General features: G+C 42.4%; 3 protein-coding genes and 1 pseudogene across 5 annotated transcripts; 1 reads left to right on the top strand and 3 right to left on the bottom strand.

Annotated features, from left to right (window-relative positions):
- Nucleotides 1-32,825: 32,825 nt before the first annotated feature.
- On the bottom strand, nt 32,826-34,336 carry LOC116865992 (annotated as a pseudogene).
- A 6,686-nt stretch (nt 34,337-41,022) lies between these two features.
- Nucleotides 41,023-69,139, bottom strand: VPS35 (VPS35 retromer complex component). The gene is made up of 17 exons (XM_032854580.1): nt 69,049-69,139; nt 62,840-62,938; nt 61,487-61,583; nt 60,341-60,464; nt 59,577-59,759; nt 57,646-57,859; nt 56,140-56,223; nt 55,382-55,491; nt 51,846-51,942; nt 51,591-51,739; nt 49,665-49,872; nt 48,185-48,340; nt 46,183-46,305; nt 43,923-44,102; nt 43,179-43,418; nt 42,580-42,723; nt 41,023-41,989 (listed from the first exon to the last, which is right to left on the bottom strand). The coding sequence occupies exons 1-17, from the start codon at nt 69,049-69,051 to the stop codon at nt 41,810-41,812; spliced, it is 2,391 nt and encodes a 796-aa protein (XP_032710471.1). The 5' UTR covers nt 69,052-69,139; the 3' UTR covers nt 41,023-41,809.
- Nucleotides 69,140-69,239: 100 nt separating this feature from the next.
- Nucleotides 69,240-76,783, top strand: ORC6 (origin recognition complex subunit 6). Of its 3 annotated transcripts, none has more exons than XM_032854583.1 (7): nt 69,240-69,445; nt 71,173-71,302; nt 72,493-72,656; nt 72,873-72,962; nt 74,929-75,041; nt 75,568-75,636; nt 76,237-76,783. In XM_032854583.1, exons 2-7 carry the CDS (start codon nt 71,255-71,257, stop codon nt 76,362-76,364), a joined length of 612 nt encoding a protein of 203 aa, XP_032710474.1. In that variant the 5' UTR covers nt 69,240-69,445; nt 71,173-71,254; the 3' UTR covers nt 76,365-76,783. The 3 variants fall into 3 exon arrangements, with proteins under 3 accessions (XP_032710474.1, XP_032710472.1, XP_032710473.1); XM_032854581.1 differs by having other exon boundaries at nt 69,240-69,682; XM_032854582.1 differs by lacking the exon at nt 75,568-75,636 and having other exon boundaries at nt 69,240-69,682.
- Nucleotides 76,784-82,626: 5,843 nt separating this feature from the next.
- Nucleotides 82,627-117,511, bottom strand: MYLK3 (myosin light chain kinase 3). The gene is made up of 13 exons (XM_032854578.1): nt 116,547-117,511; nt 110,452-110,542; nt 108,991-109,393; nt 103,486-103,937; nt 100,415-100,520; nt 99,829-99,922; nt 99,299-99,408; nt 98,216-98,357; nt 95,143-95,213; nt 87,217-87,345; nt 86,102-86,254; nt 84,575-84,707; nt 82,627-83,627 (listed from the first exon to the last, which is right to left on the bottom strand). Exons 1-13 carry the CDS (start codon nt 117,021-117,023, stop codon nt 83,568-83,570), a joined length of 2,421 nt encoding a protein of 806 aa, XP_032710469.1. The 5' UTR covers nt 117,024-117,511; the 3' UTR covers nt 82,627-83,567.
- Nucleotides 117,512-120,918: the final 3,407 nt, after the last annotated feature.

Genomic DNA, 120,918 nt, shown 5'->3' with positions numbered 1-120,918 from the left:
ATTCAATCTTCAAAAAAAATCCAATGAGAGAGGAAATATTATTATTCTCATTTTACATTTGAGGAAACTGAGTTACCAAGAAGTGAACTAACTTGCCCAATCTAACCCAGCACAGCCAAGATTATAAACCAGCCGAATTCTAGAAACCACCCCTTTATGCTTCAGCAGGACCATGACCCGTCAGAGCTGAGGTGGGCGAGTAATGGCAAGAGGTTACCAGAACACTATGTGGGCTGAGTCCCACAGAAGGACAAGAGCCTGGTTGTGACAGTTAGGCTGCACCGTGTTGTCATAGGGAAAATGTATCCACTTACTGGCTAGGAGGAAGACCTTGGGCTAATGTCCCTCAGATCCCTTGTGACTGAAATGAAATGGAGCCAGAGGAGGCATCTGTGGAAACCTGCACTTAATTCCACTAGCTTTTCCAGGAAATACGATTTCTTTGACTCTTGTGTACAGTGTCTGACCTTAAATTTATTCATTCATTGAGCAAATATTTATTGAATTCCACAAGGTGAAAACACACAAAACAATAAAATCAAGACAAGCAACAGGCCTTGAAGATGAAGCTAGCTTTCTCATTATTGTCCCTTTAACCTTCCCGCCCACAAACACCACAGGTAGCAGGATTTCTCCTCACCTTTCTCCCTCAGCCCTGGAGACAACATAGCTCTCTTCTTGTTCAGTTACCAAATATTTCATCAGCTGTCAATATATTACCCAAGCCAGTGCTTCTGGAAAAATCTTGGAAAGGGACAGGAGGCCACAAGAGTTGGAGACAAAATACCTATGCTGCTGCAAACTCCATTAAGAACAAATTGTTCATTAAACTGGATGCAATTTCCAAAACTTCATCAATGTTTATTCATTACTTGCTTAATTATATCAAATGTTTTTAGACTTTTCCCCTAAATGGAGACCTGTAAGTTGCACCTATTTCATGGGAGTTTTCCTTCCCTGCCCCCTCTCCCTTATACTAAGGAGTGGACTTTTTTTTTTTTTCTTCCTTTCCACTTGGGGCCTATCTCAATCTTCCACCTATCCGAAGTTGGGGTGGCACCCATTATTCCCACTCTTTTTTATATATTTTTAAATTTTTTTTTTATTTATATGAGAGATTGAGAGCGAGAGAGATCACAGAGGGAGAGGGAGAAGCAGACCCACTGCTGAGCAGGGAGCCCAAGATAGGGCTCGATCCCAGGACCCCAAGATCATGATCTGAGGGGAAGCTAGATGCTCAACTGACTGAGCCACCCTTTTTTATATCTTTGCTCTCTTTCCCACCACTAGGTCCTTGTACTATGTCTATATAAGGACTCAAAACTAACTGCCTTCCCCCAAAATCCTTCCAAAGCCCAGTAGCAATCTTAAGATTGCTATAAGCCTACATGCTTTCCTTCTCTATAGTGCCTTCCTCTCCTGCTTTCTTGAAGGCCAGTAACTCCCTCCATCACCCTCTACTTCATAGGAGCACTGGCTGCCCAGCACCCCTCCTCTGTAGTCTTTCCTCCCTTGGCCTCTGGGTGTTCACTCTCCTAGTCTTCTTTCCTGCCCTGGTTCCTCTTCCTTCCCCTCAGGTTCTCTAAACCTAGGGGTTTCCCAAGGGAATGTCCTGACTCCACCTTTCTCAGGAGGTAACGTAAGTGAGTGAAGAGGGCCACGTACAGACTGTGGCAATCACTGTGAGCACACAGGAAAGTGAATTTGCTGATTCACTTGACAAATAATAAACATATAGAGTGTAGACTGTGTGCCAGACTAAATTCAAGGGAAATGGGCAAACAAGACAGCGTGGAATTCACAGCCTTGTGAGGATACACAATGAACAAATGAAAAAGGCAATTAACAAGAGTCTGTTATGAAAAATAACAAAAATAAAATTTAGTGATATGACAGAGAATGATAAGTGAAGAGGAAAAATTCAGATTTTTATGTGAAAATGCCTGGTTTACAAGTAACAACTATTTTTTTTTTTAAACTTAAACACTATGTAACCCAGAAAAACTTATTTCCTAGGACACATCTGACCCATGGCCCATTAGATTGCAGCCGGTGTTCTAAGCCCCAACAACTCAAAGTATAGCCCAGGGACCAGGAGCTTGTTAGAAATGCAGAGTCTCTACCCCACCTCCAGATCTGCTAGATGGGAGTCTGCATTTCAACAAGATCCCTAGTCCCCAAACAACATCCTTCACATTTGACACAAAGCCCTTCACACATAACATCTCTCCTGAGGCCAACTCCGTTTTCATCTTCCTGCTGGAACATTTGACCTGGAATTCTTGCCCATGATTCACGTTCGCTGTGCTGTAAAACCAAACCCAAGGGCAGTTTACCTTCCAGCATACATGATACTCCTCTCACCCCACCTTCCCGGCCACAGTCCCATAGGGCCACCACCATCTCCCATTCAGGCTGTCAAGATGGCATCTGGGAAGTCACCCTGTCTGAGACAACTTCACCCACCCTCTCACTTGCTTCCAAAATTAATTGCTCCCCTTTTGTTGCTCCTACTACAGGGTCTCAAACAGAGAGGCCCAGAATGGCCAGGAAAGTGACATAAGAAAAGAAGTGGATTCTTGTGTAAGTCCTATGGGAAGTAATGAGGGACTCAATGTTGCCATGTTGGTTTTCCAAGAGAAGTCAGAAACCCAATTTTTATAAGACATCTCCCATATTAAAAGGTTGGCAACTAATTTTAAAAACTTAAACACTGGGCCAGCCAAATAAACATATCTGTTGAACATCAGTTTGCAACCTCAGAGATTTAATCGACTTGTGACATTGCATCAGAGACAATGCTATAGGTTCTCTGAAGACAAGGACTTTGTCTCATTCATCTTTGTATTGCTGGCACTGAGCACTAAACTTCACTTAGTAAAGGGACAAACTAAATTAAGACTGTTTTTTTATATATAACGTATTAAGGGAGATAAATAGACAACAGGCCCAAAATGGAGTCACTTGGGCTAAATCCACATCACCAAACCTAGATTTAATACCTAATCGAACAGGACTATAATCATAAGCCATTAAATCTGGAACTTTTGGGTTAGCACTAGTGAGGTAATCCGCTTGATAGACCCCCTCTGCCCCCAAAGAAAGATGAGGTCACACTTTTTCCCTGCCCCTGTCCCCTTCTGCTTATAAAATCCCCCATTTTATTCAGCTTTTTGGAGCTCCTTTCTACCTGCCAGACAGGATGCTGTGGATTCATGCATCATTGAATAATGCCCGTAAGAATAGTCAAATTCTGACCATCACAGAGGTTAGGGAGAGGCTCCAGAGCCGACGAGGGGTCCCACTGGGGGAAAATTGTCCCTCCACTGCTGTTGTAGGGAGCTCCATGTGGGCCCAGGCTAGGCAGGCATTCCACAGTGTCCACTCTGCTGCAGGGATAGATAAGACGCTAGGTCTTTGCTGCTCTGATTGGAAAGTCTGGAGACCCCATTAGCAAGAACAAAAACAAAGCAAGCAAGCCAGGCCTGAATTTTGGATTGTACTTTCCACTAGAGGGCAGCTTAAACTTTCAAAAGAAAAGAACTCTTTTAGCACTTGGTAAAAGATTGAGTTCTTTCAGCAAGTTTCCTCTTTAGTCTCCAGGCCCGGTGTGAGCCTGTGGGATGAGAAGGGAACAAATAAACATAGCTCTTCCTTCGTGGAGCTCTTGTCCAGTGGGAGAGAGGCATAGTAAACAAGAGAACACAGGTGAATGCAAAGTCGGAACCTGGTGTAATTACCGTTAAGGAAAGAGAATCCCAGAGCAGGAACCTCTTTGCATTGGGAGCCATGGGAATGATGAGAAATCAGAAGGCTGTCTGAGGACAAAGCAAAAACTGACTCCCTCCAACCTTCCCCCACCCCCGCTCCTGGGTGGGACACATTGTGACATTCTTTAGGAATCTCCCAACTATCTTAATGTTAATATCTTGCTAAAGGGCAAGATGACCTTGGCAATGGCAAGGCCGGATCTTTTGGGTCCTCTTTAGCATATGAAAGTTCTATTGAAACCTCCCTTTTCCTTACATCCCCCACCTCCATGGTACCTAACCTGCCACCCCTCACAACCCAGGCAGCCGCTCTCTCTGCCCACGGGTCCTGTCCCTGTGCTTTAATAAACCACCATTTTGCACCAAAGATGTCTTAAGAATTCTTTCTTGGTCATCATTTCCAGACCTCACCCCACCAAACCTCACGTATAGTCTAAAACTTCATCAGGAAGACCTCACTGAAGGGAGGATATTGGTCTGAAATCTTCAGGATTAGGCAGAAACAGCCATGGTAGGAGATGGCAGGGGATTCAGAAAGATGAGGGAAATCTAGGAGGGAGAGTCAGGTGACACAAGAAGAGGGCAGTCCCAGCTCTAGAGGCAGGAGAGAGTTCTGTGTGTTGCAGAAATAGAACATTATGCTTCAGCACACCATGTGAGGATGAACTTTAAGGAAAAAGAGGTGATCTGACAGATACTCTGGTTAAGAGTTCTGGCTGCTCTATGGAGAATGCATTGCAGAGGGATTTGGGTATCTGGGTACATCCACTCCCTGCCAACATAGATTGTGTAAAATTAACAGGAACACCCCACATTTGCATAGTGCTCTCCAGTTTACAAAAGTGATTTCACTTGATCCTCAGCGTCCTGCCCAATTTTTTTTACCCCTCTCCAACTTTGCTATGACGTGTTTACCTAGAGGGCATTTGTTTGGTGAATTCTCATGAGTCATCCAAAGTCAGAGGGATCCATAAATGAGGGAGTCTGAACTCTAACCAAGGTCTTTGAACTTCCAATTCAGGGCTCTTCTAATCTTGACTTTAACCATATGGTCCAAATACACATTACTTTATATACTTGTGTGAATAGATATAAACATATTTATACATCTGTATTTTTATTTTATTTATTATTTCTTTGTATTTGTCTAACATATCAAGGAAAAATGATGCCTATATCTTGAGCTTCAAAATCCTGCAGAGAACAGGTCAGGCATTTAGCTCTCCATATGTCTGGACATATGCAGTCTAAGGAAGTAGTACAGGACAGAGTTGGAAAATACCTAAGAAAATTCAGAAGCAGTAAAAGAGCTAGTGCCTCTAGCTAACCCACCCCACTCCAACCAACTCTTGGACATCACCCTCCTGCACAGCCCAGCGTCTACGCTTACATTAACCAAATATAAGGACACAGATTAATACTTCTGCTTCCAGGTGTGATAAGTAACTGGGACTAAACTTTTGTTCTCACCATAAACAACAAAATATGAAACAACATTTCATAAGTGGACAAAATATGAAACAACATTTTTCAAACAACAGATGTTGCAGGATCATGGTCCCTGAGAGAAGAGAAGTGAATGATATGAATCCTGTAGCTGTCCTACCTTGTGGCAAAGACAGTTTCCAGGCTGTGGTATATGAAAGGGGGGATTTAAGGAGAGCCTGGCATCTCACTAAGCTGAGGACACAGAGATAGGAGTTTGGACAGACAGGCTGGGATTTTAAGGAATGAGGACCAGGAAGAAGAGCTAATCACCAAAAAACTCCAGAAGTCAGCAGACGGTTTCCTTCTGGTCTATACCTGAATACTGAGTCACAGATGCACAAGTGGGGACTTCAGGAGGCAGGGCCAAGAAGCTCTAAGTTAAATAAGTACCACAACTCACACAGACCTCAGAGACATATGACTTCAGACCACAGAAAGGAGACTCCTCAAAGGACTAGTATCCACAATATATAAAAAAAATTCTCAAACTCCACAGTTAAAAAAAAAAAAAAAAAAACTAACTAGAAAATTGGCAAGAGACATGACCAGACATTTCACCAAAGGGGATTTAAGGATGGCAAATAAGTACATGAGAAAAACATTCAATATCATTAACCACTAAGGAAATGACAATTAAAACCACATGCCACTACTATGTGACCTACAACTCCACTCCTGGGCTTTATCTCTGAGAAATGAAAACTGTGTTTCTACAATAACCTGTACATGAACTTTTGCAACAGCTTTAGTCATAATAACCAAAGACTAGAAACAACCCAGATGTCCTTCAAAAGATGAATGGTTAAACAAACTGGTACCACCATACCATGTGTATCAACCAGAGTTCTTCAGAGAAACAGAATCAACAGATAAACAGAGAGGTAAAGGGAGAGACAGAAATGTAGTGGGGGGAGGGAGGAAGAGAGATTTATACTAAGGAGTTAGCTTATGCAAATGTGGGGGGTATAAGTCCAAAATTGTGTAGGGGAGGAGGCAGACTGGAAACTCAGGTAAGTGTTGATGCTGCAGTCTTGATGCAGAATTTCCTCTTCTCTGGGAAACCTCAGTGTTTGCTCTAAAGGATTTTAATGGATTGGATGAGGCCTACCCACACTATCAATGGTAACCTCTTTTACATAAACTCAGTTGATTGTAGATGCTAACCACATCTTCAAAATGTCTTCATAGCAACACCTAGATTAGTGTTTGATTGAATGACTGGGCACCATAGCTGAGCCATACTGATGCATAAAACTATTCATCACAAAGGGGAACCCTCTTACACTGTTGGTGGGAATGCAAGTTGGTGCAGCCACTTTGGAAAACAGTGTGGAGATTCCTCAAGAAATTAAAAATAGAGCTTCCCTATGACCCTGGAATTGCACTGCTGGGTATTTACCCCAAAGATACACATGTAGTGAAAAGAAGGGCCATCTGTACCCCAATGTTCATAGCAACAGTGGCCACAGTCGCCAAACTGTGGAAAGAACCAAGATGCCCTTCAACAGACGAATGGATAAGGAAGAGGTGGTCCAGATACACTATGGAGTATTATGCCTCCATCAGAAAGGATGAATACCCAACTTTTGTAGCAACATGGGCGGGACTGGAAGAAATTATGCTGAGTGAAATAAATCAAGCAGAGAGAGTCAATTATCATATGGTTTCGCTTATTTGTGAAGCATAATGAATAACACAGAGGACATGGGGAGATGGAGAGGAGAAGTGAGTTGGGGGAAATTGGAGGGGGAGACGAGCCACAAGAGACGTTGGACTCTGAGAAACAAACTGAGGGTTTTGGAGGGGAGGATGGGCGAGAGGTTGGGTGAACCTGGTGGTGGGTATTAAGGAGGGCAGGTATTGCATGGAGCACTGGGTGTGGTGCATAAACAATGAATTCTGGAACACTGAAAAGAAATTTAAAAAAATAAATAAAGGCTACCTGAGAGGGAAAAAAAAAATGTCTCTTTATTACTTTAGATGCTTGCAACTAAGGGACATTGGCAGTAAAATAAAGTAAGTAATTAAAATATTATAATTAACCCATCCTCCCAGTTAAAGGAATTCACACACCCCAAATTTCTGTGACCCATTTACCAGAGCTCAGGGTCACCTTCTCTCAGATACTGGCCTTGTTTCTTCCATTCAATATTTATGATCCATTCTCCATATCTTTGCAAATCTTACCATCTTTAAGGCACAGGGCAAGCCCACATCCTCCAGGAAGCCTTGTTTCCCTTCCTTGTTTGCTCTCCTCTGAACTTTTTCTAGTCATTAATCCAACCTCTAGATCTCATTATTTGATGAGTTGAGAAAATAGCACATATATTACTATATCGCAAATGTTTTTATAATACTTTGATAACTGCATTTCATTGTAACTGGTTTCCTTTGTAATCCTATGTATTTTATTCATGCACCTAAAAATATTATTCTGTAAAGAGATCCAGAGGCTTCACCCAGTGGGATCATGGCACAGAAGAGGTTAAGAATTTCTGTTGATGGATTCATACTTCTGACTCTCCTGTCAGTCCTCCTGAGGGAGGTCTGGGGCCTGGGGCAGCTGGAGGAGCAGCCATCAGGTGGCTCAGAAAATACCATCCCCTCTCACCTGCACATTGTAGAGCACTCCAAGAAGGCCCTGTGGTAATCAGACCAGCAGAGAACCCTCTTTATGGCAGATGGAGGCTTTAGGACTTGTCAGGCGATGTTATGGATAATAGGAGTTGTCAAGTGAAAAGAAAACTTTGGGCTTAGCCCTGGGGCACCCCCATGGGGAACAAATAGCCCTATCTGTACTTAACAATGACAGCAGGGCCACAGGGCCAGTTCTGCTGCTTGTCAGACTACAAGACGGGCCAACAGAGGCTGCCACAGGCTGAATTTCTGTGTCCCCCCAAAATTCAAATGTTGAAACCTAACCCCCAATATGATGGTGTTAGGAGGTGGGGCCTTTGGGAGGTAATTTGGTCACAAGGGTGGAGCCCCCATGAATGAAATCAGGCCCCTTTTAAAAGAGAACCCAGAGAGATCCCTTCCACCTTCCATCATGTGAGGCCACAGCAAGACAGCCACCTATGAACCAGGAAGCAGGCCTTCCCCAGCATGCCTTGATCTTAGGCTTGATCTACCAGTCTCTCGCTCTTGAACTTCCAGCCTCCAGAACTGTGAGAACTACAGTTCTGTTGTCTCTAAGCTACCAGTCTATGGCATCCTATTATAGCAGCCTATATACAGAACTTTCTTAAGTCCTCCCTGGCATTCAGACTGTGCCTAGTTTCAAATCCTGTATCTGCCACTGACTAGTTATATGTGGCTTTGGGCCAGGTGCTTAATCCTGTAAAGAATAATAGAACATATTTCTCATGGAATTGTCCGGAGATAGCATGAATTCACACACAGGTCCTTTATTAAGAGAGCCTGGCATGTAGTGAGTAGTGTGTGAGTGCTGGCTTCATTGTTCTGTGGCTATGTATTACTTCCTTCTCAGCCACCCCCTCTTTGAGTGACATGGCACATTACTACCTACCCCAGAGGGTTCTGGCACACAGTAAGCATTCAATAGTTACCCACTATTATCATTTTCACTGTGATTTCCAGATCCAAAGAACTGACTTTAGAAAAGAAAGATTCCAGACACGGTGCCTTTGGCTCAGCATTGTGGTCTGGTGTCCTAAAGGAGCCATTGCAAAGAATGATAATCCTGGATTCAAAGTCCACAGTTTAACCTATGACATAGCCAAGCTCACATGACAGTGACGATGGAGATGAGTCTGACCAAACGGACTGGTACATGAGCGGCCATCATATTCAGAATACCAAACACTCTACTTTCCTGCCTGTCCCTGCCTCACACATCCTTCCACACTGTCCAGAAACCCCAGTCTGGCTACTCCAGCCCTCAGGATGGGACCCCTGTTGTGAGGTTCTCAGCCCTGGAAGTCCACACCTCAGCACTGGGTCTTCTGCTCCCACTGAACCATTCCCCAAGCACCTCAAGGGCAAAACAATAGCTCCCCTGACCCTTTGTCTCATTGATACCTTCTGGAAGAGGGCATCTATAATGCACCGCTTACATAATCCATTTATGGTAGATTGATTAGTTGATCAGTTGCTGGACTGGCAGCCAAGAATAGCAAGAACGTAATTAGTGACACTGAGCCTCAGGTTGGAAACATACAGTATCTATGCTGCGTCTGGCTTATTGACTTACCTTTATGAACGAGATCTATGTTGTATCAGCATGGATAGACCCTAGAAACACTGTTGAATAAAATTAACAAATCGCAGATGATATGCTAAACTTACCGGAGTGGTCATTAATGCTGTCCACCAAATATTTCCCATTCTCCCAGGCACAAGATTCTCACTCCTTGGAATTAGGTGAGGCCATGTGACTTGCTTCCGCCAAGACATGACTTGCTTCTGGGTGGAAGCTTTAAGAGACAGTGCAAAATTCATCACTTTTTCCTTCTTCCTCTCTTGGGTTCCATCAGCCTGAGTCCCTCAGTGATGCCAGTAAACAGGTCCCCATTGGAGATACTTATCAAGCTTGTGTCAGAGTAAGAAATAAATGCGTGTTCAGCCACCAAAATGTTTTAATTATCTGTTATCGGAGCAGAGCCTAGCTCATGGACATGTGCTCCCACACACAAACACATACACAGCAGTTGATACAGCTTTTTAGTAAACAAATGAATGAAATTTTTAAGTATTATTCAATAGTCCAAAGTTATAAAACTGGTGACAGGAGTGAGTCATGAGATTAGGGGTGGTAGTCGAAAGAGATTTTAGCTTGTATAGAAAATGATCTACTTTTAAAAGTAAAATAGATCTTATTTGATTTAATAATTTTTTAAAGATTTTATTTATTTATTTGACAGAGAGAGAAAATACAAGCAGGGGGAGCTGCTGCAGAAAGAGAAGCGGAAGCAGGCAGCCCGATGTGGGGCTTGAACCCAGGATCCTGAGATCATAACCTAAGCCAAAGGCAGATGCTTAACTGAATGAGCCACCCAGGGCACCCCTGATTTTATAATTTAGAAAATTACAGAATGACATGGTTATGCCCTATCGTGTCTTCAACATGTCCTTTCTTTGACTGGTAGCCACATAACTGCTGTCATAGGGTCAAGACCATATCCTTGTCTGTTCAGCTTGCTCAGCATGAGGTCTCCGTGTTCACTTGGGGCTACTAGTAGTTCCAGCCCACTGCAACAGACAGAGCCTGCTGATCACGGTAACAAGTAGAGGTGTCTAGCCAGCACTGGAGACAAGAATACTCCCTTGGGTCCCTGGGCAAGTAGCCTCTTTCAAGTTCAGGATCGACTGGGGGGCAGGGAGGGGCAGCGGGCAGGAGTTCTTTCTGGGCATATCAGAATTCTCTCTGGGACTTTGGCTAGAACCAGAAAGAGGAGTTTTGTCTCTGGGACTACCAGCTGTGAGGATAACATAGCTTAACACTGCCAGAGACATATTTGCCTGCCCTGGAAGAGTCTGCCTGAATAAGAGGACACAGAAGTCAGCCAAGAACTACAGAAACAGGGAAGATTCCTGGGAACAAGAATTCATTCCCTGGGTCCACCTGTGCCTCAGCCAGATTCACACAAATACATGCACAAACACACACGCAATGATCTTTCTGACTTCAAGAATCGGTAAGTTCTGTTTTTCCATATTGTTTAAATTAACTGAATTGGTTTTCTGCAGAGAGGTATGTCCTGATTCATACCATGCTTCATCTTTTTTGAAGCTTCTTTGCAGTTCATGTGGTCCTGAGCATAGATTCTTCCACTATTTTACCAAAAGGGAAGCTGAGGCTCAGAAAGAAGCAACTTGCCCCAACCCTACAACACTTAGTGTCATTGCCAGGGCTGATGTCAGCATCTTGACTCCCTTGTGCAACCACACTGCCCTTGAGTCCCTATTTATTTTCTCTGCCAAGAGTCTCTTGGCTGCCGGTTGGTGAGGGCAGGCAGGAGAACCACACTCTTCCTAGCCGGAAGTGGGACAGGCACAGCTTCCTCACATTAATCTCTCCAGTCCCGGGATTTTGGATTCACAGCTACAATTAGCACAATCCTTCTTCCGCAAGTAAGCCTCTGCTGTTAATCATTAGGTCATTAACCTTCACTCCGATAACAAGCTCATGTTTAATTCAAACAGGTCTGTTACTAAGGCAATCAGAATCTCCATCACCTTCTGGGAAGGCATTGAGGGTGGGAGTGGTGTGGTAGACGGTGGGAGGGAAGGTTCTGGACCTTTCTCTGACTTTCAGTGCGTTTTGTCTGATCTCAAGAAAACAACACTGCAAACCTCAGACAAATCATCCTGGTGAACTCCTGGGCCTCAGTTTCTCCAAATGAAAAATGAAGAGTTTAGACCAAACTCAGCTCCAAGATATCAGAGAAGTTTCCAGAGTGGGCCATGGGCACACAGCCCTGCACCCTCCCTGTTCCTTCTCAACAGGGCAGTTATATTTTTATATGCCTTTTAAATTTTATTTGTACTGTAATATCATCAGAAACATAACCAATACATTCCTATTGTAAACTTTCAACCAACAAGGGTAAATTTCCTTGGCTACCTCTCAATTCCATTTCCTGTCTCCCTACTCCCAGAGGTAACCTATTAGTTTAGAAGAGTTTTACCCTTCCAGAAAGGTCTATCCTGATTCATACCATGCTTCATCTTTTTCGAAGCTCCTTTGCAGTTCATGTGGTCCTCACATCATCACTATAGAGTGAATGCAGCATAGATTCTTCCACTATTTTACCAAAAGGGAAGCTGAGGCTCAGAAAAAAGCAACTTGCCCCAACCCTACAACACTTAGTGTCATTGCCAGGGCTGATGTCAGCATCTTGACTCCCAATTAGTTGAAACCTATTAGTTTAGAAGAGTTTTACCCTTCCAGGCCTATTACTACATATATGCATACTCTGAGAAAATGGACAGTACTCCTTGATGTGGAGTTTTTTTTAAATAAATATATTTAAATAAATATATTTAGTTTTTTTAAATAAATATAATTTATTTAGTTTTTTTAAATAAATATAATTTTTTAAATAAATATAATTTTTTTAAAGAGTTTATTATTTATTTGACGGAGAGAGGTCACAAGTAGGCAGAGAGGCAGGTAGAGAGAGAAGGGGAAGAAGGCTCCCCACTAAGCAGAGAGCCAGATGCGGACCTCGATCCCAGGACCCTGAGATCATGACCTGAGCTGAAGGCAGAGGCTTAACCCACTGAGCCACCCAGGCGCCCCACTGAGCCACCCAGGGCCCAAATAAATATAATTTTGAAAATTTATTTTTTAACATGTTATTTGAACAATATATGTCGAATATAGCCCATTTTAATATCTAGAATTCTACATTATTCTTTTCACAAGTCACTTCCTTGTCAAGGCTCTGAAATAAATCCGTAAAACATTTCCGACTTTCCGGTAGTTGGTCTGTTTTCTTTCATGGTTTTCCAAACCAGAAAACCACAGAGAATCACATTAATGGGTTTAACAAATAATGAAAGCAGTCATTTGTTCAAGGTGAAGGTCATTATTGCATATATTAGTTAGAATCAAAATTGTATCTGACTTTTATGTGCGTGTCTCAAAAATATCAGAAAGAAAAAGTGGAGAGTGTTTTAACGATCCCCAGAGGGCAATTTCTTCCTCAGCGGAGCAGACTCATTAGCTTGTCACCAGCTCTGTAAGGTCGCTCCTAGGGAGACCTAAACTCATCGGCCCTTCATCTCCTTGGTGATGATATAACTTCCCTCCAGACTGGCAGCTGCCTTGCAGGCTCACCTCTCAATCTGGCCCTGGCTCAGTCTTTCAGATAAAAAGACAAAAAGATGGACTACAGAGCAAGGCCACTCACTGATTGGGCAACACTATGAGCCAAACTGCTACTTTTCCAAAATCTGGAACAAGGCCCATACCTCCAGGCTATAGGACCTGGACCGACTCAATGAGGGAAGCAGGAGATGAACACCTCTTCTTTGTCCGTCTGAACCAGGTTACAGAGCCACTGAGGCAACCTCTGTTGCTGTTTGGCGATACACAACAAAAGCAGACTGGTCAACTGAAGCAAAACTCAGCAACAACAGAAATAAACCATGGGAGCATAAAGAATAGCTCAAAGAACTGAAGAAATGCGAAAGGACGGGCATTTGGAAAGACAGGTTCCAAGGAAGCTCTGGGTTTGGAGTCAGCAGTCTCTTTGAAGGTAAAGTCTCATCCTCCCTCAGGGTGATCCTCTTCCCCAATTTTCTATCCTTACGCCGTCTGCTCAAGATTCAGATTCCTAATAGGTTTCAACTAGCTAAATTCAGTCCCATGCCCATCCTCTGTCTGGGTGAAGACAGGCACCCAGAGCAGCCTCATTAGATCCCATGGGTAGAAATAGTTTGCAAAGAGAACTCGAGATTATACTGTTACCAGAAAGGGGGAAGATGTATGCTGGGGAAGGGGGGAAAAAAAAACCCTATGCCCACCCTGTTAAACAATCATTTTGCAAATACTGAATTGACCCCAGTGCCCAAGAGAGGTTGGATAGAAGAGGAGAAAGAAGAGGTTAGGGGAAGAGAAGAAGGAGAGGACAAGGTGAGACAAGGAGGAGGAGGGTAAGAGGAGGAGGAGGGAGAATGAGAAAGTTGCTCTGAGAGCCCCAGGGGCCACATCAGGCTGTAAAGCCTCCCCGTGCTAGTCCTGGGCTCAGTGACCATCCTTACAGCTGGAAATGGTGCCAACGTTGATCTGCCGTCCCTCTGACCCACCCCCTTTGGAAGATCTCTTTGCTACTGGACATTTTTCCAACTTTCTGTGGGTTTTGTCTGGTCTTAAGAAAATAGCACTGCAGTAGAATATTCTGATTACCCATAACCACAGACTCAGATCTGCACAAAGCTGACAATCTTGTTTTTTTTTTTTTTACAATCTTCTTTTTTAACTTGTAAGTACAGAAAAGCAGACAGTAGAATATTTTAAAAGCCCTAATTTTCTCCCAGTCTTTTTTGTTTGCAAAGATATAAAAAAATCACATCATGTAATTGGAATTATGTAATATACACGTTTTGTGACCTGCATTTCTCACATTTTCCTGTCACTAAAATTCTTCATAAACATAATTTCAATGTCTGTAGAATACTCCACTTTACAATGACATTATAAATTCATTTAATGTGAATTGTTAAGAGCTTAGAGTATCTATTCAGAAGGACCTGAGATGAAATCCCAGGTCTGCCATTTACTTATTGACCCTAGGCATATTGCTTACCTTACACGGGTCTCAGTTTCATCTCTAACTTGGAGATAATAAAGAGTGCCTCCCTCCTAGTTTGTCAAGAGGATTAGATAAGAGGACACAGGTAAAGCTCTTGGCACAGGGATACCCAGGGTAAGCATTTTCACTATCATTAGTTTTTTTCTAAATTTTCATTGGTATTATTAGGGGATTTTTTTTTCCTTCAAATTTTTGCAAATGTAAATGGTTCTGTAAGGAAAATCCCAGCACAGATTCCCGGAATTAGAATTCCTGAGTATGCACTTTTTCAAGGTTCTCAGTACAGTTTGCCAGACTGCCCTCCTGAAGGTCAGCCAACACCCCGCTGACTTTCGATTATTGGCAATGATGGGGGAGCAAAAGGCAAGCTGAGGACAAAAGCACAAGCTGACACTCTATAAACCCTGCCCCCCACCGCCCCAAGGTGGGATCTGTGTGACATTCGTCAAGCACTCCTGGTTGCTCTAAAACTAAGGGAAGGAAAAACAAATGGTTAACTAATAGAGATCACAGTCCTGCAGGACCCGAGTCAGTTTACAAATGTCTTAGAGATTTACAAGGAAAAAGCCTTCTTATCAAGAGCCTAACTTTCAGAAACCCATGGACTCCGTTTCTTGGAGCCTTAATATCAATCCCCGTCACAGTGATGTGGGAAACAAAGGAAGAAGGGAATGTAAATAAAATTAAATTTCCTTATAACCTGCAGCCCAATGGACAAATGCTTGTGCTAGGTAGAGTATAACATTCTTCCAGGAAACTTTCAACTACCCTAATGTTAATGCTTTGCTGTAGGGGGAAAAAAACAACCTTAACTTCACAATAGCCACGCCTCCAGTATCCTGAGGGTCTTCTTTACTATATGAAATTCCTTTGGGACACCTTCCTTTTTCCTTACCTCCCCCAACTCCCAAGTATGTAATCCGCCATTCCTCACAACCCCAGAGTAGCAGTTCTTTCTGCCCACAGGTCTTGTCCCCGTGCTTTAGTAAAATCACCTTTTTTGCACCAAAGACGTTTCAAGAATTCTCTCTTGGCTGTCGGCTCTGGACCGCCATAACCAGCTCCAAAACCTGTATCAGCAACAAGGTCTGATTTTGTCTCTCTGTGTTTCTTTGTGTCCCTGTCTCCCTCTTTCTCTCTCTCTCCCACCATGTTATCCAGAATCCTATTTTGATGGTGCCCTGACCCCAGCCCACTAGATGGTGGCTTGCTTATCCGAAATGCCAGAGGAAACCAGCACCTGGTGCCTGGTCACAAAGGAAGAGCCAAGATTCACATACAATTTTTCCTCTGCGATCTGAAGGCGGTTTCAATCAGCCGCATGAAGTGTCTGCATTGTACCCCACTTGTTACCTTCATGCTTTCCTCATTTATCCATCCAGATGGAGCAATTTCAGGAACATTCCTTACCTTCTGTGAATCATGTTAATTTAGTCTTCCCTTTTTTTTTTTTTTTAAGATATATGCCTGCCTGGCCCCATCGGTACTTTTTCAAAGAGGTGGTTTTGTTTCTATGGCAACTGAGGGGTCTATTGTAATCAAATATTAAGCCCCATTCAATCACAATCTTCTCATCCCCCTGCCGTTTGCTCTGGTCGTCATGCTGTATTTTCTTCCACATCCTCAATCAGGCTGTGGCATTAATTTCCCTGTATTGGGCAGGGGCCGCTCAGAGCGCTACTTTTAAGAGTAGGCACTGAAAACTTTATGTCCACCTCAAATGCCAAAGGTTTTTGCATGTGCCTAATTGCCTTTTTAAGAGCAAAAACCTCCAAGAACTTTTCCCTCAACATCATTCTCCTGCCCTAATTGCCTTTGATTTACATATCTGACTCCAAATTGTACTAGGTCTTTCCAAGCCAACAACAACAACAGTAATAATATGCTACCATCTATTGAATTCATACCATGTGCCGAACACTGTGCTGTTTTATTATTAGTTATAATTTAATTTTTGAATAAACAGTGAACTTGAAGGTTCCAAAAAATGTTTTTAAGATTTTATTTATTTGGCACAGAGAGAGCGAGAGAGAGTCCACACAAGCGGAGGGAGCAGCAGGCAGAAGGAGAAGCAGGGTCCCTGCTGAGCAGGGAGCCCAATGTGGTGCCTGATTCCAGGCCCCTGGGATCAGGACCTGAGCTGAAGGCAGACGCTGAACAGACTGAGCCACCCAGGCGCCCCGAAGTTTCCAAATTTTAAAAGTGTGGTGCATTTTTGGTAAAAATATCCCTGCCCCCACTGTTCCTCCGCATGCACAACTGATTTTACATGCTCCCAGAGATAGGCTATACGTGTACTAGTGATGAGGGAGCAGGGGGCTGACTGAGGACAGAGCAAAAGCTGGCACCTTGCACCCCCTCTCCACCCGCTCCCCCTCGGTAGTACGTGTAGCATTCCTCAGGCACCCCTGACCGCCATAAGAAACAAAGAGTTAACTTGCAGAGATCACAATCCTGCAAGACAGGAGTCTCCCTTGGTTTACAAATGTCCTAGAGATTTACAACAAAGAAGTTACCTGTCAATAGCACAATTTCCAGAGGCAAATAACTCGGTTCCTCAAGCCCTAATGTCACCCTCCTCTCCATAAACAAAACTGAAGGAGGCTGAGGTAGAAGGAAATGTAAATACAGTTAGATCCCTTCTGAACTTCAATCTCACTAACAAAGACGCTTGATAGCAGGATTGTGACATCCCACCAGGAATCTCCCAACTATCTTGATGTTAATGGCTGGCCAAAAGACAACACTTATCAAGCCACAAGGCCTCTGGTATCCCGGCACCTTGTAGGCCCTCTTTAGCATATGAAAGCTCCGTTGAAACCTCCTTTCCCCTCACCTTCCCCCAACCGCAAGGTACCTAACCCGCCATCTCTCACAACCCGGGGCAGCACCTCTTCCTGCCCACGGGTCCTGTTTCCGTGCTTTAATAAACCACCATTTTGCACCAAAGATGTCTCAAGAATTCTTTCTTGGTCATCGGCTCCGGACCTCAGCCCACCGAACCTCACCTAGGTTCTAGAACTTCATCACTAGCAAATATATATGTGTGTAACCTGCACCTGACCTCTCTCAGAAATCATTCCATATCAGTTCATAGAGAGCTTCCTAATTCTTTCCATGGCTAGATATCATTTCATTACATGGAAGTACTATAATTTATTTAAACAAGTATATGCTGATGAGGGAGCAGAAGGCAAGTTGAGGACAAGCTGACACCTGGCAACAGTCCCCCTTGTTGGGGTCTGCCTGACATTCCTCAGGCCCTCCTGGCTCCTGGCTGCCCTAAAACTAAGTAAGGGAAGGAAAAACAAATGGTTAACGAATAGAGATCACAGTCCAACAAGACATGAGTCTCCATCAGTTGACCAATATCTTAGTGATTTACAAGGAAAAGGCATTCTTATCAATAGCCTAACTTCCAAAGACCCATAACTCAATTTTCTGGAGCCCTAACACCACCCTCCCTTCCATGAGTGATGTGGGAAACAAAGGTAGAAGGGAAAGTAAATAAAATTAAATTTCTTTTACCTCCAGGCAATGACAAGGACCTAAGATAGGCAGAGTATACCATTTCTCCAAGAAGCTCCCAACCTCCTTAAAGTTAATGCCTTATAGAAAGGAAAACAACCTTAGCTCGACAGTAGCCAGTCCTCAGTATCCTAAGGGTCTTCTTTAGCAAAGGAAAGTCCTTTTGGACACCTCCCTTTTTCCTTACCAACCCCCAGCTTCCAAGTATATAATCAGCCATTCTTCACAACCTCATTGTAGCAGCTCTTTCTGCCCACAGGTCCTGCCCCTTGCTTTAATAAAATCACCTTTTTTGCACCAAAGACATCCCAAGAATTCTTTCTTGGCTGTTGGCTCCAGATCTCACCAACATTCCAAAACTACATCATATACTAATGAACATTTGGGTTGTTTTTTAATCTTTTGAATATTTCACGTGTGTGAAATATTGGAAGAAAATGGAAGAAAATTCTTAACAGTGGAATTGCTGGGCCAAAGAGTAAGTGCATTTTATCTTATTTATTTTTTATTTTCTTTTTAATTTTTTTGAAGTTCAACTTAATTGATATATAGTATATTATTAGTTTCATAGGTAGAATTTAGTGATTCATCAGTTGCATATAACACTCAGGATAAGTGTGTTTTAAATTTAAATAGATACTGCAGAGGTCCCTGGGTCGCTCAGTCAGTTAAGCATCTGCCTTGTGCTCAGGTCATGATCCCAGGGTCCTGGGACTGAGACCTGAGTTGGGCTCCCTGCTTATGGGGGATCTGGCTTCTCCCTCTCCCGCCTGTTCATGTTCTCTCTCACTATCTTTGTCTCTCTCTCTCTCTAATAAATAAAAATAAGTAAATAGATACTGCAAACTAGCACCAAGAATATAGAAGAATGTGTATTTCCCCATTTTTTTAATAGGAGAGTAAGAGAGGAATTTGTTTTTCTGAGGTGCAGATTGTATGGCAGAGGAAAGGACCGAGGAAGGTGGTAGATGTCAAAGGAAAAAAAGTTCATTCTATCTGGTAAAGAATAAATTATTCAATGACACCTGCTCAAACACAATAAAGAAGACTTCATTCAAGGCAAGGGCAGGCTATCATGATGAGTGTAGGGACCACTGAGGTGGGAGTTTGCAGCGGGAGGAGAGGTTGGGCTCAACTCTGATTTCAGCACATGCAGTGGAAATTTATAGCCAAGGAGCAGGCAGAGATCCATGAACAGAAAAAGGAAACATCAGGTGTTGGAGGGGATTCTGGCTAAACCTGTTACAGGACTCAAACTTGTCCATGCACCTGATGTACAGTAAGCCAGTGTCTGGGACATCAGTTTTGAAGCAAAAAAATTTATCAGAAGGGCAACCCAGGGAGAAGGCAGGGGAACGTTCCCAAAACTGCCTTGCTTTGTTCATCTAGGGCCAGTTTATACATAATTAGGTAGGAATGTGAACAACATGAAGGGAGGTTTATGGGCTCCTTGGAACTTTAGGGGGAAGTCTTGAAACCACCCATCTGAAGGTATGCATTCTTCTGGACAGTGAGGCATCATCTGGGACCCGAGGACCTCAGACAGTTTTAAGACAAATGTTACTGCATTGCTGGGTGGCTGTTGGTTAAGCATCTGACTTGAGCTCAGAGGTCATAACCCTTGCGTCCTAGGATAGAGCCCTGTATCCAGCTCCCTGCTCAGCCGGGAGTCTACCTGTCCCTCTCCCACTGCCCCTCCCTCCTTGCGTCCTCTCTTTCTCTTTCTCAAATAAACAAATAAACTCTTTAAAAAAAAAAAAGACAAATGTTACCATCTGTTTTCCATCAGATTCTTATAATCAGTGTGCAAACAAGTGAGAGAGTGAAAAGGGCAAAGTTAATAATTAACCATGCACAGAACTTAAGGAAACATAATTAAGCAAAGAACATGAGGCTAGGTTAATAATACAACTATAGTATGCCTTATACTTTCTAAACGGGTCCAAGAACCAAGTGTCTGGCTTCAAACCCACCTATCATGGTTCTTGCTGAGGGCAGGGTGGGGGAATCATACCTGATCAGTGGTGGTGGGGGAGAGGAACCAGATTTGGAAGGTAATTAGATATCCAGGATTGGGGGGAGGCAGGGTTCTGGTTAAACTGACTTAGCAAGATTCTTGCTAAAGTTGGACAATGCAGAGATGAATATGAAGTCCAGAATTCAGGCCTAGTTAAGAGTTGAGGGGAGTCTGAGTGGGTTTGGTCAATGAAAGAATCTTTGTCATAGGCTCCATGACGTGTGATCCTCAAATCTTCAGTAAAATATATTAAGCTCATAAAGTGTCTGGTGGGAATGAGTTTATCTTGGAAGTCAGTGGAAAAGTTCATTTTGCATCCAGCTGATGTGAAGCAGAAGCAGCCCTAGAGATCCAGGCATGAAGGCAGAGGACATGAGGACCCCACACGGAACATGGAGAGAGGGTTCTGGGCTTAGTGACTGTTATTTATGGAGTCCTAGAAGAGCTGAGTTGCTCTCCAGGGGCAGGGGGGATATTTAGGACATAATACACACAGGTGGTAGTTCATCTGGAAATAAATCTGATGCTGTCTGGGAAACATATTTGTGAATGACAAGACAGAAGTCTGTCCACCCTCCCCAAGTCCTCTCTAAAAAGATGGCTCCACCTTCTTCCTTGGAAATGCTCAGGCCAGTGGCCTGATTGAGGATGCAGAAGAAAAGTAGTATGGAGCGGGGCAAAAGTCAGGTCGTGGGACAGGGTTGGTCACTCCCTTTGGGAGTCTTGAGGTCAAACATGACTTCATCTCTTTATACCTAACAGCTGCCTTTGCTGGCGCTGCTGTGCCACATGGGCAGCTTTGCATGCGTTGCTGAATATAATCCCCACAGCCAAACTCTATTACACTAGTTCCCAAATTTGCTTCATGCCAGAACCTCCTGGGGAACTTTACAAACTCCCAGTGTCCAGCCATAGCTCATGCCAATTAAATCAGAATGTCTGGGAATGAAAATCAGGGTCAGTATTTTTTTAAGACCCCTAGATGATGCACTGAGCAGCCACATATGGGAAGCTTTGCTCTAGTACTATCCTTCCTTAGAGATGAGCAGACTAAGACTCAATGTGATTAAGAGCCCACAGCTGATAGCAGTTCTAGAGCTATACCTTCTAAAACCACGCATTAGCCAACAAGTGGAACTGTCTCAGAGCTTCCACAGGGTAGGATTGGAAATTCTGGAGATAGAGGATCCCTCCGAGTTCATTTTGGCATTTTAACTGTGACATTGTATTAGGGTTCTCCAGAGAAACAGAATCAATAGGATATTTATTTATATTTGTTTATTTTCGGGAACTGGCTTGCATTGTTATGGAGGCTGAGAAGTCCCAAAATCTTTACTCAACAAGCAGGAGGCCTGAGAACCAGGAGAGCAGATGGTGTGAGATATAGGGCAAGTCCAAGTCTCAAGGTCGGAAAAGACCACATGCCAGATCAAAGAGTAACCCAGAGAGAGAGAAATCTCCCTTCTTTGGCATTTTGTTCTGTTTGGGCCTCCCACAGATTGGATGAGGCCCACCCACACAGGGGACAGCAATCTGCTTTAAGCAGATTGCCAATTCAACTGTTAATCTCCTCCAGATACACCTGCACAGACACACCCAGGAAAATGTTTTAATTTTCATTTAAATTTTAATTAGTTAACAAACGTGCAATATTGCTTTCAAGAGTAGAATTCAGTGACTCACCACTTACATACAACACCCAGTGCTCATCATAACAAGTGTCCTCCTTAATACCCATCACGCATCTAACCCATCCTCCACCCACCTCCCTCCAGTAACCCTCTGTTTGTTCTTTATCCTTAAGAGTCTCTTACAGTTTGGGTGCCTGGGTGGCTCAGTCGGTTAAGTGTTTACCTTTGGCTCAAGTCATGATCCCAGGGCCCTGCATCAGGCTCCCTGCTCAGCGGGGAACCTATTTCTCCCTCTGCCTGACACTCCCCCTGTTTGTATTCTCTCTCTGTCTCTCTCTCTGACAAATAAGTAAATAAATAAAATCTTAAAAAAAAAAAAAGAGCCTCTTATGGTTTGTTTCCCTCAATCTTTTTTTCCCCTTTCCATATTTTTTTGTTTTGTTTCTTAAATTCATATATGAGTGAAATCATATGATATTTTTCTTTCTCTGACTGACTTGTTTTGCTTAACATAATACATTCTAGCTCCATCTAGGATATTGCAAATGGTAAGAGTTCATTCTTTTTGATGGCCAAGCAATACTCAAATATATATATGTATATACCTATATATATACATATATATGTATATATATATACACACATACACACTTTCTTTATCTGTTCAACAGTCAATGGACATTTGGGCTCTCTCCATAGTTTGGCTATTGTTGATAATGTGCTATCAACATCAGGGTGTATGTACCTCTTTGATTTGTATTTTTGTATCCTTTGGGTAAATATCAAGTAGTGCAAATGCTGGTTTGTAGGGTAGTTCTATTTTTAACATTTTGAGGAACCTCCAAACTGTTTGCATTCTCACCAATAGTGTAAGAGGGTTTCCCTTTCTCCACATCCTCACCAGCACCTGTTGTTTCTTGTATTGGTGATTTTAGCCATTCTGGCATCTGGCATCTCATTGTAATTTTGATTTGTATTTCCCTGAAGATGAGTGATCTTGAACATCTTTTCATGTGTCTGCTAGCCATCTGGATGTCTTCTCTGGAAAAACGACTATCTGTGTCTTCTGCCCATTTCTTAACTGAATTCATTTGTTTTTTGGGTGCTGAGTTTGATAAGTTCTCTATAGATTTGGGTACTAACTCTTTATCCAATATGTCATTTGCAAAAATCTTCTCCCATTCCATAGTCTGACTTTCAGTTTTGTTGATTGTTTCCTTTGCTGTGCAGAAGCTTTTTATCCTGATGAAGTGCCAGTAGTTCATTTTTACTTCTGTTTCCCTTGCCTCTAGTGATGTGTCTAGTAAGAAGCTGCTATGGCCGAGGTCAAAGAGGTTGCTGCCTCTGTTCTCCTCCAGGATTTTGATAGATTCCTATCTCATATTTAGGTCTTTCACCCATTTTGAAGTTATTTTTTGTATGGTGTAAGAGAGTGGTCCAGTTTCATTCTTCTGCATGTTGCTGTCCAGGTTTTCCAACACCATTTGTTGAAGAGACTGTCTTTTTTCCATTGGATATTTTTTCCTGCTTTGTCAAAGATTAGTCAACCATATAGTTGTGGGTCCATTTCTAGGTTTTCTATTCTGTTCCATTGATCTAGGTGTCAGTACCTTACTGTCCTGATGATGACAACTTTCTAAGTGACTGTGTTAGCCTATCACCCAGAACCACACATCCACCTGGCTCTGCTCTAACCTTTCTCCTTGCTGCAGCCAAACTACAGGTCCAGTCATGTCCTCTCTCCTTCAGGACTTTCAGAACTTCCCCACTGGTCTCACAGGTAGGTTCTGCATCCTGATCATGGCCAGCTGGACCGTATGCATGCTACTTTTTGCCTCCTCCAACCCATCTCCACATCTCCCTCATTCACTTCTTTCAGGTGCTCAAACATCACACTCTCCACCACCATAGGGCCATCATGCATTCTATTCCCTCCGCCTGGTGTGCTCCCTTCTCTGCCCTTTCCCTTCAGCCCCAGTAAATGCCTACTCCATGTATAGGTCTGGATTAGAATGAAACTTTGACAAGGCAAATTCCTACCACAAGCATTCCTAGCACACACAGTGGTCGTGTCCTTGATTTCACTGTAGAGAAGGAGCTACCTGCCCACTCACTTCCCTCCCCACCACCTCTCAGGCCCCCCATGCAGAAGCAAATCTCCTCAGTGCAAACACCCACTTCCAGAGGGCTCCTGGCAGGCCCTGGCTCTGCCCACTGGCATGGCAGATGAAGGCAGAGCCTAAATCCATGCATCAGCCTAGGGAGGTGACATATGGACCATGTTCCCAGCTGGCACACACTACAGACCTGAGCTCTGAGGATAGGAGTTTGGGATCCCAGCACCACACTGCTAAGACATTACCTGAGAGATGATATCATCCACCTACCTCATCATGGTTCAGATAGTGCTTGGAACCTAGCAGGGGGAAGGGGTTCATCCAAGGACACTTTGTCAACAACAGAGTCCAAATGGGAAGCAAGTCTCTTTAATCCCATTTCAGTGCTCTTCCTCATCAACAAGGAGAGAATGACAATGAGAAGATATACCATCAAGAGGCTTCAAAAGAAGCAGATACAACAAAGGAGGTGAAGCAGAAAAACATGGGACTGTTCTTGAACTCACCGGAGACAGCCCCACAGTATAAGAAAGAGCTGGATGAGACTTTGTGGTGGATGAAAGACGACTGTGACTACAGGAGGTGCTGCTCCATGCTGGTGAGGACCAGAACTGGTGAAAAATTACTGGTTATTACCATTCATAGGACCTCTTCCAGTCTACAGTTGGGTAAGGTCTAGGGAAACCCGGTTTCCATGTTGTATGGAAATATGGAGCAACTTGTATGCAGAACTTTCTGAGATGAAGTTGGAAATGTCTTTTTTTTTCTTTTCCAATCATTGTTATTTAATTTTTAATTTTTTAAATAAACACATAATGTATTTTTATCACCAGGGGTACAGGTCTGTGAATCACCAAGTTTACACATTTCACAGCACTCATCATAGGACATACCCTCCCGGAAATGTCTTTTAAAATATTTTATCTGTTTCAAGTTTGGCAGGGAACATCCTGAAACAAAAAAGATCTTTATTCTTCCATTTTCCAAAAAATCTGGAGGACGTTTTTAAGGGTTGGTTCAGTGGCTCAATAAGGTCATTAAGGTCCAGGCTCTCTCCATCTTTTCATCCTGCTGTCCTCACCAAGATGATGATGTTCCCCTCATGGTTGCAAGACAGCCAAAGTATCTCCAAGGGATCACATCACCACACAGAGAATTTCTCCTCCCTCACACCTCTATTATCTTGGATTGGATTACATTATCTTCTAGGATCTCCCATTCTCCCCAAGAAACTTCCCTTAGGATGTGGTCAGCTAGGTCAGGTTACATACCCATGTTGCAAAGGACCCCTACAAAGCAGTCCCTCAATGTTTCCACCTTTATAAGTGGAAGTGAGCTCTGGTGAGTAAAAAGGAAATGATAGTGGGGTGTTTGGATAATCAATGGACAGGTTCTGCACTACTGGACAAGTCAAGAACAAACCCCGCCCACATCATGCCAAGATCCAGAAATTTGCTAGAAAGAACTGACTATCTCCTAACAAGGACTTTCACAAAGACCAGTGAATCTAAGACAAGCTTGACCTTGTGGGTTGACTCACCCCATGAACAACCAGATATCTGTTCAAGATTTTCCTCCTCCTCCACCTTTCATGGGGCTGTTTACATCAAGTTCATTTAAAGTCCCTCTGTCCAAGACTGTGCAGAAAGATGACTAAGCCTCCTTGTGAAAAGGACTAACCACCCCATCATCAGTTTCTCCTTTGGTATGGGGAAGATAGTCCAAGAGAGCAAAAGAAGCAAATAGAAAAACCTTCATCTTCACCTTAAAGCATAGTATCAGGAGGCACAATGACCATGGAGGATTGGATGTGAATGACACTTGAGTTTTAGGCTCTGTAACCTCAAGCAGATTCCTCCGCCTCTCTGAGCCTCCATTCCTCCACTTAGAAAATGACTTCCATAATCCATTCCCTTATTGAACTGATATTATACAACTTCAGGTATATGGAAAAGCTTTGTGAAGCAAGAAGTATTGATCAGTCATTCAACAAATATTAAGTAAATACTAATTATGCACAAGATACAACACAGTGGATGGATGTCCTTGTTCTCATGGAACTTCCATTTTAGTTGGAGAAAATCACAGTTAAACAAGTGAACCAATAAAGAATGTACATCTGAGAAGATATTCATAAAGGAAATGTCCAAGAAATGGTTAATATCCCAAACCATAAAGAACTTATACAATTCAACACCCAAAAAACAAATAATCCACTTAAAAATGGGCAGAAGACATGAACAGACATTTCTCTAAAGAAGACATCCAGATGACCAACAGACACTCATCATCAGGGAAATGCAGATCAAAACAATGAGATCTCAGTGAGATGTCACCTCACCCATGTCAGAATGGCTAAAATCAAAAACACAAGAAACAACAAATATTGATGAGGATGTAGAGAAAAAGAAGTCCTCTTGCACTATTGGTGGGAATACAAACTGGTACAGCCACTCTGGAAAACAGTATGGAGGTTCCTCAAAAAATGTAAAATAGAATTAGCCTATGATCCAGTAATTGCACTACTGAGTATTTACCTAAAGACCGCAAAACACCAATTCAAAGGCATACATGCATCCTGATGCATTATTTACAACAGCCAAATTATGGAAGCACCCCAAGTGTCCACTAATAGATGAATAAATACAGAAGATGGGAGATTATATGTATATATGTGTATATATAGTGGAAAATTATTTATTTATTATATATGTACTCTATATAGAGAGATACAGTGGAAATTTATATATAGTGGAAATTTATATAAGGGGAAAATTATTCAGCCTTAAAAAAGAATGAAATCTTGCTATTTGCAATGATGTGAATGGAACTAGAGTATATTATGCTAAGTGAAATAAATCAGAGAAAGACAAATACCATATGATTTCACCCATTAAAGGAATCTAAGAAATCTAAGGAACAAAACAAACAAGCAGAGGGGAAAAACGAGAGACAAATCAAGAAAGAGATTCTTTTTTTTTTTTAAGATTTTATTTATTTATTTGACAGACAGAGATCACAAGTAGGCAGAGAGGCAGGCAGAGAGAGAGAGAGAGAGGAGGAAATAGGCTCGGGAGCCTGATGCAGGACTTGATCCCAGGACCCTGGGATCATGACCTGAGCCAAAGGCAGAGGCCTTAACCCACTGAGCCACCCCGGTGCTCCAAGAAAGAGACTCTTAACTATAGAGAACAAACTGATGGTTACCAGGCAGGTGGTGGGTGGGGAATGGGTGGAATGGGGGATGGACATTAAGGAGAGCACTTGTGATGAGCACCAGGTGATGTATGGAACTGCTAATTCACTATGAAACTACTATAACCCTGTATGTTAACTATACTGCAATTAAAATTTAAGAAATACATTACTAAAAATCCAAAAATAGGGAAAAGAATGTACATCTGGGTACTTATAAAGACTATAAAAAATAAGTTCTGTGATGTTAGAAAGTGACTTGGTGACTTGGAAACAATTGGGCCTTCGACATTTGACTGAAGACCTAAAAGATTTGAAAGAACCAGCCAGGAACTGATGGGGCGCAGCAGACAGTACTCAGGCAGCAGGACAAGGGCTGTGCAGAAAGGCAGGCCTGGGCAGGACAAAGGCCAATGTGACTGGAGTGCAGTCAGCCCAGAGAGCAGAAAGAGGTCAGAGGTAGGCAGGTCCAGGGTCACACTGGGTCTCCAGGCCTGGGCTTCAAACTTTGGGTCACAGTCAGTGGTATCACGGTGTGCTTTTCAGCTTCTTTATAGTTTCTGTGCTTTCTCTTATCTGCAAGGAGCGTATTTCATTTTTATAGTCATAAAAATAAGTTTAAAAACTGGAAACTGGGGCCCACAGAAAACTGGAGGAGCAGAGAAGGCATGAAGAAAAGGAAATTGTTCAGAGAAATCCTCTGCTTTTCCTCCAGCCTGCCCTGCCCTGCCTGCAGGTACCCTTAGCCCCTCAAGACTCCCCTGCCCTTGCCTCTTGCCCCCCTCCCTCCCTCCTTCCCTTCCTCCCTTCCACCCTTCCTTTCTCCATCTGTAGAATTGTCTTTTCCCTCAAGTGGAAAGCCAAAAGTCCTTCCTTTACAGGCTTCATGAACCCTAACACCCTGAGCCAGTGGTTAGATGAGGACATCCAATTCATTCCCATCCATATTTACTAAGTATGGCCCTAATGTGTGTTTCCTATCCACCTCCCAAATAAAAGGTTGTCTTTCATATGCCCAGCGCCCTCACTTCCTGATAGGAGAAGAAGAGGAATTGGCCAACATTCAGGGAACGAGGCAGAGGTTGGACTGACAGCTCCTTTCTTCCTGATGCTGAATATAATTATGGGTCTCAAACTCACAGGCCTAAGTCCCTGGAAAGTATCATCAGTTAGCAAAGGCCTGACGTAAGTGGTGAGGACTGTTGGAACCTCTCACTCATTTTCATGGGCATATTTATTTTTTTATTTTTTTATTTTATTTTTTTTTCCATGGGCATATTTATTCATTCATATCCCCTCTTCTGGTAAGAGTCAAAACAGTAAATGTACAGAAAATGGAGAGAAGTAGACTTGTTGGAACTCTGGATCCAACCCTCCCTAAAGCTAAAATCCTCATGGATATTTCATTTATGCAAATACACAGATTCCTATTTCATTTTAGCTAAGTCAGTGTGGGTTTCCGCCTCTTAGACTGAGAGGGCCTAGGCAGATACCTACAGATACCGTGCTTTGTCCTTCACAAGGCACTTTCATCCCCATTAACTTATCTGAGCATCAGAATGTCCCTGTGATAGGGACACTATTACCACCCTCATTTTATGGACAAACTGAACAGCCTAGTCCAGTTGCTGGTATACCTCCCAGCCCCGTGCTCTGAGTCCTTATATCTCTCTGCTAATAACTTCTCTGTCAGTGCCATGAAAGCCAAGAAGTGACTTACTTCCAAATATGAATTTTTCACCAAGTTCTGTGTAGGGTAGTATGTGAATTGGTTCTATTCTCTAAAACAGATCGCCTTTGCCCTGATATGTGGCACATTTGATAAAGGGATGATTATGCGCCTACATGAGGAATAATATTAATGTGGAAAATTAGGGGAGTGGATTTTTTTTTTAAAGCAAAGACCATTTTCTATTGACTTTAATTATAATGGACTCCTGGCAATAAATTTGTAGAAAGTGGGACAGCTGACTCAGCACAACACACAAATGAGAAAGGCTTCCAGAAAAATGGCAGGTAGAAATGGCAGAATCCTTACAGCCATACTCATTTGTCACAAGTACAAATAGGACAGAGTTTCCCAGAGTGTGTTTATACAGACCATTAATCTCTCTGGACATTAGGGCAAGGTGGGAAATTTGTTAATGTCAAATAACAATGGACAGCTGCCCATACTACCCCTTTTGAAAGGATTCACTGATAAATCCTGAAGTAAAGAGAACTACTTTATTTTTTTAAATAATGATTGAGCATATAGATCTTTTTTCTTCTTTTTTTAAAGATTTTATTCATTTAGTTGAAAGAGAGTGAGTGAGTGAGAGAGAGCATGAACGGGAAGAGAAGGAGAAGCAGACTCCCCGCTGAGCAGGGAGCCCAATGCAGGGCCCAATCCCAGGACCTCAGATCATGACCCAAGCCAAAATCAGATGCTTAACCGACTGAGACACCAACGCACCCCGAAGAGAACTATTTTACATGGGGTTTTCCAAACTTATTTTACCAGGGACATCTAGGAATAAAATTATTTGGCCACAAACAACAGAAACCACAATAGCCAGCTTAAGAGGAAGAAAAGAGAACTTATTGGAGGACTATATGATAGCTTGTAGAATTACAAGGTCTTTGGTTTTTTAACTAGTGTCTGGGAGCTTTCCATGTCGGTTTACTACTATACGTGTATTCATCTCAGTCTTTCAAATTGCTTCCTGGTATTTCATCATATGGCTGGGTATCAGTCTCTATGGCTACAAAACTTTGTGGTTTCCAAGACCAGCTGCACAGTTCTTCTGGTTTGATCCAGTTTGATATCTGATGAGCTTTCTCATGTACCTGTGGTCAGCAGGCAGGTCTTTCAGAGGCTGGATGGTCGAGGGTGGCCTCATCCATATTCCAAAGGCAGCCAGTGTGCCCCGGTTCTCTACATGGCTTCTCATCCTCCAGCAGGCTGGCTTGGGTTCACTAGCACAGCAGTGTCAGGGTTGCAAGAGAACAGGCCCCAGGGCACAAGCGCTTTCCAAGCATCTGAGTGTGTTGTGTGCCATTGGCCAAGGGAAGTCACGATGCCAAACTAGATTCAAAGGGTGGAGACGCAGACTCCAACTTTGGTCAGGGCCACTGGCAACACCACATCCTAAGAACACAGATGCAGGGAAGGGAAGGATTTGGGACCAAATTTACAATTTGCCACAGGATGGATCATGTTTTATTTATTCACTTTTTTTTTTAAGATTTTATTTATTTATTTGACAGACAGAGATCACAAGTAGGCAGAGAGGCAGGCAGAGAGAGAGAGAGAGATGGGGAGAAGCAGGCTCCCCACTGAGCAGAGAGCCTGATGCGGGACTTGATCCCAGGATGCTGGGATCATGACCCAAGCCGAAGGCAGCGGCTTAACGGACCGAGCCACCCAGGTGCTCTATTTATTCACTTCTATATCGATGGACATTTAGGTTGCTTCCAGCACTTCATCATTATAAGAAAGGTTGCAACAAACATCTTCTTAAATATATCTTTATACACATGTAATTATTTTGATAGATTCCAGCACTGAAATTACGGGGTTAAAAACTATGGGAATTTTTGCCTTTTGACACCGATGTATACTGCCATCCATGAGCGAGAGCCCATTTTCCTGCATCTTTTTCAATCACTTTAAATGATTCCAATCATTATCGGCTACAAAAGCTATCTCATTGTTGTTCACATTTGCATTTAATTTGACTGTTAGTGATGGTGACATTATTTTGTATGTTTACAAGTCATGTGTGGGTCTCATAAACCATTCCATATACACATGCTCCGGAATTCTCCATTTTGCTTCATTATTATATTTTTTGATTCCTTAACACTCTATATTATGATATTTTGATACATAATAGGACAAGTTTCTCCTTTTTCTCAAAAATGTTTTGCCTATTTTTGTGCATTTTTCCTTCCCATGTGAATTTTGCTCAACAAACTTGGGATTTAGTTGGGATTTAATTGAATTTACAGATTAACTGAAGAATTTTTTTTTTTTTTTTTTTAAGTAGGCTCCATTCCAAGTGTGGAGTCCAATGCAGTGCTTGAACTCACGAGCCTGAGATCAAGACCTGAGCTGAGATCTAGTTAGGCATGTAAGGGACTGATTCACCCAGGCTCTCCTAATTGAAGGATATTTATATATTATACTATTGAGTCTTAAATATGAGGAAACATTTGTCTCTACATGTATTTAATGGTTCTTCTAAGTCAATAAAGTTAACATTTTTCTTCACACTTTTTTTTTTAAAGATTTTATTTATTTATTTGACAGAGAGAGATCACAAGTAGACAGAGAGGCAGGCAGAGACAGAGAGAGGGAAGCAGGCTCCCTGCTGAGCAGAGAGCCCGATGTGGGGCTTGATCCCAGGACCCTGAGATCACGACCTGAGCCGAAGGCAGCGGCTCAACCCACTGAGCCACCCAGGCGCCCCTCTTCACACTTTTCTTACACATTTCTTGTTGGGTTTATTCATAAATATTTGTGGCTTGTGTTGCCATTGTTAATGGGATTTTTTTGCAACAAACTTCTAATTGGTTATTGCTAGCATATAACAGAGCTATTGATTCCCATACATCTTTGAGAGGGACAGTCATCTCCCCACTGGCTATGTCTGTCAGCATCAGTCTGGAACCAGGTCTGTTCAACCATAACTCCTTGGATGTCCTTGATTGAGTCTCTTCCCATTCTGGCCTGTTTCCCCACATGTAAAATGAGTGGGTTCAACTGGATTAACTAGATTACTGTGTTTCAAATGCAGGTTGATAGCCAGTTGAGGATCATGAAATAGAAGTAGTGGGTCGAGACCAGCATTTAAAAACTAAAAATAAAACATACAGTAGAACCAAAAGTACCAGAATTCATCATACTAAGGGCAGTTACTATTTTTGTTAAACTGTTTCCTCACCAATATGCGTATACATGCACAAGTGTTCAGTGTGTGTGTGTGTGTGTGTGTGTGTGTGTGTATACACTGGGTTATAATGTAAACAGTATTTTCTAGGTGAGTTGTGATTCAAAAAACTTGAGGGGTGGCTGGGTACCTCGGTCAGTTAAGTATCTGACTCTTGGTTTCAGCTCAGATCATGATTTCAGCGCTGTGAGATGGAGCCCTACCTCCGGCTCAGTGCTCAGCATGGAGTCTGCTTCAGACTCTCTACCTCTGCCTCTACCCTGCCATGCACTCTTTCTCCAAGAAAAATTAAAAATCTTAAAAAAAAAAGAAAAAAGCTTGAGAGTCACCTCATAGTGACCCCCAAGGGCCCATCCCTGCTCTGTGGTCCAAGAATTTACATCCATGACACTGGGCTGCTTTTCCCACCACCAGAACAAACTGGTCTGCAAGAGGCAAATAACAGGACAGACAAAGCAGGTATCATCTGCATAATTTATACACATCCCCTCTTCACACACAGCCTTACACACACACACACACACACACACCAAACCTCAGGGAGGAGCTACCTAATTCAGCCCAACGGATAAAAGCGTTAACTGGTAGTCTCCCAACCACCTCCCCCTCCCTAAGGGATTATCACTCCCTCTAGGGAAAGACTGCTTCTCCCCCATGACAATCCTGTAGTCACAACAGGTACCCAACAGGTAGCCTACTCTGAGCCAGTTCCCCACAAGATAGGATTTTCTATGTTGGAGAAACAAAGGGGCCCGGGTGAGAAGTAGGGAGCTGTAGGAGACCAAACTAAGACCCCACACAATTACTACCTACTGTCAACCTTGAAAATGAAGCAGCCAGAGTTACTTTACCAGCAAAATGGACTTACTCAGAAATGGCAGAGAAATTGCAATTTCGACACGAAAGCTATGGCAAAACCACTGGCTGGTCCAGAGAACAAAGGAGAGGAACATTATAGGGGGGAAAAGGGAAGTTGGGGGCCGGGGCTTTGAACAAAAGTTCATTGGAGGAAAGTGAGAAGAGTGATGACAGTTTCTCATTGGCTGGGCTGTAGTTGGGCAAGGAAAAAGAATCTTCCTCCTGCGTGCTGGGGTAGTAAAGTAGGCTTCTTCCTGCTGGAAAATGCAAGGTATGAGTTGGGATCTGCAATTGCCCTAGAGTTGGTAGGGGGTGAAAGCTCCCCTTTTGGTATCCTGCCTCTATTTTAAATGAGGTTTCCTCAGTTTCATACCACTGTTAAAATGTGTAAGTGGCCAGTTCAACCATAAATTAGAACAACTTTTTAGAGGCAACCAGGCAACCTGCTATGAAACAGTAACTGCATTCCTTTTGTCCCAGCAATTCTGCTTGCATTAGTTTCTCCTGAGGAAACTGTGGGACAGGTGAGAAAAGATACACAAGCAAAACCAAACAAAACTTAGAAACACAGTTTCTTAGAAACAGATTGGGCAAATATATGCTCAACCATACGATGGGAAAACAATATCATTAATGATAATAATAGTGATCTGTATTCTATATGGATGTGGAAAATGTCCAGATTTATTATTTTGTGGGGAGAAAAAGCAGCTTATACGTTGGAACAGCCAAACCCCATTTTTGTTTTTGCAAATCTGTGCGGTGTTCTGTGTGTGTGTGTGTTTTTTTTTTTCTGTTTTGTCAGTCTAGTTCTGTGGGGGAGGAAAGAGTTGTGGGGGGTGGGGGTTGGGAGCAGGGGGCTAATTTTAAAAAAGGGTCTGAATGAAGCCTGGAAGGACTTAAGCCAAAATGTTAAAAGTGGAAGGAGGATATCTGGTAGAAATTTTACTTCCACTTGATGCCCTCTATATTGTTTGTTTTACACGTGTACATGTTACTCTTATGATAAAACATAAAACATAATGAAACAAAATTATTCCTTTTCGGGCGGGGAGTGGGAAAGAGTAGTAACAAGTTATTGGGAAGACTCAGTTCTCCCTGCCTTCGTAGATGGGAGCCCGAGCAGCGAGAACCGCTCGCGGAGGTGGGGGGGGCCTCCCCACCACCCCCGACCTCCAGCAGTCCCCCCCTCCCCCGTCTCCCCCCAGCCCACTCCCAGACCAAGGCCCCACTCCCAGCACGCCTCATCAGCAAGGCCCCACTCACCGCCAGCCCGCAGACCCCAGCCAGGGCGCCCCGCCCCCAGCGTTCCTGCCCCGCCCCACGGGCCGTCCCTATTCTACACACCCCGGATCCCAACCCCAGCGCCTGGGCCTACTCTCGGCCTTGCTCCGGCTGCAGGAGGTCCCCTCTCCAACCCGTTTCTAACCTCTGTGTCCCCGCGCACCTCTTGGGCCCGCGCCTGCTCCTGCCCCGCACCCCACTGCCGCGAGCTCCCCTAGCTAGCCCCGCGTCATCTCTGCCACCGACCGCAGGGAGGCCAATGCAGCGGGCAACGCGTGTGCCTGTGGGCTGAGGCACAGGCTAGGGCTGCACCCCAGGCCACACGCCTGCCACTTCGCGCGGGTGGCCGCCCTGCTGGCGGCGCTCCTGGCGCTGCTGGTGCTGGGCCACGCGCTGATCGTGGTGGCCCTCACCGTGGACCACAGCCTGTGCTCCAGCGGCAACTTCCTTAAGTTGGCCGTCGCTGACCTGCTGGTGGGTCAGTGCGGCACCTGGGCAGTCCTGGAGTGGGGAACCCGGGGCTTGCAAGTCTCCCTCGAGAGCTGGGGCACCTTGGGGCACCTCAGGCCAGGACGGAACGAGCAACCCGGTGGCAGCCACCACAGGCGGCTTCTGCATCCTGCTGGACGTCCCCTATGTCCTGACCAGGGAGTGGAAGTTCAGGAGGAATCTATAAATTGTGTCTGGTGTGCACCGCCTCGGTCTTCAATATTGTCATCATCAGCTATGACATGTTCTCCTCTGTCACCACGGCAGTGAGTAGAGGCTCGACACAAATCTGCTGGTGTGGGGGACAGCCAGGGACACAGGTGGGTTCAGAGTTGCTGGGCTAGTGGGAAAAGGGAAGAGGGAAAACACCACACGGCTTCCAGATGTTTTAGGACCCCACATATTCAAAGGGAAAAGAAAAAGATGCCAAAACCAAGTTACAAATACTGATGCCTGTTTTAAATACTTTATATAATTTAAAAGTTAAAATGCAATATAAATTGTGCCTTTCACATGATTTATTTTTTATCATTATAAAGTGTACCCTAGGTGTTAACAGTCATGAGTATGGTCAGGAAGGATCCAAACCTAGGGGCCCCTGGCTGGCTCAGTTGATGGAGCATACAACTCTCCATCTCAGGGTTGTAGGTCTGAGTCCCAGATTGGGTGTGGAGATTAATTTAAAAAACAAAATCTTAACAAAAAAAAAAGGGGGGGGGGGGGGGGCCGGGGTGGCTCAGTAAGTTAAGCATCTGCCTTGGGCTCAGGTCATGATCCTGGGGTCCTGGGATGGAGCCTATGTCAGGCTCCTTTCTCAGTGGAGAGCCTGCTTCTTCTCCCTCTTCCTCTGCGTCCTTCTCTCTCTCCCCTTATCTCAAATAAATGAATAAAATCTTAAAAGGAAAGGAAGCAAGTCCTATTGAAAGGGTCCGTAGACAAAAGGACGAGACTGATACAAGGCGAAGGTCAAGCAAATCTTTATTTCGCGCCAAGCATCGAGAATCAAACTGACCGGCGACCCCTCCCAGTCTCACAGACTAACTTTTATAGAGTAAAGGCCATGTGGTTGAGCCTGGCCACACACAGGTGGCCAATTGAATTACATTCTACCCCATAGTAGTTATTTGAACTAGCCTATCACCCTGGTCAGAATTGGTGCCCAAAAGGCAGGGCCCACATTCTTGGGTGGTTAGGGAGGTGCTTTCCTGACTGGATGTCTCCACCTGGCCAAACATGTCCTTGGCGGGCAGGGAGGTAATACGTGCGCTTTCACTGATTGGACGTTTCCACCTGGCTGGACACGTCCTTGTATCTGGGCTCCGTTATTTTTGCCCAGCCTGACATGTCCTGGTATCTGTGCTCCGTTATTGGGGCTATTTGGCCGTATTTCACCAATTCTGTTTCTAAGCGCTTTCCTCTTGGGGGGGGAAGGGGCAGGTTCAATCTAAGTTTACTACATAAACAACAAAATGGCTCGCTCTGGCTAAGTAGGCCCTTACACTATTAAGGCACCTTTGTCTTTCCACCCATTGTTCTCACCTTGAGTTCAGCTGTCACCCCCCCCCTCCAGCCTTCCTCAGTCACCCATGTCAAATAGCAGCCCTCACACTCTCTAGTTCTCCCGAGCTATTATACTTAGGCTTGTCACAGCCTGACACTGTATTTGAGGTCTGTCTTCTTCACTAGACTCTACCAAGCTCTAAGGGGGCAGGAGTGTTGTCTGTTTCCTGATGTTTTCTCAGTGCCTGGACCTGTACTAGGTGTATGTGCTGATTTAATGTAAGCATAATCTCATCTGGAGATGTGATCGTATGTCCACATTCAAGGCCCAGTGGAAAGGTGATACGGATGCCAAGTGGATTTTTGTCCTCCCTGGTAGGTGTTCATGGCTGCCTTCCCAAGAACAGTGCTGGGTGGGAAGAGAAAATGCCCCAGCATTTCCAGGGCAGACAGCAAAGGGAAGGGTTTGCATGAGCAACCACAAGTATGGTGCGTTCACAATGGTGCTCTTTAGGCTGGTCCAGGAGTCCAGAGACTGAGGGTCCACTCTTGATTTAAGACACTTAACACATTGTGTGATCTTGGTACATCACAGCACCTCTTGCACCTGTTTTCCTGTAGGAAAGTGAAGGATTAAAAGCCATTTGGCTCTAACCTCTATGATGGCTAATTCTTTTGGTCCTTATCTCCTATAAGCAGAAACTAAAGTTTTTTATCCCTGTTTTGCACATCTAGATAAGACCCAAAGAAACCAATCAGCTGCAGCAGAATCTTAAGTGAGACAGAGGGAAAAAAAAAACAGCAGTAAAAAGAACTTTCCTTTGAGCTTTAAAAACAAAAACAGAAAGAAAAACTCCTTTTATCTTTTGTCCAAGTAATCTATGTTCACTATAGAAAAATTAGAAGTTTTGGCAGGTAGGCTAAGCCCACTCTGTGGCACTTTATTTGCCTCACTTTCGGCTAGAGTTCTCAAACCATTTGGGGAGCACTCTTCAAAAAAATACCTTTTTAGATTAAATGGGCTTGGAGGGGGGCCCAAGCTTGACATCTCTAAAAATGTCTTTGGGTGGGGCACCTGGGTGGCTCAGTGGGTTAAGCCTCTGCCTTCAGCTCAGGTCATGATCCCAGGGTCCTGGGATCAAGCCCCACATCGGGCTCTCTGCTCCGCAGGGAGCCTGCCTCCCCTTCTCTCTCTGCCTGCCTCTCTGCCTACTTGTGATCTCTGTCAAATAAATAATAAAATCTTTAAAAAAAAATGTCTTTGGGTGATTATAGGGTATTATAATAGTTGAGGACAAGACCCATTGCTTTCCCCACTATTCTAGCCAGCTCATCCTGTCTCCCATCTGTTACTATTTCTTACATTTTCACTGTATTTGACCAAAACCATTTCCCAAGTACCATTTTAAAGTGCCATTTTCTAAATTTCCAGGAGCTCAGAGTAAGCATTACTCTGGGGCCAGCTCTCCTGAGGTGCTCCATTGGTGATTAGGTTTCCTTTGCTATGAATTAAAAGCTTTGTGTACATTGCAGGCATACACAGTAAAATCATTTAATTAGCAGTATTAGCAGCACAGGACCATGTAGATAGTTGGGTCTTCGACTTCAGTGACGTACATTCCCAAAGGGTCTTCAGTATGGCAGCCCAGTTGGTGTGAAATGTCCATCTTTCGGATCTTCAAACAGCCTTAAATTTCCTGTTATCTTTCAACTTTTTCTGCACACCAAAGATATGGGGGAGGGGAGTCAAGAACATTTATTTTGTGCTTCTGCCTTTACATATATTTTTAATATCCAATAAGAATTGATAGTTAACCTTTGAGGGCTTATTTTAAGTCAGATACTGTTCAAAGTTTATATGGATTATATCCAAGAACCTATATAGATAGGGTCATGACAACCCTGTGGCCCAGGTAAGTGTCCCATTTTACACATGAAGAAACTGAGGCCCACAGAGGTTAAGTAAGTTGCCTAGACCAAAGAGCTAACCAAGTGGGTTTTTGAATCTAAGCTACCTCACTCCAGACAAGAGCCTCTGGTCTTTGTCACAGCAACATAGTGCCACCTACAGGAACAGTAGGGGGGACTGCCTCAGTCAAAATAAAAATACTGGGGCACCTGGGCGGTTCAGTTGGTTAGGGGTCCGACTCTTGATTTCAGTTCAGGTCATGATTTCAGTGTTGTGAGATCAAGCCCTATATTGGGCTCTGCGTTATGCATGGAGCCTGCTGAAGATTCTTTCTCCTTCTCCTCTGCCCCTCCCCCCTTCTCTATAAATAAATTTTAAAAATACTGAGTGAGCACTTAAGTACAAGATGAACTTAAAGCTGGAAGACGCAGTGCAACCCAGTGCTATTCTACTTGTGGATGCTGAATTGTGTAGAACATATACATGTTCTGGGAGATGTTCCACTTACATCACCTTCCTAGATGTGTACTGACTGTTCCCTAGTCTTGGAATTCCCCATTCAACATCAGGCCTAACCTAGGCTCAATGCTTCTCTCCACCTATGAAGGGTTGCTCTCCCCAGAACCAGTATTTTGGGGGTACCTGGTGGCTCAAGTCAGTTGAGCATCTGACTCTTGATTTCAGCTCAGATCATGATCTCAAAGTGGTAACTGAGTCCCAGTGTTGGGCTCCATGGTCAGTGGAGCCTGCTTAAGATTCTCTCTCTCTGCCCCTCCCACCTCCTGCTCGTGTGCACTCTCTCTCTCTCAAAACCCAAAAACGAAGAAAAAGGACCAGGGGAGCAGACCTACAAAACACAAGCCCTAATCCATTAGATTCTAGACATAAAATTGCCAAATTGGTGTGTGTTAATTCTTAGTCCACATTTTCTTTGCGTTTCTCTCATTACAGACAGGTTAAGAGTTTAACTTGCTTCAGTCCATGGAACACTGCTGGACAGCCTGGCTCTAGCTACAAAACATGGGACTGCAAGTCAAGCATTAGTGTCACGAGGCTAAAAAAAAAAAAAAAAAAAAAAAAAAGGCGTCATGACGCCCTGTGACTTGAAGTCACATGAAGACTCATAAAACCCTCTCTAGGCTGTACTCCAACACCCCTAACACCTGAAAGTCCCTCTGTGCTCTCCTAGAAATGTATTTTATTATTGCTGGTCTGTCTTCATACCAGAAGAAAATTCTCAAAGCTAGGGACCATATCTTGTTCACCTTTAGACCCAGCGCCTATGTATGGCACATAGCAGGTGCTCAACTTTTGTTCAATAAAAAGAAATCTGCAAATTAAGATTAGCCAAACTCTGGTTAAAAAAAAAAAAAAATCAGAAGACCTTTGGTTTCTTAAATCTGGTCTCTTCACCTCACCAAAAAAATGTGAAATACTTTATACCCTATACTAACATTATTTTACCGCTGAACCTTTCTGAATTCAAATTCAAGTATTCTCAAGTCAAACCTTTACCCTTCAGCTGTATTTCACGGAACACGTGAATAAAATGAACATGTCACCTTCACTCCACATCAGGTTTAGAGTAAAGTGACACCTGCAACGTATAGAAAGGGTTTGCTAGAGTAACAGGTTCTACAGAAAAGCTAAGCATACTTGATAGATTTTAATGGCATTAATACTACAACTTTATAGACACTTATTCCTATAAAACCTAATGTCTGTTCAGACTGCTGTAACAAAATACCATATAGACTGAGTAGCTTATAAACAGAAGTTTATTTCTCACAGTTCTGGAAGCTATTAAGTCCAAGATCAAGACACTAGCATGGCCGAGTGAGGGCCCTTCCCCAAGTTCCTTACTGCCAACCTGTGTGTCCTTACAAAGTGAAAAGGGGCAAGCAAGCTCTCTGGGGCCTCTTTTAATAAAGGCACTAATGCCATTCATGAGATTCTACCCTCATGACTAAAGCACCTTCCAAAGGTCCTACCACTCAACACCTTTGGGGGTCAGGTTTTCAACATTAATTTGGGGGGGGTGGTGGAGGGAGGATACAAACATTCAGACCACAGTATCTAACAAGTGCCAGACATCTGTCAATGGCAGGGGGAGGGACAGATGGTGAGGTGTTAAGTGAGGTGGTCATTTGAAAATGCCCATAAATTTGCAACTTCTCACTTCAAGAGGTAGAGCTTAATTCTTCTTACCACTGAACTCGACTTAGTAACTCCCTTCTAACAAACAGAATAAGGCAAAAACAACAGTATGTTCCAAGGTCAGGTCATAAAAAGGCATGTGGCTGCCTCTTTGCCCTGTCTTGTGGGTCACTCTGGGGAAGGCAGCTGCTATGTCATGAGGACACTCAAGCTGCCCTTGTAAAGGCCCACAAGGAGATAAACAGAGGTCTCCAGATAATGGTCATGTGAATGAGCCTAAAAGCCAGCTCCAACCAAACCTTCAGATGGCTGCAGCTCCAGCCAAAATCTTGAAACACCCTAAGCCAGAACCACCAGCTAAGCTGCTCCTAAATTCCTAAGCCAGAAAACTGTGAAATAAATGTTTTTTGTTTCAAGACACTTAATTAGCCTTCTGAGAGATTAAGTGGAGACATCATGCCTAGGAGAACAGGGTAAGGCCAAGGAAAGCAAATGGGTATAAACCAAAGAGCAGATGGTGCCTTGCTCAAGAAGTGCTTAAGTTGGGGCGCCTGGGTGGCTCAGTGGGTTAAGGCCTCTGCCTTCGGCTCAGGTCATGATCCCAGGGTCCTGGGATCGAGCCCCACATCGGGCTCTCTGCTCAGCAGGGAGCCTGCTTCCTCCTCTCTCTCTGCCTGCTTCTCTGCCTACTTGTGATCTCTGTCTGTCAAATAAATAAATAAAATCTTTAAAAAAAAAAAAAAAGAAGTGCTTAAGTTGAGAATTGAACAAGCAAATGCTGTAATGTAAGATTGTCTATTAAACTCCATAGGCATTCTACTAGCTCCTTCTACACATCTAGCATGAAAGGGTAAAAGTCCAAAATTGTTAATAGCAACTTTATTGTTCCACTGGTGCAAAAAAAAAAAAAAAATCATAATTGTATGATGCATTTCCCCTTAAATTTACAATAATGAAGGTTATACATAAATTATATCGATCACAAATTTCCTATTTTATACTATTTAGAACAAAATTATTTTGATAAATATGCCCAGAGGACAACATAGGTTCTTAATTGATGACTGAATCCAAATATGCAAAATAGAGCTTTTGGTGTTGACCATGGTGTTTTAAAATTCTCAAACATGCACTAATATATTCTAGTTTTAGGGAAAATATTACACATGGCCTTATCTTGCAATTAGGGAAAAGCCCAAGCTGAATTTCACATACAGTATCCCTTTCCTCTAAATTAATCTCAAATTGGACTAGAGAACAGAGAGACAGACACTTTCAAGTTAGTACTCCCAAGTAATGAAGGAAATTTCACAACCAACAAAACAGAATAAAGGAAGAAGAGCTTCATTAGTAGCTGAGATAAGTGGTGGTTTGTTTCTGCTTTTTTGTTTTAATAGACCACGTGAGTTTTAAATAGCAGATCAATCATGCTACCTGGGGTGATCAGACAGATTGAACACTTATGAAGTGAATAACTTTATTAAGGTCCTGAAGGTGAGTGTCTGGAGGTGCTGGGTAAAACACATCACAGGTAAGAACAGGAAACCTACCTCAGCATTTCTGAAAGGCACAATCTATGGAAGGGAAACCTAGTGTAATAAAACCCTTACTGGATGTACATGGAAAAGAATATGGTGAGCCTGTTTCCTTTTTAAAGGATGAGACCTTCATAAATTGGCCCCTCAGATTCCGGTGATTCCCGCCTCAAACGCAAGTGCTCCAGTGTGTTATGAAAATGTTTGTTAATCTGCTCTGTTTCTTCACTGGACTCAAGATTTGGAAGATCTTCTCGAATCTTTTGGATAAGCTGGTTCAAAACCTGAATTGTGACCTACAAGAGAATATGTACAGTTACATAATCAAGCATGTATCACATAAAAAATATAATTCAATAAAAATGTTTTGAGACTCTTGTGTTACTCTCAATAGTCACCAAAGTAATTATAAAAAGAGAGATGAAAACATCATTCCTGGTTTGAGCAACTACTGGCAATTCACCAAAACGAAAACAAAAACAACAAAAAGAAAAAACAAACAAAAACAATAAAAAACAGAGCATCATGAACCAATAAAAGAAAAGCAGTATTTTATTTAACCAACAAATCTTGACCAACACTGTATTATTGCTAAAAGGATATTCCATTTAGGAATTATTCTAAATTTGTACCTGATAACCAATCAGCCTATTGTGTGTTTTTCAAACAGACAGTGACTATTTTTTATAAAATACTCATGAACAAAAGAGATGAGAATTTTCTTACACACAATGAGTTCTTCTCTTAGAGAGATACATCTATAGACAGAAAAGGATACTAGAGAATGAAATTACCAAGATGATAAATTTTTCTATATATCAAACCTCTGAAGAGCAGGATGGAAAAATATTACCTCACTAACAATATTTTATTATAGTTTACTTACCGCATCATTTTCCTTTTCATAAAAATAGATATATCTGTTCAGAATTTCTATAAAAAGTTGCACTTGTAAAGAGGGGTCCATGCACTGATTTGCTATTTTCAGAGCTTTTTTAAGGCATTCCATTACCCTCTTGCCTCCATGAAGCTAGAATAAAAGAGTGAGGGGGTTGAGGGTGGGGTGAGAGGGTCTATTAAAGAGATTAATGGATTATAAATGTCCCATTTCACACAAAGACATAAACATAACCCTACAGTGGCTCTTAAGGCATACAACAAATTTAAATCCTCTTCATTTTTTTTTAAAGCACACAGCTATACTTTACAATTATAATTCATTTTTACATATTTATATGTTAAATGTTTTATGTTTATTATAATTTTTAAAGGCAGTGGTATAAACTTGCTATATTACAATATACTCAAAGTGGGGCTTCACCACAGGACGTAACTCTCTATACATTATACATTACTGTCCATTTTATTTCTTTTAATTAACAAAGCTATTTCCTTTGTCCAAATGTTTCACCTCTAGCACACAAGGGCCATGGCAGCTATTCCCTCTTAACAATCCCCTTGGTCAGGAATGACCTCCCTCCTTACCTCCTCTCCATTTTTGTCTGTGTTTCTGCCAGACCAGAAGAGATGTGCACAGGTGCTCACAGCTCGGCCCTGGTCAGGTTTCTTCAGAAGTTTGGATGCAGCAAGTGCACACTGAGTCCTCAGAGGTTCATGATTCTCTTCACTGAAGCACTTCATCCTCTCAAAAGTACCAATGATCAAGGTGATGGCAGCCAGCTGTGCTTTGGAATCACTGATTTCGTCTTCATACAGAGAAAATGCCTGGTGAATAAGAAGAAGAGACCTTTACTACCATCTATTGGAGCACTTTCTAAAGTGCTTCCCACCAAAACCCCCATCTTGTGAGATCCTCTGCAGTCTCTTCCTATCACAACATGCTGACCCCTCCCATGGAGAGGAAAAAGACATACAGGAAAGAAACTGACAACCTGCAACAAGGAAACTTGTTTTATCTTTTGTTTAACCCAGAGTTCTCAAACTGAAATTAATAAAGGAACTCTTCACTCCATGAAACACTTATACCAAGACCCACCTGGAAATTTTAAATCTCTTTATAGCACCTAGTAACTGATCTATTTTCCTGTTCCAAACCAATCAATATAGTATTAAGTATTATAGTATTAAGGAGTTCCAAGATAGTGGGAAAGGAGTAGTTACAAATTCACTGAAGAGAAAATCCATGTACACTACCACTGTAAGTACAACAGGTGACTGAAAAATAGCAAAACTGATTAAACAACACAGAAAGGAGAAAAAGACCATCACCTGGGACATAAATTCGTATGCCACTGTTTCATGATTTTCAAAACCAATTTCTCCAGCAGCTAGAGCCCCTTGAAGAAAAAGTCTTAAGGGTAATTCTGCCAGCTCTGCTTTGATCAAAGCACTAATAGTCTGGTGAGCAAATGAAAAAATCTTCTGGCATTTCTTTTCCCATTTGTCATCCTAAAAGAGAAAAAATAGTTTCAATTACCTTAATTTCAAGATTAACTTGCTCAAGAATATTCATTTTATATGAAACTTCTATAGAACAAACAGGAAAAGCAGGAAAGCTGAGCTCAAGGTTCTATCATCCTCCTCCTCCCCCATTTCATTTATGAAGCACACAAGTGAATCAAGCACATATCCACTTGTGCTTACTGGCTTTGTAATTTTTGTATATTTGGCATTTTGTTTTTTTCTCATCAGAAAATCAACACATATCCCAACTGCACAGAATTAGGAAAATAAACAAATAAATTTTTAAAATTGTAATCATCCCTAAATCTACTACCCAACAATAATCACTAATAACATTCTGATGTTAACACCTTTTTTCTATGCAAATGTAATGTAACTGAGATGTCTACTTTGGTTTTGTTTTCTACTTTATAGTAACTCACCAGAAGCGTTAAATTGGGTTCATGCTGCATATATTTGCATCAAATTTCTTTTTCTTCACTTATTTTGTCTTAACAATTTTCCTCATGATACTACGTTACTGGAAATCACTTTAATGACTAGAAAATACTTCACACACTGAATATAGCATAATTTACTTAACTATTTCCTTTTGGATAATCTGTAATACCAATGAATACTAATGCTCTATACACACGCAGTTTACTGAATCCCTAATTATGTCTTAGTATAAATTCTTAGAAGTGGAATTATTAGTTCTTTTAAGGCTCTACTTACACACTGACAGTTTTTTAGAAAAACTGTAGTATTTCACATGCCCACCATTACTAGTTGAGAATGAATTCCCATTACAGCACTGCCACTGCAAACCACCTTTTTCTTTTCTCTTTACCACTATGATTTCTAAAACAGAGGTTCATTGTTGAAATTACTAGTGAGGTTAAAGTTTATCCATGTTTGACCATCCAAATTTCTTATTAAAGCAATCAGTTCTTTTCATTTTTAAAAGAGGGTAATCATTATAGACTTGCTGCAAGGATTAAATGCAATAATCCAAGTATATAGATAGTCTTTAGCACAGTATATGGCACACAGTGAATGCTAGTTGCTATTTCCATTGTTACCAAAATCTACACATAGAATGCTAGAAAAGGGACTAAATGAGCAGGTGGCATAATATAAATTGGCCAAAAGCTGCTGTGTCAAGCTGGCAGGTATACGGTTCTCTATTATTGGAAAAGTAAATTTACTGAGGTTTATTCGTTAACACTATCCTGACTGTCCAAATTTCAGGTACACCAGATTAAAGTATTTTCTATAAAACTATTGAAGACTTAAGCCACGATTCTGCTTAAGGAGTAAGTGCATAAAAATATACACAATTCATAAAATTATTCAATTTCAGGGTTTTGGAGAAAGGTTATAATGCAATGCTAGGCACTTTCATGAGTCAAAACTACCTTGAATTAGATCTCACCTGTTATGTACTTGCAACCTCTGCATGAAATTACTGTATCACTTTAGAATTGGTAAAGACTCTAAGAAAGTAAAATCATTCTTAAACTGAAGCAGTCTGAGCCAATTCTGTCATAAACTTATCAATGTCTCACAAATAATCTTTATTTTTTTATTTTAAGATTTTTAAGAATTTATTCATTCGAGACAGAAAGAAAGAGTGCATGCATGCACATGAGCAGGGGAGAGAGGCAAAGGGAGAGGCAGACTCCCCGCTGGGCCAGGATGACCCCTCTCACCACCCCCACCCCCATGTAGGGCTCAATCCTAGGACCCAAGATCATGGCCTGAGTTGAAGGCAGACGCTCAACCATCTGAGCCACCCAGGTACCCCTCAAGTAATCTTTAAATTACAGGAAAACATTTGGCAGAAATCTGAAGTGTTTTAATCTTTCATTTCTAAGTGTTTTTATGTGATCCCTCAGCTAGTATATACAATCTACCAACACCATTAGGGAAACTTAATACAAGACGTATAATGAACGATTTATTGAAACTGGAATTTTATTATACCACTATTTTTGAATGTTTGAAATTTTCTATAATAAATAACATACACACAGAAGAAAAAAAGAAAAAAAAGTAGTGACATACTTAAAAGTAAACCCACCACTTTAGAATTCTCTTTGTAGCGAAACGCCAGCTGATAAGCTGCAAATACCAAGGGTGGCAGTGTGAAGCGAATCCGCTGATTTCCACCAGCTCCAAAATGTTTTCGTGCTGTGTTTAAAATCTGACCAAAAAAAAACAAAAAACAACAAAAAAACCTAAACATTAATCTTTCCTGCACTATAATTAATCATTTATAAAATCAAATGAGGGCTCTAAACACTGTTATTCCTAACATATTTGACTACATCTGATGTAGCAGGCTTTACAGTGGATGCTTTATATTTTTTAATCTCATGGAGTCAATGTAATTGACAGCAGAACCGAGACAGACAGTAACCCCATTTCACAAATAAAGAAGGCTGAGGTTCAAAGAGGCTACATAATGTGTCCAGGGTTACACAACTAGGCAAGGGCAGAGACAGATAGTAACACATTGTCATACACAGATGTACAAAGCCTGCTATATTGACAGAGATTGCAGACTCTGAAGACAGACTTCTATTTAAAAGTAGATTCTAACACCTACTGCTTGAGTGACCCTGAGCAAATTATTTACCTTCTCTTAGCAGTAAAAGTTTCATTTGAAAAGCGCAGTGGTGGTTGTTATTGTTGTTGGGAAGATCAAGTAAGGCAAGTGAAGAGTTATAACACCTGACCCAAGGAAAGGGCGTAAGGGCTCAGAAAATGTTGGCTATTACTAGGATGCAAAATAACTATGTGTGTATTGCTGGTATGTCTTACCTCCTGATTCAGAAAAAGAAATGACCATTAAGTAAAAGGAAATGGCAATATACTTTACAAGAGCCATTGTGAAATAAACGTTAGATTGTTTCAGAAAAACCACAAGGATTCATGAAATACTTTTTAATATGTGTGACACAATGTGTGACATATTCAGGTTTTGTGAATTTCTCTAACATAATAGATGAGAATGCATTCCCCCTTGGGGAAATCAGAGCTAATGATCCTCCCTTAAAGGTTGTTCAGTGCACAGGTACAATCAATTGGCTACATGTGGAAGGCATACTTCCTACTAACGCATTTGCAAAGCAACAAAAAAAGAAAACACACGTAGGCACCAAAACATAAGGGAATCAGTTAAAATATCTGAACACTCAGCCAATCACTGCGTACAGATCACACACAGTGCACCGAGTGGGACACTGGAGTGCCCAGCATGTTTATCAGGCAAGTCAAAGACTATCACTGCCAGAAGAAGTCAGCTTCTTTTTCACCCTGCTTATGAAGGAGTACAAGAGTGTCCTATAACAAAGTCAACAGGAGAAAGTCAGGACTCAACCTCAAATAAAAAAGTTCCTCATTATATCAGCCTATGAATCCGACAAGTTAAACTACACTTTGCCCAAACAATAATTAGACAGCCATCTGTGCTACCTTTCATTAAAATAAATCATCCAGATGAGTCACCAACATTCCTACCCAGGCAACATGTTATTCATTTCACAAACATTTACTGAGACTAAAGATAAAGAAAGGGAAAACCTCAACTGGTTGTTCTTTACCCTGAAAAAAAGGTTAAGAAAAAGCCCATTTGATTAAAGTCTTTTCATATATTTTCAATGTGGCAAACACATACAACTTTTAGTTTCAAACCTTGGAAACATAAATACAACTGAATATAAGGACTGCTGCTTATACTTTAAATTTTATTATGATAAGCAACTGGACAATTCTAAAAGCAGCATAGTTCAAAAAGAAAATGAACATGGAATGTGTACCAAACATCCAACTAAAGGAAAATCGGTTTTCTGCAATTCTTAAGAAGTCTTGAAAGAAACTAGAGCAACCAACTCGTTTCCCATGAGCTCACAATTATGCATTTCTATATAAAGTGAAACTCCATGAATATCACTTATCTCTTCTTCAGTTGCAGTTTTTTCAAAACCTTCTAAGACCAAAGGGGCATCAGACCATTTGAGGCACATCTACATGGTTTCACTAAAGCTATGAAGGTGTATGATAACTGAGTTAACTCCTACCAAGTACTGCTGGTCGGGGTCCTCAGACCGCAGAAGATGAATGAATCTGCCCACAAGGCTCTGCTCATCAGCAAAGTCTTCAGGATCAGGGTCTTCTATGGGCTGATCTGGCTGGTCCTGAATCAACGTGGATACCAAATTCATTATGGAATCCACCTATAAAATGAGAGGCAGAAATCCACTGAGGTGAGACCATCAGCATGTAAAGTCACTATTAAAAGTGTTTCCAGTTAAAGACCCTAGATGTCCATCAACAGATGAATGGATAAAGAAGATGTGGTGTATATATATACAATGGAATACTATGCAGCCATCAAAAGAAATGAAATCTTGCCATTTGCAATGACATGGATGGAACTAAAGGGCATCATGCTTAGCGAAATAAGTCAATCAGACAAAGACAACTATCATATGATCTCCCTGATATGAGGAAGTGGAGATGCAATGTGGGGGTTTGGGGGGTAGGAAAAGAATAAATGAAACAAGATGAGATCGGGAGGGAGACAAACTCTAAGAGACTGTTAATCTCACAAAACAAACTGAGGGTTGCCGGGGGGAGGGGGTAGGGAGAGGGTGGTGGGGTTATGGACACTGGAGAAGGTATATGCTATGGTGAGCACTGAGAAATGTGTAAACCTGGTGATACACAGACCTGTACCCCTGGGGCTAATAATACATTATACGTTAATAGAAAAATTAATTTAAAAAAAGGGTTTCCAGTTATGTAAAGTTAACCAGTATTAACATAATTCCTCTTATTTTTAAGGTTTATGTATGCTAATACACATACAGACAAGAGTCTAAAAAGATATACCAAATATTAATTAATAGTAGTTATTCTCTTTCTGGTAGGATTATGGTTTTATAATTTCATCTTTATAGACCTCTAGTTTACTTTTCTGTAGCCCACACTTATTTTTTACTTTATTAACATATAATGCATTATTTGTTTTGGGGTACAGGTCTGTGATCCATCAGTCTTACACAATTCACAGCGCTCACCATAGCACATACCCTCCTCAATGTTCATCACCCAGCCACCCCATCCCTACCACTCCACTCCACTCCAGCAATCCTCAGTTTGCTTCCTGAGATAAATAGTCTCTTATGGTATGTCTCTATACACTTCTAATTTCTAATTTATATAAGTAAGCTCATTGTAACCTTTTTAAATTTTTTTTTTTTTAAGATTTTATTTGACAGAGAGAGCACGCACATGCAGGGTGAACAGCAGGCAGAGGGAGAAGCAGGCTCCCCACCAAGCAGGAAGCGCGACATGGGGCTCGATCCCAGGACTCTGGGATCATGCCCTGAGCTAAAGGCAGATGCTTAACTGACTGAGCCACCCAGGCACCCCATAATCTCTTTTTTTAATATTAAATTACACTCTTCTTCCGTTTAATGTGTGAGTCTCAGGATCTAAAATCATTACTACGTTGTCTCAGTTTTCCTAATATATAGCACACTGGTATTCTCTTACCTGGTCTTGAGAGACAATTTCTGTGTTATAATCCAGAACATTACTAAGCACGTAACAACTCATGCTCTTTCTGGACTCATAGTCAAAGTACTCAAAAAGTGGGTGAAAATGTTTTAATTTCAAGACTGTTAAAATATTGTTGTAAGTGTCAACAGGTATCTTCAAAAGTCTGGTGAGCTCCTTTGAAACTGCACTACTGGTAGCAATACTACAAAAAGAAAAACAACAGCTCTTTAATGAGTAAAATTAACTTTCTCTATATACGAACATACTGATTGCATAAAAACTTGAAAGTTTTCATTTATACATTAAAACAAAGAGGTCAGGTGGATCACACCATCTCAAAATACTCCAATGACTTTCTGAGAAGATAAAGATGCCTATCTAAACAAACACGTACTCACCTCTCAATGTTCTGTTAATACAAAGTAAGATGTAACAACATCTTACCGGTTGTACAGCTGGAGTTAAAATGACTGTCTAGAACTTGACATTTTTAGGAAAGGATTTTAAGTGGCAATTAGGTTGCTAGGCAGCCAATAAACACTGTATATTCATGATGAAAATAAGTAGGGAGAAAAATCCATGCAAAACTAGCAACTCCACAAAACAGAAAAAAACCTGCTTCTTTTGCATCAGATGCTGGCACTCAAGGAAAAGCAGGCTGAATTTAAAGTAGCAGCTCACAGGAGCATTCTGTGGAGATGAGGCATACCTGGGCATTTATAAGACCTTTAGAGGTAGGGATTTCTAATTCTTTGTCTAATTTTACTTTAAAACTTACTTGGTGGGAGACGATACAGACACATGATTTAATTTTCTCTCACATTTAACATTCGAGATCTGGAATATTTTTCAGTTCACAAAAAATGGAAGTAACCAAAAGAAGGCGGGATGGTGATTAAAAAGAGTTATAGGAAAATAAGAAATCTTCCTAATGTGGCTCAACCACAAGAAGGGATATGAAAAAGAAAAAGATTGTATGAGGCAAAATTATGAATAATAAGGATAAGGGGAAAGGGACTAGCTTGACCCCATGTTCAGATGCAATACAAGAGAGACAACGAGGGGACTGCTGAGGAAAAGATAAAGGGATCAGAATTATACACAGTGGCCACTAGAGGATGCCACAGACTAGGACAGCACCTTGAGGCTCTCAATTAGCAACAAAATAAGACTTTTTTCCTCAATGGTATCAAAATCAAAGGTCAAATAGAGAAGTATTTTAAGCCAATTTAATTTCCACACCTTAAATATACATATGCTCCTAATTTTTTAAAACATATTCATCTCTAGGAAACCACTTCCTACAGAAACACTGCTTACCACAAACACAGCTGACCCATGAATATGGATTTGAGTACTGCAGGCTGACTTACACATGGCTATTTTTCTACAAATACAGTACAATAAAATGTATTTTCTCTTCCTGTAGTTTTTTAAATAACATTTTCTTTAGTTTACTTAATTGTAAGAATACAGTATATACTATGTAGAATGTACAAAATATGTGTTAATTGACTGTTACTGGTAAGGCTTCTGGTCAACAGTAGGCTATCAGTAGTTAAGTTTTAGGTAGTTAAAAGTTATAAGCAGTTTTTCAATTGCACAGAAGGTCAGTGCCCCAACCCCAACACTGCTCTAAGGTCAATTATTAACTTCCTTACTAGTTTGAAAACTCACTCATTCATATATCAAAGGGGTTTGAAATGGAGAGACTCTGGTCCATAGACTACTTCTAGTCCTTGAGTGCCACTACTTGATCAATGTATACAACCAAGAAATTGACTGCTACTTTCTGCACTGATTAACACCAAGCATACCAATCTAACAAATGCTAACATTTCAAAAAGCAATTAAGAAAAACAAGTCTAGGATTAAAAAGTGCTTGATGAGGGTTTTTATAAAAATATAACTTTGACTTACTGTTCAAGATTGAGCTTATTAAATATTTCCACTGTAGTTTCTAGAACTTTATCAACATAGTCCACACGATCAGGGTAACACTTCATAGCAAGATTAATGAGAGAAACTTGTAAAGATACAACATCTTCTGAAGGCATGTCTTGTCTAGACTGAAATGTTGAGAAAACCACAGAATTTATCTTAAACAATCACAAAAGGATCTACCAGCTCAGAAGTTTCAAAATTTTGAGAATGTAGGAGAAAAGCCATACAAACCTGTATTACTGTTGCCACCTGCTGTGAAAATATGTCAAAAAGTTTAATATCTGCTGGGATTCCAGGTCCATCTTCACGGTGGGCAAACAACGCTAATCTGAAAAAGAAAATAATCTTTATTTAAACAAATACAGGTATTTAGGTAGTGGGATTATGGATGACATTTATTCTTTACACTTTTCTATATTTTCTACAAGGTATTTCTCCTACAACATTAAAAAAGATTTTAAAAAAGGACACGGAATGGAGCTGATCATTCCCTCAATTCATTTTTTTAGTAAGTTTTTAATTCCATTAGAGTTAACAGTGTTATGTTAGTTTCAGGTGTACGATACAGTGATTCAGCACTTCCACACATCATCTTGCTCATCATGACAAGTGCACTACTTAATCCCCATCACCTATTCCCCCATACCCCACACTGACTTTCCCTCTGGTAACCATCAGTTTGTTCCCTAGAGTTAAGAGTCTGTTTCTTGGTTTGTCTCTCTTTTTTTTCCCCCTTTGTTCATTTGTTTCTTAAATTCCACATGAGTGAAATCATATGGTATTTGTCTTTCTCTGCCTTACTTAGCTCAGCATAATACTCTCTAGCTCCATCCATGTCACTGAAAATAGCACGATTTCATTCTTTTTATGGCTGAATAACATCCCATTACTTATATACCATGTCTTCTTTATCCATTCATCTATCCACAGACACTTGGGCTTCTTCCATGATTTGGCTTTCGTAGGGAATGCTGCTATTAACACAGGGTTGCATGTATTCCTTTGAATTAGTGTTTTTGTGTTTTCTGGGTAGATATCAAGTACTGTGATTGCTGGATCATAGGGTAGTTCCATTTTTAAGTTTCTGAGGAACCTCTACACTGTTTTCCACAATGGCTGTACCAGTCTGCATTCTCACCAACAGTGAAAGACGGTTCCTTTTTCTCCACATCCTCGGCAACACTTGTTTTTTGTGTTTTTCATTTTAGCTATTCTGACAGGTGTGAAGAGATACAACTATTTTAGTTTTGATTTACATTTCCCCTGATGGTAAGTGATGTTGAGCATCTTTTCATGTGTCTGTAGGCCATCTGGATGACTTCTTTGGAGAAATGTCTATTCATGTTTTCTGCCCATTTTTAAGTCAGATTATTTGGTTTTGGGGTATTGAGTTTTATCAGCTTTTTATATATTCTGGATACTAACCATTTATCAGATATGTCATCTGCAAATATCTTCTTTCATTCAGTAGGTTGCCTCTTAGTTTTGTGGATTGCCTCCTTCATTGTGCAGAAACTTTTTATTTTGATGTAGCCCCAATAGTTTACTTTTGCTTTTATTTCCCTTGCCTCAGGAGACATATCTAAGAAAATGTTGCTATGGCCAATGTCAGAGAAATTACTGCCTGCTCTCTTCTAGGATTTTTATGGTTTCAGGTCTCACATTGAGGTCTTTAATCCATTTTGAGTTTATTTTTGTGTATGGTATAAGTGGTCAATTCATTTTTAACTGCACAGTTTTGTCAATGATGTCGTATTTCACTGAATTCTTACTATATGCCATATTTTATACCATACATAAGATTTTTAACAGCCTGATTTTGCCATAGTCTTTGAAACTTAATCAAGTAGATCACAGATAAAAATGCATTAAAGGGACAAATGTATTTGACAGCCATGATTTTAAAGAGCAATCTTTAAAAGATAAATCCCATTATAGCTTCCATTAAGAGTATGCCCAATTCACATATAATTCTTGCTGTCCAGATTTAAACTAGTGATTTGGAGAATCTGCTACATCTTAGACTTTAATAACTTAGGTATTTAAAATCTAAAAAAAGGAGCACCTGGGTGACTCAGGTGTTAAGTGTCTGCCTTCATCTCAGGTCATGATTCCAGGGTCCTGGGATCGAGCCCTGAATCGGGCTCCCTGCTTAGCAGGGAACCTGCTTCTCCCTCTCCCACTCCCTCTGCTTGCATTCCCTCGCTCGCTGTGTCTCTCAAATAAATAAAATCTCGAAAAAAAAAATATATATATATATAAAGGTATTTGCAGAAATAAATCTTCACTTGGGTTCTTGGTTTCATAAGGTCGATGATGTGTAAGCTAATGAGTAGGACACATGTTATATACTAGCACTCAGCACAGTTGCCAAGCAGACACATTAGAGTCATTATCAAAAGCCAAGTTTAATATTTTTAACCAAGACCAATGCCGAAAGAAGTAAAATTTAAACCTAAGGGGCATATACTAAACATATTTAATACTTCAAAACTCTTTTTTAAAAAAATATAATGATAGAATGATTACCTGAACATTCTTTTTTGTTAAAATTTTTAAAATTATTTACTTATTTGAAAGAGAAAGAATGAGCAAGAGAGAGCACAAGCCAGGGGAGGGGCTGAAGGAGAAGGAGGAGTAGATCCCCTGCTGAGCAGAGAGCCCGATATGGGACTCAATCACAGGACCCTGGGATCACAACCTGAGCAGAGGGCAGACCCTTAGCCGACTGAGCCACCCAGGTACCCTTACCTGAACATTCTTTTTAAAACTTTTTTTAGTTTTTATTTATTTCAGAGAGTGAGCAAGTTGAGAGAACATGAGCAGGGGTAGGGGCAGAGGGAAAGAGAGAAGCCGACTCCTCGCTGAGCAGGGAGCCCAACGAGGAGGGGTTCAATCCTGGGACTCCAGGATCATGACCCAAGCCAAAGGCAGTCGTATAACCAACTAGTCACCCAGGTGCCCCCTTTACCTGAACATTCTTAATCATCTATATCTAATGGATACTTGATAAAAGAGACTCCAAATCAAATCAGTGCCCAATAAAAAGTAACTTTCATTACCATAAAAAACAAATTTTGTTCTCTGAATATGTAAGAGTTAAATAATGGATCTGTATGACATTGCCAACTAAATGTCTAGATTAAAAATATTCATTATCAGGTGCCTCGGTGGCTCAGTTGGTTGAGCGACTGCCTTCAGCTGAGGTCATGATCCCATGGTCCCAAGATCAAGTCCCACTGCCCCAGGATCGAGTCCCACATCAGGCTCCCTGCTCAGCAGGGAGTCTGCTTCTCTCTCTGACCCTCCCCTCTCTTATGCTCTCTCTCTCAAATAAATAAAATCTTTGAAAAAAAAAAAAGAATGTTTAGGGGCGCCTGGGTGGCTCAATGCCTTAAGCCTCTGCCTTCGGCTCAGGTCATGATCTCAGGGTCGTGGGATCGAGCCCCACATCAGGGAGCCTGCTTCCCCTTCTCTCTCTCTCTGCCTGCCTCTTTGCCTACTTGTGATCTCTGTATGTCAAATAAATAAATAAAATCTTAAAAAAAAAAATACTCATTATCTCCATGCCTCCTGCTAAACCTCCTTCATGCCTAATCTAGGCAAGCACCTGGTAGATACTCATACTTACAGAACTAAACTGTTCATAGTGTAATTGCCTTAAAATCATTAATATAATGAAGATGTAACAGAAGTAATTCACAAAAATGTTTTAAATTCATTAGTCCCTGGTCAGAACACTACCCTCCAGTGTTGGAAGCACTTACCTATCAATTAAAGCAATGATGATGTTCTTCACATTTACATTTTGGTGTAACTCAGCACAGGCCCGGAGAAAAGGATTCAAAGTTTGAAGGTGGAATTCATCAGGGAAAACCTGAAAATCAAATAATAATTAATTGACACAAATAAAAGTATTTCACATTATAATCTGGACTTATGATAAAGTTCGTATTTGTGGAAACAATAGTTTTAATCTTACACAACTAAATTCAAACACATTACTTTTGAGTCTCTTTAAACATTAAACCCAAGTAGAAATAATCCACTAGACAAACTACATCTATAATTAAACTAAAACTAATGAGAACTAGAGAACTTGGAGGCTACTCTTTCCTGCATTTTGGGGGGAGAAAACATATCAATACAAAGACAAGTTATCAGTAAGAGAAAATAATTCTTTTTAATCAGGACAGCTTGGTTTTTTTTTTCCTTTTTTTTTTTTTTTTTTTTAAAGATTTATTTATTTTAGGAAGAGTGAGTGAGTGTGGGTGAGCATACACATGGGGCGGGAAGGGGCAGATGGAGAGGGAGACCCCCTGAACTCCCCACTGAACCAGGAGCCCACACAGGGCTTGATCCCAGGACTCCCAGATCCGAAATCAAGAGTCAGATGCTCAACCCACTGAGCCATCCAGGCACCTCAGGATAGCTTCTTTTCTATTGTATCAAGACTTTTTTTCAAAACAATGAAAATTAATGAAGGACAGAATGAGTTATTTATAAAATGAATGTCCTCACTTACCTGAATAATACACTCCATGAGGTATTCTTGAGCCAATGCATCCCTACAATTCACAACTTGCTCCAATATGCCAGTCAAAACAATCTAAAAGAAAAAGATAAGAGTTAAAACATTATTTTTAAGTCCTAAGAAACTCTTCTAATAACATATTTAAGCTATTAATTTGAGAATCTAATTTTAGATTTTTCCAACTCATACTTACTTTTTAAATTAAACTTCAACATTTTACAGAAGCATTATTTTATTTTGAACAGAAAATTTTTTTTTAATTTAAATAAATTCTGGACTTCTCCTTAATTAAGTCATTTAAGATGAAGTTTAGGAATTTTTTTTCCTTTATGATTTGTGCCTTTTGTGTCCTAAGAAATCTTTGCCTAATCTAACATTATAAAGATATATTTTATATTTTTTTCCTAAAAGTTTATAGTTTTAGGTTTTATATTTAGGTCTGTGATCCATTTTTTTAGTTTTTCTGTATGGTATGAGAATGGGTCATAGTTCAAGGGTCTTGTTTGCACACAGATGTCTAATTTTTCCAGAAACATTTGCTGAGAAGGTTAAGATTACACTTTTATCAAAAGTAATCTACTATGGGGTGCCTGGGTGGCTCAGTGGGTTAAAGCCTCTGCCTTCGGCTCACGTCATGATCCCAGGGTCCTGGGATGGAGCCCCGCATGGGGCTCTCCGCTCTGTGGGGAGCCTGCTTCCTCCTCTCTCTCTGCCTGCCTCTCTGCCTACTTGTGGTCTCTGTCTGTCAAATAAATAAATAAAATCTTAAAAAAAAAAAAAAGTAATCTACTATATATATGTGAGCCTATTCTGGACTATCTTTCCCAGGGCTGACAAATCTAGTTCAATGTCAGCTTTTGTAACTGACTCCCATATTGTCTGTTACTGCTTTTCACTACAGCTGCAGAGTTTAGTAGTTGCAGACAAAATCAAACAACATTTACTATTTGGTCCTTTATAGAAAGAGTTTGTCAATCTCTGCTTAACTCACCCCACTGATTTATTTATCTCTTCCACCAACATCACATTCTTTTTTTTTTTTTTTAATTTTATTTATTTGACAGACAGAGACCACAAGCAGGCAGAGAGGCAGGCAGAGAGGCAGGCAGAGAGAGGGGGAGGCAGGCTCCCTGCTGAGCAGAGAGCCCGATGCGGGGCTTAATCCCAGGACCCTAGGATCATGACCTGAGCCGAAGGCAGAGGCTTTAACCCACTGAGCCACCCACATGCCCCCCAATATCACATTCTTAATGCAGCTTTAGAGTAAACCTGGAGTAAAATACAGTCAATCTCAATTTAAGAAAAATTGGTATCTTAATAATATTGAGTCTTCTAATCCACAAATACAAACTGAAAATATATCTTTCAATTTACTTGTCTTTAATTTTTTAAAGTGGTTTTCAATGTAATATTTTTTAATAAAAATATTTTAATTTTAAAAAATCAGATTTCAATTTATATCTCATAGGAAAAGGTGACAAGTAAAAGGATATACACCTGTTTGTAACGTTCCACATTCACGCCTTCCAACTGACTGAGGCGCACCAAATTTGTTCCCACCAAAATTCTCAGTTCTTGTCTTTCTCGTTCTCTTTTCTCTCTATCTCGACTATGTCCCTGATGTTGCATTCGCACCCACAGCTTGTTCATCTCTGCAAAGTTAAGTAGTACAAAATCCATGGAATCACTTATGTCGCCAGTTGTTTCTTCACTGCAAAGAGAGAGTTGAAACAATCTTTACATACACTATTTACACTAGAGGACCATTTTACTGTTATTGTTCACCTTTGTGCATTTCATTCTTGTCTCTTTAATACACCGATATTTCATAGAAAAAACTTTCAAATTCACTGGCTTCGTGTTCAATTTCAAGGGAAACAGACTCAAGAGAAAAAAGATACCAGGGAAAGGACACAGAACAAGTGTAAAAGAACAAAAAACTTTCCCCCATTCCCTGTCCTAGGTCAACTTGTTCTCACAGCAATTCCATTAATTCAAAAAGCCTTTTAAAAAAAGGATACTTAAAATGTACTGCTAACTACATCATTTTAAAAAAGATTTTATTTATTTATTTGACATGAGAGAGAGAGAGAGCGCGCGCGCGCGCACGCGCGCGCACTGGCATGTGCACAAGTGGTGGGGAGGAGGGGCTGATGAAAAAGGAAAAGCAGACTCCGTGGTGAGCACAGAGCTGGATGTGGGACTCAATACCAGGACCCTGGGATCATGACCTGAGCAGAAGGCAAACGCTTAACCTCTGAGCCACTCATGTGCCCTAACTACATCATTTTACTGTTGAACATTTTGTATTTTCAAATTGGAATATAAGCTTTGTGAGGGAAGAAACCATGTATTTCCTGCTTATTTTTCATCTCCTAGGATAGGGAACATAGTTTTCAAAAATTTTTAACGATTGCCTAATTAAATGCTTAAAATTTGCAGTCAAACTGTAATAAAACAAAGAACCTCACCATCTTCTCACACTGTTAAATTTTTACCTTTTCCACCTTTAACTTTATTTCTACCTTTATCACATGCATGGTAAATTTTTATATTTTTTTCTCTTAAAAAGGAACTGATACAGAAATACTAAAAACTACTGAACTGTACACCTTAGAAATAAATGAATAAACGAACTTAAAGAAAGAGTGCCTGACTGGCTCAGTCACTAGGACATGGGACTCTTGATCTCAGGGTCCTGCGTTCGAGCCCCATGATGGATGTAGAGATTACTTAAAAAAACATTTCTTTTTTAAATAAATAAACTTAAACAAAAGGAATTAAGTTCCTCAATCTAGGAACTCTGCACATAAATAGTTCACCTAGTTGGTTGCAGACCATAGCTGGCTGACCATCTACCCCTATGTGAAATACAAGTGCAATGGACATGGATACTGGAACACTGGTCACACCAGAGACAGGGCTCTCATTTTGAAAGGCTTTTGTTTTTTCTGTTTTGGAGTTAATATGTAATTTGTGTACAGAGATAATTTAAACCACTTATATCCAGGGTATCAAGCAGTCCATAAATGACAAAAACTGATAAGAGACATTCAAGAAACAACATGAAAATTAGCTAGTTCACAGAGTAAGTTAAGGATATGTCAATATTTCATCACAAATAGAACTTCAAAATATAACCCATTTTAAAAAATCAAATCTTCAAAGAATACTTAATGTAATGGAAAAATGCTCTCATAAAATTATGTTTAATGAAAAAAACAGGTTCTAATAATCTACAATTTTTAAAAGAGCACATTTTGCATCATACCCCATATGCCGAAGAAAATATCTACATGAAATGCTACAAGTACCGGCTGTGGGTGGGAGAAATATTGATATTTTTTTTCTCTATACACTTTTCTATTCTTCTTATATATTCTACAACAAGAAGTATAACAACTAAATCAAAAGAGAAAATCACTTACTCTGTTGGCTCTCCTTCATCAGGCAAGATGTTTCTGGTACACTGAAGAAGATAGTTCCGAAGAAATAAACCTCTCAAAGGATGCTGCACACCCCGACACATTTCTACCAAATCTTTCAAAATATCTTTCCTGGACTGAGGAAATGACTTGACATATACAACTCCAACTGTGATCAACAGATAACTAGGGGAATTATAAGGGAATATCTGATTAAAATATTAATAAATAAATACTCAAGTCAAGAATTTGATTATGTCTAAACATCCTGAATCCAAACATACTAAGCAAGACAGGGACCAGGTTTTTCTTCTGCACAATGAAAAAATACCTAATTTAAAATATAACCCCTCCCACTCACTGACCCTCCCCCAATCTATGTATGTTTTTACATGCAAATTATATACATATATATTTATATACATATACAAATATATGTGTACATATAAGTATATAAATATGTACACAAATACATATACACATACATAAGTATCATTACCACCTTTAAACATACTAGTAAGAGAATGTCACATTAATTTCTCTAGTAGTCAAGGCATTAAACAATATAGCATGTCTACTTTTTCTATTTCCAAAATTCTCAATTATCCACATAAAAAGTAAAATTAATTTTACCTTAAAACCTTTAAAGAAAACCCAGAATATCTACCAAAATGTTAATCTCAATTTGTTAAGAAATTAAAGAATCTTAAAATTGATTTTTAAAAATCAAAGTGGAAAATGCAGATATCCGATTCTCAATTACTTACAGCCTTGGGATAATGTTTCCAGCATACTGTACAAGTTCATAAAGATCTGCCACTTTTCTTCCTTTAGCAAATTCATCTGTCAGGTAGACTTCCAAGTAGTGTAATTCATCAGAAATAGCCATATCTTTTAATTACGATTAAGGACTCAAATAAAGCTAAGCCAACCTAGGCAATACTCTGGAACTTTTTGGAGTCATTACACTATTGGGCAGGTATCTTAAATGTTAGTCCTTTAAGAGAACATGTTTAAATGAAGACAATTTCATTTAGGCTTTCCTTATTTTAAAATCAATGTTTTTATTCACTGACATGTAGAATTTAAGAAACAAAACAAATGAGCAAAGAGGAAAAAAAAAAAGAGACAAACCAAGAAAGAAACTCTTAACTGTAGGGAACAAACTGATGGTTACCAGAGGGGAGGTCAGTGGGGGATGGATGAAATAGGTGATGGGGAATAAGGAGGGTACTTGTGATAAACATCAGATGATTCAAATAAAAACTTAAAAAACAAATAAATGAAATAAAATAAAATGCTAAAAAAACTGAATAAGGGTTTTTAAAGATGTCCGGTAAAGCAAAGCAGTAAAAATAAGGATTACCCATCAGACTACTAGAGGGTTGTTGGTTTTTTTAAAGATTTTATGTATTTGACACAGAGAGAGAGACAGCAAGACATGCAGAAGGAGCAGGAGAGGGAGAAGCAGGCTTCCTGCTGAGCAAGGAGCTAGATGCAGAGCTTGATCACAGGACCCTAGGATCATGACCTGAGGCGAAGAGAAACACTTATGGACTGAGCCACCCAGATGCCCCGACAAGAGGGTTTTGAAATGGCAAATCACTGAATTCATTTTCATTCTGGAGTCCTGCATGACAAATATCTAAGCATTAAAGAACCAACTGCCTAAAAGCCTCAATATCCTTCATGAAGGGAAAAATTAAAATGTAGCAACAAAGAAGCTTATTAAGCATAGAAAAACGGTTTCTGATATTAAGTTTTTCTTTTTCTCATAAAATTTACATGGAGGAGTACTATTTGGTTAAGAAAACGAAAAATAATGTAATGGCAGAAAAACACAAGAAGAAATAAAATATGGCCTCATCAAGAAAAAAGTATGATCAAAATGGTCTTCAACATTCAAAAGATACAAAGTTCATAGTAGCTCTTTGGTGATAACATAGAAGTCCGGAGCTCACCAAGCATATTAGAAGCATGTTTCAGAGCATCCATAAGCTTGTTTTTGTCCTACAGAAATACCAAGAGAATTGATGGGAATGTTTAGTTTAAGTAAACATTTAACTTGGATTTGTTACACAGTATATAGCACTTAAATTACTTTAATCACTTAACAATCAGGTTTAGTTTCACCTTGCCTTCTCTACTGAAAGAAAAAGATTCATGGTTCCTCATTCAGACTGCAAAGCTTAGCAAGTCTTATGTAACTAGGACTACAAACTTCCTGGCATAACTCGAATCTTTTAAATCTCTAGTGACTATAAAAGTAACTCCATTAATTCACACTTACCTGCAATCAAGGGAGCTGGCATATTAATTCTTTTAAAGCAAGCTACTATCCTGACAATGGCTTTGTCATAGGTAAAGACTCCTCAGAGTTGTCTGAATTGACCATCCCTGTCTCTAAGTATGCTTTCCTCCTCACAATGCCCATGTGTCCCACTGAACACATATATTAAGACAATGCCTTTAAATGCAGGAAACAATATTCATACTCAGAAAGAGACAGAAACAAGCAATAACCAAGTTCCATACCCACTCATTTTCTCCATTCCAAGACATTTTTTTGCAAGGGAAAAATACAATACATATAATTGGTTAAAACAGCATATTACGAAGCTTTAGAAATTGTGAGACATTTTACAAAGGTAAGATATCATCATCAGAACAACTTATAACTTGAAGTACCAGCCTATTTGGTTCCATTTCTTAAATTTTAATGCAGAGATTCTATAGTTTCTACACAGATTACTTCCTACCCTTTTAGAATATGACAACACAGAAATTGGTGTAAGTATAATTTTCAAGCCAGTTGCTGCAAAATATAAATATAAATATATATATAGTTTCAGGATGGAAACAACAGACTTCAAGATAGAAAAAAGCCAAAAAATCCAAAATGAAAGCATTTAAATACATTCATTCAAAAAATATTAGGTACCCATTATATGTCAAGTACTCCTCAGGTTTGAGGTATAGAAGCAATGACACTAGTAACTGAATCAGATATTGGTATGGTGATAGAAGGTAGGGTCTCTTGTCCTCGGGGAGCTTCCATTCTGGGAAGACAGACATTCCTAAATCATAAATGCAAATGCAAGTAAACAGGGCTCTCTGCCGGAACTATTCCATGCAGTGCTTGAAGGAGGTGAGATGCAAGATGTATGCCAGAAGACACTGAAGATTACATTTAGTAGAAGCACTGGTGCTATACAACCTTACAAAACATACAGATTGTATTTTGCCTCCCATATTGACATTCTTACCAGGCATCTCTTCATCTGGAATGATTGGACCTTCACAGCCTGTATGGCTTCATCCAAGAGCTTTTCCTGCTCATCCTGAGGTGACTGCTGTGTTGTAGGCTGAAAAATAAAAAAAATACTTCCACTTAATGTCTCATTAGCACTCTCTTCTAAAATAATGTTATTTCTGTACTTCTAGACATAGCCCTTCTCCAAGGCTTTCATAAAAGGCACATTCCGGTTCTAGATCTCAAACCCGTTTATTTATTTTTGACAATTACTGAACGAGAGCTATACCCAGTCACCCAAGTTAATAGCATAATAATCCTAAAGGGAACAGTAACATGTAGAGAATCTCTACTCTCTCAGAAACTGATCAACATTCTTCTAGCAGGTTGGCCTCAAAAAACATGCGGTGTTAGTGTGACTCCAAAAACAATCCTTATGATAGGTATAGTCTTATCCAAATCTCTAAATGCCTCTTTTTTCTCTATACTACTTTTCATCTGCATTTTAGTCTAGTCTTAGATCAAGAAACCAGTTTATGAAACACTACATTTTAAGGCAATATGTAACAAGACACTAAAGAACTTAGAAATAAAGTAGTTGAAATTATTAAGTGACTGATAGTAGAAAACCATTAAGGCATACTCTCCTCAAGTACCTACCTTATCACTTCAAATTGAGAAATCTACAACTATAATGGACAAAACATACCTTGATATTCTTCTCTTTGTTATCAGCAAAACCCTGCTTGCAAAATTAATTAGATCTACTGGTTAAACAGAATTAACCACTTGACCTTTTACATGTATAAACACTGTTTACACCTCTACTGCAGCATACATTATATTGTAATTATAAATGATAGTCATTTCGATATCCCTGGGACCCAATACATTGCCTAAGACATAATAGATGCTTCATGAACGTTCACTGTATGAATGAATGAGCTGGTTTTAGAATGTTTAGGTCATATATTTAATTTTAAAAATGCCTAAAAGAATTAATAGATAAGAGTGTCTGGGTGGCTCAATGAGTTAATGACCTTTGCGTCAGGTCATGATCTCAGGGTCCTGGGATTGAGCCCCACATCAGGTTCCCTGCTCAGCAGGGAGTCCATTTCTCTCTGCCCCCGCTTCATTCATTCTCTCTCTCTCTCTCTCAAATACATAAAATCTTAAAAAAAAAAAATCAACAGATGAATGGTTAAGTTGTGGTATACACATATATATAAATACATATACCGGAATATTATTCAATCATAAAAAGGAACAAAGTAGTGATGTATGCGACATGAATGACACTAAAAAACATTATGCTAAGTTAAAGAAGCCAGACACAAAAGACCATGTATTTTATGAGTCCATATGAAATATCCAGAATATGCAAATCATCCACAGAAACAGAAAACAGACTTTGGTTCCCAGAAGAGAGAGTGGGGTAATAACTACTTAATGAGTACAGGTTTTCCTCTGGAAGTGATAAAAATGTTTTGGAATTGGACAGAAATGGTGGTTGTATAACACTGCAAAAGTACTAAATGCCACTGAATTGCTCACTTTTAAATGGTAAATCTTGGGGTACCTGGGTGGCTTGGTCGGTTGAGCAGCCAGCTCTTGGTATCAGTTCAGGTCATGATATCAGAGTCCTGGGATAGAGCCCTGAGTTGGGCTCCATGCTCAGCAGGAAGTCAGCTTGAGGAGTCTCTCTTGCTCTGCCCCTCCCCCCACTGGTTCTCCATCCCCTCTAAAATAAGTAAATAAATCTTAAATGATTAAAGGTAAAATGCCTCTTACACAATGAGATGGAAAGGAAGAAGGCAAAGAGTTACATATAAACATAAAAGTTAAATTTGTTCTATTATCTAAGACAATCAAAACAGCACTGAATTTGAGATTAACAAAAAACACACAAAACCCATTTTTAAATTAGAATCACTTATAAAAATGGAAAACTTTTTCTTCATCTAATTTTGGAAAAAGAAAAAACATTAGTAATATGAAAATGTCTTTATTTTTTTCCTATAGCAAATGTAATAACCTATGCTTCCTTGTGACCACCCTTCTTCCCAAGCATATACAAACTTCAAAGAAAAAGTTATGTCATTTAAACTAATCTTAAAGGGAATCTTAATTTATATAGCAGAACTATTAGTGTAAAATGTTGGTCTTTGAGGCAAAGACAACACCAGCATCTGAGGATTCTGACTTAATGAAATTCACTAGCCATCCTGGGCTAGTCCTCTGAGAACTTAAGTGACACCAAGCTATGGTCTGGATTTCTTCAGCTCTTTATCTCTAGATCCAGAAGATTTAACAATTATTAGAATCAGTGGATTTCATTAAGTTCAGATGATCAACTTAGAGATAAAAATTGATACATCAGGAAATTTTTACACTTTGTCATTGTGGTAAAATAACATAATTTGCCATTTTAACCATTTTTAAATGTGCAGTTCAGTGGCATTAGGTACATTCACATTGTTGTATGGTCATCACCAGCACTCATCTCTAGTATCTTTTCATCATTCTCAAAGGAAACTCTGTACCCATAAAACAATAACCTGCCAATCTCTACCGCTACCCCAGGCAACCACCATTTTACTTTCTCTAGGAATCTGACTTCTCTAGGTACCTCATGTAAGTAGAATCACACACTTTTGTGTCTGGCCATTTCAACTTAGCATAATGTCTTCAAAGTTCATCCATGTTGTACCGTTTGTCAGAATTCCCTTTCTTTTTTAGGGCTGAATAATAGTCTATCGTATCTACATACCATATTTTGTTTATCTATTCTTCTACTGATGGGAAACTTGGGTTGCTTCCACTTTCTGGCTATTGCGTGTAATAACATTAATATAGCAAATAAAACTGTGGTTACAAAGATACTAAAGAGATGCCTGGGAGGCTCAGTCACTTAAGCATCTGCCTTCAGCACAGGTCATGATTCCAAGACCCTGGGACCGAGTCCAACATCTGGCTCCTTGCTCAGTAGGCAGCCTACTTCTCCCCCTCTGCCTGCTGCTACCTCTGCTTGTGCTCCCTCTCTCCTCCTCTCTGGCAAATAAATAAATAAAATCTAAAAAACAAAAACAAAACAAAAAGACTACAAACAATTCTAAAAATATTTGTATAGAATCCAAAAGATTCTCTGATCTAGAAACAAAACTGTAGCAAAATTCTATTTTGTATCAACTGGATTTAAAATAGAAACAAATACAATATAGAAAATTACAGACTTATTACAAGATAAACTACAAATGAAGAACTAAAGCTGTAATAAAGAAATGTATTTTTAGATATTACTCCCAAGACAATGTAGTTATTACATAAATGTAGCCATTATGTGGCTATTCTAAGGGAGTGTCTTGATGCCTTTCCTGGGAAGTGTCACATAGAATAAGAACAGTAAGAACTGTTACGAGCATACTCTCATTAAACACAAGCCAGGTAATCAATGTCTCCTAACTTATGGAAGTAGTCCTCCATTTACAAATGACTTTGTATTTATCAGTTACATGGATAAGAGAAAAATGGAAACACTAAAGAACCAAGATCAAATTAATGTTTGTAATTAGGCTAACATTAGCCTGAGACCCAGGTCAAAGAGCCCCCCTAAGTTCATATAATTGTTAAGTTCAGAGAAAGTAATCCATCATAGACAGATCACTTATAAAACCACTTATTCAAACAATGTGCATTCGTTTCCTCTTCTATTAAACAGGGCAATAAGAGTACTTATATTACTATTATGAGGAATAAATAAAATGACCCAGAGCTCAGGACATGCTTAGTAATATGCACTTTATAAGCGTTACCATTATTATTATACACTCTTAGATACAAGCAATTACCTCCACCCATCCTAGCAACTTAGTTGCTGATCCATCTCTTCACTGATACGCTGCAGATGTAATCTAATAACACAATTATATCAACTATAAAACAAAAATAACCAATCTCACAAAGATACAGAATTTCATCCCATTTAATGAAAGTACTATTTTTAAAATTATAAGGCACAAAATTACAATTGAAGTAGGGAGCATTAAGGATCATGAGGGCTTGGGAACTTCAAAATACACAAAACTGAACAAAACTGAACACAAAACTGGCTCCAACTTCATTTACCAATACATTTCCCCAGAAATTCTATGGTACACACCATGAATATTTACTTCTCCCAGCTTCATCTATAGGCAACACTTTTTCTTCTCCACCTGGAGAATTTTTTTCTTTTTAAAATTTTATTTACTGACAGGTGCCTCCTTAGCGCAGTAGGCAGAGCGTCAGTCTCATAAAATTTTATTTATCTGAGAGAGAGAGAATGCTCACACAAGCAAGGGTAGGGGAAGAGGGACAAGTAGACTCCCCATTGAGCAGGGAGCCCAACTCAGGGCTCAATCCCAGGACCCCTGGATCATGAGGTGGGCCAAAGGCAGATGCTTACCCAACTGAGCCAGCCAGGCACCCCTCCACCTGAAGAATTTGTGCTTACCTTCCTCACTGTATCAGTTCACATGTTACTTTCTGCAGTCTTTTTCAAGCCCCTTGTGCAGAACTCTCTCCCTCCATGACCCCAAAACACTGAACTGACAGTGCTAATAAAGCAATCCTCAGACTGCATTACTTCAAGTTCCACAAGCATATCTCCCTCCATAGACTCTTTTTTATTTTTTTCCCCTCCATAGACTCTTAAGCTATTTGACAGCAAGAACTACGTTTGTTTCCAGTGCCCAGCACCGTCCATGATATTAGAAGGCATACAAGATGTTTGATGAATTGGATCCCAGAATATTGGGACTGGGAAGGGCCAAAGAAGCCAAGAGTTGTTTTCAGATGCAAAAGTGAGACTCAAAGACTGAATGACCTGCCCAAGTCACAGAAACAGTGACTGTGACAAGACTGATAATCAAGTTTCCTTTCTCAAAAATGTTCATGAGGACAGGACTGCTCATTGCTCCCAATTAATTCATCCAGCACAGAACAGGTGTATAGCAGATCAGTTAAGTGCTTTCCATTATAAAATACTGCCAATATCAATTCATAAATGTAGAGAAACAGACAAAACCTAGTTAAATTTCTACACTGTCCTTGTTATCACTTCCCAATCGTAAAAATTCTGGGAAATAAAATCATCTTGTATGGCAATATAGTATATGAAGTAATACATGTCAAATATTTAATTCTACTTTCTGGCATTAACACATCTAAAGTGAAGCCTGTTTCCAGACTTACAGATTTATAGAAACCTGTCTACACGAAGTGAGTAACAAGATCATTAAAATTGCCATACAGTACACCAACATTCAAAAACATTACTTATACACTGCAGACTGTGTCAAAAGCCAATGAAATGCAAGTGACAACTGCCTTTGTGGAAACCCGGCACATGGATTCACATTTTGAGGAAGTTCAAGTTTACAGGCCAACAGCCACACCACGATTTGCTGCCATCACGAAGAGGCACTAACAAGGACGAATGCCTACTTCAAGCAAATAAAATACCTGGATTTCATCAATGGGGAGACAAATAGGAGAACCAGGCTGTCCAATGAACAAATATTAAAGGAAACAAAGTCTCCTTTCTCTCTGTCAGAATTCATGGATATCAAATAGCGTAAGTACTTCCAGGAAATTCACGTAAGCGAGTCCTTAGAATTCGCTGACAAACACCGCTGTGGAAGCGGACTATGAGGCCGAAAAAGACCAGGGCACCATTTGGACCCTCCAGCAGGTATTTCTCGCACAAGAAAAGGGCGTGGGGCCAATAGAGCACTACCAAGCACAAAGGTGGAAACGCACGCTGACGAGAGAGCAAGCCGTGGGCGGGTCCCGACGCCACCCCGAGTCTCAGGCCCTCCGCACGCCCCCGACCCAGCCTGACTCTCAGACCCGTCCCCTCAAGGCGCGGCGGTGGCCGACTCCACTCAAAGGCGGCGGCAGGCCTCCACCGACTTCAAAGCCTACAGGCCGAGACACCCCCTCAGAAAGGCCATCCCATTCCTGGGCAACCGCCGCGATCAGGAGCCGCCGCCCACCCCGATCTCGGATCAGCCCGCCTGCGGCCTTCCCCGGCCTGTCCTCAACCCGCAGGCCAAGCCCGGCTGGTCTTAGTCCCGATTGGGCCGCGGGGCACCAACTCCACCCGCAAGGCTCCACGACGGAGGCAGAGCGCAAGGGTTGGGAGAAAGGTCGGCCCCGGATCCGCAGCACCTCAACACTCACCATGGCGACTCCCCTAAGCCTGCAGCAAGCAGCACCCACCCCGCGCGGAGCCTCCCGCGGTCAGGTGACGCTGCGGCCTCTTCAAACCCCGCCCTCCTTAGCCCCGCCCCCGGAACCCGCTGGGGGCTCTTCGATTGGCCTGCTTCTAGGAACTCAAGTCTCGCGTGTTTATTGGCTCTTGCCACTTATCCGTGGACTGACGGACCTGGGTGCCAGCCAGTCTCTCCCCAGTGTGTGAGAGAGGGCGGTAAGGTGCAGAGTAGCAGGGTATCTCTCGGCGGCAGGATGGAGCCAACAGGAAGTAAAGACATCGTTTGAGGACTCTGTCAAGGCGGGAGAAATGGAAGAAGGGGGAGCCGCTAGTCCGAGTTCACCTGCCCAGGAGCGCGCGGTCGTGGTACGCATGAGCAAAAAGAAGACTAGGCTTGATTTGCGCAGCGGTCGCGGCTTTTCGTCCCAGCCAATCCAGATGCAGCAGAGGGGTGGGGCCTGGCCCTCACTGGCGGGCGCGGCATTTGCGCGCGGGTTTCGTCCCGCTGCAGCGGTTCGCGCGAGTGGTTCTCCGCGCTATGGAGTCGGGGCTGATCGGGCGTCTAGCGGCACGCTTGGGTATCGCGGAGCCAGATGTGTTGAGGTGGGTCTGGCGGCGCAGGCCTCAGCGGCCTTGGACTCATTAGGCGAGGCCCGCATGACGGGCGGCGGCGCCGAGTGAGGGGGGACGCTGGAGCCCGGTGGGATCAGGCCCGGGAAGAACGTCCCGGCAGTGGGCTTATCTGAACTGGCAAGAAGGGGTGATTGTAGACGTCCTTGGGGACAAATGGCTCTGTGGGATGCACGGTGGTGGGACGAGGAAAGTCGAAATTCCGGTCGTTTCGCAGATACTTCCTGAGGGTCTGTTTACAGTGGTGAACCACACAGACGGGGTACAGACCTTTGTGGAGGTCACTATGCAGTAAATATACGCCAAGAACTAGGAGGGAAACGAAACTAGGTGGTGAGTCGAGGGAGGGAGGAGCACAGAGCACGTTCTGGCGTCTGCTTTTCCTTAAAAACAGCCACCTCCTAGATACATGTTAACTAGTTAGAATTTAAATAAAATTTTGAAAAAAAAAAAAAAACTATTAGAAAGGCCTCGGAGGGGGCTGCCGCTTGTGCTGAGACCCGATTGATAGAAGGGGCCAGCCATGGGAAGATGTGGGAAGAGCGATAGCTTGTGCATAAGCCCTTTGCATAATCTAGCGTTAGAAATAAAGCTACTGTGGCTGAAGTGTGAACAAGACTAGGCCCTGCCTTGCTGCTCAGTTAAATGAGGGAAGGGGAGGGAGGAAAGGACTTGTTGAAAGAGTGGAAGTAAAGACCTCCTGAACGCCTTAATCATTTAACAGCCGTTCTCCAAGTGTGGTTGGTTCCTGGACCAGCAACAGCACTCGTTAAAAATGCAAATTCTTGGGTCCCACTTCACGCCTACTGATCAGAAACTCTGAGAATAGGACTCAGCAATCTCTTTATACAAGCCCCAAGGTGATTATCTTGTACCTCAAAGTTTGAGTTACCACTGATTTAGAGGAACGGATAAAGGAAGAAGGAACCCTGGTGTAACTGCCAGCATCTGATAGTTTATGTTTGTCCCAGTAATGGAAGGATGAAAGCAGGTGTTTTTTTTTGTTTTAAGAAATTGAAGAACTGGGGCACCTGGGTGGCTCAGTCGTTAAGCGTCTGCCTTCTGTTCAGGTCATGATCCCAGGATTCTGGGATCGAGTCCTGCATTCTGCTCCCTGCTCAGGGAGAAGCCTGCTTCTTCCTCTCCCACTCCCCCTGCTTGTGTTCCCTCTCTCACTCTCTCTGTCAAATAAATAAAATCTTAAAAAAAAAAAAAAAAGAAATTGAATAACTTAGTTTTCCTTAAATGTAGTTGGGCACAGTGGAATCTGAAGTCAGGGCTGGTTCTGTGTTAGAAAACATTGTTCCACATCCCCAAAGGATGTGCTTCTTGTTCGGATCCCCACATAAACTTGCCTAGGAATTATGCCCAGAATGAAATCTACCCTGCTGTATTCATTGTTGACCAGAATGTTAGGCAAACGTCTGGAAAAGTTTTAGTGAGCATGTTGCCCTTATAACCAGGAAAGCTGAGGAGTACTTGCGGCTGTCCCAGGTGAACTGTAATGGCCTGTCTGCACATACCACAGAAACCAGCAATGCAGTCATGTGTCTGGACCTTGCAGCTTCTTGTATGAAGTGCCCCTTGGACAGAGTAAGTAGGTCCCATTAATGTGTAAATAATCCTCTGCAACTTTGAAACTTAATTATACCTTTTAATTTCTGGTTGGACTAGACTCAAAACTGTTGTGTTTTAGAATTTTCCTGGCTATAGTCATATATAATCTAGATGAATTTTAAAATCATTTTTGTCAAGTTGCAGAAAATTACCTTTACTATCTCGTTTCCTTGGCCACCTCTTTCTTTACTCAAGACCATCTTTCATGCTGCTGCTAGCATCTTCCTAAAGTGCATGCTTTTAAACTAATGTGTGTTTTTCTTCTAGTATCACAGTGGTTGAGACTACAAGCTAAAATTCAAGAAAAGTTAGATGTTAAGACCAGATTTTAATATCACTAGTTACTAGCTCTGTGAGCTTGGATTCCTCATTCATAAAGTGGGGATAAGAATATCCATTTCACTAGATTGTGAGGATTAAACCGTATACTGTATGTAACACACTTAACAGTGCATATCCCATTATATGATGGCATTAAAAACACCATTAGCTCCCAATGGGTTGACTCCCCATTACTGTCAGCTTCTCCAGCTTCTCTTGAACACTAACCTCAAGCTACACTGTTTACTTAACAGACCATGAACTTTAATGACTTATAGCTTTGTAAATGCAACTTTTTTCTTTACCTGCATTTCTTTTCTGATAAGCTCCTATTTGTCTTACATGACCCTGCCTTGCTGTTACAACCTTTATGAAGATTTCCTTGACTCTCCCAGGCAGTGTTGCTTTCCCTCAGTTGTTGATCCTTCTGTTTCCCAGTTTCCCTCTCTCCCTTTCCCTGCACACATTCATCCTTCCCACCTCTACTCCACTACTTCCCTCCTTCCTTTTCCCAGTGAATTGCACATTGACATTTTCAGTGAAAAACAGAAGACCATGTATGTGTCTCCTGTGTTTTTATTCACAGCTTGGCTGTAGTAACACTTGTTTTTTAAATTATCTGTGCTTATGCATGACTGTCTAGTATGAGCCCCTTGAGAGCAGTACTCAGCTCTGCTTGATGGGATTACTGACTTGACTAAATGAAGCTAAATGTTTAGATAGAGCCACTTGCCACAGAATTAATTAATTTTGAAAAGTTGACTTACTAAACATGTTTAAGGGCACCAATATATAGAATGATTGTGATTATGATTTTTATGATTGGTGCATTTTTTCTTTCAAAGGATTATTTAATTAAACTTTCTGGTTTGAACAAGAAGATGTATCAGAGCTGTCTTAAATCTTTTGAGTGTTTACTGGGCCTGAAATCAAATATTGGAATAAGAGACCTAGCTGTACAGTTTAGCTGTACAGAAGCAGTGAACATGGCTTCAAAGATACTGCAAAGGTATGAAGCATAAAGAACCTTAATTGAAAATTTATACTGACACATAAAGCAGAATTATCTGATGTTTTATATTCAGTCTTGAAAAATAACTAATATGGTAAGGTGACATAATGCATTATTTCATACATTTAAATAGCTTATAAATTCTGATTTACATTTTCAGTCTTTTTGAAATAATATTTTTTTAACAATTCCGCAAACACTGCTTTCCCTTAGCTATGAATCCAGTCTTCCACAAACACAGCAGTTGGATCTCGACTTATCCAGGCCACTTTTCACCACTGCTGCATTACTTTCAGCATGCAAGTAAGTGTGCCTTTTAACGTTGAGAAAAGTCCACAATTTAAAAATAGATTTCTCTTTCCCAAAGAGGACTTCTACTTAGTTTATTTCAACTCAGAGTGTATTTTCCTATATAAATAAGGGGCGCCTGGGTGGCTCAGTGGGTTAAGCCTCTGCCTTCACCTCAGGTCATGAGCTTCAGGGTTCTGGGATTGAGCCCTGCATTGGGCTTTCTGCTCAGCAGGGAGCCTGCTTCCTCCTCTCTCTCTACCTACCTCTCTGTCTACTTGTGATCTCTCTCTCTCTGCCAAATAAATAAATAAAATCTTTAAAAAAAAAATATTAGAAACAGTGGCCAATGACCAGATTTTGTTTATCCCACAATATAGCTGACAATTTGGAACCCCTATCACCAAAGTCTGTGGCATTTGTATATATAAGCGGGGTATTCTGTTTTCAGGGTCCACCTTTTTTTATTTTTACGTTTTATTTTCATTAGTAATCTGTATACCCAACGTAAGGCTCGTAAGGCTCGAACTCACAACCCTGAGATGAAGAGTCACATGCTCTTAGTCTGAGCCAGCCAGGCACCCCCAGGCTCCACCTTTTATAAATGATGAAATCTGTCATTGAAACTGTAGTTTGTGATTTTCCCAGTTATATATTTTCTTAAGTACTAATTGCAACTATGTTTCAAATAATTTACGAAACACCAATGATAAATTTTTACATCTGGATCTAAAATTTGGTGTTATCTTTTTACATACCGAAATGTTACCTTGGAAATATTCATAATTGTTATTTTTCTCTAAAGTTGTCTTGTTTTATCTTGCTGGAAAACGACTTATAAAATGTAGGGGTGCCAGGGAGGCTCAGCTCAGACAGTTCAACATCTGCCTTCGGCTCAGGTCACAATTCCAGGGTCCTGGGATCAAGCCCCACATCTGGCTCCCTGCTCCACGGCGAGCCTTCTTTTCCCTCTCCCTCTTCCTACCACTCCCCTGCTTGCTCTCTGTCAAATACATAAATAAAACCTTTAAAAACATAAAATGTAGTTGGCCCTTAAAGAATGGGTTTCTTACTACCCAGCCTATTTTGGTTTTTTAGCTCTCTTAGCCACATACCTGGAAGCAATTAATTGGCATTCATAGAAAATGTCCCCTTGATTCAACAAAGATATGTATATAGAGAGGAGTGTGGCTGCTGTTGGAAAAAACAATATTGACAACTCCACTTCTGAAACCGAATTACGCTGAGCAAAGAAAGGTTTGACTAGATCTAGTATCCTAAATAACAGACAAGAAGTCTGTTTTGTGTATTTCATTAGTAGTTGTTGTGGAGTGGTAATTAGGGATTTTGGAGATGGGAAAGTAGTTTACATCCCTGTAGTACAGATGTAAGCTTCATGGATTAAAATGAGCTGAATATTTTAAAATGCTATGATTGTCATTCAGCAAATCAGTAACCTCTGAGATTTTTTTTTTTTTTTTAAGATTTTATTTATTTATTTGACAGACAGAGATCACAAGTAGGCAGAGAAGCAGGCGGAGAGAGAGAGAGGAGGAAGCAGGCTCCCTGCTGAGCAGAGAGCCCGAAGCAGGGCTCGATCCCAGGACCCTGGGATCATGACCTGAGCCGAAGGCAGAGGCTTTAACCCACTGAGCCACCCAGGCACCCCACCTCTGAGATTTAATAGGAATTCTTTCAGGCATGAAACACCAGAGCAAATGTCTTCTATGCATCCCTTTTCTTACGTAACAGATCTCATGTATATTTTTGACTCAGTCCCATAAACAGCTAAATAAATAAATTCAAAAGGCAGATTTACATAGTTATAGCTAATAATATATGTGTGGAATAAAGGGAAAACTAAACAGTTGGGAACTCTTCATAAAACATGGGCAGAAAGGAAATAAGTTAATAATCTGGCTGGCCAGAGAAGGCAACTATATTGGTCTTAAAAACAGTAATTTGTCAAATTCTTTTGTAGGATTCTAAAGCTAAAGGTGGATAAAAACAAAATGGTAGCCACATCTGGTGTAAAAAAAGCCATATTTGATCGACTATGTAAACAATTGGAGAAGATTGGACAGCAGGCTGATAGTGAGTATTCATACCGTATTTCAAGAATGTGTCATTTGAAAATGTAAACCAACTGGTAAAAGTCTAATATTTTCAAACTTGCAAAATGGCTGCTCTCTGAATTCTGTATTTAATGTGGACTAGGTAAGTTTTTAGTGAGAAATTTTTTTGTTTTTCAAATAAAGTAGCTTAATAACCTTTAAAACAGCTGTGACTATATGACTTCATGCCTGAAAAATAGTTTCTCTGTTAACATGCTCCAGTGTTAAATGCCAGTCTCCATATACATAAAAATAGTTTCTCTGTTAACATGCTCCAGTGTTAAATGCCAGTCTCCATATACATAAACTTGAAAGGATTCTTCAGTCTGACAAGAGAAACCAAGAAAGGGAAGGCATTTGCCTTCTCCTTATCCTTATATTTGGTCAGTCAAGGTGTCTTATTTTTTTGTGTGTGTGATCCAAAATAAGCCCAACTACTAAAATTGAGAACAGGCAAAAATTTAGCCCTGATGACACTTTTGTGTTTTTTGGGTTTTTTTTTAAAGGAGAGGCTGGAGTTTCAGCTACTCCACCACAGAAGAAAAAGAAAACAATGGCTGAACCTCTAGCAAAGGGTAAGGCGTACTAACACTGGACAAAGTTTGAAATTAGTGCAATGGGATTAGTGTACAGTGGGTTTAATGCAGTGACTAGTCCTGTGCTACTTGTATGACAAGAGTTAGGTTTTAAATAAATCTGGAAAATCATTTGATAAGACCAGTTTTCCAAGCAGTCATTACAGAACTTAATAGAACTACTGTGTAAGAAAACATCTAAAGCCAAACTGCTTAGGTTCAACTCCTGCTTTACCACCCACTGGCTCCATAACTTTAGGAAAGTCACTTAATTTCTATAAGCCTCAATTTCCTAATCTATAAAGTTGTAATTAATATTAGCACCCACTTCATAGAATTGTGGTGAGAGTTGAATGAGATGATGCCTTGAAGTGATTGGTACAGCGTCTTGAAGCACAAGATAAGTGCTTGATGAATGCTAACTACAGAATGTTGTGGAGAGCTTGGAGTTTAAAAGCAAAAAACTGATGTGTTAGCTGCTGTTTCCACTTTTCATTTTAGCATGATAGTACCTATTTTTAATTAACTAATTAGATACTTCAAACAAGTTTACTTGTCAGTATAAGAATTTTGAAACACTTTGAAAATTTTCTCTCACAGAAACAGAGAATGTAGTAGAAAGCTCACATAAACTGCAAAAAGATGAAGATTTGACACAGGATTATGAAGAATGGAAAAGGAAAATTTTGGAAAATGCTGCCAAAGCACAAAAGGCTACAGCAGAATGATTTCAGCTTCTAGACTACCTTGGATTGTAAACCAACAGTACATCTGCCACCTCAATGAAGATATGAGAGCTTTAGAATTCTGTTTAAACTTTTATAACAAGGATCCTAAGACTGTTGCCTTAATAACAAAGAAGCCAGCACTGGGGCTGAGCCCAGACTGGCTGGTGACATGAGCAACAAGTTCATTAGGTCAGGCACAGTGCCTTGGCTCCCCACAGGTCTGCATTCCTACAAAATGGAATTGAAGCAATTTTGCTCTTTTGTTTTAAGCAAAAGACAGTTTCCTGTCCTATCCAGAATATCAAATACAGGCTGAATGGAGTCTTAAGAATTTTACTTGGGTTTTTGTGTAAGTTTCTTGGTTTGACTAAATCAGCATATGGTACAACCTAAGTTAATAAATGTTATTTTTAAATACATTCAGGTTGCCCTTGTCATCAGTTTGTGGGGTCATTGCTATGCCAAAAGCTAGGTCTACTCTAGTAGAAAAAAGCCATATGCTGAACCATGCTGTTCACCAGACCACAAACTCTGAAATCGGACTTCCTGGGTTTAAAACCCCAGTCAATGACTTACTACCTGTCAAACCTTGAGCAAATTAATTAACTTCTTTATGCCTCTTCTATAAGTAGGACTAAAAATGGTGTCTACTTCATAGAATAATTTGAAGGTGCATCGGAGCTGATACATGTAAGACATTTAGCACAGTACCTGGTATAAGTATTTAGCAAATGTTAGACTAGCAAGAGAAAAATTCACATAAATGCCTCATGTAATGAATTACACATTAGCAGCATATTAAAAAGTCGGATGGACTGAGGGTTATTTTCTTTGACATCCACATCCTGAAGAATGTAACCTTATTAAATACTCCTTATTTTAAAACTGGAGGAAAGGGCCTTTGTGGAAGATATGTTGCTAGGGGATCTGAGGCATGCCAGGCATGATTTTAACTAAAATTAAGAATATGTGGTCTAATTAAATATTTCCGTACTGTAAAGAGGGGTGCCTGGGTGGCTCTGGGTTAAGGCCTCTGCCTTCAGCTCGGGTCGTGATCCCGGGGTCCTGGGATCGAGCCTTGCATCGGGCTCTCTGCTTGGCGGGGAGCCTGCTTTCCCCTCTCTCTCTCTCTCTGCCTGCCTCTCTGCCTACTTGTGATCTCTCTCTTTCTGTCAAATAAATAAATAAAATCTGTGGAAAAAAAAAACCTTCCATAAAGAATGTAATAAAGAGACTACATCCAAATTTTAAAAACCTATTTAGAATAATATCAGTAGTACTAGTGGTTGCATTTTATCTGCTCAAAGTAAGGCATAATGCCTGCTGCATAGACCTGAAGTGCTAAACAAGTAATTTCTCTTCTCCCCTGCCTTTGTAAATTCTAGATATTTAGCAGCTAAGGTCAAAGAAATGCCACAATCAAATGATCCCAACATCCTAGGGAAATTTCAAAACCTTAAAGAGCCTCGGTTTCCTAATTTATAAAGTAGAGATACTTTCTACCTTGTAAGGATTAAAGGTAATATTTCTAAAGTAAGTGGCACTTAGAAGGTGTTTACTAAACAGTAGGTCTTGTTATTACTTTGATCTGAAATGGGTAAGTGAGGTTTTTCTTCATTTATTAAGATTTTATTTATTTGAGAAAGAGTGCAAGGGTTGGGGGTTGAGGGGATGGCAAGGGGAGGAGCTGAAGGAGAGGGGAAGCAGACTCTGCGGAGCCCTGCATGGCACAGGGTTCAATCCTACAACTCAGAGTTCATGACCTGAGCCCAAATCAAGAGTCAGACACTTAACCAACTGAGCCACCCAGGAGCCCCTTTCCTCATTTTATTTTAAGAGTGTATAATTTTTTTATTTGGTGCCAGTGTTTAGATTTCTGGCTTTGGGTCAAAAGCAGTCTATTCATTACCAAGTAAAATTAGGCACATTCACTTTTTCTTTTATTACTGTACAATACACCTAACAAAATTTACCATCTTACCATTTTTTTTAAAGATTTTATTTATTTGACAGAGGGGACACAAGCAGGCCGAGTGGCAGGCAGAGGGAGAGAGAGAAGCTCGCTTCCCACCAAGCAAGGAGCCTGATGCAGGACTCGATCCCAGGACCCTGGGATCATGACCTGAGCTGAAGGCATCCGCTTAATGACGGAACCACCCAGGTGTCCCTACTATTTTACCATTTTTAAGTGTACAGTTCAGTAGTGTGAAGTAGATTCATATTCTTACACAACCAATCTCTGGAGCTCTTTCATCTTGCATAGCTGACTGCAGCCATTAAACAACTACCTCCCTCCCTTAACCCTTGGCAATCACCATACTGTTTATGTCTGAATTTGTCTATTCTAGATTGGTACCTCATATGAATGGATTCATATGTCACTTATGCTTATTTCACTTAGCATTATTCCTTGAGGTTCATTCTTGTAGCATGTGTCAGAATTTCCTTCCTTTTTAAGGCTGAATAGTAGTCCATTGTAAAGATAGACCACATTTTATTCATTCATCTGTAAATGGATACTTGGTTTGCTTCCACTTTTTGGCTATTCTGAATAATACTGCTATGAACATGGATGTACAACATCTCTTTGAGACCCTGCTTTCCATTCTTTTGGATGGATGTCTACTCAGAAGTGGGATTGCTGGATCATGTGCTAATGGTATTTTTAAATTTTTGAGGAACTATCATACTGTTTTCCATAGTGTCTACACTATCTTATATTCCCACCAACAGTATACAAGAGTTCAATTTCTCCTCATCTTTGCCAACACTTACTTTCTGAACACTTTATTTTCTGTTTTGTTTTGTTTTTTTTTTAATTCTAATGGGCGTAAGGTGGTATCTCATTGTGGTCTTATTTGCATTTCTGTAATGATTAATGAGCATTTTTTCATGTGCTGCTGGCCATTTGTTTATCATCTATAGAAAAGTGCCTACCTAAGTCTTTTGCCCATTTTTGAATCAGGTTGTTTATTTTGTTGTTGAGAATGTAGGAATTCTTTTTTTTTTTTTTTAAGATTTTATTTATTTGACAGACCATATTCACAAGTAGGCAGAGAGGCAGGCAGAGAGAGAGGAGGAAGTGGGCTCCCCGCTGAGCAGAAAACCCGATGTGGGGGCTCGATCCTGGGACCCTGGGATCATGACCTGAGCTGAAGGCATAGGCTTTAACCCACTGAGCCACCCAGGTGCCCCAGGAATTCTTCATATAGTCTAAATAATAACCTCTTAGCAGATACATGCTAGCAAATATTTTCTCCCACATCTTAGATTGCCTTTTCACTGTTGATTCCATGAGAGTAAATATAAGTTGTTTGTGACTTTTTTCCTCCTTTATCCTTAAAAGCAGGTCATTTGGTAATTATTTTGATTATCTGGAACATTGTTATTTCTTATATGGTTATTTCTTAAGTTAATTGGGGTCGGGGAGTAGGCATTGCCTTAAAGCAATTCTTTCAAAACAACAATTTTCCAGCACACTTATATTTCCAGTGATGGATGCTTACTATCTAGTGAGTACATTTCAGTGCTACTGTGTAAAGACTTTGTGGAAGCTCACTTCTTTAACACCGCCTCATGGTATTCATTTAAGTAATTTAAAAAACTTTTTATTATGAAAATTTTCAAATGAAAATATAATGAAACCCTGTATTGATCATTCAGACCCAATAGTTAACAGAGATTTTGCCCCATTTGCGTAACTGTATCCATTTTTCCTAGTCATTTAACCTACATTATTACTGCATTGCCATTATCATAACTCTCAAAATTAATAGAAATTCTATGTATTATTTTTTCAAGGTTTATTTATTTTAGGGAGAGAGAAGTAGCATGAGGCAGAGAAAATCTCAAGCAGACTCTGTGTGAGTGTCAATCCCAGAACCCTGAGATCATGACCTGATCTGAAACCAAGAGTTGGGCACTTAACTGTGCCACCCAGGCGCCCCTGAAATTCTATGTATTGTTGAATACGCAATTTAGCATTTTATTTTCCTGGATGCCTCTAAAATATCCTTTTATTGTTTATTCAAATCAAGGTCAGAGTAAGGTCCACATTTGACATTGCATTGCTCATTTTTTATTATAAAAGCAATACATGCTCATTGTAAAAAAAAATTTTTTTCAAATTATTCAGAAAGTTATAAAGTGAAAAGTGGAACTGCCCCTTCTCCCCATCATCCATACTCCACACCCCACTGCTAAGTTTCTTGCATATCCTGGAAAATTTTAATGCAAGTATAAGCATATGTCTCTCCACAAATGAGATGACACTATATCTATATCTATATCTATATCTATATCTATATCTATATGTATATCTATAGATATAGATATATATGTTCTGTAATTTTCCTGTGATAAAAGGTGGTGGTCAGTACATCTCAATCTATGTTTAACAGCTGCAAAGTATTTCCCTATATGGATGTGGCAAAATTTATTTAACTAAATTCATACTGATAAGCATATGAGGTTATTTTCATTCAGCCATTAGTAGCAGTGCTACAGTAAACATTTTGCATAAATCTCTGTCCACTTGTTCAAGTATTGCTGAGGGATAAATTTCTAGAAATAAAATTGCTGGGTGAAAGTGTGGGTATGACTTTTATTTGGACACATACCCAACGAAAGTGGAAGAATTCCATTTCCCCACTCCACCCCCACAAGCACACCAATCTAACAGGTGAAAAAAGTGTGTCCTATCTTTTAGAGTTTCTCTGCCCAGCAGTTTCCAATGACTATTCAGATGGAAAATCCATTAGAAATAGTTGATACCAGCACAGTTGTAATCTAAAAATACCAGCAAAGTAGAGAACTAAAAATATCCGAAAAATTTAGAGCTTTGAAAGTTCCCTTGAATTTCAGATAAGAGAGGCTAAAATCACATTACTTCTCACTTGTGTGGGCTTGACCTAAACAAAGCCCTCCTGAGCGGATTCTAGGTAAAGAATAACAGCATACAGGGGGAAAAAATAAAATCTGATAGGTAAAGGATTCTCTCTATATCTGCCCTGTCCAATGTAGAAGCAACTAACCACATGTGGCTAATTTATGGCTAATGCAGCTCTAGGACCGAATTCCTGTTTTTATTTAAGTTAAACGTGAAAATGGATAACCTCATTATTAGAAAACCTTTGAGGTGTTTCAAACAACTTGAGTATGTGAGTATATTTTTCCACAGTAAATTTCATGAAATCTAAATACAAACTAAGCATGTTTGATGAAAACCTCTTACCTGAACTGAAATGTATTTTAAGTGTAAAATACATACCAGATTTTGGAGATTTGTGTGAAGAAAAATATAAAATATCTCATTAATAGTTTCTATGTTGATTATAAATTGAAATGGTTTTGATCTTACTGTGTTAAATTATTAATTTTACCAGGTTTTTTTAGGGGAGCTATTAGAAATTTTTAAAGTGATGTATATGGTTCGTATAATATTTCTGTCAGTGGTGCTCTAGATCAAGCAAGGTAGCTAACTACGTTTTTCTGGGGAGAAGATTCATAGCATTCCCAAGAGTCAGAAATCCCAAGGGATGTAAGAATCACAGTACCTGACAGAATTATAAGGTAACTCTGGCTCCTTCTGGAGGTTGCCTTCCTAAAACCTTTTCAGAGAGGTAGCTTGTTTTAAAATAAGGCATTATCTTAAATCAGGGTACTCTCCCATGAAAGGGAGATTTTCAGCAGCTCTCTGTTCTGATGTTTATCCACTAGCTGGTCAGCTTGGAGCAGGCCTGGATACGCTAGTACTCAAAAATCTTAGTTCTCGACAAGAGTTAGCCTTCTGGAGAAAAGTTACAACTTGAGAACTGCAGCAGTAGGACTCCCCTCGCCTCCTTCTGCCTCCCTCCCCACACCCACGCCCTCTGCCAAAAAAAGCAGGGTCTTTATTTGAACAAAAATCCTGAAAGGCTGTGAAACTGTTGCATGGCTAATTAAAAACTAAAAGTAAAAAAAAAAAAAAAAAAAAAAAAAAAAACTAAGCTAAAGGTAATCAAAACTGCTGACCTGAGAAGTTCATGAGGATAGCACAAAAATCAGGTTAGAAGCAAGGAAATTAAAAGCATTTGTTACTTTCAAATAATAAAGTACTTCTTGTTACTAATTTTATAAGTTAAATGACAACACTGAAAGTGGCATATCTTTTTTTTTTTTTAGGATTTTATTTATTTATTTGACAGAGATCACAAGTAGGCTGGGGGGCGGGGTAGAGCAGGCTCCTGTCAAGCAGAGAGCCCCATGCAATGGGGGGGCTTGATCCCAGGACCCTGAGATCATGACCTGAGCTAAGGCAGAGGCTGAAGGCAGAGGCTTAACCCACTGAGCCACCCAGGCACCCCTGAAAGTGGTATATCCTTACTAAAGCTGTAGCAGAGCAGTTTATTGTCTCATGATATACCATTTGTGTTTCTCTCAGAAAGCTGAACATCATTACACTCTTATCCCTCTTTTCCATATTGCCTGTCAGTTCCAGATTTACTAGACCCTAAGCTCGTAACTGAAGAAGGGAGTTCAGGAGTGAGACTACCAATGCCAGGACAGGGCCAATTAGAAGAGGGTGGAGGTGTGTATAGATTTAAAAAGCACATTCAAAATAATCATAGTTCTGATTTAGCCAGGATAGGTGGTATATTTTGAAGTTTCAAAGGATATTAAAGGATGCATGGTTTGATTCTCAAAAGAGAACACAAGTTAAAAGAAGTTTGAGGATCATTGGCCTAAATCCACATGGCTTTCCACAAGAGCAGGGTAGTATAGTAAAATGTCAGTTCACTCGCGAGCAAATCAAAATTCTAAGAATTCTTTGTACTGGAGGGAATAGCACTGAATAACATGCCCCGTGTAATAGTCTATTTAGTTCTTTAATCAGAGTAAGTTTAGACTTTAAATTTGACGTATACAAAGTAGAAGCTTTCCTACCTACCTAAAGCATGCCTACGCTTATCACCCAAAGTAGTTATACTTGAAAAGTAAACACAGCATTTCAACATAGTATGATCTTCTAAGGCAGAAAAAAATTTGTAGGTCACTTTCCTTACAGCCACTTTTCATCCAGAAGGAAGGCAACAGCCATAACCTTTCTTTACGAAATAAGAGGAATCAATATTAGTTCAAGACTGAATTATTAAAAATCTTGAGTCATCACTTCATCACCAGTCTCAATAATTTCTGGGCCCATGGGAGCAGCAGTGTTGAGAATTAGGGACTAGTTGGAAATTTCCTTAGCCTGTTGGCAGCTGTCACCACGTAGAAATGTTTCTTGACGTTAAGGAGAGAAAAGAAAAAAAATATTTTTAGACCAATTGCTTTAAGAACAATAAAAGGACTTAAACGTTTAAGTTTAACCACTTGGGCTTGTTCAAAACTGAGAACTTAATGGAGAAAACAAATTTGTAGCAAACTTCTAACAGAAGCCACATGATTTGGGGGCATTCTGGAGCAGGTATGAAGTGAGAAAATAGGTTATCCTGCCCTTTTCACATGAAAAATGGAGTCCATTGGAATACTGTTTTTCAAGTTGTGATTCACAATCCACCACTGGGTCATGAAGTCAAATTGGTGGGTTATGACCCGCACTTTTTTGAATGAAAACAAATACCACAGAATAGAAACTATCTGAGTGCATCACACTCTGTTTAGCCAATGTTGGGGTATTTTTATTTCATAGCATATGTATGTGTATGTATATTTGTATACTGGCTGGCTTTCTAGGTAAAGGCTTTTGTTTTTGTTCTTTAGTGAGGATCTGAGTTGATATCAAGATGCAGGAAAGCCACTTTCCTGGAGGACAAATGTTTTTGAGACAGATTTTATGTCCATAGAACCAAAGAGTTCGGTTTGTAAACAAAATTATGAAGCCTTTAAAACCTAATAGGGTTTCTCCAGCCCTTCTTCCTGAAACATGCAGGAATCAGATCTCAAGCTGCAGGCAGTAAGTTCCAAACACTTCACTACTATTGTCGTTGGGAACATATGCTCAAACTTCATTCTGTTATTACAAGTGTCCACCTAAGTATGAACTTAATGCCGCTTTTATGCCAGATGGTTTTGGTAGGTGGCATTTTTAATCAAGATAACAGGTTTTGACATAAGACACTTTTTTTCTCCTAAATCTATTTAGAATGAAAATATAAGTAAAAACAGCTACACTTCTTTCAAAGGACACATTAAAGACACATTCTGCCTTCCTAAGAAAAAACAGATACCTTCCATTTTCTCTGAGCCATGTATTTCTGCAGTAATAACTGGGATTTGAGACGAACTTTGGATTTTGAAGCTTTGGCAGGCAAATTATTGAGCCACTCATGTTTCAGGCACTGTGTGGCACTCATTCTGCAGCTGTGAAATCAAAGAGAAGTTGAAACTTTTAGTTAGGGTTGCCTTTTCTGGTTGTCCAGAAGATAGTTCGGCTGGCTAAGAAGTCTGAGTCAGTGGAACAGATTAATCATTCAGGCAGATTTGTGCCACGTACTAAAAAGGAACTCCTCATGCCTAAAATTCCCCTCCTTAGAAGTATGAGAAAGTCATCGGCAAAATGCCCCTGCCCTCTACAGAGGGAAAGTAGCTCAGTGATTAATCACCTCTTTCAGAGGGAGCTGGGGAATCAAGGCAGGGAGTAGAAAGGTCAGCTGGGCCTGGAATTGCTCTTAAGAGCTGCTCTTAAGGGACGCCTGGGTGGCTCAGTTGGTTAAGCAGCTGCCTTCAGCTCAGGTCATGATCCCAGTGTCCTGGGATCGGGTCCTGCATCGGGCTCCTTGCTCAGCGGGGAGCCTGCTTCTCCCTCTGTCTGCCCGTGCTTGCTCTCGCTTTCTCTCTCTCTCTCTCTCTCTCTCTCTCTCTCTCTGACAAATAAATAAATAAAACCTTTAAAAAAAAAAAAAGTTGCTCTTAAGAACATGAGCCTTGGGGCGCCTGGGTGGCTCAGTGGGTTAAAGCCTCTGCCTTCAGCTCAGGTCATGATCCCAGGGTCCTGGGATCGAGCCCCGCATCGGGCTCTCTGCTCCGCGGAGAGCCTGCTTCCTCCTCTCTCTCTCTCTGCCTGCCTCTCTGCCTACTTGTGATCTCTGTCTGTCAAATAAATAAAATCTTAAAAAAAAAAAAAAAAAGAACATGAGCCTTGAAAGAAGCTTGTCTCTCCTTCCAGAGAAATTCCAGAGAAAAATGTCAGTTTTGTTCATCTGAATTAAAAATATTTTTCCTCTCATAACTTTTCACAATCAGAAAAGAATAAAATAGGAAAGGCCAAGGAACTATGGATTGTCTCAGAGCTCAGATTCTTGGACCTCGCCCTGGGTTGTTTGCAATTATTTCTTAGTGTCTGATTATCAGAAAACTCCATGGTTCCACCCATGACTTGGATAGGGCTGCTGAAAACGAAGTCAGCCTTCATTATCAACAAAAGGTTTTCTGGCCTTTATTCTGGGGAATAACATCTGCATGTCTCAACTTTCTTTCAACATTAACCTACTAGAAGTGATAACTTAGTAGTAGGACTAATTTATATGTGTGGTCCTTTCTAAAACTCTGTCTAGATTTTATGCTCCTAGTTGTTTATTTTTTTAATGATTTCCTTCATCTCTTCCCCTGCTACTTTTTTAGCTCCAATGAAGTAGCAGACTAAGTAATCTTGGACAGAATTGGTAGAGGAAGCCCAGCATCAGCCTGACCTTCACAGTACCCAGATGGGTGGTCATGGTCAGAACGGCTTCAGAATGATGAGCAATGAAAGGTACCTCTTCTCTTTGACGAGCAGACGGGAAACAAAGTCTTTGGCCTCCTCCGACAGCCCTTCAAAGGTATCAGCGTCAAAATCCCAGCTACAGTTCACAATGAAATTCATGGTCTCTGCATCGGTTTCCCCTAGAAATGGGGACAAACCACTGAGTCTACAGAGGAGAGAAAGGACCATCAGTGTGTGGAAGCCATATATGCCAACATGCAACAAGAGGGCAGAGGTCTTACAAGGCTCAAGAACATTAACCAGAACCAAGAGGCTCCCCCATTTCTTCTCTACAGGAGATAGTCCAGTGTGTTCTGCTAGGGGAACAAGCGGCAGGACTGAAAATGTAGAGGCATGGAGAGGGTTTGAATAAATCCCCAGTCATGCTCACCTATTTTCCTTTTAGCCTGAAGTGAAGGATAAACTGAGACCAGTCCAGTATGTCCATTTATCAGGTACATATTGACTTAATTTTAAAATACCTTAGCACGTCTCCGAGTCAGCCTGGAGCTGAGAGACTACTCCAGGCCTTGGGGGCCAAAGGAAAACTGGCTTCATTATGCCCCTCTAGAGTGAGGGCAGAGGGACAGGACACTCTAACTGGCTGGCCCTGGGCTTCAAACTTCCCCCACCTGATGCAGTACACCCATACAAAGTGTGGGGCTGCACAGTAGCAACTGCACTGTAATGATAAGTCTGGGAGCAAAGCACGACTTGATTGGGCCTCTGAGGAAAAAGCCAAGGGAGGTCACAGAGATGAGAATGCTTAGTCAGTGCACATATCTCATCTCAGTCCATCCTAACTCTGCTTTCCTCAGTCCAGAGAAAACAGTGCAGGGCAGGTAGGACAAGGTTAGATGATGCAGCAGCCCGTGTCCTGCCCTGTGCATCTCCTCTCCTTAGCACTCTGTTGTACTACAGCACCTGTATTTCCTTGCTAGAGAGCTTTCTCTCCAGTGGAAGCTGCTTTATCCGCCCAGAAGTTTCAGGGAACCAAGGTCCTCGGCATCAGCTCACAAGCAACGACTGATAAGAGTTGGTGTATAAATACCCTAAGTCCCTCCCCCCTCAGATAGAGTAATTGTGAAGGGCTGTTCCACGATGGGAGCCAGGTTCCTGGGCACTCACAACATGTAGGTAATGACTCCCACACTCCACATGTCCGTAGGGAAGGACACAAATTCATAGTTGACGACTTCCGGGGCCAGGAACTCTGGAGTGCCGAAGTTCACCTTCAGCTTCTCCCTAGGCTTGTACCTGGCAAAGAGAGGGTGCAGAGGACCATGAGAGTGAGCCCGGAGAGAAGATGTGGAGGCTGGGACTAATTCCAGGTGGGAGCTAGACATTCCCAGCCCTTCCTGTCTGCCATGTTGTCTAGACCTCACATCCCACCACATAATCATCATAACTCTGCCCCAACTTCAGACTTTCCTAAGTCACTAGGGAGAATCAGAAAACCACAGCACACTTCCTCCAGGCAATTGCAATGTGAAAAGGAGAGAAGATCAATATATCTTATTCGTCATGCAGCCACACGAACAAGCACAAACAAATTGGATAGCAGCTGTCTGTGGAGGCCTGCTCTTGTGGTGTGAGCAGTTTGGTTGGTGAGATGACGGTAAGTATTAGAAAAAGCAAATATGCTCAATATCACTAATCATCAGGAAAATACAACTCAAAATCACAAGGAGATATCACTGCACATCATGACTACTATAAAACAAGCAAACAAACAAAAGACCAGAAAATAGCAAGAGTTGGCTAGGATGTAGAGAAACTGGAACCCTTGCTGGTGGGAATGTAAAATGGTGCAGTTGCTATGGAAACAGTATGGCAGTTCCTAAAAAAAAAAAAAATAAAAATAGAACTACCATATGATCCAGCAATCCCACTCCTACATATATATCCAAAAGAATTGAAAGCAGAAACTTGAGGAGATATTCATACACCCATACTCATAGCACCATTATTCATAATAGCCAAATGGAGGAAATAAAGTAAGTGTCTACTGATGGATGACTGCGTAAGTAAAATGTGGTAGACACATAGAGTGGAATATTCTTCAGCCTTACGATATAAGGCAATTCTGACACGTGCTACTTATGGGTAAACCTCCAGGACATTATGCTAAGTGAAACAAGTCTTCACAAAAGACAAATGCTTTTGTCTTTTGGTATGGTTCCACCTTGAAAAGGCACCTAGACTAGTCACAGTCAGAGCCAGTGGGTAGAATGGTGGTTTCCAGGGGCTGGAGGTAGGGGGGAAAGTGACCAGTTACTGTTTAACAGGTACAGAATTTAAGTTTTGCAAGATGAAAAGGGTTCTAGAGATCGGTTGCACAACAATGAGTAATACTTAACACTAATGAATTAATTCAAAAACAGTTAAGATGATAAGTTTCATGTGTGTTTTACATAATTACAAAAAGAATAAGAATGAGAAAAAATTCTGGGGCGCCTGGGTGGCTCAGTCAGTTAGGCAGATGCCTTTGGCTCAGGTCATGATCCCAGGGGCCTGGGACTGAGCCTCAGATGGGATCCCAGCTCAGCGAGGAGTCTGCTTCTCCCTCTCCCTCTGCCCCTACCTCCTGCTCATGCTGTCCCTCTCTCTCAAATAAATCAATAAAACCTAAAGATTTTATTGATTTATTTGAGAGAGAGGGGGAGAGCACAAGCAGGGGGAGGGGGAAGGGCAGAGGGAGAAACAGGCTGACTCGGGGCCCAATCTCTGGATGTTGGGATCATGACCTGGGCTGAAGGCAGATGCCCAACAACTGAGCCACCCAGGCACCCCGATAAATAAAATCTTTAAAAAAAGAAAAGAGAAAAATGGTTCTGAATAGGAAGATTGATAAAGGTTAGAAAGAGAGTTGATGGATGAGTGGGAAAGGGGGTGGCCAAAGGTGGTTTTTAGAATTTGTAGACTTTTAGAAAGTCTCTAGCTAAAATGTAATTAGCAACATCAAAGATGTCCTTTAGTAGGTGAATAGATAAATAAACTGTGGTACATCCAGACAATGAAGTAGTACTCAAAGCTAAAAAGAAATGAATTATCAAGCCATGAAAAGACATAGAGGAAACAAGCCCACAGTACTAAGTGAAAGAAGCCAGTCTGAATGGGCTACATACTGTATGATTCTAACTATATGTCATTCCAAAATAAGCAAATCTATGGAGACATTAAAAGATCAGTAGGGACCAGGGGTTGGGGTGGGGAGAGGAAGGGAGAGATTAATAGGTAAGAGAACAATGGATTTGTAGGGCTTAGAAATACTCCATATGATACCAAAATGATGGATACATGTCATTACACATTTGTCCAAACCCAAGAGTGAATGGTAATGTAAAGTATGGACTTTGAGTGATAATATGTCAGTGTAGGTTCATCACTGGTAACAAATGTACTGCCCTGTACTACCCTGGTCGCGGTGGGGGGGCTTGGCTGGGGGTAAGGAGTATACGGGAAATCTCTGCACCTTCCCTTCAATTTTATTGTGAACCTAAGATTGTTCCTAAAAAAAGAAAATAAAGTATTAATTTATAGAATATAATGGGCACATCCTATTTGCCAGGCTAAAAGTTTTCCCTATATATAATCTCTTCTCATTCTTACAATAGCCCCATGAAGTCTCTAAGATTACTGTCCTCATCCTACAGATAATGCAATTGAAAATAAAATGAAAATTCTGCCAGTGTGTCCTGCTTCCCTTAAACCAGGGAGATGACTTGTCAAAGAGCTTTCTCTTCCAAATTTACTGAGAGCCAGATAAATGCAGGCCTGTGCTAACACAGCCTACACTCATCCAGTGAAGGAGCTACAAGGATCATCTTGGTAGCCTCATTGAGCGCGAAGCAAGGAGAGAGCAGGATCCCTCCTCTGGTAAACTGGCTCAGGGCCAAGGAGCCGAGCTGAAAGGGACAGCTTTCCTCTGGACAACAAGCAGATACTCTGCTCAGACAAGTCCCCAGGGAATGCCACAGCGTCCTCCAGCATCTCAGGACCAATAAGAAGTATTTGATTCATTGTGTAGGGAAAGTATTTGATTCATTGTGTAGGGAAAAAATCTTTTGTTAAGAAAATGGATCCAGAAGCCTTGATGAAGATCTTAATTGTGGTTTTGTTGTAAAACAGTGCGTTGTTTTCTTTTGAAAATGTACAAAATATCTATCACTACTGATAGTATATTAATATTTGTGTAGAAATCGGTTTGGCTTGCATACTAGTGTAGATACACACATTCTAGCAAATGTATTTGCAACTATGATGTGGTCAGTGCTTTGTGATATAAATATACATTTTTAAGTGTACTTTCGCTTTTAAAATGCATGTTTGGTGTTTCACAATAAAAGATCTGAAACCTCCCTCCCTCCTCCGCATAAAAGGAGAGAAGAAAAAAGAGAGAAGACCCAGGCTCTCAGCCCCTAGAAGCCACTTTCCCAGAGGCTGCATTGTTCTCACTGCTTCATCTTGCCCCCGAGCCACATCCTGTGTCCTGTGACTTTGTCGCTCACTCGCCCCACCCCACTGACACTGGCAGGGGGAGTGATAGCGGGCCCATCCAAGCTAGACCGTAATAGCTTGCCTCCTGGTTCCTCGGCCACCACCATGAGGAGAGAACGGGAGACACATAGAGCAGATCTGCCCTCACTGACCTGCGTCTTAGATCCAAGCCCGAGTCCGCTCGGTGATCAGGAATCAGTGATTCCCAACCATTGGCCCATGGATAAATGTTTAACAACCAGCTATCTGATTAAGAAAAAAAAAAAAAAGTCCTAATTTGCAGCATTTGCCATTTTCAGTGGTATAAATACTGATTTAATGATGGCTGATTTCAAACATGATGAATGTCTGGATGCAGAGTTGGGAAGCGATGTGCTTGCTGTAGCGCGCCATCCCATGGTCTTTCAACAAGCACTAATAATTGCAGGAGCAGTAAAATAATTAGGAAGTGATAACGTTTGAAAATGTAAGTTCTTTAATTGTAAGTTCATACAATTTAATTGTTAATTAATGGTACGTTTTCACAACGGTTTACAAGGTTCCTTATCATGAGCTATGAGTGGGTCCAGCATACCACACCCCCAGATGACTCGCAAATGAGTGGATGAGAATAAATGACGGCTTTAAGCCTCATTTTGCGGGGGGGGTTGTCACACAGCAGTACTGTAGCAGTAACTAACACCAAAGCTGTTTCAATATATCCACCAAGACCTCCTCTCCAAATTCCTAAGGCACTCTGTGACCATAGGGTCACATATGAGGTTGCAGCCTCACAGAGGCTGGGGTGGGCACTTCCCTGCCCTGCCAAAGGAGCTGATGAAATAGGTTTGTATTTCAATCTGAGCACCAGACTGGTAGTCAGGAAGCCTAACCCTGCACCCAACATTCTGGAGACCAAACTTAAACAAGATACTTCCCATCCTGCCCCCATCCTTGACCCAGAGGCCCCTACTTAGACCCACTGATGGGTCTCACTGCCCACTGGTATAACGCTGGTCCCTCCGGCTGGATGTTTTGGCCTCTGAAGATCTGTGTGTGCCAACCCCCCCCAGACCCCCACGCCTGCCTACATCATGGGGGCCATCCCCCCACTGAACACCTCAGCATCTTTAATAGCTCCACCCAGAAATACCACTTTACTTCCTACAGCTTGTATTTTAGGGGGAAATTGGCTTTTCCTTCTTCTCTACAAATATTGCTTCTTCTAGCATATAAAATATGCTCTCTCAACCTGCACATCCCCCCACAGATTCCTCCTCTTAGAAGGACATGCTTCACAGGAAGCAGACCAATCTGGCAAAATCCAACTTGCCAAATAATCCTTTTGCCCAATGGCCAGCTTGTCAGACTGCTGAGGATGTTTCTGATGTTTTCCTTTTACCTCCCAGCTGGAGCCAGTGCCTCTGTCAGCCCAGCTCTGCTGAGTGCAGTTGCCTGAGTACCACATGTTTCAGACACCTGCACTTCCCCCATGCCCAGCAGTTTCACGTGGGTAGCCTTCTCTTCAATGTGGTTCCCCGTGTTTATTGTCTTGAACTTGCCCTCCGCCTCTGGGCCATCAGCAAAATTATTGTCATCAATGCCTTTGACCAGGTTAATGAATTTATCTGACAGTTTGAGATGGACTGCCTGAGAGTTTGGGGATAGATTTTGACTAACATGTTTGGTAGGCTGTCCTATAGCCTTTTACACCTCCCCACTAGGTAACTTGATGCCTGATAGGATAATGTTCCAATTTCTTAGCAGGACATTTAGGACTCCCTAGTAACACCCTCATCTTCACTGTATCTGCCTCCCCCAGTCCCAAACTAGCTCCTCACTTCCTGTGTGTTCCTAGTGTACATTCTCTACCAGCTCCCATCATCCACACACCCCCACCACTCCCACCCCGACCCCCGTGTGCTGGAGCTGGTTCTCAAGAGTACAGGAGAGTCCGTTGTGCACATCTCCTCCCAATCTGCATTCAGTGATGTTGTGTTGGTAGGTTGAACTCAGCTGAAATTAGCAAAGGCTACAAGTCAAACCCCATCTCCATCCAGCCCCCCAGAGCTGATAAACATTTGCCAGCATACTACTGCCTGCAGATAACAACACCCTGTCCATCCCTCACTTCCAGCTGCTCAGAGAAGACTTCCAAGAATCCAGGAGCCTCAACTGGTAAATCCCTGCTCTGAATTCAGTTTGTCACTGTAAATACTCATTTGGCAATCGGACATCTGGCATTTGGGAGGGTACCACATACACACTGCGGGATGCTGTGCATTCTCAGTTTGCCGCACTTACGTGAGCGTTGGTTCCTGCAAGGGCAATGTTTTGTGGCTCTCCAAAGGGCTATGATACATAAACAGATACAAAGGACAACTGCAGCATTTACTTCCATGAGGAGGGGGCCTGATGCTTAGGAAAGAAATGTCTAAAAAGACTCTTTGGAAGGCAGGCAAATGATAATAAAAAAATAGATTCAGGGACACCTGGGTGGCTCAGTCGGTTAAGCGGCTGCCTTCGGCTCGGGTCATGATCCCAGCGTCCTGGGATCGAGTCCCACATCCGGCTCCTTGCTCAGTGGAGATCCTGCTTCTCCCTTTGCCTCTGCCTACTACTCTCTCTGCCTGTGCGCTCTCTCTCTCTCTCAACAAATAAATAAAAAATCTTAAAAAAAAATAGATTCAGAGACATTGCTATAGCATATAAGACATGCAAGCATATAAGATGTATCCCAACTTTATAAGACATTATTTACGAAAATATTAAGTAATTTTTTACATCATGGATTGAATGTGATTTTGAAGCATTTGGGTTGGGGCTTTGGCATATCGTTCATGAAAAACAGTACACTGTGTAATAGGGATCCTAAAGGTACAGTAGGAATATATGAACTTTCCTCTGCTGTTACTCTCACATCACCCTTGCCTCATCCATCATGTTGGCATTGAAAAATGCATCTTTTGCGCCTGCAAAAGAAGCAAAGTTATCACTTCACCAATGGGGAGGGACCTAGGAAGATGCCACTGTGGTTTTGACTACTACTTCTGGGAGGCAGGTCTGGACAGCAGAGACTGAGCTCAGGCAAATGGCTCTGTCTCCGCGGGGACAAGGTTTTGCTTTCTTCCCCTGTGGTGGATGGAATGGAGGACACTGTTAGGCTTATAAAGGGACAAAAACAACTTCTTTGTGGTAAATGTCCAGCAGGGTGAGAGAAAATTTGAAGAGTTGAAAATTCAGCTGCACTGTGGAGACCTACCTAAAAAAATATGATTCCCAGAGAAATGTGATTCCTGGTGGAAATAGAATTCTGGAGGAAGTAGACTGTGGGTGCTTGAAGGTTTGGGGGACAGCCCTACCCAATGCCATTGTTAAGAACCCGCATACCCAGCTGTGTGTGCCAGGGGCCAGAGTGTTCATCACACATATGACTGGATAGGATCATAATAGGATCATCCATACTTATGGATAAACCATCCTTCACTAGGCTTTAGGCATTTTAAGGGATTTTAAGATATTTTTTAAGTTACATGTTTACTTTGTGTAGTCAAACGGGAGAACCCAGCCACCCTCCTAGGCTGCACTGTCGACATATTATTCCATTTAACCTTCAAAACTGCCCCATGTCAGCAGGCATTTCATTTTATCATCATTTTACCAAGATTTAACTCAGTCTTGAGAGGCCCAGAACCACTCAGCTGGACACCACCCTACACTGGGACATATGCATCCTCTTATTTAAACTACTCGCTTCCCAGAGGGTAGGGATGGTTCTAGATACCTCATATAGCTCAGCACATCCTAGCTCCAGGTCTGGGGGATGAATAGAACTGATCACCCCCACCCCCCGCACCCATGCAGTGGTCCTCTTTTAACCTGTCACACGCTCTCTGCTCAGACAGGGGGATTGAAATAAAATGAATCCCACAGCCTTTTAAGGAGAAGCAGAGTCTGAAGCATGAAGCCACCCCCACCCCCCTGGGTAGTAACAAGGCCTATCTCTGCACAATCAAAGGCTACCAGCCTGTCAGGGACAGAGCTTTCTGTGTCAGTTCCAAAACTCAAAAATCAGAGAGGATGAATACCCAACTTTTATATCAACATGGGCGGGACTGGAAGAGATTATGCTGAGTGAAATAAGTCAAGCAGAGAGAGTCAATTATCATATGGTTTCACTTACTTGTGGAGTATAAGGAATAACACGGAGGACATGGGGAGAAGGAGAGGAGAAATGAGTTGGGGGAAATCAGAGGGGGAGACGAACCATGAGAGACTGTGGACTCTGAGAAACAAACGGAGGGGTTTGGAGGGGAGAGGGGTCGGGGGAGAGGCTAGTGGTGGGTATTAAGGGGGGCATGTATTGCATGGAGCACTGGGTGTGGTGCATAAACAACGAATCTTGGAACACTGAAAAGAAATAAAATTTTTAAAAATGAAAAAAATAAAAATAATGCTAGCACACTAAAAAAAAAAAAAAAAAAAAAAAGGCTGAACTGTGGGTAACCATGTCCAAAAGAGCCACAAGCAGTCCCCCAGGAGTTTTGTCAAAGTGCCAAAATATAACTGTCTTACCTTCTAGCCAGCCCAAAGTCAATGATCTTAATTTGATGTCCGGTCTGACTGACACACAGTATGTTCTCCGGCTGGGAAAGAAAGAGAGGTCTGCTTAGCTCAATCAGCAGCCAAGAAGGTGAGCAACTCCCACACTTACGTCAACAGGCTTCAGATTCCCAGCTTCAAAGAGAATGAATGGGTCAGGACAGTGCTCCTACAGGAATTATGTAGATCACAAAAACAAAGTGGACTGGCGTGAGACAATAAGGAGTGGTATGGATTGTAGGGAACTGGGGGACTTCTGCCCTGTGTAAAGCAGCTCCAGCCACTGGTCACCATGCAGGAATGCAGGCCCAGTTGCTCAAGAGAAGCCAGAGTATATATCTTTATGTGAAAATTCCGTGCTTTTAAATATTGACAACTCAAGTTTAAACATACGTCCATGTGCGGGAGTTACGTAGAACACCTTTGTGATGCAGGCTTGACCCATAGGCTGCTTGTTTGAGACTGCTGGCCTGGGGTCATGGTTCTAAACCCCGGCTTCCCATTAGAATGATCAGGCAAACTCTCAAAAGTCCCACGGTCTAGGCTCCAACCCTGACTAATTACATCACAGAATCTCAGGGATGGGTCCAAAGCTTCAGTAGTCTGTTCAAGGAGATCAGAGCTGCTCAACGTCCATCTCCCATTTTGTGGTGATAGCTGTGACCCATGGGATGGAGGTGGTGGTCTTGACAGGCCTCTCCTCTCAAGTTCTTCAGATCAGCTCTGAGGCCTAGAGGGAGCATGGAATGATACTTGCTGCTTGTGCAAAACAAATTTGGATCAGGTGGGGGTGGGTGCATGTGGAGGGTTTATGGTAGAACAGCCCTGGAAACCCAAGGCCTAGTACATGAGGTCTAGGGTCTATTATCTAGGTCTGTGTCCCTAGGTGAGTCCCTTCTCATTCCTGAAACCTCAGTGTCTCCGTCTATACAATGGGAATGATAACCACTTCCTGCCTTCCTCCTGGGAAGGTATGAGAATCAAATCACATAACATGGATGAAAACACCATACGGCTTTCAAAGCAAATGCCAGGTACTATTTCACCCAAGAGAAGGTTTTATTGTTATTTATGGTACGATGAAGTCATACAAGTTCTCAGATAGGAGCAGGAGAATGGTAATTTAAAGTCTCCATGTCTTCTTTATAAAGTCTAGAACAACACTGCCTGATAGAACCATAATGTGTGAACTACATATATAATTTACAAAATTTTCTAGTAACCACAATAAATAGGTAAAAAGAAATAAGTGAACTTAATTTTTATAACAGCATTACTGAAATATAAATAATAATATAAATAATAATGATATCATAAAATTCATCATTTTAAAGTGTGTGATTCTAAGGGTTTTAATGTATTCAGAGAGTTATGTAATGATTATCACTATCTTATTTTAGAACATTTTTCTCTCTTCCAAAAGAACACAACTCATACCCATCTGCAGTCACTCTCCATTCTCTCCCACCCCTAAATCTTATAACTCCTAACCTATTTTCTGTCTCTTTGGATTTGCCTGTTCTGAACATTTCATATAAAGGAATCATACAAACCCAACCTTTTTGCACCTGGCTTCTCTCATTTAGCACAGTGTCCTTCAAGTTCATCCATATTGTAGTATGTATCAGTACCTCCCTTATTCCTTTTCAGAGCTGAATAACATTCCATTGTATGGATATACCATATTTGTTTATCTGTTCATCTGCTAGAGAATATTCAGGTTGTTTTCACTTTGGGGCTTTTATGCATAATGCTGCTGAGAACATTTATGTGCAAGTTTTGGTGTCGACTTATGTTTTTTATATTCGTGAGCACATATCTGGAGGTAAAATTACCAGGTCATGTGGTAACTCTACATTTAACATTTTAGGAACTGCCAAACTGTTTTCTAAAGTAGATGCACAACTTTACAATCTCACAAACAATGTATGAGAGTTCCAGGGCGCCTGAGTGGCTCAGTTGGTTAAGCAACTACCTTCGGCTCAGGTCATGATCCTGGAGTTCCAGGATCAAGTCTCACATTGGGCTCCCTCCTTGGCAGGGAGTCTGCTTCTCCCTCTGACCTCTCACCTCTCATGGTCTTTCTCTCTCATTCTCTCTTTCTCTCAAATAAGTAAATAAAATCTTTAAAAAAAAAAAAAAAGTATGAGAGTTCCAATTTCTCCACATCATAACCAACACTTCTTATTGTCTGTCAGTTTTATTTTTTATTTTAGCTTAGTCTAATGGGTGTGAAACAGTATCTCACTGTACTTTTGATTTGTATTTCTCTAATGACTAATGATGTTGTGAATTTTTTCACGTACTTATTGTCCATTTGTATATCTTTATTGGATAAATGTCTATTTAAATCCTTTGCCCATCCTAAAATTTGTCTTTCAATTACTGAGTTGTAAGATTTCTTTACATATTATAGATAAAAGTCCCTTATCGGAGATATTGTTTGGAAATATTTCTCCCATTCTGTGGGCTGTCATTTCACTTTCATGATGATATCCCTTGAAGAACAAAAGTTTTTAATTTTGATTAAGTCTAATTTATCCATTTTTCTTTTCTAGCTTTTGCTTTTGAGTCATTTCTAAAAAATCACTGCCTAATAATACAAGGTCACAAAGATTTACTCCTACGTTTTCTTCTAACGATTTTATAATTTTAGGTCTTACATTTAAGTCACAATCCATTTTTTTGTGTAGAGTATGAGTGTATTATTTTGCATGTGGGTACAAGCATGGTGTCCATTGAAAAGATTATCCTTTCCTCATTGAATCGTCAGGGCACAGTTATCAAAAAATCAATTGGCCACAAATATAAAGTTTTGGTTCTGGACTCTCAGTTGTATACAATTGAGCTATCTATTCATCCTCATACACATAACCCACTGTTTTTGTTGCTGTAGCTTAGCTGTAAATTTTGAAATTGAGAAATGTGCATCCTTCAACTTTGCTCTTCTTTCTCAAGATTGTTTTTTGCTGTTCTGCCAAAGAAGAGCAGGAACCCTGTCCCCCCTGCACCACCACCACCACCACAAGCCCAGGTGGAGCCTGACCTTGAGGTCCAGGTGCAGGATGTAGTGTTGATGGAGGTAATGCACCCCCTCGCAGATCTGCTTGGTGAACAAGATCACATCCAGTTCGGTCAGCTGGTACTTCTCCTCTGTGATCCGGTCAAAGAGTTCACCCCCATCCACACTGCCAGGACAAAGAGAGAGGCAAGCACTGGCCTAAGGAAAGCTCTCAGAGGACTTGTCCACTCTTATCACCAAGAGTCAAAAGAGGCCAACCCAGATAAGCCTGAGGCCACTGCCATCTTGGATTTCATGGAGATCTTTGTTCTAGGCCTATTCCCAGCTCAGAGGGCAGGAGGTAAAAAGGAATTGATGGGCCAAAAGGAAGACTGGGAATTGTCTTCAGTGTTGATAATCCAGGCTCACTCTGGATACCCTAGGTCAAGGTAATAAACTCATTTGCCTACAGGAGCCAATTAGTACTTACATGGCAAGAACCCAAAATGAGCAAAAAAGACCAGATCTGAGTCAAAAGTTTTCATAAAATACAGCCCCTTAGTCTATCTTTGTTTTTTCACTCATGGTAGAGACATGACATGACAAACCTTACCAGAAGGAAAATAGAAACACAAGCACAAAAATAAATGGCCTCTGAGCCCCTGGCCTCAGCTTCAGGGGTAGTTGGGAATGGGGGGGTGCTGTGGCAAATGAGACACTGGTTGCCCTGTCTACAAAGGTCAGCCATTAGGAGCTCTAGCACACCATTTCTAGCTGGAAACACAGGTCTAGCATTACTAGATCTTTCACATTTTTAAGAAAAAACAAGATATCCGGGTTTCAATGTGAAATTTCCCAATTTCCAATTGTTAACACCTAAATCAAAATTACTGAAAACTGTAGGCCAAACTGACATATATCTGAGCGAGTGAGTCAGGTTTACTGCTGGTTTACAGCAAATGGCTTTGTCCTCCATGCTCCATATTGGAGGTGATGATATTCCCTAGACAACCCAGAGAGGGCAAGGGGAAGAGGAAGGGAGAGTTTTGCCTAGAACTATGGCTCCAAGCCCCAGTCCTGAGTCCTGGCCCACAGAGAAGTCACTACTCCACCTCCCAAGATACTCACTACTCCATGACAAGTGTACAGCTGTTCTTGCTCTCAAAGGCATCATAGAGCTGGATCAAGTTCACATGGCTGAGCTGGTTCATGATGTTGACCTCATTCTTCACATCGTCCTTGCAGAGTCAGACAGGAGAGGAGTTTCCAAGAAATGGGTCAGAAAGATGAGCCAGCTGTGCCTCCCAGGACACATGCATGCCCACCTCCTCCTTTTCTCCTCTCACATCAGGTCTCCAACTCATGACCGAAACCAGTTCTTAGAACAGAAGGGACTTTACTTCAGTCCCCCACTCCATAGATAAGGAACCTGAGACCCAAGAAGGAAGCTTGGAAGTCCAGAGGGACCCTGCTGCCCAGGGTATGAGGTGATGTGCTGAGCAGAGTGTGGGAATCATGGAAAAGAGACAGGGAAGTTGACAGGGTTCCTGATCAGCATTCAGGGGTCTGGGGAAGCATGGGGCCAGGGAGCCAAGAAGGAAGTATAGGAGCCCCGAACATGGCCCAAGGTACTAGCTGGCCCAGGGCAGATGCCTCACCCGGTCCTTGGCACTCTTCACTTTGATGATCTTGGCTGCCAGCGAGAGCCCTGTGGACTTCTCTGTGCACCTGTGGACCTGGCCAAACCGGCCCCTGCAGAGACATGATGGTAAGGCAGGCTGAGAGCCCAAGGTGAGCCATCCTGTATCCCTGGCTTTCTGGTCCTGCCCTTTGTTCATAAACACCATGGGGATCACCCTGTACCCCAGAGGCACTTTAACCATCACCCTTACACCATATGGGTTATCCTCAAGCCTAGAGAAGATCTTCTTCACCCTATTGTAAGTGGTCTATGCCATACCCCAGGGAACTACTCCCCTCACTCCACACCACCCAGACCGCCCTACCACCTCCAGCATATGGCTCCCACCCATGCCCATATACCATGTGGGCTCCCCTGCACTCACCCACTCTCTGTAGGCTAGCCAGTCACTAGCATGCTCTGTGCTCTATCCCACCCCGGGCCTTGGCTCTTGACCAACCCCCTCCTGAGAAGCATCCAGCAGCATGCCAGCTCAGGTGTCCAAGTGTCTCTGCCCCCACCCCTCCTGTTCCTGCCCCTCATCAAGGCAGAAGCCCACCTACCCTCCCAAGACATCATGCTGACACACTGTGTAACCTGCCGAGGTCGAGGTCTCCTTGACACTCACCACCCGGTGTTCAAAGGGGGCCGGTGGGGCTGGGCTGTCATCTGTTTGGGAGACAATAGGATGTGAGCCTCTAAGTGCAGCCTGCCCCACTCAGCCACCCGCTTGCGTCAAGTGACAAGCCCCTCGCCCTTCTCAAGGATCACCTCACTGGAGTCACCTATATGGCAGAGGAGCTAGCTGAATTTCAGAGAGGTGAGGTGACTGGCCCCACGGCACACAGTGAGTCAGTGACAGATGGGAGTCAAACCCAAATCTCCCATCACCTACAGTGGTGCTCTTTGCAAGGTGGAGAAGTTCTACCCAGTCTGTTCACTGACGTTGAGAGGGGATCCAGGGTGGATCGGTGCAGCCAGCAGGAAACGGAAGGCACCCTTGAACAGGGTGATCAAGCAGAATTTAATGATGGAACTGTATTTGAAGGCACAGGCTGCAGACCCCCACCAGGGTGGTGTGACAGGGAGGCAGCTGGAGAAACAAACACGCTCCCTCCCTCCCTCCCTCCCCCGGCGCCCTCTGATCTCCTCACAGGGCGAACAGCCCACGAGGTAGCCCATGGCGGGTCAGCTTTGGGGGAGGTGGCTGTGTAAGTCAAAAGAGCCGAGGATGAGGATGCCCCCCAGAGATGGAAGCCCCAGACGATGGACCCCGCTGACCGTGGACTAAAGCTAAGACTCAAAAGACTATGAGTTTATTGTTGCTCCTATTGTTACCTGTTTGTGTATTGTTGCTCCTATGTTACCTGTTTTTGTAAAGTATAGGTGGGAAATTAGATGAACGGAATTAGGAAAAATGGAAAAGGTTATACAAAGCGGTGAATGACTAACTCATCACCCGACCGTGCTTTAACCTAATGAAACCCTAACATTACTTTTTGGCCCCTGCATTATAAATGCCCTAATGTCATTTGTAAATGGTTAGTCTTACATGCTCAATATAACCCCTTACAACAGAACATAGAACTGGCTGAAAAGTCAAAGACTTGACTAATCTCCAAAGAAAAGGGGTGAATGTAAGGGCCTACTTAGCCAGAGGGAGCCATTTTGTTGTTTATGCAGTAAACTTAGATCGACCCTCCCCCTCCCAGAGGAACCTACTTGCAAAGCCCAGATACAAGGGCAGGTCAGGCCAGGTGGAGACATCCAATCAGTGGGGGCGCATACTGTCTCCCTAGCTACCAGGGAGAGTGGGCCCCGCCTTTTGGGCACCAATTCTGACCAAGGTGATAGGCTAGGGTAAATTGTAATCTCATTGGTCACCTGTGTGTAGCCAGGCTCAACCACATGGCCTTTGCTCTATAAAAGCTAGTCTGTGAGGCGGGGAAGGGTCGCCTCTTTGTAAGAGACGGCCCTGACCAGTCGGTTTGATTCTCGATGCTTGGCGCAAAATAAAGCTTTGCTTGACCTTCGCTTTGTATCAGTCTCGTTCCTTTGACCATGGACCCAACAGGCTGGAAGTGGACAGTGGGCCTGGAGGGGAAACCGAGGACACCAGCATTTGGAAAAATAAAAACAGTCTAAGTTTTTGGGAAAAATCTTGCACTTCAGAGGTAGTATGAACCTAGAAATGTTGCCTGAAATAGAGTAAAGGACTAAAACAGAACACCAAACACAATGACTTGAGCTGGTTTGCATATTAAGGATTGGGCGACTCCATGGCGGGCAGTCAGCAGCTTGCGTTAGGTTTCTCTGGGCTTGTTATGGTTCACTCAGAGTGTTCCACCTACAACTCTCCTGCTCTGAAACCATATACCCCCTGCCGTGAAAACATGGCTATTTGCTCTTAGTTCATCTTAATAAGAGCAGTTTTTGCTCCCCAAAGTAGAAGCTTGAATTTGCCTCGAGAGAATATTGCTCCTTCCTTTTTGTATCTGCAAAAGCAAGCCCTGAGCCCCGGATCACAAAGGTAACAAGTATGGGCTGTTGCTCCTGCTGCTGCTGTTTTCCTGGGACCTAGAAAGGCTGAGAGAGCCTGGATGCTGAGTGTGTGCCACAGAGATTCCAAATCTAGAATTTGGCTTGAAGTTTCCTTTGCTGTGCACTATGGGCCTTCTGTTCTGAGGGGCTGTAGAGCCACAAGGTTTGCACACAGGTTCTGGAGCCAGACAGGGCAGCACTGTCTCCATGGCCCTGAGCATGTTCCTTGACCTCCCCTGTGTTTCCATTTATCCCCCTTCCACCAGCCCATGAGGGGAAACACCGGCACAAAGGCACGTGGCTTGGTACACAGAGAACCTAAGTTCACGTTGGCTTTATCACCACCCCAAGCCCCAGAAAGGACTCTGGAGTCTCCGTCTGGTTTCAGTGGTGTTTTAGGAATGAAAGGAGGCCTTTGTCCACACTTGGACCGAGTCATACAGGTGGAGAGGAAGCAGCTGGAGATGTCACTATGACAGGGCAACTGCAGAGCCCAGAAGTGGCAAGGGGCCCCAGGATGACCTGCAGAACACACAGCCCTTCCTTGGGGACTTCCTGAAATCCCAGGGCAGGAAATCAGCCTTCTGGCCACCACATGGGATGAGGGCTCCGACCAAGGAGAGTGTGGCCCTAAGGGCTGGAGGAGTTGAGGACGCTTGGGTCACAAGAGCACAAGGATCCCTCCCACCACTACTGGGACAGAAAGCAGGTCAGCAGCCCCAGCACACCCTTCTGTACCCCAGGACAAGAACTCACTCACTGGGTACGGTGGCAAATATTGACATCAGTTAATAGATGTTTTTTTTAGCAGGAGCCTTCTCTGGCTCAATCCAGAATGCCACCCATGGTGGAGAATTCAGTCAGGCTGGTGGCTTTGAGAAATCCACATGGGTTCCTTCCTCCCCTACTGTTATAGTCACCCCAAACTCAGCCCACTGCATCTTCAGGCCTTATTCTCCAGCCCCAGCAGGTACTGGTAGGCTGTTCCAAGTCTTGGACTCTCCCAGACCTCCCTGGAAGCTGCAGGAAGGCACCCTAGGAGTAGGCCCCCAAACTCACTCACCTTGGGGCACCCAGCAATGGGTTCACTTACCTAGAACCACACTCCCAGCTTCAGCTCCAAGGGGCGTCCTCCTTCCTGCTTCAGCTTTGCCTGCACCCCTGGCTGTGCAGTCCTTCCCGGGCTCAGGATTTCCTGCTCCCATGCCTTTGTCCTGCTGCCAGCCTGTGGCTCCAGCATCACTTCCTTTGTCCCTCCTGGCCCCACTTGGTCCTGTGGTGGACTCAGCCCCAGGCCCCTGCTTCTCCTCTGTCTTTACTCCCTCATGGATGCTCCGTTTCCGCAGTGGGGAAATCTTGCTGGCTCCTTTCGAGATCTGTTCTTCTGACTTGGTTGCAGGGGTCTGGGGCGTGGGCCCAGATGGGTCCTGCTCACCTGGATGGGCAGCTGTGGGAGCCTCCACAGAGGGCATGGGTCTGAGGCTGTCCCCTCGTGTCACAAGCATCTCCCCAGGGTTATCTGTCTCCTGTACATGGATGGAGATCCTGGGGCAGAGAAAAAACACGGCCTTAAAAGCAAGGACTTTCGAGTCACCCCTGACCTGGGTTCAGATGCCTGCTGTTGCCACTCAATGATCATGACTTATTGGCCTCAGTTTCTCATCCGGAAAAAGGGTCCTTGCATTAATTATAATAGTAAGGTAGGCTGGGTTAGAACCAGCAGACCCCAATACCTGACTACCTCTGCCCAGACAGGACACCAGGGAGAGGCTGGATTCAGTGAGATGGTACTCTCTGCTCTCAGGATTCCAGGGGATAAGCGGCCAAGGAAGGCTGAAGTAACCTGTGATGGACGCTGGTGGGCACCAGATGTCTATGAATGCCTTAGAAACCTGCTTTGGCCCCAGGAGGACTGGGGCCTGGAGGCAGGATACCTGGGCTCCCCTCTCTAGGCCTCAATCTCCCTTTCAGTTAAGTGAAGAAAGGGTGAACCAAGCCAACTATCCCACGGGAAACCCCAGGTCAGACATATTTTATTAAAATCAGGCAAGAGCGGCGGGGGCCCCGGGTGGCTCAGTTGTTAAACATCCAACACTTGATTTTAACTCAGGTCATTATCTCAGGGTTGTGGGATCAAGGCCTGTGTGAGGTTTCCCCAGTCAGTGGGGAGTCTGCTTACAACACTCTGCCTCACCTCTTCAACCTCAACCACAGTAACTTCTTCCTAGGAACATCGCCAAAGGCAAGGGAAGCAAGGGCAAAAATGAACTATTGGGACTTCATCAAGATCAAAAGCTTTTGCACGGAAAAGGAAACAGTTAACAAAACCAAAAGACAACTGACAGAATGGGAGAAGATATTTGCAAATGACATATCAGATAAAGGGCTAGTATCCAAAATCTATAAAGAACTTAGCAAACTCAACACCCAAAGAACAAATAACCCAATCAAGAAATGGGCAGAGGACGTGAACAGACATTTCTGCAAAGAGGACATCTAGATGGCCAACAGACACATGAAAAAATGCTCCACATCACTGGGCATCAGGGAAATACAAATCAAAACCACAATGAGATACCACCTCACACCAGTCAGAATGGCTAAAATTAACAAGTCAGGAAATGACAGATGCTGGCGAGGATGCGGAGAAAGGGGAACCCTCCTACACTGTTGGTGGGAATGCAAGCTGGTGCAACCACTCTGGAAAACAGCATGGAGGTGCCTCAAAAAATTGAAAATAGAGCTACCCTATGACCCAGCAATTGTACTACTAGGTCTTTACCCTAAAGATACAAATGAAGTGATCCGAAGGGGCACGTGAGCCCGAATGTTTATAGCAGCAATGTCCACAATAGCCAAACTATGGAAAGAACCTTGATGTCCATCAACAGATGAATGGAAAAAGAAGATGTGGTGTATATATACACAATGGAATACTATGCAGCCATCAAAAGAAATGAAATCTTGCCATTTGTGACAACATGGATGCAACTAGAGGATATTATGCTTAGCGAAATAAGTCAATCAGAGAAAGACAATTATCATATGATCTCCCTGATATGAGGAAGTTGAGAGGCAACGTGGGAGGTTTGGGGGGTAGGAAAAGAATAAATGAAACAAGATGGGATCGGGAGGGAGACAAACCATAAGAGACTCTTAATGTCACAAAACAAACTGAGGGCTGCTGGCGGGGAGGGCAGTAGGGAGAGGGTTATGGACATTGGGGAAGGTATGTGCTATGAAGTGTGTAAACCTGGCGATTCACAGAACTGTACCCACTAATAATACATTATATGTTAATAAAAAAAATTTAAAAATTAAAAAAAAAACACTCTGCCTCTTCCTCTGCCCCTCCCCCACTCTCTCTCTCTCTCTCTCCCTCTCTCTCCCTCCCAGATAAATAAATAAATAAAATCTTTTTTTAAAAAATCAGCAACTCATCGTAGAGACTAGACTTCTCGTTTCTCTTGAACAAATAGGTCTGGCTGTGTTGGGCATGTCTGCATAGCCAAGAAGCAGCTCCCCTTCCTGACAGACCCTGCTGTACCCTGGCAACGCCCACTGGGCTCACTTCACATCCATTTTCATTACCCAGACGTTGTGACATTGGGTTTGGGACCCCAGCTAGAGGTCAGGAAGGCCTTCTGAGCCCTAATGGCGTTCAGAGGAAAGGACCTGACCCTGGGAACCATTACCCCCAAGGGTTTAACACTCCCTCTCAGAGTTGCCCCTGCTGTGACTGCTCTTTACAACCCCACTGCTGGGGTCTATGTGTATTGAGGTGGAGGTGAGTGTCTGGCATGGACTGAGTCTCACAAGGAAGCCCAGCAGCCTCCTCTCTGGTCTTAGCTCTGGACCATGTTGCTGGACAACCTTGGACAAAGCCAGCATCAGCTCCCTCTTCTGTCAAACAGAGATGTTGATACCTCACAGGAGTGCTGAGAGGCCACGAAGTGGGGGAAAGCCCCAGGGGTCCCCAAATGAGGCTCAAGACGGTGCAGCTGCTATGTAAAACCCGCTGATGGTTCCTCAAAAATTTAAAAATAGGACTACCTTATGACTCAGCAATTTCACTTCTTAAAAAAAGTATCTAGAAGAATTTATAACAGAGTCTCAAAGAGATAACTTGTACACCTGTGTTCATAGCAGCATTGTTTACAACAACCAAATGTGGAAGCGCCCATGTGTCCATCGAGGGATGAATGGATAAGCAAAATGTATAATATTCATACAATGAAACATTATTCAGCCCTAAAGAGGAAGGAAATCCTGTTACATGCTCCCACCTGGGTGAACCTCAAGGAAATTATGCTAAGTGAAAAAAACCAAACAAAAAAAAAAAAAAAAAAAGAAAGAAAGAAAGAAAGAAAAGAAAAGAAAGAAAAATCCTGAGTCCATTTGTACAATTCCACTTATATGCAGTACCTACAGTAGTCAAATTCAGAGGCAGAAAGTGCAGTGGTGGTGGCCAGATCTGGGGGATGGGCAACATGGGAGTTGTTTGATGGTTACAGAGTTTCAGATTTGCAAGATGAAAGATACTCAACCCTCCTTCGCTGTACACTTGCAAATGGTTCAGTTGGTAAGTGTTATTTTATGTGTTTTTTCACCATGATGACCAAAAAAAAAAAAGTGAGGCTTTTGCCCAGCCGTTGAAGGCCCGGCCCCCTCCCTGAGCTGCAGCCAGTCCTCTGAAAGCAGCACCTATTCCTGGATGCACCTGATTCGGTGCAAGCCTGTCTACAGCCAGCCCTGGGCAGGAGGCAGCCGAAGCCACACACCCTGCCACCCTGCACCGCTTGGGAGGAGTGAGTGCGGGTTGGTGATGACAGGGTAGGTGCGAAGGGTGGCATCCAAGCCTGGCTCGGGCCTCCTCTCTGCTGAGGGCCATGGGAACTTCAGGAAGCCGGTTGCTGGAAGAGTATCCAGGTGGTCAGGTGACCGGCTGATAAAGCCAAGAGTCACTGCTGTCCCACTTGGTCTTCACACCAAGCAGGGCATGGGATAACCTCAACGCACGGCCACGCATTCCCAAGCCGTCGAGTGCCCAAGGCTTTCCGTCCTGCTGCTGCACGGTGCACCCGGGGCAGGTGCTGCTGACCACTTCCAGCACTGTGCTCCTCCACCTGCTGCTAGGGCCTTAGCAGCCTCGACACGGGCAGACACGGCCCATCAGAGTGGATGCTTGACTTTAAACTCATCTTCTCAAAATATACTCATGTGCTAGCTGAGGACAGGCAGGTAGTGATCTCTCCACTTCCTGAGCCCGGTGGCAGGTCTAGTGCGCCTGAAATTCAGAGAACGGCTAAAAACTAACATAGAGAACTTTCCCCTCGTGCAGAATCTTTTGGGGGCCCCTAACAAGTTCATGGAAAGTCCACCCCTATCCCTAGATTCCGTGTTTACAGCCCTGACCAGGATCCAGGGAAGCCTACCAGGAATCCCTCCTTTTAGTTGGTTAAGCTCTCCCAGAGGCTCTCATTTCCTTGCAGAACAAAGGCAGACAAATGATCGGGGCTTTTCTGACAGTCGCCCTAGCACACAGACATCAGCTCCCCTCCCTGCAGCAGGCCTAGAGCAGGGATGGGGCTGTGTTACAGATAAGGACAACCCAGGGCAGGTGCAGGAGGGCACCAGACCCTCTTAAGACAGGGAAGCACATGGGCTTCCGTGGACGGCCCTGGGGGCCCAATGCACTGTTCCACAGGGCTGGGGAACATAGGACTAGAGAGAGCTTGGCAGACAGCAGCCTCTGGCTCTTCATTATCCTGCCCTGTGTCTCCTGAGGGCCGAGCGCTGGTCCAGAGGCTGTGTTCCGAGGGCACAATCCCACCTTCACGACCCCAGGTATAATCGTCTTGAAAGCCCTACTGGATGGACTCAGCCTATACCAGCCTCCCTATGAATCCCCATCCTTCTCTCCCCAACTTAATATTTGGGACCTAATTAAATGCTGACCTGAGGAGGCAGGGTGGTACAGTGGTTGGGAACAGATTCTGGAGTCCAGAAACCTGGATTCAGATTTCAACTTTGTGAATCCCTAGCTGTATGGCCTGGGTGCTCTCAGCCCATTTTCCTCATTTCCACACTTTCCTCCTGGGATGTTGTGAGAATACAGCAAGATGATGTCTGTGAAACATGTGGCCAATGCCAGCTCCTAGGATTGTGCCGTGAGCCCTAGCTTGTAGCTATTATAACTGCTCTGAGAGCTGGTGGTTCTCAGCCCTGCTCTATATAGGAATCACCCAAGAAGCCTGTAGAAAAAAAGACAGAGAGAAAGAGAGAGGGAGGAAGGGAGAGAAGGGAGAAGGAAGGAAGGAAGGGTAGGTGAGCTGTACTCCAGACTGAATAAATCAGACTCTCTGGGCATTGGTATTTTAAAAATTGCTTTCAGGCAATTCGAATGGGCACCAGGTGAGAAAGAGTGCTCTAAATTCCCAAGAGCAGTGCCTACACCTTCTCCTGTCTTGCCCTCAAGAAGCTAGCCAGCGTAGCAGACAGTGGGAACTGTATCCCAGCTGCTAGCCCCTTGGTCGGGCTCCCGCTGAAGGGCTGCCGTTAATTGCCTCCCTGCCCAGCATGGAGAAGCACCCCTTACCTGGCAGGTGTTTCTCCACCACCATGAGCTGCCTTGGCTTGGGCTGGCAGCCCTGGAGTGAGCCTCACGCCTGCCTCTGAGGGCTGCGGGTCAGGCCTGCTGAATGACGATCCTTGGTCTGTACTGGGTAAAGCTTCCTGGCTGGTGGGGGCCTCACTGACCCTGTTGGATGCTGCAGACAATTCCAGGCCAGTCCCAGGGTTCTCAGCGAATGCTCCAGGAGATTTGGCTTCTGCCTCTGTGTGCATCGGCAGGAGGCCAGGGGGCACCTGGGCTGGGCCAGGAACTCCTTCCTGCTCTGGTTGGGCCTCTGCTTGGGTCAGGAGGTCAGATCCTATCTCGGAAGCATTGACGGGGGTCAGCCTCTCCTCTGTCCCCTCTGGCAGGTTTGTCTTCTGGCTCTCTACAGGAAAATCAGCAGCATAAAAATGCATTTCTATATGGATGAGTCCAGCCTAAAGGTACTGCAAAGGATATGCAAAGGCCATGCCGGGAAACATGTTTATAATAGGCAGAATGGAAACAACCCAAGTGACCAAGAGTAGGAGGCTGGTTGACTAAACCACGGCCCAACACCCAGACACTGCACAGCCATAGACACGAGTATCTCCAGATGTGGCCATGGACTGATCTCAAGATATACTGTAAGTGGAAAAGAGCCAGGTGGAGAAAAGTGTGTCTGGGGTGCTTCTGTTTCTCTAGGAAGGGAGGATGCGTGTGTGTTTGTGTGTGTGTGCACACGCACGTGTGCACGTGAACGCACATATGCAGGTGCATGTGTATAACCACTGATAACATGGCCTAAGGACACACAAAGATAGACAAAAAATTTTGTGAATGGTTCCATATGCAAGGGAGGAAAAAAAATAGAAAAGCCAGACTTCTCTTAATACCCCTTGTTTTGTCAATTTGACTTCAGAACCATGTCAATATTACCCAAAATTGTAAAAGAAAATGAAACTTGAATAAAAGCAATCCACAAAGATGTAAAGCAAAGTGAAATAGACCTGAGATTCAAGTTGGTGGAATAGCTTACTCAGAAAAGAGCTAGTCCAGGGGCGCCTGGGTGGCTCAGTGGGTTAAAGCCTCTGCCTTCGGCTCAGGTCATGATCCCAGGGTCCTGGGATCGAGCCCCACATCGGGCTCTCTGCTCTGCAGGGAGCCTGCTTCCTCCTCTCTCTCTCTGCCTGCCTCTCTGCCTACTTGTGATCTCTCTCTGTCAAATAAATAAATAAATAAATAAATAATAAATAAAAAGAGCTAGTCCAAGTGACTTAAAACAGCAATATATAGTGGAATATATATATATAGGATAAAAGAAAAATGAAAAAAAGGAAAAATAAATAAAGGAAATTTTAAAATTAATTAAATAAATTTAAAAAGGAAAAAATAAAAAATATATTTTTATTCTGAAACCATTATGTGTGCAACATGGAACACAGCAAACAGGGCCCCACTCACCTTCCCAAGGCCTCCTGATCTCAGCTTGCACAGCTCTGGTGCTCAGCGCATGCTTTGGCTTTGCTCCTTTCTCTTCCACTCGATCTTTGTTCTGAAAGAACAATCATCATCATCATCAACATCACTGTTCAGGCCACAGACATTGGCTGAACACCTACCATGTGCTTAAGGTAGAAGTGTTTAGATTACTTCACTTGGTCTCACGGTAATACCAGAGGATAGATATTGCTACTGCCATTCTAGAGATAAAGACACAAAGTCACAAATTCTTTCTAATGTGTCCTTACATTGCCAGTAAGGGAAAGACCTGATGCGGCTTCTTAATTGGATTGGACGTCAAAATACTTAGACCAGGGATGGAAGATCAATTTAAAGTGTCAATTCAGATCATACAATCATGGCTATTACAGAGCTGGCTTGGCTTGGATTCTAAAGTCAGATTGACCCATGCCTGTTTAGGGGGCTAGGGGCAAGGAGGAGGGTTGGAAGAGTGCCCCCATCAATTAATAATTCCTGCCAGGGAGCTGGGTGCCTCCTACCGTCACCCCTTTGATATACAGTAGTGTGGCCGAAAGCACAGCTTCTCTTGACTCTAGAGCCAGACCCTGCTGGGTTTAAACCCCATCTTCACCCCTCAGCTTCCCTTTCCTCATATGTGAAATGGGGAGAATAATACTATCTGCTTCGTAAAGTTAGTAAGAGGTTTGGGGGAGTTGATCTGTGGCATGTCCTGACAAATGTGCCCAGCGCATGGTAAGTGCTCGGTAGCTCTAGGGATTTTGTCCTGCCTGAGACAGGGAGTGCTCTGTCTTCAAGGAGTGAACTAATTGAGGGACAGATCAAATGTGTAAGGCCCAGAGAAGCTCTCAGCAGCTCTTCCTTTAACACTGAGTGCTCTGTACCAGGCCAGTGCTCTTACTCCTGAAATGGTAGGAACATTCAGTATTTCTAAATATAAATATTTTTATAGGACCTGACTCCTTGCTGGGTCCCTCTGGTGCTTCTAAAGGTTTTAAGACTTGGGTATAGCCCCTAAGACTCCTCCTGATCCTTATCACAGCAGCAGGTCTGGTCAAGGCACTCACCCCTGAAGGCCCTTTCCCTGGCCTCACCCACAGATGCCCCAACTGGAGCCAAAATGAGCTTGAGACATATTTTGTTTGGCCCACACAGCATTTTCAATTTTTAAATTTGTTATCAACACTTTAAATCTAGGAGACTTTTACATTTAAATTCTAAGTTCCCTTTTGGGGCTTAGGATTGTTCTCTATTCTCATTGTGGTGTATATACTTGTTGAACTGTGTACTCACACGTACTTTGTGTGGTGTGTGCCATTTATTGTATGTAAACTATGCCTTAATAAAACTGATTAGAAACAATTCTAAGTTCTCTAAGATTTTCCTGAAAAAAATCTGAAGATCTGACAATGTAAGCTCATGGCAAAAATCGGCTGGAGCAGCTCCCGCTAAGTGGGGCACCAGTCCTCACAACTTTGGAATGCCTCCCCAGCACTGAGAAGGGTTGGTTCCACTGGTTTTCCTATGCTATACCCACTTCTCTCAATCCTACTACCTGCTCATCCCTTTGGGATTCCAGCACACCAAGTTCTGTCCTTTTGAGGGTAACAGCACATGGGAACACCTAGCCTTGCACCTGGCATGTGCTAGGCACTTAATAAATAAACACCAGCTGTTGTCATCGTGATTAACACAGCGCCATCAATGTGACCCGGATCCCCTTACTCAGCAGAGACCGCTCCCTGGACCTCTTTCTGCAGACTCTGTCCTGCCACCCCCGGAGCTGGGGGAGCTGGAAGCATTATCACGGGACGCCTCCTGTTTCACCCCGGTAGAGAGGGACTCGAACAAACTGTCCTTTGGCAGACCTTGTTGGGCTCAGCATGTCCTCTCCCTCCCTCTGCTCTTGGTGTAGGTAGGGGCACACACACACACACACACACACACACACACACACACAGGCAAACACACACGCACACAGCTGCGTCATGTCTTCAGGGCTCATTCAAGAGGAAGGAGAAGAGCCCCTCGACACCATTCTAGAGGACTGGTGTCTTCTGAATAGCTTGCTTATGATTTGGGCCCAGGCCTGGCTGAGCCTGACCCTGTCCTTCAGGAGAGAGCACCTAGCTTTTAGTAATAATCTAATTCATTGTTACAACCAAAATGACATCCCACTGGGCACTTCAGAAAACCCAAGGAGGACCTTCACAAACTCCTGCCACCATTTTCTTTTCTTTTTTTCTTTTTCTTTCTTTCTTTTTTTTTTTGACTTCTTAAAATTTTTTAAATTCCAGTAGAGTTATTATACAGTGTTACGGGACACCTGGGTGGCTCAGTGGGTTAAGCCTCTGCCTTCGGCCCAGGTCATGATCTCAGGGTCCTGGAATCGAGCCCCACATCGGGCTCTCTGCTCAATGGGGAGCCTGCTTCCCCCTCTCTCTCTGCCTGCCTCTCTGCCTACTTGTGATCTCTCTCTGTGTCAAATAAATAAATAAAATCTTAAAAAAAAATATATATATAGTGTTATGTTAGTTTCAGGTGTACAATATAATGATTCAAGGGGTACCTGGGTGGCTCAGCTGGTTAAGCGTCTGTCTTATGGGTCATGATCCCAGGGTCCTGGGACAGAGTCTGCTTCTCCCTCTCCCTCTGCCCCTCTCCTCCACTCATGCTCCCTCTCTCTGTCTCTCTCTCAAATAAATAAATAAAATCTTTTAGAAAAATAAAAATAAAAAAGCAAAACAAAACAATATAGTGATTCAACACTTCCACACATCACCCAGTGCTACAGAAAAATACAAAAGGTTTTAAATCTGTGAAAGATGCTGAAAATTCCATAAACAATGAATTCTGGAACACTGAAAAGAAATTTAAAAATAAATTTTTAAAAAAGATACATTAAAAAAAAGTCAAAACATTTTAAAAAAAAGATGCTGAAACTTCTAGTAAAAGAAATACAAATTAAAACTATAATGAGGTAGGGGCGCCTGGGTGGCTCAGTGGATTAAAGCCTCTGCCTTCGGCTCACGTCATGATCCCAGGGTCCTGGGATGGAGCCCTGCATTGGGCTCTCTGCTCAGTGGGGAGCCTGCTTCCTCCTCTCTCTGTCTCTGCCTGTCTCTCTGCCTACTTGTGATCTCTGTCAAATGAATAAATAAAATCTTTAAAAAAAAAACTACAAGGTATATCATTCCATTTCTTGTTATGTTTGATATTTTCCATAATGAAGAGTTTTAAATTTTTTATGAATTAAAGAAAAAGAATTCGCACTAGAAGGCATCTAATCAGTTGTCGTATTTGAATCTTGATTCAAATAAAATACTATAAGGAAAATAAAGCATAAGACAATTAGGAAAATTCGAACACTGACTTCTTTGGTAACATTAAATTACTGTTTACTTTTTAGTCATGATAAAGGTATTGTAATTACATTTTTTAAAAGATGCCTTATCTTCTAGATATAAATGCTAATGTTTGTGGAGGGAATGATCCAATGTCTCAGATTGGCTTCAAAATAGTCTAGAGAGACGGAAGTCAGTGGGGAAGAGATGCAATAACATTGGCCTCCTGTTACGGATTTATAGGGTTCATGATACTAATCTCTATTTTTATAAATGTTTGAAAATTTTCATATAAAAAATTCGTATTTTGCAAAAATTTTCAAAGTGTTAAAAAAAAAAACACATGCTCAGTAAGATCTCAGTTTTCAATCACCACAGAGGCAAAGAATTAAAAAGTTGGATAATATGTTTTGTTAGCAAAACGGGAGGCAACAAGCACTCCCATATGCTACCGACAGGAGACTAAACTGAAATAACTCCTTTGAAGGTCAGTTTGGCTTTATGTACACAACTTTACCCTTTGGCTTCACCCTGCCACTTCTAGGAGTATATGGTAGAGATAAGCTCACACTTCTGTGGATACTGACTGCACCGTTATTTATATTAGCTAAAAATGACAAATAATATAACCAAACAATGATGTGGGGCTGGTTAACAAATTAAGACACATCCCCTAACTAGGGCACACTACAACTTTAAGAACGAGGAAGCTTTCTATGTGTACATATGAAATAGTGCCCAAAATACATTAAGTTAAACAAAAAATCAAGGCCAGAATAAGGTGATTAATATTTGAGTTAAAATCAAGAGGTGGCGCTTACAGATAGACTCTGTCTGGGAGGTTCTGCGGGAAACAGGCACCTATAACTGCATGGGGAGGAGGGTGGTCCTTGGGCCTGGGGGCTGGAGTAGGAGGAACACATGCTCTTTATAATACATGAGGCAGGCGCTTAACTGCTTAGCCATTTGAGCCTCCCAGGCGCCCCCCATGAATGTCTTTTACCACATGCATAAATCATATCACAGTAATTTTCTTTAAAGCTGAGGTTGATGGGACACCTGGGTGGTTCAGTCAGTTAAGCGTCTGACTCTTGATTTTGGCCCAGGTCATGATTTCAGGGTTGTGAGTTCAAGCTGGGTGTGAAGCCTGCTTAAAATTATTTCTATCTCTATCTCTCTCTCTCTCTCTCTCTCTCTCTCTCAGGGGCCTCAGGGGCTCATTGGGTTAAGCCTCTGCCTTCAGCCCAGGTCACCATCTCAGGGTCCTGAAATCAAGCCCCTGCATCCAGCTGGCTCTCTGCTCAGCAGGGAGCCTACTTCCTCCTCTCTCTCAGCTTGCCTCTCTGCTTACTTGTGACCTCTCTCTCTCTCTGTCAAATAAATAAATAAAATCTTAAAAAAAAAAAATTCTCGGGGTGCCTGGGTGGCTCAGTGGGTTAAAGCCTCTGCCTTCGGCTTGGGTCTTGGTCCCAGGGTCCTGGGATGGAGCCCGCATCGGGGTCTCTGCTTGGCAGGGAGCCTACTTCCTCCTCTCTGCCTGCCTCTCTGCCTAATTGTGATCTCTGTCTGTCAAATAAATAAATAAAATCTTTAAAAAAGAAAAATTCTCTCTCTCCCTCTGCCCCTCCCCCACCTCACCTTCTCCCCCTTTAAAAAAAATAAATAAATAAATATAAAGTCCAGGTTGCTTATCAGTGAAAAAGCAGAAGGTCACATCTCCCCTGCAGGCAAGACTCATAGGAGAGGTGCAGAAAGTGGGGAGCTGGATGGGGGAGGGGCATACCTTGGCCAAGGCTATAGGGCAGGGGTGAGGGAAGGGGTCTGCAGGGTGAGCTCTGGCCTGGCTGGGGATGAGGAAAGAAGGCACTCTCCTGAAGCCTTGCTCCTGTGAAAGCCTCGGAGCTGACACAGAGTCAAGCACAGCCTCCTATAGACCCCATCTTATCTCTTTCCAGAGGTTGGTGGATAACTACAGGGATCTGAAATGGTGGCTCCAGGCCGTCTGAGGGTTGCTAAGTGGCTGACTCTTAGCTGTTCCCTCCCAAACAGTATTGCCTCCATACACCACACACATAAACACACACACACACCCCCCAGCCAAACTTCCATTAGCCAGCGGGTTTGATTATGCAATCCTAGGGAACAGCCGCTCCCAGAAATGCCACACTCCACCCCCAGGCTCCGGCTCCTTCATGGCCTTTGTCCCCCAGAGGTCACTGTCAACACTCATCTTCCAACAAGCAGCTGCACACTCCGCCCACTCTGGGACCCAGCATAGGTTGGGGACAGGAAGGGGAGGGTTCTAAAAGGGGGGTTCTGTTGGGGCAAACTGGCTCCCACCTGTTTCTCACTCTAGGTGTGACAAAACAGAAAGGAGCAAAAAGAAGTCACTAGTACATCCAATAAGCTTAACTGTCCTCCTCTCCCTAATGACCCATTTACCCCCACTTCTAGTTGCTCTGAAGCTGCCCAAGGCCCTGCAGACCTCACTGAGGCACTGCTTCTTCCTTTCCCTAGGAAGAGCGGCCTGTCAGTGACCTGTCTGGAAATCTACCTGTGACCACTAAGGTTCAGTCTCTCCTCTTCCCCATCAACAGGTCATGCAGATGGCACAGGAAGGGAACAACAGTTCCTAGTGCTTCTAAGCCTAGCCGTCTGGCTAGCGTCCCCACCAGGACCACTGGGTCTCCCTTTCAGCCAGAAGGGTACAGGGGTAAGGAAGCAGGAACCAACCTCCAAAGGGCCATCAGCCAGGCTCCCTTTCCTCCAGGGGACACTCCCTTGCATGATGAAATCCACCACCTTCGAGTTCTGGAACACGGCCCCCACCAAAGCTATGGCCTTGTCCACAGCCACTACCATCCTGAACAGGGCTTCAAGCCTGGCGCCATGCTGGGCAGCCTCCTGCCGCACAGCCCTCACCAGCTCCAGGACCTCCGGCCACCCAGCCTGTGAGTCAACGGGAGGAGTGTGGTCAGCCCCACTCGGGCCCAGAATCTGAGAGGTCTCCAGCCGGTGTAGGCCTTGCTCCAGGTGGCCCATTCCCTGGTACACACACTGCAGTTTCTCCGTGACATCTTCTTGGAAATGCAAGAGTTTGTCCACCTTCTCATTTAGCGCATTAAGCTTTTTGTCCATGGTGGTTAAGGAGGCCTTGCCTGACACCGGCAGCCCTCGGGTCTCCAGGCCCTCCTTAGAGGCTCCGGACATCCTGATGCAGGCTTGACAAGGGCGAGGAATCAGAAGAACCTCAGACTCCTGGCTTTTACTTGGGCAGTGGTACCTGGCAGTTCATTGTTCTTGACAGCTAACCGTCTCGCCCTGCAGCGCCAACCCACACAGATCCTCTGGGTGGTTCAGGGAGCCCAGGGAACCAGTCTCTCTCTGAGCCTTCGCCTTTGCTTATCTCCCGCTCTGCCGTGGCCATGAGTGACGGGCTGGGTCTGGCAAGGCGCTTCTCCTTGGGGCCCTTTTGACATCAGGGCAGCATTTGACATTCCTCTCTGAGAGGGTGCTGATGGGCAAATATTTTAAGAATCTGCCCAACGCAGGCAGGGGTTTGGATAGTTGAAATGAAAGGTTAGAAGAAAGGGGGTCCTTTAGGTAATGAACCAGAATGCTGGACTTTACAAGGGGCCTCAGGGATCCCAGGGCAGGGTAAGACCTTTAGAGGTCCAAAGCTCTGTGGCGCACGCGGTATCCCGCCTGCCCCAAACACTGAATTCACAAAGAAAAAAACAGAAATAAATGTGAGGCCATTCTGATTTTTGCCATGATAAAAGTTTTGATGCTTCTGCAAATTAAAATCAAATTTCTGGTGTCCCTACTTTGCAGGTGCCCCAAATAAGTGTTTGGGCTGCCTGTGGGGTGTACCTTCAGGTTCCTCCCCACAAGGGGCCCTCAGTCACTAGCTGCTTGTACCTAAAAATAGAAGTGAGGGAAAATGGCTTAGGCTACTCGCCAGGTGCCATCCCTCAGGTCATGTTCCGCACGGATCCCTCTGGAGCATAGCTGCCAGGGGTCTCCTGCTACCCCCCACCCCACCCCACCCCTACGCTGCTCCTCCAGCACTGACCACACACGCAGGTGTGGGGCACCCAATCTCTCTATGCTTAAACAGACATAGTAGCAGCCTAGAGGGCAAGGGGGCCTGTGTTTCCTGTAGTTTCCAAATGTTTTAGCTTCAAAACCCTTGGTTCAAATGGAACTGTTATAGAAGCATCGATAAATAAAGCAGACAAAGGAGATGCTCAGGCTGACACTGAGGTAGGGCACCAGGAGTCACCACAGAGTCCCTAGGCTGCTGGGGAGCAATTGACTGACACCATTTTCTTCCAGGTCCTCCTACAGAGAAAGTTAAGGGAGAGGGAATTCGTCCAAGGTCACCCGAGCACAAGGCTTCCTGAGGCTAACACAGCTTTGTCAATGCTGGCCCCGTGGTGTGGGGGCAGGGAGGTGTCTTTAGTGACCTGCTGAGTTTTCTCCTTCTGAATAAAAGCAATCATGAGAATAAACTTTGACCTGGAAATCTGACATCTGAAAACACCCTTAGGTCATTTTGCTATTTTAAGCTACAGGGGACTCGAAAGCACGGGGTGCCAGCTATACAAGTGCAGCTTGACCACCGGCCCCTCACTACCTGTCGCATTGCCAGGATAGCTGCCCTCAGCCATCCATGTAGAAATCCAGACCCATTTCTGGGGCACAGTCCTGGGTGTCAGTGGCAGAATGGCCTGGAGCACTCTCAAAAGAACCCTGGTCTCTTAGAGCAATGTGATTTAAAACAAATACATAAATAAACTCTCCTTGGAAAAAGAAATTTGGGGAACGCTGTGCTCCAGCTCCCCTCGGGGATTCACAATGCCCCTCCATGGACCTCATCTGCCAAAGAAAGAAACCAGCGCCTGACCAGGGAATCCCTCCTTCCCCTCCACCTATCTCCTCATACCGCTCTGTGGGACTAGGGGTCCCTGGATCACTCTTTGGGAAGCGGCGGCCTAGAGAAACCTCTGGGTCTAACACCAGCTCAACGTCTGCCCTACAGCAGGTAGGGGTAATTGAAAGAGACAGACCAGCTTCCAGAAGGGAGTTTCCACCAGCGTGAACCACAGGCAGCTGCTGTGGGGACCTTCTGAGCAGCCTACATCCAGTCAAGCCTGGGCTTAATAAAGTCTAGACACAAGATCTTGAAAGTCCAGCTGAACCCAAAGAAAAACAAATATCCCAGACACACATCTATAGTGAAAGCTAATTATTTATATTACAAAAAGATTTGTCCCAGGTCTCCCCGAAGCAACAAGGGGTTGCAAGTCAGCTGGTGTTGTAGAAATGTGCCTGCTGCATTCGCCACTGTTCTATGCTTGGCAAGTGTGGGGTATTCAATACAACCGTACGGAAAGAATGAGCTAAGGGGGGCCCCGGATGAGCAGGAGGCTGGACTGAGTTTCCGGAGACTTGTGGAAGGGGGAGACTGCAGCTAGGGTTTCCCAGAACAAAAAAGTACAGGGCAGAACACCTTGACAATTCCCAGAAGTAAGCCCTGGGACCTTCTGAGGAAAAGTTCGGAATATGCCAACAGGTGAAATCCTTGAGGCTTCTTTGATGAAAAGGAGCAGCCAGGAGGACCAGCTTTGAATCCCTTACATTTCTCTGCTTAGAGGAGAAATGAGTTCTGTGAGGGTTGAGGCATGGCTTCTCTCCAACTCTCCCTGAGGTACAGGACACAGCAAGAACCATGGGCAATTCTTTTGGGGGCAGTGATGCCTGCCCAGAGGAGAGGAGAGAAGAGGAGGCATTCCACCCCTCAAGCCAAGTGAACACAGACCAGAGAAGAGGCAGTCCTGCTGGATGGGTACGGAGTAGCAAATCCAATGACACTTCGTCTTTCTTGGGTGAAGACAGGATAGCTGATGCACTCCCAGAAAAACACGGACTGACCTCTGTTTGCCATAGGCTGGGATCAGCCTGCACCGAACCCAAGACTTTTCCCTGGCCTTTCTGGTGACAGCCGGCTTTCCCTGTACAACCCCAGAGGCACCGTGGACCCTGAGGCCCCAGGTGGACTAAGAGGGGAGCAGAAATGCAAGGCTAAGGAGTCCATTCCAAAGCAGTGACTCCCCTTCTCCACCTCTGCACAGAATAGTCACAGCCAAGAGAGGCCCCACTCTCCCTGGAGAAGAGAGGTCTGTTTCTGGAGAAATTCGATGGTCCATAATACAACAGTTCTATATGCTGGCATTGGCGATCGCTGGGATCCCCTCATCTGATCATCCTCAACAGGCCAGCCAGTCAACAAGCTTCAACCTCTCACCCAGTTTTTTGTACCTTATTCTGAAATATGCACAGATAAGAAATGATCGCCAGGTAGTCAAACAAAGCCCCCGTGATGAAAAGGAGAGTCTCCCAAAACAGAAGCATAACTCTGGAGAAAACCCAGAAAACAAGAAGCAGAAGAAACAGCAGAAAGTTTCAAAAAGCCTGTCCTTAGTTGCCACGGGAAAGTGCAAAAGGCTATCCCACCCATTAAAAAAGAAGGTGTTATGGGGAAAGAACAGGCATAGAATAAAAGAGAGGTCTTGAAAATTAAAAGTATGTGGGTTAAAAATTTTAAATCCAATACGGAGATGAGAAAATAAAGTTAAGATAATATCCCAAAAAGGAGAATTAAAAGATGGTGATGCCTACTGAGGAGAGAAGAGATGATAGACAATGGACCCAACCCCACATTTAGTTCACTGGAGTTTCAGAAGGGGAAATGAAAGAGGGAGGGAATTTATCAAAAAAATAGTGCAGTCATTATGCAATTTTAGAACACAGGGATAAAGAGAAGATTACAAAGCTCCCCAAAACCTGAGAGAGAGAGAAAAAAAAAAATCACATACCAAGAACTAGACTCAGGATGACATCAGACTTCTCATCCTAAAAACAACTGGCCTCTGGAATACAGGCAGGACGTAGAATTCTAGGTTAGAGATTTGAAGACACTGCATCTTTGTCAGAGGACAGAAGGAAGCATTTTAAGACTTGCAAAGATGTAAAAAATGTAAGCGCTCTTTGAAAGAGACACTAAAGTGATTTATTTTTCAGTCAATAGCATTCACGGAAT

The sequence above is a fragment of the Lontra canadensis genome, unplaced genomic scaffold, assembly GCF_010015895.1.
Source record: "Lontra canadensis isolate GAN:19392208 unplaced genomic scaffold, GSC_riverotter_1.0 scaffold8, whole genome shotgun sequence".
Lineage (NCBI taxonomy): Eukaryota > Metazoa > Chordata > Mammalia > Carnivora > Mustelidae > Lontra > Lontra canadensis.
This window is presented reverse-complemented; position numbering and strand designations above follow the sequence as displayed.

What these genes read in the sequence shown, in the direction of transcription:
- MYLK3 (XM_032854578.1), bottom strand. Translation starts at nt 117,023, where the DNA reads ATGTCCGGAGCCTCTAAGGAGGGCCTGGAGACCCGAGGGCTGCCGGTG. An exon ending in GATCAGGAGGCCTTGGGAAG is followed by an intron (nt 109,394 to 110,451) that starts GTGAGTGGGGCC and finishes ATTTTCCTGTAG; the next exon opens with AGAGCCAGAAGACAAACCTG. An exon ending in TGGCTCAGAGAAAATGGAAG is followed by an intron (nt 83,628 to 84,574) that starts GTATCTGTTTTT and finishes CTTAACGTCAAG; the next exon opens with AAACATTTCTACGTGGTGAC.
- VPS35 (XM_032854580.1), bottom strand. An exon ending in AAAGAGCTACTATGAACTTT is followed by an intron (nt 60,465 to 61,486) that starts GTATCTTTTGAA and finishes CGTAATTAAAAG; the next exon opens with ATATGGCTATTTCTGATGAA. An exon ending in ATGAAAAGGAAAATGATGCG is followed by an intron (nt 41,990 to 42,579) that starts GTAAGTAAACTA and finishes ATTCTCTTGTAG; the next exon opens with GTCACAATTCAGGTTTTGAA.
- ORC6 (XM_032854581.1), top strand. Translation starts at nt 69,618, where the DNA reads ATGGAGTCGGGGCTGATCGGGCGTCTAGCGGCACGCTTGGGTATCGCG. An exon ending in TGAAGTGCCCCTTGGACAGA is followed by an intron (nt 71,303 to 72,492) that starts GTAAGTAGGTCC and finishes TTTCTTTCAAAG; the next exon opens with GATTATTTAATTAAACTTTC. An exon ending in GCTTCAAAGATACTGCAAAG is followed by an intron (nt 72,657 to 72,872) that starts GTATGAAGCATA and finishes GCTTTCCCTTAG; the next exon opens with CTATGAATCCAGTCTTCCAC.